Here is a 125626-nt window from a genome sequence, read left to right on the forward strand (position 1 = left end):
TAGCTGTATTCAAATATTTGAGATTATGTCCTTGGTCCCTGTATGTAACCCTATTTACAGGACTTATTACAGGATTTCTTGAATGGTACTCATAAAAATTTCAATAATAATATTAATCATATCCATCTGATGGTAGAAGGACAAAGCAATGTTCTAAACTGAAAAACAAACAAAATATTTTATTTCTATTTTTTCCAGTACCTAAACTTCTCAAAGTATATAGTATAATAATAATCATCCACATTACCACCATCATCATCATTCTTACACTTACCTGTATATATCACTGTTCTGGACTTTCCACTCAAAGCAAAGTACAGGTAATGGGGAGTCCTCTCCACCATCCAATGTGTAACATCCACCTGGATGATGCAATGGCAGCCAAAGTGCACTAGTACACTCACCACACATCAGCTATCAGTTGCAATGGATAACCTTTAATTGACAATCAGGAGTGGGTTGAAAATCCATTTGCCATCCTGCCCTCCAAAATCTTTTAGGGAAATGCAATCTTATCAAACCTGCATTTTTCCTACAGGACTAGACTTTAATGAGCAAAAAACAGAGGGTGTAGAAGATTTGTATCATACTAATAATGGTGTTTGTTTAACGGAAGTTCAGGAGAAGGTCACTCTCAGTTCACACTTCCACTTCCCCAGACAGTATAAGTTATCTGACTGAACATGATGCTGTGTGTATCTCAGCTGTCACCCACATCATACATGCGTCTCCTTCACTACAAAACTGTAGTGTTCCTCCAAAAGACAGCTCAGCCTATCAATCTTTGTGTAGAAGGAGATTTACAATAGTCCACAAAATTAATAATGTAGTTTTATCTATGAGTAATTATAAGACATTCTAATAATGGGTGATTCTCTTGCATGGAGCTTTTCTACGTTACAGGCACACACTTTTATTTAAAAAGTTTTTAACTTCAAAATGTTTCAAGTTTCAAGTTGAATGCTATAAAAATCTAAAACTGTATGTCTGCCTCTGCTTTTCAGATTCTGTTATTGGTAAGTATTGTGTTTAAAATTATTCACATTTTGTAAGGTACATTCTGCACCTTAATTTAAATAAATAATTAAAGTTATTTGTATATGCTTTAAAACAGTTTAGCTGGCTTTTCCTGAATTGTTTCATTCTGCTGCTGCTTTTCATTGTGCTTATCAGTATTTAGATTGTAATTTCTAATAGAGAAATCTTAATTAAAAAAATCAAGATTTGGTAAAGGTACAAACTGTTAATTTCGGTTAAACAAATTTCTGTTAAAACTTCTCAGCTGAATTTGACAGACAACTAAGTTACAATGTTTTAATGCCATTGTCTCAATTTTTAATATGATTTAAGATTGAGAAAAATGCTTTTTTAAATTTAAATTTGTAATTTCTCACAAGGAAACAACTGCATGTATTAATCTAAAAAAACACAAGTTTGAAACTTATGTTTAAACATGACTCTGACTTACATAAGTGGCTTGATGTCTTCATGAGTCTTAAATGATTTGTAATTTAAGAACATATTTGAAAATGTTATACCCAGTGTCAGGAGTTAAGAACTGGATAGGTCCTTATCCATTGCGCTGTAAGCCTCCAAGGCTTTGCCTGTAAGCAGAGACACTTAAGCGGCAGGCCACTCCTCCTCCGCCCACTTCCAGGTCCTGGCCATGCGCTCAAAATGTAGGAGATAATTTTCAATTTCCTCATCCTATTGGTAGGAGGGCATTTTGGGCTCCTTTCAAAAAATGTGTTCTGCATGGGCATGGGCGCATGTGTCTGTTACAGGTGTTGAGTTCTGGGGTCCATTATCCTCTGAAACTGCTGACGTTGCTGGGGTACGCTGTTGTGGTGTTGGTGTGGGCAGCTCAAGTCCACAGACTCCCTGTGGATATCATACTTCCTGGTGTTGCTTCCAAACCTTAAGGCACAATAACCATGGGGCTGCTCCACTCACTGGATGATGGCTCAATCACTCCCATGTCTTGCATGGTCTGAATTTCCATTTTCAGGGGTCCCGCTAACCTCTCAGGCACTCGACGTGGTCGCAGGCGAATGGGTGTGGGATTCTTGAGGTGGATAGCATGGTGAAGGATGTTGGTTCTACCTGGCTTCTGTGCAAACAGTGCCGGAAACTCAGCAAACACCTGCTGCAATTCAGCTGCCTGCCTCACAGTTAAATGTAAATTTGCCTCTGTATGACTTCTAGGTCAGCCATCTCATTCTTGTCCTCTTTTTCCACCTTACATACCATGAATGCAGTGCCCTGTACAGGACCTCGTTCTTTCCACTCTTTAATCAGGTTTATGTGGTACACTTGTTTCTCCTTCCCCTTGTCTGGGTGGTGTACTTCATACGTAACCAGTCCCACTTTACAGAGGATGGTGTAAGGTCCTTGCCATTGGGTTAGCAGCTTACTGTTGGCAGAGGGAAGCAGGAGCAAGACCTTCTGCCCTGGCTGATGCTCCCGATGGCGAGCGTTCTGGTTGTACCAATGCTTCTGGGCCCGCTGAGCTTCCTTCAGGTTCTCTTGGGCCTCCTCCCAATACTTCTCCAGGCTGTCTCTCATCTGCAAGACATACTACAGAATGCCTTTCTCAGATGTTGAGGCAAGAGTAGCTACCCAGATCTTCCCCAGAAGATCCAGGGGCCCTGGGACCGTCTGCCCATACAGGAGCTCAAAGGGGAGAACCCTGTAGAGGACTGTGGTACCTCTCTGTATGCAAACAGAAGAAATGGCAACCATTTGTCCCAGTCCTTGCCTGTATCCGAGACAAACTTCCTCAGCGTGTTCTGGAGGGTTTGGTTGAAGCGCTCAACGATGCCGTCTGTTTGCGGAAGGTAGGGACTGGTCCTGATGATGGTAATGCCATGCTGCTTGCAGAGTCGATCCATCAGTCGAGATGTGAAGTTGGTCCCCTGGGAGTGATGATTTCATCTGGAATTCCTACTCAGGAAAATAACTGCACCAGAGCACTGATGATCTTAGGAGTTGTAATGCAGCGGAGTGGAAAAGCTTTCTGAAACCTAGTGGCATAATCACACATTACCAGTATATTGGCAACTGGCATGGCTCTTCTCCAAGGGGCCCACTATATTGATGGCAATGCGCTGGAAGTGGGTGGAAATCACTGGCAATGGATACAGAGGGGTTCTGTCAGACCTGCAGACAGCACTTGTTTTTTTAACACACAGGACAAGTAGCACAGTGTGCTCGAACATCTTTGTACATTGTGGGCCAATGGAAATGTGAACTAATGCGCCAATAGTTTTTTTGGTGTTCTAGATGACCTGCCCATGTGATTATGTGCGCAAGATGAAGTACTAGTGGCCTACAGCTTCCCGGTATAACCAAACGTTTATTCCCAGTCTCCCCAACATATAGTAAATCATTATCAACAGAATAAACCTCCCCACAGTGAGCCTTCCCACTCTCCACACCTGTTTTTTCAAACAAAGGTTTCAAAGACAGGTCGTTATGCTGGAAAGAAGCAAAGTTTGATCTGACCCATCAATGGTAGGAACTGGGGTACCCAAATATTTTGCAATGCGCCGCTGACACCATGTTTTTCTTGGCCCTTTGGTTCCGGCCTCACAGACACTATCATCTAAATCTAGGAGTGGCCAAACTTGCTTTTGCTTGGGGTCTGGTAACCACCAAAAAGGACATTTGTACATTAGTTGGAGTTTTTGTATAGTTACATTTTGTTTACATTTGAGATCCTTCCCCAAGATTATGTCCTCTGCCAAATCTGGGACAACACCTGCGTTTAATAAATACCTCTGGTCCTCTATTCCCACAGTAAGTTCAGTCATACATTACCATGTATGAACTCTACAGACATTTCAAAGCCAATCCTACTATCCGAAACCATGGACGTTTTGACAAGAGTCATTGAACTGCCAGTGTCCATAAAGCATTTGCTTTCTGACCATTAATTAGAACAGAACAATTAGCAAAATTGTTAATATTCTCTCCACCTTCTTCCCACCCAGGACTGTTATCCTCCCTTGGAACACAACAAAACCCAGTCAGTTTTGGCTTGTGCAATGGGCAGGCATAAGCTTTGTGTCCTGGCTGCTGGCAGTAAAAATAGGCCTGTGTCCTATTTGACTCAACAGAGTTACCTCTGGGCTCCTGGTTGTCTCTGGTCCCCCTCGGCACAGAAGATAATAATTATAATTGCTTACACTTATATAGCCACTCAAAAGCACTTTACAGGTAATGGGGTCTCCCCTCCACCACCACCAATGTGCAGCATCCACCTGGATGATGTGACGGCAGCCATAGTGCGCCAGAACGCTCACCACACATCAGCTATTAGTGGGGAGGAGAGCAGAGAGTAATGAAGCCAATTCATAGAGGAGGCCATGATTGGTAAGGGCCAATGGGAAATTTGGCCAGGACGCTGGGGTTACACCCCTACTCTTTCCAAGAAACACCCTGGGATTTTTAATGACAACAGAGAGTCAGGACCTCGGTTTTACGTCTCATCCGAAGGACGGCACCTGTTTACAGTATAGTGTCCCCATCACTATACTGGGTCATTAGGACCCACGTGGACCCAAGGGTGAGCGCCCCCTGCTGGCCCCACTAACACCTCTTCCAGCAGCAACCTTAGTTTTTCCCAGGAGGTCTCCCATCCAGGTACTGACCAGGCTCATACCTACTTAGCTTCAGTGGATTGCCAGTTGAGAGTTGCAGGGTGATATGGCTGCTGGCAAGATGGATGTCATGGGGGACCCCCTCGTCGAGCGTTAATATTTTGCAGAGCCAGCTTGGCTGCTGTTAACCCATCAACTGGATCATGTTCTTTCACCCAGGTCCTGGTGTCATAAGGGAGGCCATTTAGCAGTTGTTCTGAAATAATGGCCTCACCAATCTGTTCCTTGGTCCACTACTCTGGCCAAATCCATCTTCTGTAAAGGCCCTTCAGGCGGTGATAGGTTTCAGTTGGTAGCTCCCCAGGTGGAATTGAGGACATCCTGAAGCACTGTCTGTAGGTCTCAGGTGAGATGTCAAATTTGGTTAGTAGTGCTTCCTTCAAGGCTTTATAATAAGCATAAAAACTATGCTTAGAGAGTTCTAATCAACAGGAATCCCATCATGCCCAGACTGCTATTGTGAAAATAAATAATGAATTTCTTGATTAACATCAATGTGAGATACTTTAATGCATAATGTCGTCTTCAAAGAAAATGGAAGGCATAATTGGATGTGTTTCTGCATTTTAACACTATGCTTCCTTTTCAACTACTGGAAAATCTATAAACAAAGTACACAAGCAATTTCAATCAGAATAACATTTTGTACTGAGACAACATTTTCAGATAAATTACTGAAAGCAACCAACAACAGTTTAAAAAATATGTTGTGGAGTTTCTGTGCTATGTTCTATCATTTATCGTAATTAATAACATAAGCCCCGCCTTGAAATGAATGGTGTTTCTTTAAACAGAAGTTTAGATGGAGGTAAAAAATCCAACATCATATTTCTGCTTCCCTACACATGCTTATAAGATACCTGGCTGCACATGGAAATGCATACATCTTTTCTAGTACTTGGCATATCACTCCTTCACAGATGGAGGTTTATTATTTGGCATTTCTGGGATCATAATTCACTGTTATAGTAATATATATGAAGACAACTTTTAATAACCTGTGTCTATTTTTTATAGGTTTACTGGTTCTGTTGTGTAAGTTATTTTTTTATTTATAATACAGATTTACTGATTGACTGGAGGCAACAGTACATTAACACTACATTAAGATAAAAGGGAATAATATAGACACACTGGCTGACTAAAAACTCCAGTACATGTACAATGCATTGATGGAGAAAGGTAGTACAGACTTATTGATTAACACTAGCTAATCAACACATTTCCTTTGTCTTTTCTTTCACAATTTCACATTACCCCCATTATATACTGTATCTGGACTGTATGTTTTACCTGCATTCATGTTTTGTATGAACAGTAAGCTTATGGTACATTATACTATAACAAAGCTAATTACAAATTAATCCTAGTTTTTGTTTTTTTTTCCCTCAGTGGAGGAAAAGAGAAGGAAAAGGTAATTTTTAAGCTCATAGTGCTGTTCAGCAATGTCCATCTAACCAAGGAATATCTTTTGAGATTATGGAATCTTTTGATGCATGCAGTCGTTTTGGATTATAGTTATAGTAATATTAAAAAAGCTATTGCAGTTTCATATGCTTTAAAGGTGGAATTTACTAAATTACAATTTGTAATTCTGATCTTTGTATCAAATCATATTTCTGGCCCTAGAAGCCGTATTGCAAAATTTAGGTATATCCGAGAGGCCACAAGGCACACCACAAACATATGTAAATGCTGAACATATTTTCATTGCTTTTAAAGTTCACTCCAACATTATTTTAATTCCTATAATGTTCTGACATTAATTATACTAATTATACTAATTGTGCTAAATTGTGCTAAATTTAATAAATTGCTATTCAGCTGGAGGTAAATGAATAAAACCATTAAATTAAATTTTCATTAAATTGGAAGCCATGTTTTACCTCATCTAAATACCACTTTTTGTCCATTCAGTAGAACCACAGCTTGTTTTAAATATTTTTTAGAGCTTTTCTTGTGAATGACAGATGCAGTGCCTTAACATATTAGCTAAAGGGTTTTCCTCTTGATTTACCAATTGACATGTTCATTGTGTCGATGGTCTATTTAATTAGTTCCATCAACTTAATGGTTATAACCAAGTTCTGGGGTGTTTATAGGTACATGTTAATGTAATAAAGTTTATATTTTGAGAAATATTTTGTAAAAGACCTTATGAAAAACACATTTTTATTTAATAACATAATGAAGTAAACTGGTAAATTAACTACCAAGAATGGGACAAAAACCAAAAGGGACTAGTCCACTCAGGAACAAATTATGAGACCCATGATTTAAGTATTCATTCATCTTATGATTTACAGCGTTATATTCACATGTGCTTGACAAATAGTTAAACCAAAATGCAACATTTGCAGTGAGAAAAAGTTGTGTGCCTGTGGAGATGTAAAATGATTAATGTCTCATCTCTTTTAATCCTGGTTCCATAATACTGATTATTTCTGTAATACTCTTGACCTAAACATCACCACCTGAATAAAGACACAGGCATTCCCCTTTTTCCATGTCATAACAAAACTCTCAAAAGTTATTTTTGTCATCAGGAGATTATATTTTATGCATCTTTATGCATTATGCATCAATAGCAAGGCTATGTGAAGACCATTTCGAACTACAGTACGTATACTGTACTTCTAATGAATTAGAAATATACTGTACTAAAAATAATTACTAACCAGTTAGCTTGAATACTTCTTTATTAAAAATATTAACTATTTCATTTATATACCTTAAGTGAGATTTCATGTTTATGTCATTTCATTTCTTGCATTTTTATCTCGTTTTTTAGATGTTTCACTTAAAATTCACGTGCTGGTTGCTGGAAAAACTAATGGTGTCCAAGCCACATTCCTAGGAAAACTTCAACAGCGTATTAGGTTTGAAGTCAGTCCAGAAGACTATCACGTGACTTTAGCTTTCTGCCCTGTCAGCTCCCGAATTGGGACTGATATGGATGAAGCAATCAAGAAGATACCAGGTATGACTGTTTAAAAACATTGAATTTACCTTTTTATAAGCATTATATATCTATTTTTAGTGTCAAACAAAACTGCTAGCTCTTTTTATCAATGCTTTGTTAGAAAAATAAAGCCTGCTGTATTTACACTAAATATTGACTTAATGTTTTGGTAGCTTTTTAAGTAATTAATCATTCATGTCAGATTGTGACACATTATAAGGACTTTGATGGGGTTGACTGTTGCTTTAGTTCAGTGGTTCCCAGTCCTGTCCTGATAATAATTGAAGCCTCAATTGAATATTTGTATTTTGTTTCTAATCATGTGTTTGGGATGTTATTTTGCTTACAAAATACAATGGTTATAGCTACAACATGTTTAAGAGCTGGAAAAAAACACTTCAAATTAATCTTATTGTTATTAAGTCAATGCAGGGTTTGGTTGCGCAACTGAGGGTTCATCTTGAACAAAAAAACCACAGGTGTGTGGGTCATCAGGACCAGGATTGGGAACCACTATTTTAGTACTTCCTTAATAAGAGAGTTGGGCACAAGTCATAAGGTGATGTAACTTGTTGAATGTTCAACTTTGATGAAAAGCAAGAAAGAAAACATGGAAAGGAACACATAGGGCATGCTTATCAAGAGAATATTGCCTTTGTGTCACTGGTATGGAGACTACATGTGTCACTATGATGTGACTAGCTTAATAAGGCACATCAGGCAGACTCAACAGAAATAGATTATCATTTTTGAAATTGCAAAATTAAACATTCATTTTTAAAAAGTTAATATTTTATTCAAAACCTGAATTCTCAGATTAAAGTCTAAGTGTAAGATAAGTTACAAAAAATTAATAGTAAGCAAAACCTAAATAGAAAACATAACTGAAAAACGTTGACTGCATAAATACTCAGTTTTTTATGGAAATTTGATGTAAGCACCTTTGGCAGCAATTAATGCTCATTATCCTTAGCAGAATTTCTTATGGTTCCTCAGGTTGCTTGGAGATCACTTATGGATGGCACATTCACTTTATTTTTCTTCAGGCACCCCAGTGTAGCTTTGATCTTGAGCTTTGGATCATTGTCTTACGGAAAGATGGTTTCTTCACAGTTTTAAGTCTGGAAAAAAGTGTTACAGGTTTTCCCTCAAGATCAGCTTGCACTTTGCTCTCTCTGTGTTCCCATCAGCCCTGAAAGGTTTACCATTCACAGTTGATGAGAAGCAGAACTATAATACAATATCCTGTATCCTGGCTTTCTGTCAGTGTGGATCTGCCCTGATCGGTGCATCTGGTGGAAACTTCCCACATTAATTTTGTACTATTGTTCAACAGGTTGTGCATGTTTTTGGACAGTGGATTAAACTCATAATGTTTCCAATGTTGATCAGTAACAAATGCGTAGAGGGTAGTTTGAGGTCCTGTGGTCCTGATGTTGCCAAGTCAACATTTAGTCAAAGTCACTGTCAATGCTGCTAATAACCAGGACACTGCATGTTTAACAAAGAAAACTATGTAACACTGAAAATTACCAAAGTAAGAGTGAAATTAAAATACTAGTAGGCCAGGTAATGAAAATAGAATAGTTGTACTCCAAATACCTAAATATTTTAAATATTCAGACTTTCAACAAAAGATGGTTATTCAACAAATTTATAATCTAAATGCTTATACTGTTTATTTAAATGTAATTTAAAGTAATAATGAATTCATCCATGTTAAGTAATGGTGTATCTTATAACACAGAAAACTACATGTGTTGCTGACTTGTCAAGTGGTGATGCAAGAACAACCATTTTTATTAATAATATGTACTAGAATGAGTTTGGTAAGGATGGTTTGATGGCATCATCCACACAATTTCCTACATTTTACAGCCATTTAAGTCCTTTCCATCTTTTAAGATGTTTTTGAACATGCAAATAGTTCACACTGGAGACTAAAACTTGAAAGAATGATGTACCTTTTTTAGCATCATGAGAAAAGATGTTGGTGTACTGTAACTAGTATCCTGAGATTGGATAAAACAGTAAAGCCACTCATTAAAAGAGCAGATGTTTCTCTGCAATGCCCTAATACAAATCTCAAGATCAATCAGTTTAGCCTTCTAAGACACAGCAGTGTGCCTTTAGTACAAGAGAGGAATTTGTTTTAACATATTCTGAAGCATCACAGTGTCTATACTAAATGGATATACTGTACTAAAACTGTGAAGAAATCCTTTAGGCTGGGAACAAAAGGCAAAATAATTCCTGTAAACCTCTAGATTGGAATATTCATACTGTATATTTTACCAATATTTAATAAATTAAGCTATATTTTTTACACATTAAGATAGACATTTACATAGACCTAACCCAAAAGGTACTGTAACTATACAGTATTTAACAACAGAAAATAGAACCAGAGATTAGGAGTAACAGTCTCTCAGAGGAAGTAAAAATGAACAATGACTTCTTGTTACCTGTTTGTTAAAGCTGTTCAGGAGCACACAATGCAATACAATTAACTACAGTTCAGTTAATGTTTGATTTTTATTTGCACTGCTTTTTTCTATTGCCTTCAGAGCAACAATAAACTGTTTTTAACTAAAAAAAACACAACTGTACACAGTAGTCTTAATACGATTTTACCTACTGTATACATTATGTATTTTAAAATATCCTTCCTTGATCTAAATATCTTTCTTTTTATTGCATATTTAAAGCTCTTTGTAGAGTTTCGATAATAATTTATGGAACTATTCTTGCAAATATTGATTTTTTTATTCAAAAAGGTATCTTAAACATTTTTCTTTTTCCATCTCAACAGGTGACAGGCCTGCTATTCTGGTTATGATGCACCACACTCCCTATCATGATTTGGTTTTGGCCTCAAGTAGCAGACTGGTGAACAAGAGCAACATATTAGGAACTACTGACTGTTTGTTCCATGAGGAATTGTTCCACAATTGTGAAATTAATAGAAAGGCTTTGAATTTTGTTTACACCAAGTTACGACACGTAGTTAAATAGTTAAAGAATGTGAGATGTGGACTCCCACAACACAGGCTACAGCACATGTGTGTATTTTAATTTTTATTTTGTGTTGCTACTTTACATGCTTGCAAGATGAGTAATTGGCACAGTGCTGTTCTGTTCAACAATATTCTAAGTTCTGATGCAGCATATTCTATAATTCCCTTAACTTGTATAATAAATGCAATGTTTAATAAGAACCAATATCTGTAGTGTTGCCTCATCTTGTCTCATCTCATCTCTTTTTTAACTACTTACTCCTGGTGAGAGTTGCAATGGTAACAGGCTGTGAAGGGCAGACCAGACTTCCCTAGCAACAGTCTACAGCTCCTCCTGGGGGATTCCCAAGCGCCCTCTGGCTAGCTGAGAGATGTGATCCTTACAATCTGTCATTCTCATTCTTTCAGTCACTAGTCAAAGCTCATGGTGATGATGGTGGTGATGTAAATCAATTAGGAAACTGAAAGCTTTGTCTGAAAACTCAGATACTGCGTTACTACCACGGTTCAGTATATTGTCTGCATTACTGCAGCTGTTGCACCAAACCACTGGTCAATCTTCCGTTCCCCTTTATCCCCTAATGGATAAGTCCCTGAGGTACTTAAATTCCACTACTTGAGGCAGCTGTGCCCCCCTCACATGGTGTGGGGCACAAAATGGGGACCACCATCCTAATATGCCAATTCAGAGTAACTGTCCCTGCCTGTCATGCAATGTTGCAGAGGCACATAAACCACAACAACCCAACACAATGTCCAGCGCAACAAAGGCAAGCATACCATAGCACTTCAATGCAAAAGTATTTATTTAGTGTAATATATATAGTGATCTAGAAAAAATAACAAGAAAGGCACAAACATAAACTAGGTAGGGCAGCATGGTACAGTGGTTAGCTTTGCTCCCTCACAGTGCTGGGACCCTGGCTTCAATTTCTGGGGTGCTATCTGTGTGGAGTTCGTATATTCTCCATGTGGTCACATGGTTTTCCTCTGGGGGTTCTGGTTTCTGCCCACAGCCCAAAGACATACTGATGGCCCTAGTGTGACTGGCCCTTGTGTCTGTGTCTGTCTCCCCTGCGATGGACTGGCATCCCTGTCCAGGGTGTACTCTGCCTTGTGCCTTTTGCTTACCGAAAATGGATACATGGATAATTTAGGTATTGCAACAATGTTGGTATTCAACTTCTCTGTCCCTTTTTCCTCAAACAACATTCACAATTAATGTCTCTAGCTCCTTAAACAGGAGCAAATCATTCAGGCTGGAGTATGTCACAAGATGCATTTACAAAGTTCCCCATTTTATAATTTTTACACTGTACCTAACATTTAAAACTTACTATATTTTAAACATGTCACAATATTAAAGTTTGGATTCCATACATATTTTACCTCAGAGGTAGCTGGTCTCTCCCAGCTCTGCAGAACATTTTCCTTCAGGTACAGTAGACAAATAGTATGATATGGTTCTGGTTCTTCAAACAGTATTACTGTTATGTCTTATTTTATACAAGTGTTTGTAATAATTTCACAGATCTTTGGTGTCTTAATTATTCGATGTGTTCACCCACAAAGCAATACAGGAACAAAACAAGTTAATCAATCTATTGTTTGCTTGCACGTGTATGTTTATCTTTCTTTTTCTAGTGTTTGGATTTTCATTACATAGTGGCGACTATAGGCTGAAGACTCTGTCATGATCCTTCTTCTGACCCAAACCAAAAATAAATTGCATAGGGTTACATGTAGGAACGTTGAGATGAGTAAACTAGTTTAGCCTCAGAAATATCCTAGGAAGTACAGTATACAATTTCCTTTCTGTATAGAGACCATAACACTAGATATGACAGCCAGCACAGACACTACTAGTTCCCAACACAATGTTATTTTATTATTTAAAACAATAAAATAAAAATAAGAATATAATATAACAATAAAGAGCCATGGTAGCTCAGACGGCAAGGGCGTCCAGCTCTTCACTCAATCTCAGGTAGGGCCAAGTGATGTAGCTTGCTCTAATTCCTTCTGGATGGCTCCCTTGTCCACTCAGCCTGCTTTCCAAGTGAGTACTGGGGGTTAATCCTTCTGGGGGTAATAGGTCTGCCGGAGCGGGATCCTGACCACATCACCTCCACCTCCAGTGTCGGGTGGTCAAGAAAAGTGGTGGCCCTTACCCCCCCATGGGCCTTTATGGCCTGAAAAGCGAACCTACCTACCTATATAACAATAAAATAAGAAGGCTCCACAGCTGAAATGTTGTGTTTCCTTTCTTCTCTTCAGCATGGAATAAACCTTTTACTTGTTCCTTTGCTGACTATAATTATATACTGTAACTAGAAAAGTTGTATTAACCAGCTCTGAAGAACACATGATAAATAACATTGTTTATCTTATTAATAAGACAGAATTAAATGTTGCTGTTCTTTTCCCAGTGAGACCCTTTCTCTCATCTCTGTGGTCCAAGCCACAGAGAAGCCATTCATGTTGGTGCACTGATTTAGGGATGTTTGTCTTCCTGATAAGGAATAGTTCCCAGGAACAGGATGCAACCAGCTATCATGATAGATGCCCACTCTTGGTGCCTGGTTGTCTAGTGAGACTCTAAGCACAACTGGATTGTGGTCCTAGAGCCAGAGGTCATGGTCAATCATTCCTCAAGTTGATCAACCAATCAGGAACCTGCAGGGCATGGAAACGCCAACTGCCCGGCAACCTCTTGACCAATCACCAACCATATTGTCCTCCAGTTAAAAGGCATTGCACAGAGCTTCGAGATTGCTCTTCCGTGCACCCTCGTGCTCCTCCAGACTCATCTGAGTAAAGGTTGACAATTGTAACGAACAGTTCTTTCCGGACCCTATGTGGACGACATAATCCAGAATCGTGAGGAAACACTAGGAAAAAGTCATGCAGGAATACGGGGATGAAAACAGGGGGGCGTGTCCAAAGTGCGCTGGTGCACGGGGGAGGTGTGGCCGAGGCAAACAATCCAAAAGTAATCCAGAAAGGGAATCCAAAAAACACAAGAATAAGTTCATACCCAGGTGATCCATCCAACAAGGAGTTAAAACACGAACCGGATCGGAACCGGCGGACAGGGAACAGGACCAGGAGCTTCCAGGTCCCAGACTCGCACGGTGCGGAAACCAGATGCAGAGCCAGGATGAACGTCAGGGCCTGGCTTTTAAGGTGGACTGGGAACAGGGGTCAGGTGCACAGAATTAAATCCAAAGTGAAAGAGCCGGAGCACCCTTAAAGAGGAGGAACTAAAATCGTGACAACAATCACATGACTGCCAGTGCTGCTGTATGAGTGTGCTCTGTCCGCGCAGTCACCTGTGTGCACAGATTCAGTAGTTCAGTGCGAGGCGAACTAACAGGTGCCCAGAGAGTAACGACCGTCCAGCATGAAGCCAACGGAGGAACTCCCTCTCCTTCTCCCCACAACTCTGAGCCGCAACAGTACTGGGTGGGCATCAAGCCAGGAGACCACGGATTGGATACCGCTTCCACAGAGGCTGTCAGTTGTTCCTTCGCTGTCTGTGCCGGGAGATACAAATCCATACTGAATGAGTATAAATCCAATACCTCAACACAGGTTGATATAAATTTAATTTGTATAAGTAACATATTTACTAATGAGTATCTAATGTAGAATCTGTATTAACGAGGCTGATTAACGAGATAGTGTAGTTGAATGGTATACTAAATGCATATTTCTTTGTTTTGTGTCTGTTTGCAATTGTGATATATTCTGTATTTTGGCAACCCTCACAATAAGATATGCCATCTGTATCATGGCAGACTGTTTTATGTTTTTATTAGTGATCTTCTAGTCAATGGTATTATTCTTGTCTTAATTTAATGATGAAAGAATATTGTTATAATAATAATAATTAACTTTATTTTATATAGTGCCTTTAAAGGTAGCTTCTCAAAGCGCTTTACAGACTGGCAACAGCAACAACAACAATTAAAAATAAACAATAAAAATATACAAGTGAAACACGATGAGAATTCACAGAGGAGACAGTAGATGGTGGTACTAAATACAGTAGGAGCAGAGTGGTAAAAAAGGCTTCTTCAAAAGAAGAGGGTTTTGAGTCTGGATTTAAAGGAGTTTAGAGAAGGTGACTCTCTGATATCCTTGGGGAGAGAATTCCAGAGCTTAGGGGCATAACAGAAGTAGACCCTGTCACCCATAGAGTGTAGGTGGGCTTGGGGGACAGACCAGAATTAGAGGAGCAAAGGTTGGGAGAAAGCAGCCAGAATTCAATGACTTCACTGAACAAATTGCAGCACTTTCAAAGTTCAGCATCTAGAATTTTAGGACCTGCTCTGATGGCTATTTTCCTTGTTCACTAAGCTCTACACCAGCTTTCAGTTTAGTATTCACTTTTAAAGACCTCACCCATAGTTTTTGAGACTCTGAATGGTTTGTCTCCCCTGCTACATACAGTATCTAATTTAATGTCCAGTTATATCACCAGCTGCTACTTTCTATTGTATTGTAATGATTTGATCAATGTCTCTTGTCTGTCCCCAGGACCAGACCTCAGACCATAGATGTGGAATGTACTCCAAAATAGTATTTGAAAATAAAATGTGTTTTTAAATCTATTTTTAATAGTGGGTTTTATTACTTACATTGTTACATATGTACAGTTTTTTGGAATTCTTTACATGAAAAGCATGTTATTATTATTTTAATAAGGATGATGATGTGATATTTGATCAGGACATGAAACTACCAAAAAAGATAAATGGAAATTGGTCAGATAATGTCCTCAGAAACCAGCAGTGCTGTAACCTTAGCTCCTCCTCCTGTTTCTGCATTGAAACATTTAGGTTTCAGTTTCACTTCCATTCCTGCTGCTATGTTGAGAACAACAGAAAGTCACTTCTCAATGCAACTGCAGGCCTCAAGTCTTATTACTTTATACCGAGCTTCAAGGAAGGAACATTTGGATTCAGTTATACTGCATTTCGTCTAAGATAAAAGAAGATGGGACAAGCAAGCTCAGTCATATCTCAGGTAATTCACAGTCTTACATCTAGGAAATGTTTAAGTTTAAGTTGCTGCCAATACTGGTAAGCATGATTTAGCATGTTAGCATGTGAGGTAGAACTAGGTATCAACCTTAATGGACAATATTTGTATATTACTATAATAGATATATCTTCATCAAAGTCAAAGATGATTTTCAATGTGTTTCTCTCTGTGATTGTACCAACAATGACCTTCCAAATATTACATTTTACAGAAGCTAGAAAAGTACTCCAGAAATAGTTCCAAAGAACATATATCATGTGGCATTTAGTTTTAAGTTTGGAGACAGACAAAAGCTACATTACAAAAGCTGTTTAAGCAATTAAAGCAATGCTGCTACTCATAAAAATTCAAAACAATTCAAACATATAGCACAGAAACTTAGGTTTTTTTTGTTGACCATAATGTGAATTTATTGTGTGCAGCACTAGCTGTACCACTGATACAGCTACCACAGAAACAGACCTGAAAGCAAAAACCTTTTTTTCTACCTTATTATAAAGTTTTTCAATTATAAATGTTTTCCTTTTATGAGAAAAATAAAAAATTGGCAATAGATGCATGACAATGTGCTAATTGCTCTCCTATGCAAGCTTCCCACTGTTGTGATGGACCATTTCAGTGGACTTACTTGTACAGATGCAGCCATCTAGAATGCATGTCAAAGTCCTTGTCAGTGGAAAGCACACCTTAGTCCTGTCTGGCACACTGCTTTCAGCCCTTCATAGCTTAAAACGAACTGGTAGGTGGCACTTGTTAACAAAAAGCTAGATGGCACTTGCTATGTTAGATGTAACCAAAATGGTAGCTTCATTTAATCTGTTTAATTTATATTTTATTTACTACAAATGATACAAATAAGATTTTATTGGTTCATCAAAGCCACAGAAGTTGCCCAGGTAAATAACATCAAGCATATGTTAAATAATTTTAAGACATGAAAACACACACAACTATACATTTTATTTTTGTAATGAATTACAGTAGCTGGTGATGTCTCTTTTCTTTTCCCAATTCCTATTATGCAAGAAATTAACACGATCATGAAGGAAAATGGTGAGCGATCAGCAGCTCAAGTCCAGAGACAGAAAGAATAAGAAATAATTCTGCTAGAAAACACTGTGTGCCCTAGTGGTAAGAGGACGCATTCACACAGATTCAAGACAAGCAGGATGTGGGAAGTGTAGTGGAGGCTATCGATACCAAGCCGAACTGCACCTTTTATTACCCTTGCATTTATTTGCAGATTCGCTCCGCTCTGTGTCATTGTCCAGGCAATTGTCTCAACATGCAACATGCAATATGCAACTTTCAAAATGGCATGCCGTTGCTTAATTTAATTTAGAAGATAGACAATGCAATGCAAAACAACAAAAAGGTAACAGGTAATGTGCAAAAACATGCATGAACAGAATGAAATAAAAGGATAGAAATTATGGGGAGTGAGCTTTTTGACATGTAAGGTAGAGGTAAATTTCAATGTGTGAGTTTTTGGTAAGAAAGAAGGCACTGTGGGGTTCAGATCATAGGTGAGAGTGAGAGAGGCTGGGATTTTAATAGTTTGATAGTGCGGGGGTAAAAACTGTCTCTGAGTCTTGTAGTCCGGGCCTGAATGCTCTGGTACCGTTTTCCACATGGTAGACGGTCATACAGTCTGTAGCTGGGATGTGTGAGGTATTTGATGATGCTTAGGGGTTTCCTTAAGCACCGTCTGTCATAATTGTCCTGTATGGATGGGAGGGCAACACCAGTGATGGACTGGGCAGTTTTCACCACTCGCTGTAGGGCTTTGCGGTCGGCAATACTGCAGTTGCCATACCACACTGTGATGCAACCTGTCAGTGTGCTTTCTGTAGTGCATTTGTAAAAGTTAGTGAGGATCTGGGCACATATCTTAGCCTTCTTCAACCGTCTGAGGAAGTTGCGCTTTCTTGATCAGACAGGTGGCATTGAGAGACCATGTGAGGTCATCGGTGATATGGACACCAAGGAATTTAAAGTTACTGACCCTTTCAACTTCGGTCCCGTTGATGTGGATAGGGTCATGTCCGTTTTGCAGTTTCCTGAAATCAACGATCAGTTCCTTGGTTTTGCTGACGTTGAGGGTGAGGTTGTTGTCTTCACGCCACTTTAGAAGAAGATTGACCTTAATTAAAAAAATATTATGGGACCCCTGGCAGGTATTTATATAAATTCTAATATACATTAGTCAAGTTTTGCACAAACCTGGGAGAGGGTGCACTTAAACCTGTTTATATTTATTGTATAAAGAACTCATGTTTCATTGGGGCTCATAACCTGAAAAAAAGGATTTCAGGCTGTGCTTCAGTACATAAAGAGAAACTGTAAGAATATTTTAAGTGTGATTCATCTAACAGGTTCCAGTGTGATTATGATACATAATTATATATGTACTGAACTGAACACTTCCTTTTATAAATTATTTTAAATATGTACAATGAGGATAAACAATTTAAAATCACCTTATTTTTCTTTCAGGCAAGAGGGGTAGTGGTAAGTATTATTTGGAACTTCATCATTTTTACTCAATGTAAATTTTAATATTTTAAATGTTCAGTTTATATGCCAATTAAAATGTATTTTTCATTTCTTTAGTATCCATATTAAATGAATTTCTGCATACTGTATATGAAAATGTACTACCAAATGTTTTAATCTATCTTTCAAATATTCATAGATTATCTGCATTTCAGGATCTCATTTTTTAATTTCCTAAATCATACATGATCATGAAAAATCTTTATGAGTTCCTTTGCCTTATTTTCAAAAACTGGAAGTACCCTATAGACCAAAACACACAATTTCAAAACAAAAAAATGAGAAGAAAAATCATTAAATTAATTAAATCACATTAGTATTCACCTCCTTTGGTACAGTATATGTCATATTAAACCGTGTCTCAAATATATTTTGCATCTATACCTTTTCCATTTTTATTCTGTAGGTCTTATCCTGCAGTTACCAGATTATGAATTTAATGTACAGTGCCTTGCGAAAGTATTCGGCCCCCTTGAACTTTTCAACCTTTTGCCACATTTCAGGCTTCAAACATAAAGATATAAATTTTTTATTTTATGTGAAGAATCACCAACAAGTGGGACACAATTGTGAAGTGGAACGAAATCTATTGGATTTTTGAAACTTTTTTAACTAATAAAAAAATGAAAAGTGGGGCGTGCAAAATTATTCGGCCCCCTTGCGTTAATACTTTGTAGAGCCACCTTTTGCTGCGATTACAGCTGCAAGTCGCTTGGGGTATCTCTCTATCAGTTTTGCACATCGAGAGACTGAAATTCTTGCCCATTCTTCCTTGCAAAACAGCTCGAGCGGTTAAAATTTTTTTTTTATTTTATGTGAAGAATCACCAACAAGTGGGACACAATTGTGAAGTGGAACGAAATCTATTGGATTTTTGAAACTGTATCTAACTTTTTATTCCTTGAAGAAACAGCATACATGTGAAACATGCATACAATGTTTCGTTTTTTTCTTCTTCCATTTTTTATCAGTATGACTAAGCCCCTTTTACGACCTGTTTTATGAGAGAAATAGAACACTTTATCAAAACATCTGTTTAAATTTGACATGTTCACTGTCAGAAAGATTAATCTCTTGCAGAAGTATGGCCTATTTTTAAGCAATATTATCATATTAAATTATATGATATTAAACCATTTGAAAATAAATGTATTTTAGTACGTTCATATTTTATGTGTCATATTAAAAAAATTAAATCACTGTATTATTTCTTTCAGGGAATAGGGGTGGTAAGTATTATTTGTAACTTTGTAATTGTAATTTTTACTCAATGTAAATTTTAAGATTTTAAATGTTCAGTTTATATGCCAATTAAAATGTATTTTTCATTTCCTTAGTATCCATATAAAATGAATTTCTGCATACTGTATATGAAAATGTACTACCAAATGTTTTAATCGATCTTTCAAATATTCATAGATTATCTGCATTTCAGGATCTCACTTTTTAATTTCCTAAATCATACATGATCATGAAAAATCTTTATGAGTTCCTTTGCCTTATTTTCAAAAACTGGAAGTACCCTATAGACCAAAACACACAATTTCAAAACAAAAAAATGAGAAGAAAAATCATTAAATTAATTAAATCACATTAGTATTCACCTCCTTTGGTACAGTATATGTCATATTTCTGCAATTTCCCTCACGGGATCAATAAAGTATCTATCTATCTATATTAAACCGTGTCTCAAATATATTTTGCATCTATACCTTTTCCATTTTTATTCTGTAGGTCTTATCCTGCAGTTACCAGATTATGAATTTAATGTATCTAACTTTTTATTTCTTGAAGAAACAGCATACATGTGAAACATGCATACAATGTTTCGTTTTTTTCTTCTTCCATTTTTTATCAGTATGACTATGCCCCTTTTACGACCTGTTTTACAGTGCCTTGCGAAAGTATTCGGCCCCCTTGAACTTTTCAACCTTTTGCCACATTTCAGGCTTCAAACATAAAGATATAATTTTTTTATTTTATGTGAAGAATCACCAACAAGTGGGACACAATTGTGAAGTGGAACGAAATCTATTGGATTTTTGAAACTTTTTTAACAAATAAAAAATTGAAAAGTGGGGCGTGCAAAATTATTCGGCCCCTTTACTTTCAGTGCAGCAAACTCACTCCAGAAGTTCAGCGAGGATCTCTGAATGATCCAATGTTGTCCTAAATGACTGATGGTGATAAATAGAATCCACCTGTGTGTAATCAAGTCTCTGTATAAATGCACCTGCTCTGTGATAGTCTCAAGGTTCTGTTGAAAGCGCAGAGAGCATCATGAAGACCAAGGAACACACCAGGCAGGTCCGTAATACTGTTGTGGAGAAGTTTAAAGCCGGATTTGGATACAAAAAGATTTCCCAAGCTTCAAACATCCCAAGGAGCACTGTGCAAGCGATCATCTTGAAATGGAAGGAGTATCAGACCACTGCAAATCTACCAAGACCTGGCCGTCCCTCTAAACTTTCAGCTCAGACAAGGAGAAGACTGATCAGAGATGCAGCCAAGAGGCCCATGATCACTCTGGATGAACTGCAGAGAACTACAGCTGAGGTGGGAGAGTCTGTCCATAGGACAACAATCAGTCTTACACTGCACAAATCTGGCCTTTATGGAAGAGTGGCAAGAAGAAAGCCATTTCTCAAAGATATCCATAAAAAGTCTTGTCTAAAGTTTGCCACAAGCCACCTGGGAGACACCCCAAACATGTGGAAGAAGGTGCTCTGGTCAGATGAAACCAAAATCGAACTTTTTGGCCACAATGCAAAACGATATGTTTGGCGTAAAAGCAACACAGCTCATCACCCTCAACACACCATCCCCACTGTCAAACATGGTGGTGGCAGCATCATGGTTTGGGCCTGCTTTTCTTCAGCAGGGACAGGGAAGATGGTTAAAATTGAGGGGAAGATGGATGCAGCCAAATACAGGACCATTCTGGATGAAAACCTGTTGGAGTCTGCAAAAGACCTGAAACTGGGACGGAGATTTATCTTCCAACAAGACAATGATCCCAAACATACAGCAAAATCTACAAAGGAATGGTTCACAAATAAACGTATCCAGGTGTTTGAATGGCCAAGTCAAAGTCCAGACCTGAATCCAATCGAGAATCTGTGGAAAGAGCTGAAAACTGCTGTTCACAAACGCTCTCCATCCAACCTCACTGAGCTCGAGCTGTTTTGCAAGGAAGAATGGGCAAGAATTTCAGTCTCTCGATGTGCAAAACTGATAGAGACATACCCCAAGCGACTTGCAGCTGTAATCGCAGCAAAAGGTGGCTCTACAAAGTATTAACGCAAGGGGGCCGAATAATTTTGCACGCCCCACTTTTCATTTTTTTATTAGTTAAAAAAGTTTCAAAAATCCAATAGATTTCGTTCCACTTCACAATTGTGTCCCACTTGTTGGTGATTCTTCACATAAAATAAAAAATTTATATCTTTATGTTTGAAGCCTGAAATGTGGCAAAAGGTTGAAAAGTTCAAGGGGGCCGAATACTTTCGCAAGGCACTGTATGAGAGAAATAGAACACTTTATCAAAACATCTGTTTAAATTTGACATGTTCACTGTCAGAAAGATTAATCTCTTGCAGAAGTATGGCCTATTTTTAAGCAATATTATCATTTAAATTATATGATATTAAACCATTTGAAAATAAATGTATTTTAGTACGTTCATATTTTATGTCATATTAAAAAAATTAAATCACTGTATTTTTTCTTTCAGGGAATAGGGGTGGTAAGTATTAGTTGTAACTTTGTAATTGTAATTTTTACTCAATGTAAATTTTAAGATTTTAAATGTTCAGTTTATATGCCAATTAAAATGTATTTTTCATTTCTTTAGTATCCATATAAAATGAATTTCTGCATACTGTATATGAAGATGTACTACCATATGTTTTAATCTATCTTTCAAATATTCATAGATTATCTGCATTTCAGGATCTCATCTTTTAATTTCCTAAATCATACATGATCATGAAAAATCTTTATGAGTTCCTTTGCCTTATTTTCAAAAACTGGAAGTACCCTATAGACCAAAACACACAATTTCAAAACAAAAAAATGAGAAGAAAAATCATTAAATTAATTAAATCACATTAGTATTCACCTCCTTTGGTACAGTATATGTCATATTAAACTGTGTCTCAAATATATTTTGCATCTATACCTTTTCCATTTTTATTCTCTAGGTCTTATCCTGCAGTTACCAGATTATGAATTTAATGTATCTAACTTCTTATTCCTTGAAGAAACAGCATACATGTGAAACATGCATACAATGTTTAGTTTTTTCTTCTTCCATTTTTTATCAGTATGACTATGCCCCTTTTACGACCTGTTTTATGAGAGAAATAGAACACTTTATCAAAACATCTGTTTAAATTTGACATGTTCACTGTCAGAAAGATGAATCTCTTGCAGAAGTTTGACCTATTATTAAACAATATTATCATGTTAAAGTATATGATATTAAACAATTTGAAATTACATTTATTATACTTTTAAAATATTTTATATGTCATATTAAACAATTTAAAATCACTGTATTTTTTTCTTTCAGGTCTTCACTTTGGTGGTAAGTATTCATTTTAAATTGTTAACAAGTAATTTTAGCTCTATGTAAATTGCTATATTTTATACTCTTTGTTCATATGTTCGTTAAAACATTTTTTTACTGAGTGATCAGATAAACCAAATTTTTGAATATATAAAAATATACTACCAGTTTTTTCAAATTACATTTCAAATCTTCATTTTTCATCTCTTTTTCCTGGATTTTTTTAATTTTGTTGATTTAACCATTTTTATGAAAATCTAAAATCTTTATGAGTTCTTTTTGCCTTATTTTTAAAAACTGGAAATACCAAAACACACAATTACAAAATAGAGAAAATGAGAAGAAAAAAACATTTAATGAATTCAATTACATTAGTATTCACCTCCTTTGGTACAGGATGTCATATTAAACTGTCTCAAATATTTTTTGCATTTATACTTTTTCCTTTTTTATTCTGTAGGTCTTATCCTGTAGTTACCAGATTATGAATTTAATTGATAGAACTTCTAATTCTTTTGTACTTTGTATTCCTTGAAGAAATGGCATACATGTAAAATACACATACAATGTTTAGTTTTTTTCTTCTTCCATTTTTTATCAGTATGATTATGCCCCTTTTACAACCTGTTTTATGAGAGAAATAGAACACTTTATCAAAACCCATCTGTTTAAATTTGACGTTCACTGTCAGAAAGATTAATCTCTTGCAGAAGTATGGCCTATTTTTAAGCAATATTATCATATTAAATTATATGATATTAAACCATATGAAAATAAATGTATTTTAGTACGTTCATATTTTATATGTCATATTAAAAAAAATTAAATCACTGTATTTTTCTTTCAGGGAATAGGGGTGGTAAGTATTATTTGTAACTTTGTAATTGTAATTTTTACTAAATGTAAATTTTAAGATTTTAAATGTTCAGTTTACTGAATATGCCAATTAAAATGTATTTCTCATTTATTTAATATCCATCTAAAATGAATTTCTGCGTATATGAAAATGTACTACCAAATGTTTTAAGCTCTCTTTCAAATCTTCATAAATTATCTGCATTTCAGGATCTTATTTTTTGATTTCCTAAATCGTATATGATCATGAAAAATATTTCTCTTTGCACACATGGAAGAACATATATCAAATTAAATGTCAGCAAAAACTGCATACAAAAATTGACTGCATAGGTTTTTCATCCCTTTTGCTAAACTGACAGTTTTTACCTTAATGTGACAATACAAGTTTATGTATAGGATTGTGTATTATGGGTGTATCATGGCTCTAAGAGAGCACCTGGATCTGGGGTGTCGGTTAAGGAGTTAACCCAGCGCTAGTGAGACGCTCCAGATGCCTGAAGATCACATATGCACGAGATAATTAGAGAACTGGCCTCACCAGTGTGAAGCCAAACTCCCTATATTAGGTTAAGTGGGTCCAGGATGACTCAGGGGTGTTAGATCCTTCATTACTGAGTAACAATATCACGGGGGAGCCTCTGAGGGCCGCCAGATGGGCGGGTCGACTCAGGGGACTTGGACCCCTGCTGTCAGGTGTGGCAGTGAGACACACAACCTCACAGGGAGACTCCCCTGTAAGTCGACCCCACTGTAGGGGTTTTGTGAATTTGAATCTGTCACAATATTTAGTCCTAACAGTAAATTGCATGAGTTTAGTTTGGCTGGTTGGCAGAACAACAAGGAGTCTTCACAAGGATTTACAACACAAAGAATACATTTATTGATACATAAAAACAATATGTACATAAAAACATTCAAAATATCAAACTGAAAAGATACATAAAAACAAGGATACTATGGTTAGTACTGTATACTGTTGGTTACACTAATTTCCTAAACAGTCTCATTAAAATGATAAGGCACTCCACATTCAGGCACTCTTCAGTGAACTTCGGCTGCTTAAATGAACTAAAAATATATGCAAAGGAACAAGTAATAGGTTTATTCCATGCTGAAAAGAGAAGAAAGAAAACACAACGTTTCGGCCGTGGAGCCTTCTTCAGGTGTGAGCTTCACACCCTCACCCCGGAAGAAGGCTTCACGGCCAAAACGTTGTTTTCTTTCTTCTCTTTTCAGCATGGAATAAACTTATTACTTGTTCCTTTGCAGCCTACGCATGCTGAGGCAGCGACCCACCTTAAAAATATAAGAACATGTTAATATAACAGTGGATTCAAAACTGCCACACAGTACAATGGGGGAACAGCTGACATGCTCTGCTGGCTTGGTGCCACTCCAGCCCTTAGGCAGCTCCAGGTATCGGGGAAAGAGACAGAGATCCTGCTGTAGCCTTGTGTTGAGAGTTAATTCCATCAAATGAATTGTTTGGGGAACAGCGCTGAGATGAAATGGGGACAAAGTCTGCACAGGGTGGTGACTACTCGATTGGGGCAAATCATCCAAGAGGGGGAGAAACTATGTTTGCTCCCAGCATAGCAGCTATTGCTGAATAATGCTGTATTCAGGAGAAAAGTCCATATGATGAAAATTACAACTGTTTTCTCCCGTGATCAAGTTGGCACATGGTGGTAACTAGCTGGCTGCAAGGCCCTACTGCAGGCTAGTCCTTGGGCAGAATTCTGTCTTTAGGTACAGGCTCACCCTCTAACTCAGCACTTTGGAAAAATGTTTATGTCCCAGTGTTCAGTCAACAAGTTTGGCAGGCATGTGGTTGTTGTTTTAAGTCAGCCAAGTTGGTTCAATGGAGAAAGGAAGGTGGCGAAGTTAGAGGTGATACACTGCTTTTTAATGGTTTTTAATTTTTAGGGGAAAATACGGCTGGTGATTGTTCAAGAAGCTTCCATTTGGAGTAGGTACCCACACCCTGCAGGTCCCTGATTGGTTGGCCATCTTTCTGGATTATTGACCACGACCTGTGATGTTTAAGATTATTTCCAGATGTGCCTATATCCCTCTACCAGACATCCAGGCACCAGCAGTGGACATCTATCTTAAAGGAATATTGACACCCAATCCGAACTGTCCTGAGAAAATCCTTATCCAAAAGATAAGCTCAACTCCCTAACTTGTTCACATGCAAAGACCACTAGGGCATCCTGTGGCTGAGATCACAGAGGGGGGCTACATTCCTGTGACAGGCAACAGGCTGCTTGGTCCAGGCACAAAGATCACTTAGTAATATTTAATATCACTTAATTCTAAGTGAGATAATGTGTCTTGTCCCTACACCACTGTCACAGAGACAGTAAAAAGCACGCTCTCACAGTGAGAGGCCGGGAGAAATGTCTAAACTCTGGAAGGGACAGATTCCAGCCACAGTTGCTGAAGGGGACTGAGCAATGATGCACGTAACCTGTTCTAGGGTGAGAGCAGGGCTGTCTGTGTAAAGAGAGACAGCTTGTGATGAGGCACCTGTCCACGTCTGCTCTGGTTGAACTGGAAGGGGTATGTTCAGTCTCGTGGTGAGGAAATTGGTTGGTAGTGGAAGGTTGGGACTCCATTATGGGTTATGAAAATCCTGAAGGAGAGACACAAAGATATGGCATTGTGGTAGGCTTTGGTTACCCAATGCAGAAATAGTGTAGAAATCAAAAGTGAGTAATCTCTTACTGATTCTAGTCAGTGAATGGATGGAAAGGCAGAGGAATAAAAGAGTAGGATAATTAGAATAAAAACACATAGATCTGATGGTGAAATCACGTGCCCTGGCCTGTCTGATCCACATCTCTTCAGCTGCAACTGAATGAACGAGGACAGAGTCCAGCAGGAACTCCCAAAATAACAGCAAAAGCAATGACCCTTTTAGGAAAACAGGAGTCAAGAATGGTTTAGATGGTCTCTGCCAGGGCTGTGGGTGGGAGCTTGAGGGTAGTGTGGACAACAAGGTTAAGGGCCAAAAATAAACCTGATGGTCAGCAGCAAAGAGGGGGCAAGTGACAGGGAGGCAGTCTGTAGCTGCAAATGGTGTGGAATCTGGAATCCTGGACCTAGGAAAGACTCACACCGATGTGATGTAGTGAATTTCAGTGGCTGGACAGGCTTCTACAAGGACAGCAGGAAAGGAGGATAGGGGCAGGGGAAAAGACACTGGTGATATAGTATGTTGGAACTGAAGGTGTGAGGAGTTGGACACCTAACAATGAAACAGGGCTGAAAAGGGAGAGATAAGTAGTATAAAAAGTAAATAAAAAGTATTCATTTAATATACTGTATGCATTTTGCAAAAATATATACAGTAGCAATTTAGCACATGCGTCTAAATTGTAATGACATACTACTGCAGATGTACATTCTGTGCTTCAAAAACTGTAGCTGTAAACGGGATTTTTGTCAGTATGTAGGAGGTAGTCTAATTAATGATTCTGTGGTGGAGTGCTTTATTGGGTAACAGGGAGTGTGTCATACTGAATGATATGCTGTATGACTTCAAAGATCTTTACATAACATATTGTAGAATTGTGTATGAATGCTTAAGACTACCTGTATATGTTCCTTCTTCTTTTCCTTTACACGTTTTCCTTTTAAAATTCAGCATATTGAAACCTATTTTAGGTCATCTTTTTCTACAATAGCTAAATTTGTAGATTCAAAAAACAAAACATATATTTTGACAGCAGGATACAATTATATTTTTACAAAAAAAGTCTCACTTATACTTCTATTTTGGATTTAAGGGTGAGTTTGTGTTAATTTGCGTTTGCCTTCCAACATCATTTTGACAGGGAGTAATAATCTTGCAGTTTGGGTGCCATCTAGTGGTAAATAAAGACGGAAACAAGATTAAAATATTTTCTGTAATTTCTAAAAGAAAAATAAAATAGAAATATAAAAAGAAAAACTTTAGATTCGTTCAAAGTCAGAGAGTTAAGATACGCTACAGTTATATCACGCACAACATGTTTGCCCCTGGTGGACAGTCTGTTGGTTCTTCTGCTAATAAGGTTTACAAAAAACATAACTCTGTTCTAATCAACAACATATATATATATATTTGGTTGTCTAAAATGTCTTACCGGTAATTTCAATAAATAAAAATTCTACAGGCTATTACCTAAATTGTAAATATATATTATTAAAAAACATTGCTTGAAACATTTGATGTACTATATTAAATATAAAAGGTTTTTATCTTTCTTACAGCTTCGCTCCACACTCTCCACACTGCCAGGTAATTATTTTCACCTTACAATTTTATATATATTGTATATTTTGTCATATTATACATTATACACTGTATATTTTAAATTGAATGGTATCATCATTTTAAATTTTGGCAAATTTGAATTGGGTTGAAAATGTTACTCTTAAGTGCATGGAGGATAGGTTTGATTGATTATACTAAATTGTTCCTCCTGAATTCGTGTACCCATTAACTGATTGAATTAGGACGGTGCCACACAATACACTGCAAATCACTTTTGAAAAAAGTACGAGCCAGATAAAAGGAAAATCCATGAAATGAGCATTTAATTTATACCAGTGGAAAAATGCCAAACTAATCAGTTATCTCTTTTGTTTTTACTTTTATTCTACTCTTTTTTTCTGATTTTTGTACTGAGCTTCAACAAGAACTTGAATCACTGAACAACTGGATCTTTTTTGAGATTTAAGCAGCGTGGCACAGATGAGTCTGTTGTAGAATAATACTACAACCCAGATGGCACTTTATTAACATTTTATCTAAGAAAGAATATTCATATTGGATAACTCTTTCCTTAAAAAAAATAAAAGCAATGTTAATTCTAAAATGCAACCACATAAAATTACAAAAAAGAAAGAAAATATTGTATAAAATTGCAAGAAAGGAGGAAAAGGAAGATCACCTTCAACATCGGTGAGCACAAGAACAGGGAGTGACTTCAACCCAAGGACAAAAAGGGCTGTCATGCACACATGGCATTCCTCATCCTATCACAGAATATGTGAGGGCGGCGCATGATTCTGATTGAGGAAGATTGGACCTATGGCCAGATACTCACAAGCCGTTGGGCACTACAGTACAATTTTCACAGGCCATGAATAGTGTGTCTAGGAAAACTGCTTCAGAATTAAAGCTTCAGTACAAGACTAATTAGGAACCAAACTACATAAATGAGGAGATGGGTGACTTGCATCTATCACAGATGTGTATATTAAAGGCTACAAATGAGAAAACTCTATTTGGTCTGTCTAGTCCATTTGGCAGTCAGCAGCTAATTCAAGGATCTAACCCAATCATTTCTTAAAATAAAACAGGGTTTCATATCAACAACATGGCTAAGTAATTTATTCCATACTCCCACAACCTATTTTTGTAAAGACATGTCTCCTGTTTTTAGGTTTTAAATGTACTTTTTGCATAGCCTGGATTACTTTTCCATGCAATAATAATTGGCCTCCTAGTTCTATTTTGTCAGTAGCTGTATATGCTATAAAGGAACAAGTAATAGGTTTATTCCATGCTGAAAAAAGGAAGAAAGAGAACACAACGTTCACCTGAAGAAGGCTCCAAGGCCAAAACGTTGTGTTCTCTTTCTTCTTTTTTTCAGCATGGAATAAACCTATTACTTGTTCCTTTGCAGCCTACGCATGCTGACGCAGCTACCCACCTGTATATGCTATATATGCGTGGCTGTATAAAGAATTTCCTGCTTACCTCGAAGAGTTTGTTAATTAAAATTCATGACCAACTATGTTCAATGATATCTTATATTAGAAATTATATTGAATTGTTAATTGTAGGCTAAAAAGAAAAAAAGGATAAACACTATGTTTTGACTTCAGCCTTTTTAGTTTAATTCATTTCAGGAGCATTGTTTAATTTTCTTCATTTTATGTGGTATATCTCTGTATAATATCTTTCCAGTTAAACTCCATGTCCGGGTTCTTGGACAGACCCTGAATGCTCACATCGACTTCATTAAAAGAATTCAGAGAAGCATAATAATTAAAGAGCGTGAGAGTGAAGAAGACTGTGATGTTATTGTGGCTTTCTGCCCTGTCAGCTCTCGAATTGGAACTGATATTGATGCTGCTATTGAGAACCTTCCAGGTGAGAGTTATTAGTTCGTACTGTCTTCTTTAGTAATCTAAATATTTTCTACTAAATGTCTTGAAAGTAAAGGAGAGGAAATTACATTAGTGCTGTATAACTGTAAATTCAGAACACTTTAACAAAAAATGTGGGCTGACTTTTCACATCAGGGTGCGTTTTAGAATTGTAGAAGAATCCCAATAGCATTGCCAATACCAGTCTTAAAATAATATGAAACCAGTAAGACATCACATAATAATATCATTTAATTTTAGTTCCTTAAGACATTTTTATTTCTATTATTTTTCTTAGCACATGCCCCTTATCTATGGTGCTTTGCAGTTTGATGATGATCAATACAATATGTGAATAAACAAAATAGATAACATTAATATACAGAATAGTATGTATAGGAAAACAAGCATATTTGTTTTACGATAAGGAGGGCCACTGATTCCAGGTGCAGGATAGCCTTAGTGCTTTTATTTGGAAACAAGCTGGGGGAATCATGGCAGTAGATAAAGAGTAAGGTGCCTGAGAGAGGAGGCAAATACAGGTGCTGTCTTGAGGACGTGCTGGTAGGTGGTCAGGGGTCGTGAAGTTCAGATCTCTGTAGGCAAGATATTCCATCACAACAGCACAAGATTACAGAAAGAATGGCTCTAACAGGTTAGTGAAATGAGACCTGTCTTTTCTAAATCCATACTGAATATGGTCTAGAATCCTGCTTCCAAACAGATGACCCTTAAAAAAATAAATCCTTAATAGAAGACCTACTGGCCTTTAATTATTGGGTTCAGTTTTACTACCCTCTTTAATGGGAACTACAGAACATTAGCAATGCCGAGCTTCCTATGGCTATTACCCCTCGAGTTACTGCTGGAAAAGTGTTATTAGAGGCTTAGGACAAATTCTGTATCTCTTATCAAAGAACAATTGGCAGAGTATGATCAAGACCTGGAGATTTATTCTTGAGTGCTTCTAGGACCCATCGTATTTAATTTAGTACTTTGTTTTTCCCCAGCATGAGGCATATTTTCTGTTTACTGTAAACACAGTAACAGCACAGTAACTACAGTATTTGCCTATCATCTTTGCCTAATTTTACCTGAAAATATTTGTACTGTCTGACGTCATGACTACACCAGCATGATGTGGACATAAACACAGCTGTATTGTGCTTTCAATCACACAGACTTTAGCAATAAAGGGACTGAAGAAGGGTGAAAATGATAACTTGATGAAGGAATTCAACGCTGTCTTATAATTCTATCATTTAATTCTGTAAGTTTTAGTGTTATAGGTTACGTGATAATACACTTAGATCTTCACTAACCATCATGTATGACTATCCAGCACCTCCTTCCCTATGGATGCTTTTAGTGTACTTCAAAATGACCTCAATGGACATGTAGCTTTTCAGAAACCTTTGCTATGAAGAGGCAACAAAAGAAAAATATTCTTCAAAAACAAGTACATGACTGAGCTTTTAGGCAATGATCAATGATTTGGTTGGGGTGGTGGGTATAGTACTACATGCATCTCTGAGCAAAGGTCTCAGACACGCTTCAGTAAAATTTCCCTGTATAAATGGGTAAAAATATGTATATTGTAAGGATGAAGGCATAACTGAGAAAACTTAGTAACAGCTACAGTAAGGCTTGCTGGCATGGAGCTGTAGCTTAGCTAAGGGTGTTGGCAATATGAGTAAAGTCAACAGATACAGGCCAGTTCTGACCTGCTGGGATTTTTATTTCCAATGCTCCATATCATAAGCTTTGAAATAAAAACATGTGTGGTACAAAATATAATAGAAAATACAATAAATGCAATATATATATATATTATTCTAACAACTATCTGACCTACACCATAATCCATGATGACTTTCAATAATACAATTGCACTATATGCAGAAACAGTATTGAGTAGATAATCAAACAATCAAAGCAGCATCAGCAGGACTCGCAGGCCTAGGCATTCACTCTTTTCACTATTTTTACTATTTTCATGATTACCTTTTGAAGTCATGATATTCTAATCAAACAGGAAGCTTCAGACAGAATACTGAACTAAAGTAAAAATAATGTGACAGAGCGAATCAAATTTAATTTGAAAACATGCTTTTATTTAATAATCAATGACTATATTATATTTAAAATTTGAGTTATTTAAAGATTATAGAGATATCTAAAGATTTGATGCTTTCTTAGTAAAACCTATTTAATAAATAAGGCCACGTCTTATGATAATCTAGAAAAATCTGTATTCCAAAAAGAAATGTTGCATTTGTTATTTTAACTGTGGTGTGATGTATGAAACTGTTTTGATTTGGATTCCTGGACCAACACGAACATTTACTCAATTACTGAACTCCCTGAAGTTGGGTGAAATATATGACCATTTAGATGTTACCACATGCATTATATCTTTTATGTACTATAAAAAATATCCATATTAAGATCACTGTAACTATAGAGAATAATATGGGGGAAGGTCATATTTAAAATACATTAAACAAATCAGTTTAAACAGCTTAGGTACAAACAGGAGTTATAGATGTTAAGAGCATCTACACTTTTACTAGTGGTTTAACTTTATTTCTTTAAATTTGTAAGATTTTATTAAATCATGGTCCATATTTAAAAAAATGTGATTATAATGACTCAAGGTAAACTATGCATGAATAGTCCATATGAAGTAGCAGCAACTTCATCATTTAGCCAATAAAAAATGAATGAATTAATTCTTAGGAGATTTTCATCATTTAGATCCAGGGTGCCTAACCTTTTTTATTGCAAGATCTACTTTTCATTTGCCAGTCCAGCACGATCTACCACTGTGAATTTGAAGCTCTGATATAGGGAAAACAGACTGTGGACACATCAGTACAGTAACGATACCCATCACTAAAATGACAGCAAATAAAAGCAAGTGACTCATGCAACAGTGAATAAGAAATGTTCCCCAATTTAGAAAAAAAGAATATCCTATCTTAATGTCAGCATTGGTACTGAGAAGCTTACTTGAGAACACTTGTCATTTTTTTACGTGTTGACACTGCTGATCATGTCGATGACATTTTTATTGTGTCCCTGCAGCTCGAAATTCAGCAGTTCAGTCAAGTTTGTGAGGCATATTCGCCATGTTTAGATGACTTGAGAAACTCTTTGATTTCAGGCAACAGCTGTCTGAACCTTGCCAAAAATGTATGTTTTGGATATCTCCAAACAGCAAGTCAGCAGCCTCAGCAAACGTTTTTTTTAATTCTCGATCCCTGAATGATTTTTTTTTTGTTTAGCCAGGGCATGGCTCACATGGATGATTGCCGCTTTCCCTCATGTATTGGGCTTCATGAAAACCGACTGCTGCTAGTTGAGATTTAATGTTTCCCACTTTTCTTTTCTGAAACTCACTTTTAGCGGAAAGTCCACATCATACGTTTTGTGTGCAGTTTTGAAATGTTGTTCTGTATTTCAAATTTTTGCGTAGACGCTAGCATTGCAGATTTGAACGGAAAGTACAAAAAATAATCATGCTCCCATTCCTCGATCTCTTTGCTTAATCGTTTTCACTCAAACACTACAACTATCGAAAAAGGCAATCATACTTATCAAACTGTTGGCTTATTTGTCACAGCCATTCTGTTTCGCTTCACTATGCGCTGTAGGGAATGTGGGGTTCGTGCGGCAATAACTAAGGGAACTTGGGTAGCACACACAACACTATTTAAGGAGCTCCTGTCGTCTCCCCCGCCTCCCCAGTATCAGCCAGCACTCAGGGAAGAGACTTTTACAACACATTGGACAAGGGTTAAACACACACAACGGTAGTAACATGTATGACATTACATGCACAGATCTGAATAAAGTTTTAGGTTAAAAAAAGTAAATAGTCAAACAGCCCATTTTTAAATTTATTTCTTGTTATCGATCGACTGGCAAGCACTCCGCGATCGACTGATTGGGCACCACTAAGATAATTTTTCATGTCTAAATATTTATAAAGCTATTCATGCAACCAATCTAAAAGGATTAACTTTCAAACTGAAAACAAAACACAAAGACAATTGACTTAAACAGAATATGGATATAGAAATCTAACTGTAGAAAAAAACAGAAACCTTTGTACAGCTGTGTACAGTTATGTCCCATTCCTAGGTATTTATATATAGATATAGTGGCTATCATAAGTATTCACCCCCTTGGACTTTTTATATGTTACTATGATAGAATATAGAATCACAATGTATTTAGTTGGGATTTTTTGCTGTTGAACAAAACAACGCTCTACTGTATAATGTCAAATTGAAAACAAAATTCTACAGATCTTCCTAAATTAATTATAAACAGAAAAAGTGATTGCATAAGTATTCACAACCCTTTACAACCCTAAATAGGCACTAATGGTGCTTCACATGAGTTTAGGATAAATATACACATCTCTGGGAGGTCCCACAGTTGACTAGTACTGCCCCCCAGAAACAGTACTGTACTGTTTATCATGAAGACAAACATTCTAATTAAATCTGCGATAAAGTTATTGAAAGCACCAATCAGGGGAAGGGTATAAGGAAATTTCCAAGGCATCATACTTCCCCCAAAGCACAGTAAAGTCCATAATAAAGGAAAGGAATAAAATATGGCATAACTGTGAAGAACAGGGTGTTCTCAAAAAAGTATGCAGGCAAGAAGAGCACCAAGAGGCCTGTGACAACTCTAATTATTAGAGTCTTCCATGGCTGAGATGAAACTGTGCATATAACAATTGCCTGGGTGCTTCACAAATTTGGGCTTCATGGGAGTCACAAAAAACTCTCATCAAATCTCGACTATACTTTTCCAGAGGGCATATGGGAGACTCCAAGACCAAATGGAAGAAGATTCTATGGTCTGACAAGACCAAAATTGACCTTTTTGGTCTCTGTAAGTGTTATGTTAGGTGCCAGCGTAACAGTGAACATGTGACAGTGTAAAAGCGAGGCATGGTGGTGGCAGTGTCATGAGGAAGCTTTGCTGCACTGGCCTAGAAGACTTGTGAAGATAAAAGAAAATATTGAAGCAGCAAAGTGAAATCCTGGCGGAAAACCTGCTGCAGTCTGCAGAGACATGGGACCTAGGAAAAAGGTTCATATCCAGTAGGACAATGACCCAAAACATACAATTAAAGTCACACTGGAAGAGTTTGAAAAGAAAAAAAGTCAATGTTCTGGAGTGACCCAGACAAAGCCCAGTCCTAGGTCCAATGAAGAAACTGTGGCAGGAATTGAAAATTTCTGTTCACCAACTTTTTCCATACAATCTGAGGCAGTTTGAGCACTTTTAATAGAAAATTTGGAAAAACGCGACCAGACATTTTCAGTTTTATATTTCTAATTAATTTAATAATTAATAAACACAATAAACTGTAGATAAGTCAGAGGGGGTGAATACTTTCCATAGCCACTGCAAGTTAAAATACCTCTAATGCACCCTAATGAGTATCTTAAACTGTTAATTTATGAAACAGTGCTCTTGATTTTTATAGTACTGGCTTAATGTTTTTTTAAAGTTATGTGTACAATCTTGATAATAATTTTGAGTTTATTTTCTTTTAAAGAACAGGGATATTTCTGCAATTAAAATAAAAACAGTTGTTTAATTTGAAAACAAATATTTCGCTCTCTCTGCAGATCACAAGCCTGTCATTCTGGTAGTGATGCATCACACTTACAATGCTGACTCTGTTGTGGTTGAAAGCAGCAGACTGGTGTACAGAAGCAATATACAATGTACTGTTGACTGTCTGTTCCATGAATCTAAGGGATTGCTGGAAAATTGTGAAATCAATAATCAAGCTGTTGTATCAGTCAACAGATTTGCATCTGGCATAAAAAAATATACAACACTGGAAAGAAGTCTTCTGTATTTCTGTACAAAAATTCCAGGTTTGTTTTAGTTCATGCAAAAGTTTATTTTGTGGTAATGTAATGGAATACTCATTAAGGACTTCCAATACAATTGTATTGTCAAGTAATAATCAAGAGCTAAAAAAAGCAATATATGATCAAATACTTGAGAAGCTTACAGTGATCAACAATAACCAGACTTTAGGGTCAGTGATAATTCATCTTCATTGAAGTTAGTTATCTTGAGCATGTAAAGAAAACAGGAATAACTTATGTCATCACCATGTGTTGTGTGTTTGTATACAAGTGATTTTAAAGAAAAGTAACAGTTGAAATTACATTCTACTAATAAAAAGAGATACTGAAAATAAAGCCTCACAGTAATGTTATGGTATCTTTAAACTAGCACACAGATTTCATCCTTGCATCATGATCATAAGAACATTTATAGATGAGATTTCAAAATACTTCAGAGGATGTTTATACAATATTCTGGTGTTTTCCCATTTAGCATATCATCAATATATTTTATAAGATAAATTAGAAATACTCAAGCAGTGTCTGGTAAGATGTTTTGACAGCTCACAATACCAAACATACATGCTCATACTGTATATTGCTGAGTTCTACAATGTTATTATTCTTTTATACAAAACAGTACTATTCTGTGCCTTAAATGTATGTGCCAAATGAATTATAAATAAACGTCTTGTTTGGCCTCTTGCTGTTTCTGATCTACAATATCTGAAAAACCAACACATAAGCATTCTAAAAACATAGAGAAAAATAAAAGAATTAAGTGCAGATACGTCTCAAAAAGCTCAACATCATATAAACCAAGAAAAAAATCAATACTGCACAAAACATTCAGCAATAATTGTTTAATCTTTTAAAATGTAACACAAAGACTCCACCACACTGAGATTGTTGTAAACCCATTATACATATTCTTTCCTCACTCACTACAGATTTCCTTCTTTTCATTTAATCCTCACACAGGCTCCAAACAGTTGACTCAGCATTTTTTTCTTCTATTCTTTTCATGAAAACAAACAGCTCACAGTCTGATATGTACTCACTTCTGTCAAGGTCCCTCTCTGTCCCTGCAGTGGAAACATGACAGATGTCACTCATCGTCAGAGAGCCAGGATTTAGATAGGTAGCCTCTACCTGTCTTCTTGTACATTCAGTTTCCTTTTGGCTGCACTTTCTGCTCTCTGGTCTTCACTGGCAGAGACAACCAGGAGCTGATAATCAGCCCTCCCACCCTGCTACATCATGGCTCCAGCCCTCCAGTTTCCCTAGTACCCAACACCACACACTGCTCACTAGCAGAGCCAAGAGTGTGATACTCCGTTCCTCACCCTTCCTATATCAAGGCGGAGGTCTCCCAACAGATTTTCTAATCTAGTCTCCTGTCATTCTGGCCCAAGCAGCTCGGCGACTACCATTCAAACACACTCTTTTCTCACATACTGTCCCTTTGAATTATCCCATTACTTGAATTTATCAATCACTCAAGCATGACAAGACAGGAGACATGACCTGCTAGAGTCCAGGTCTTTTTCTGCAGGAGCATCTGAGAGCTAGATTAGATGATGTTCACTTTCTGGGAAACACTGCTGAGTCTTCTCCACTTCCCATCTTCCCTCACACAGTTCTCTCTCAGAAGCACACGAGCTACACCTCCTGAGGTGGTAAAGACTGGTGACAAAATTTTCATTCTTCCCAGAAGAATTCCAAAACAATCATTTTCAGTAATCCCTAAAAGTTTGAAAGTAAATGTGTGTTGTAATGTGTTATTGTAACAGGTGACTGTTAACAAGATGGTAATTTACATTCACCTGTTCAATTTTTCATCATTAAGTAACACACTCCATAATGGAACCGGTTCACAAAGAACTTGCTTTCAAGATAAATAACCTAAAAACACAACACTTCCTAGACTTTGTGAAAGCTTTCTGATCTTAACCTACTCTGCTAATCTCTGGGAGATGAGTATAACGGAAATAGCTAAAGCTAAAGCTTTTCCGATGCACTTACGAACATGACTGCTAAAATAAAAACAGATCAGATGAATGAAAAAGTGTGATAAAATTGCAGTCAAGTAACTTTTACCTTTTCAGTAATATTTTTCTATAGTTTATCATATTAGGTCTTCTTTCTCAACTGTCTTTCAATAAAATAGTATCAGGGGATTAGTACAGCTCCCAACACAAACTTCATCATGAAGCCAAAGAAACATTCAAAGCACATCTGACTTAAAGGAGGCTCTCCAGTCAAAACTGTTTTACTCTTCCTACTTTTAAACATTGGATTAACCTCTACTTGTTTCTTTCAAATTCACACACTGATGCAGCTTCATGATATATGCTTGCATTAAAAGAAAGAGCTGTGTACCTTTTATTTTTAGATACCTTTTATTATCTATAGAATTCTTTTCCAATGCTTTCTCTCTTATGCCTGCTTTTTCAATGCCATTAATCATGGTATCTTACATGAATACAACAAATCACTTCGACATTTGTAGCGCCATTCTTAGGGGTATACTCTTAGAGGTGATGATAACTCTTAAGAGGACCATAAAGTACTTCAAATTAACATTTTTAAAACAACATTATGATTTTATGACCATGTGGTTAAACATTATTTAAAAGGTACTTTTGGTTAACTCTCTTATTTACAATTTTTGACCAAGACAAATATTAACTAAAGCAAAGATGCATTTGAAACAAATGAAGAATTTTGAAAAAAAGACAGTTAAAATATTGTGCTGTTTTTATTTTGTGTAAAAATCACACAGCTGCTAGTTCATTCTGCAGAGATACATCCATGCAGTTTAACATCTATGATCCCACAGCCATAATATAAGCAATTAAATAGAATATTTGCTGTTAGTCAGCAATTAATGCAAATTTACATATGAGATCAAAAGGTGTGTATCATACAATATACAACATACCCCTTATACAGTACATCAACCTGAACAGCAGGAAATAAAGGCTCTCCTTTCTTCCATACAGGGAGAATATCTTAAAGAGAAAACCTGACTGAAAATCAGGAGTAAGGCTTAGAGAAAATGTGAAGAAAAGGAAACACAAAAAGGTCCAGAAGACAGACAGCACTGGACTTAGAGCTGACAGCTATGTGAGTCAAGTACCAACACAAGTGAAGTTATAGTAAAGATATACAGATACAAACCAAGTGGTTGGTTTTAAGAGCTTTTACACTAGATAAAGACAACATGCAGATTAAACCTGTGTTGAGGAAAAGAAAAAGTGCAGTTATTAGATCTCAGTTTCACTTTTACAGTTGGTACATTCTTGGGGAAAGCTGTATTGGTGTAGATTTGATTCTGAACATGAACCACACAAGATACATGCAGAGCCTGCATGATTTTCAAAAAGTGCGGTTGTCTTGGGTTGAGTACTGTACAAGGTACATAACTTATTGTATTACAGTTTCAACCGCTGAGGACTAACAAAAATAAGCCTGTTGCAAGATGCTTAAGATTAGTAATCAGTTCCCTGTTGCACACCCAGATAAAGTCTTCACTGTTATTGCAGCACAAAGGTAGGATTGAAGTACGCTGAATGACTGGCACAAAATTATTCAACACAGTATTGCAGAAGGAAAGTAGCAATTGAGCCAGTCCTGGGTGTCCTGTCTCACCATTTTCTGGCCAGTGTGATTATCTGCATTCCAAGTTAAAATATGCCACCTACAGTATTAATGTAAATGTGCTATATTGGCATACTCAGCTGAAGGCCCACAACAGAAGGATGAGTCCTACAAAGACAAACTGTCTAGATGTGCCTTAAAAAGCCTGACAAGTCTGTTCCAGTTTAATTGTGTGTTCTTTCTGTATTTTAAACACTTGCATCTGTGCTGTTATAAGGGGTTTAGCTTCTTTTGCTTTAAAAGTTCTCTTTGAAATGGTAACATTCCTACTCCAAACCCTTTAATATGTTCTTAAGCCAATTTCTGTGTCTCTTTCAGAAAGCTGCATGTTGCAAACGTTCTCCTTGTATACGCCGAGATGGAATATAAAGACACAAAGCTGAGGCACACATGAACATGAACATCCTGGAACAGCCACAAGCCGTGTAGGCCTCTGCATTTTCCCAAACATCGGCTTACAAATGTGAAAATGGTCTCAGCTGTTCCAGTTGAACCTCCAGAGATATTCTCTCTTCAAGCACATCCTGTAATACAAAATAATACTAGTCTGAAATCAGGACTGCGAATCTCCTTATTCCAACAAGGTTATCATTAACGTAGACCGAGTCATGAATACTTTTCAGTGTATAAATGTTCATAAGGGAACAGGTCTTGATAATACAGGTGCAGTTCTTTGCAAGAGAAATAGCTCCAGTGCAGCAACCAATTTTCCAGATGTCTCCAGACACACATGCTATTCTCGTAGCATGATAAACTCCCATATTATACATTATACATACTAAAGAATTCAAACCCAGGAGAACACAATGATTTCAGGCCAGTTGTTCTTAAATCAGTTTTAATTAAATCACTGAAGGGGATCTTGGTTCAGAATCTCACCCAGTCAGTAACAGGTAAAAGTGATTCATTTAAATTTGCTTATAAACAAAAGTGAAGCACAGAAGATGCTGTAGTGGCCCTTACACAGATTATTTCAAAGCATTTGGAAAAATGTAAAATTTATGCTAAGATACTTTTTCTTGACTTTTCTTCAGCCTTTAACACAATCTGACAGGACATTTTATTATCAAAAATGATTCAATTCCAGATATGTACTATACTACCAAGATATGCTTATTTTTTAGTATAGCCACATGACTTTCTAGGTACCTGTGATTAAAGTGCTATTGTAATGGGTTATAATGGACGCTGTTATTTTGTATAGTTTTCACTATGATGTTATTTTGTTCAATATTTTTATCTGTTATCTACCCGTAGAGTCTACAGTTTTAATCGATAATTTACTACTTATGTCTGTGAAACACAGTGAGAGGGAGCTCCCGTTGCCTTTCCTCATTCACACTAAAAGCCACTGATGAGGAAACAACGAATTGAGTGACTGATTATTTAATCATTTCCCTCTTCAGGGGCGCTACACTATCAGTGTAAAGATTGTAAATCATTTGATACTAACCCTAGTATAGAATACATTGTGAAAAACAGCTAACAGTTATAGGAGCATCCATACAGGGGAAGTATGCACAGTTTCTATCTGCACTAGTATCTGAGTATTCCATTTTATTGTTTGGATCTTATAAAACATGTTTGTCTTGCATCTGTGTGCACCACTAAAGAGTTTAAATCCAGTTTCATAAACCCAAAGGACGTTTTAGTAAACAATTTGGGTTGTCAACATCTAAAACTTAATTAACGGTATGTGAGATATTCCAGTTACATACAGTGCCTTGCGAAAGTATTCGGCCCCCTTGAACTTTTCAACCTTTTGCCACATTTCAGGCTTCAAACATAAAGATATAAATTTTTTATTTTATGTGAAGAATCACCAACAAGTGGGACACAATTGTGAAGTGGAACGAAATCTATTGGATTTTTGAAACTTTTTTAACTAATAAAAAAATGAAAAGTGGGGCGTGCAAAATTATTCGGCCCCTTTACTTTCAGTGCAGCAAACTCACTCCAGAAGTTCAGCGAGGATCTCTGAATGATCCAATGTTGTCCTAAATGACTGATGGTGATAAATAGAATCCACCTGTGTGTAATCAAGTCTCTGTATAAATGCACCTGCTCTGTGATAGTCTCAAGGTTCTGTTGAAAGCGCAGAGAGCATCATGAAGACCAAGGAACACACCAGGCAGGTCCGTAATACTGTTGTGGAGAAGTTTAAAGCCGGATTTGGATACAAAAAGATTTCCCAAGCTTCAAACATCCCAAGGAGCACTGTGCAAGCGATCATCTTGAAATGGAAGGAGTATCAGACCACTGCAAATCTACCAAGACCTGGCCGTCCCTCTAAACTTTCAGCTCAGACAAGGAGAAGACTGATCAGAGATGCAGCCAAGAGGCCCATGATCACTCTGGATGAACTGCAGAGAACTACAGCTGAGGTGGGAGAGTCTGTCCATAGGACAACAATCAGTCTTACACTGCACAAATCTGGCCTTTATGGAAGAGTGGCAAGAAGAAAGCCATTTCTCAAAGATATCCATAAAAAGTCTCGTCTAAAGTTTGCCACAAGCCACCTGGGAGACACCCCAAACATGTGGAAGAAGGTGCTCTGGTCAGATGAAACCAAAATCGAACTTTTTGCCCATAATGCAAAACGATATGTTTGGCGTAAAAGCAACACAGCTCATCACCCTCAACACACCATCCCCACTGTCAAACATGGTGGTGGCAGCATCATGGTTTGGGCCTGCTTTTCTACAGCAGGGACAGGGAAGATGGTTAAAATTGAGGGGAAGATGGATGCAGCCAAATACAGGACCATTCTGGATGAAAACCTGTTGGAGTCTGCAAAAGACCTGAAACTGGGACGGAGATTTATCTTCCAACAAGACAATGATCCCAAACATACAGCAAAATCTACAAAGGAATGGTTCACAAATAAACGTATCCAGGTGTTTGAATGGCCAAGTCAAAGTCCAGACCTGAATCCAATCGAGAATCTGTGGAAAGAGCTGAAAACTGCTGTTCACAAACGCTCTCCATCCAACCTCACTGAGCTCGAGCTGTTTTGCAAGGAAGAATGGGCAAGAATTTCAGTCTCTCGATGTGCAAAACTGATAGAGACATACCCCAAGCGACTTGCAGCTGTAATCGCAGCAAAAGGTGGCTCTACAAAGTATTAACGCAAGGGGGCCGAATAATTTTGCACGCCCCACTTTTCATTTTTTTATTAGTTAAAAAAGTTTCAAAAATCCAATAGATTTCGTTCCACTTCACAATTGTGTCCCACTTGTTGGTGATTCTTCACATAAAATAAAAAATTTATATCTTTATGTTTGAAGCCTGAAATGTGGCAAAAGGTTGAAAAGTTCAAGGGGGCCGAATACTTTCGCAAGGCACTGTACATAATTAACCTTTTTGGCATTATGCGTTAGGCATTTAAATGTCATTACAAAGAAGCAAGCATTAGTCTTTGCAGACAATATGAAAAAGTCCTGCAACAGAAATACTTAGAAGAAACTGGCTTAAAGATTATGTAGTTTAAAACAGAGACAGATGTTGTCAATTTGTAATTAACACAAATTAAATTGAATTAAGGGAATATGACTGCAACGCAACACAAAGACAATGCTTTGAATGTTTTAAATCACCAATCCAATACCACTAATAATTGTGAAGTCAAAATGTTGTTTAATTTGAATAGGGTACTATGTTAAATTCCTGCTAATCAAATTTTAAATAGGCAAATGGCAACTGCCAAATGTCTACAGCTGAATTCCAGTTTCTCAGATTTAGATGAGAGACAAATAAGAACAGACAGAGACTTTCAGTTCCACACTCTTTAAAGTATAGCATGCATTTTTCATTAGGCACAAATAAAAAGTCTTCCTTACCTTTAATTGTTGCTGTAATTCACTGTTAAGTCTGGCCAAGACTGTATTTGTTTCCTTGTTTCTTCTAATTGAAGCTTGGATGGCTTTTTTGTCCTTGCCAAATGATCTGAAAATGTAATACATTTTTTGTATTATAATACAGAACTATAGAACTGAAATGGGAATTGTTAAAGAAGTTGCAGACCTTGCAGTATGTATTTTAATTTTAAATGTGTAATTCATGTTAAATGTTTTTATGCATTTTCACCATACAGTTGAATGAAATAAAAAAAAAAGTATACAGGACAACATTCTAAGATCAAGCACAGAGAAAAGGTTTAGTTTCTGAGATATAAAAAATATTAATTCCTTAGGTCAGCCTTCAAGTAAATACTGCTGAAGTTGAACTATTCCATAACTTTGTTATATTTATCATGCACGAGTCTAATTCTGTAATATGTTGTCTTCACTGCAGTGCTGAATTTAGAAACACAAATATGTAGTAACATTTGATTGGAGATATTTACATAATAATTCAACTTAATATATAAAGCAAAAACAACTAGAAACAAAATACTGCCCTATCCAATATAACACCACAAAAATCTGGACCCTCTTAATACAATCACTAACACATCACCTCTAACTGTCAGAGAGCGCAACATCATAGTAGTTTTCATACCTGGGAATTGAGGCCTGTGTAGCTAGAACAGCAGGTATGACATTGGATTTCTGTGAATGCTCCTCAACCTCTGGTCTGAGCTCATCTTCGGATTTTAACCTTCGGCGGACAGGCTTTGGAGGAGGGGCAAGAGGTGTGGACCCCTTGGCCTGCTGTGAGATAGGTAAGGACAGCTAATTCAAGTTTACCGACCACAGAAAAGGAAGCACAGGAACACAGGAATGTATCCCACATGTAAGCACTCAATGAATATTTTTAATCAGAATAGAATGTATTTAATTACACAGATGAAGAACCACAAATCCAGCTTTGCTGGGAAAAAATTAGGTGTTAAAATATTGGAGTATATGCACACTCCACTCTTTGTGACCTCTCAACATTTTCAATTACATTCACCCATTATTGGTTTCCTTAAATAGAACCCGTAGACTCACATAGACGATTTTCTTTTATGCTTCTTGTTTTCCCATTTGAATTGTGAAACAGCCTAATACTTAAGTGACCTTCTTTAAAGAAAATGTAGAAATGTAGAATTACATGTCCAATTTACTAGGGCTGCAGCAATGAAAATGTTTTAATTGTTTGACAGCTCAGCAGTTTACTCATTTATGGCTGTACATTTGCATTCAGGTCCTATATGATTTTAGATTACAAGTGAGTCATAGAAACCAAAAAAAAAACTTGTACTTTTTTAAATGTTAAATGGAACAGTAAACATTTTCAGACACTGAATTAAAGTAAAAATACATCATATATCTACACATAACAGTGATCCTGGCATAAGGGAGCAGTTCTGCTGTGATTCCAAGTAAACGCTGTATATATTCTAAGTCAATGTTGGATAAGGATGTGTGCTTAGTAATTACTAATAATATGAGTTAGCAGGTGGAGGTCTAAGACAGATAAGATCATCTTGGAGGCAGAGTAGGGGCTAGTTACTGAAGATATTTTGAATGCGTGGGCTGTATTTACTGACATTTCTATCGGCAACACTGGCAAGCTAGCAAAATAATTTAGTTAGGGAGTACATTTCCCCATTCACTTGGGGAATTATTAATACACTTCTGTATTAATAATAAACTTTTGGAGGTTCAGAACTGCCTTCCAACAAGCAAGCAAACTTTGGAAGCCTCAAACCTTTGCCCTGAGTTCTGAAACTGATTTGTGTAAAGTCATCAACATACTGAATTTGAAGTTGCTGTTACTTTTTCTTCTCGGACTTCCGTTTTTGCAGTTCTTAAAGGTCCAACAGGTTCTCCTGGTTTATCAATCTATATGAAACCAAAAGAAACAGAATTACATTTTCACAACAAGGATACACAACATTTAAAATAAGAGAGGTTTGTCAGAAAGCATGTATTCATTCTTATTTTCTGAAATTGAATTTGTCCAATGTTGTTGACATTGAAATTACATTAGTATTACAAATTCTTATGTCTATTCTGAACAAATATACTACTTATTGTATTGCAATGTTTTTTTTGCCAGATACTCACTTTACAGATATTGCTTTATGCATCATGTTCATTCAAAATGACTTTAGATCTGTACTTGAAATAGGAATTGCGACCTATTTAAAATTAATTTTAAAAAGCATTAGAAAACCTAAATAAGCACATTCACTCTAATACAGAATGCTCTGAAATGTATCAAATGCACTACTTTGAAGGCAAAACATAATTTAAAAATAAAATTATCCTGATTTTTTTTTAACTTTATTCCCTAGTCTATGCTCCATTCAGTACTTCAACTGGTTGTATCTAGTTTTGGAGCAGCTGGAGAAAAATAAAACATTTGTTTTCAGTTGTTTTTACATTAAAACATTTTGGGACTCCCAGTGAAATCTACACAGACAGCGCAATTTCCCATTAATTTAATTGGTGACGCATGATGTTGCATGTCACCCAGGTGAGATGAGATACAATACGTCAGTGGTGTAAGAAGTGTGTTTTGGGATTTTTTGGGATGAAAAGTTCTACACGAATAATAAGAGATTATTAGTATTATTGTAGTAAAACTCACCTGTTAAATGTTTAATAATATCATAATAAAAATCAAAGTATACGTTTAATTAAACCACTATAATCTGCACAAAGCAGCATAAGAGCTTATTACATTTATTTTGAAAAACAGGTTACTTAAAAAAACAATATTTTTTACAATGGCACATGTACTAATGCACTGCAACTTTCAAACAAGTTCTTTTATTAATAAAACATTATTTGCTAAATATTTTTTTTAATTAAAAGTTTACTTGAACCCAGAACACCAGCCACATTAGTGTATTTTCAAAGACCACTTACTAAGCATTACTAAGATGTCAGGTTTTGTGACAAATAGCAGCTTTTGACTTACTTGTGTGCTCTCTGACTGTTTTTCACTGTCATCAGACAGCTGGTCTGTTGCTACTGATGCAAACGCTTCAAACTGGCTGAAGTCTGCAAAGTTGGGCTGTTCAGGAATCTGCTGAGGTGAGGTACTGGAATGAGCTGCTAGACCATCGCCATCCACTGAGCGATGTCCATGGGACCCAGCAGCCTATAAGGAACATCAAACACTTAAATATGGATAGTCTGAGAAATATAAAGATGGTAAGAAAAATGGTTAAATAAAAACTACTGGAAAAGTTACAATAAAAGAACCTCCTGGAAGACTGTTTCCTCTGTATGTGCATCACTGAGGGTTAAAGGAGAAAATTACACCAAACTAAAAATCAAACATAAACCATACCAAATTGCAGTTCCATATGTTAAAGCACTGTAGTGGTGCAATGCATAACACCTCACTGCAAATGTCAGAGATTAGTTCTTACACTAGGTCAAGTGCTTTCAACCATTTTTCCAAAGCTGTACACTTTCTGTCCCAAAATGCCAGAACAAGTATAACCTGCATAGTTGTTTTCTCTATGGATGATTAACCAAGTTATGAATGATAACAACAACCAAATAACATTTTTCACTATATACTTTCATATTAAACACTTTGTCACACTGCACAGTTACCAAAATACCAAACATCCATCCATCTCTTAACTGCTTTATCCAAATTAGTCGTGCGTGAGCCAGAGAGCCAGGGCCTATCCCTGCAATCAACAGACCCAAGACAGGATACACCCTGGACAGGATTCCAGTCCATCACAGGGCACACACAGAGACACACTCACAAAAGGGCCAGTTTTCTCCAAAGCCAGTTAACCTTCCAGTAGGTCTTTGGACTGTGGGAGGAAACTGGAGCACCCAGCGAAATCACACAACTTCAATGCACATAGTAACCCAGATCCAGAATTAAATCTACAGCCCCAGTCCTCTGTGGCCGCAGTACTAGCCTATGTCCCACTGTGCCTCCGAATACTAAGAAGCAGTTCTTCAAATTTGTAATTTAAATTTAAAATGTTTTTGGGTGCTCAAGTTTCTATATGGCAAAGTTATTACTGAAAGCGGACAATGTTATTTTTATCATGCTAGTCTACAATTTGCCTTGTAATAATGGAATTTTTAATATTCTTAAAATCTAGAAAGATAGCCTACTGACGTGCAATAAAGAGTGTTCAAAACTACAAAGATTAATATTCTAAAAAAGGTCTTCTACTGATTTATTTTCACCTACTGTATCTAATGAAAATATATTAACCACAAAAAAATATTTTGCACATTTATGGTTTCAGCATTGCTGAGAGCATTTGCAGAGACATAGCTTTATTTCTGAAATATGTGCAATATGAGAAGCTCTTTCTGCAACGTATGTGAAAGTGGTAACTGTTCCATTCCTTCATCCATTTTCTAGTCACTTTATACAGTAAAGTGTCATGGGAAGCCAGTGCCTATCCCAGCAGTGCCTATCCCAGCGCATGGCAGGATACACCATGGATGGGACCCAATCCATCACAGGGGACACATGCAGACAAACACATACCAGGGCCAATCTTGTCAGAAGCCAATTAACCACCCACCATGTTTCGGGATTGTAGAAGGAAACCGGAGGACCTGGAGGAAACCATGCAGGTAGCACCCAGGGTCCCAGCGCTGCGAGGCAACAATGCTAACCACAGTCCCACCGTGCCCCCCTGGGATCTTTTCATCTATACTTAATTGCTAGCTATTAAGCATTATTACTGTACTTCACATTGCTGAAAAAAAAATTACCAATCATACATTCTGTCATTTTACAAGAGAATACCTCCTAATTTCTTACAGCTTTACAGTTATAGTTTAAAGTATTTATGCATTAGTGTTCTTTGTCTCCAAGTACATTTTAATCATTATTGTTAAACAGGAAACTAAATAGATCCTTCAATAAAAGAGACAAGCATAAGTTCATCTCCAGAACAATTTATGAACTGCGAGCAGGCATCGCTATTCTTAGTTTTGCTGAACTTTCTCTTTGTTTAAACTCCTTTTTATCTTTTGCAATGGATACATTTATATTTTTTCAGTTGTATTTAAAGTAAACTTCAGGTTTAAGTATGTAGCTTCTTTTAATTCAGTGATGCAAAATGCACAACCCCGCAAATATGACAGTACAGGTGTAAAAGAAGAAACAGTGATTTGAGTAATAGTACATCCTATTGTATTATTAGGTACCATAAGACCTGCAAAAATGCTAATAATAAAACAGAACGTACTATTGATGAACATATGATGAAGCAGATCTCTTACCTGTGATGGCTGAGGTCTTGGGGGAACAGCTGGAGGGCAGGCAACAACACCAGCCTGCTGTTGTACTGAACAAGAATAAATTGAAAAACAAATTACAATATTACAACTACTGAAGTGTCTTAAAGAATCTAGATAGAACGGGTAACACCTGGTTAGTATCAAAATCTCCTGTTATCAGAAGCTTCAAAACAAGGTAATGTTTGCCTAAATTCAGTGATTAAAGTGATCAAAGTTTACTTTAGTTAACTAAGTTTTGGGTAAACAATTACGTGCCCATCAACAGTCTAGGAAGACGGCATAAAACAGGCACGTGGGGGAAAAAACAAGAAAGAGACAGAAGGGACAACAAGGAACAGAAAGGCAGAAGGCAAGAGGTTCTCATCTAGATCATCCAGTAGGACCAGACTCGAGGTAACCATCTTGAGAGAGCCTGCCATTCTGTTGTTGTTAGGGACTCCAATTTCCTGTTTAGAAAATCCCTTGCTTACAAACAGCCTCTCCTGCTTTGTGGGTGCATTTTTATTTATATAGTGGCAGTCTGGGCTTTTTCTGTGTGGTCAAGATTTAGGCTTGGAAGCTTTGCCTTTGAATTTGTACATAGTGTAACTTGTGTGTTGTATGCTGTTCAGTTTGTGCATTAACCTTATTAATCAATATATTTTTAACAGTGTGCCCGAATTATTACTATTTTCACCAAAGCTGTGCCTGAAAACAAAGAACTCGTATGCCTCCAATTATATCGGCTGCTTGGGTATATTATTGGCAAAATCATTTACAAGTTGGGGGTTATGCTTATTTAACTTACTTACCGATTAATCTGCACTGCCCAATTTTTTATTTTCATAACCCCCTATTTGTAAGAATATGCATTTCAGAACTCTAGAACATCATACACAATTGTACAATATCAAAGATCTAAAGGTACCACCACTTATCCTGCAAATAGAACAGAATTCAAAAGGCACAAAATATTCCTTCTATTTTTTTTATTATTCTTGTGTTTAAATATGAGAAACATGCCTGGTAAGGATGAGTTTGAAGCATCCAAACACTTGCATCTCAACATTCATAATGGAGTCAAAAAAATCAAGAGTTTTGAAATCAGGTATGTCAAATATGGACACACTTTGGCAACACATCAATAACACCAGTGGCATAACGCTCATGGCAATAAGAGCTGCTTACCTGTGGGTCCTGCAGCAAAATTCCTGTTCATATCTAATGATGAGGAGCGTGAGTGGGAAGCATGGGGTCTAGGTGGGGGAGGTGGTGGTGCACCTGTTTTCAGTCCTTCAGGGGAGGTTCCTGAATGAGACCTGTAACATTATAATGCATCTTAAGTTTCCTGGTGTAAAAAATTTAAACATTTTACAAATGCGCAAATGCTCATCGGTTACTCAATATTACATCATAAAGATCAAGAATAAACACTAATCATTTTTTACTATCACCAGTCAATTATTCTTCCCAAGACAGGCACCTTGGGAAGAAAGAATTCCGTTCTTGTTTCCTGTATATTATTGTTCATACCTGAAAAAAAAATGGCTCACCAAAAATGCAAAACTAGTCAACCCCACTCCTAACTCTGCTGTGTTTAATGATTATCCTGCTTGAATATTACTCCTCTAGAAAATGTAAGAGGTCACATCTCATCCTGCACTTACTATCTCCTGACTATAAAATAGCAGTTGCGGTTTCCCAAGTGCCTCAACCAGTAAAGGTGCTTAACTCCAGCACAGGTTGAGCTGTTATCGTGGGTTCAACTGTGGGTCATGTGACTGTGATTCCCTAAATGCAGGCACATAACTGGATCAACATTGATAAGGGATTAGTTGGTCAGGGCTCTAGCGGTCCTGTCAGTGAGAGACATGCCTCGTTTTCAATCAGCACTGAAACCCCTCTGTGTTGGTGGTGACATGATGAAAGACAAGTGGTTCAAAGAACATCCTCATTCACCCCCGGGTGAGGGTGATCTGGCCGTATCCCTAACATTTGATCATGGTAAAAAAAAATTGTATAAAAAAAGATTTGTGGAGGTCTGACTAAAAATACAAAACAGCCATGGTTTAAATATTTCCCTCTTAGCTCCAACTGGAACACTTCAGTTGTTCACGTGAGAACAGCAAAGGAAAGACATTCGGAAGTGTGTATTGCTGTGCTTGTATGTGGTGGTATTGTTTCATTTGGAAGGGAAGAAGGTAGCACAACAGGAAACCCAAAGCCCACACTAGCTAAGGTTGAAGGTGACTTTTAAAGAAACAGTATCTGTATCAGATGAGAGTGCCTTCTAGCAGTTAAGAGGAAAGCTGGTCTCCTCGTCCTTATTCACACTGGCGAAACTGTGCCCATAAAATAATACTTTATCCTTAGCTGGGTTTTAGATAACAGACAAAAAAATAAGTGTACACATAATAGTTATAATTTTGTGAGACGTGGATTTAAATAAGGGACTTCATGGATCCTTGTGGTGGCTATTCTGGTAACTGGGCCTTTAAGAATTGCTTGTGAACAGGGGAGGGCCCATGGTAAAAGCAACATTTATTATTCTGTGCAATTTCCAGAATTATTCCCACAGCATGTTTTAAATGCAGAGTCTATTAAATAAACATATTTCCAGTCTTGCAACAAATACAGCAATTCTTGCTCATATCACATAATTTTAGGGTTGTATTTTAAATGCAGAAAAACTAAAGTTTTATGTTTCATTTGACATTTTTGATTATCATGGAAAACTAGGAACCCAGCTGATCGTGTATATCCAAGAACCTTTTCAACTTCCTTGTTGCACTCATCCCAAAAAAACATGAAATGATAATGCTGAAAAATAAAAGCATAATCTAACTTCAGCCCACCTAATGTTCATCTCACATTTAGTGGAAAGTTTCAGTATGTATTCCATGAAACAAACATCAAAATAGTGGTCCAATATGAATATGATCTCCTTTATTAAAGATATGAATCTTGATTATGAAAGGAAACATGAAGCTTAGAAGCCCCTGTTGACTTTGACAAAAATACATTCTTACGAAATTTTAACCTACCTTTGGCGTGTTACAGCACTTACAATCTGTTCTGGATCCGATGCAAAAGAATCTGAACTACTGTAGCCATCTCCTAAGAAATAATATAAGCATAGCATTGAATATGATCACTGATCATAACTATTGTACAATACAGTCACTTGTAACTTTCAAATGTCAGAATTACATTGATTTTAAAGATAAATATTACATACACCGTAAAAACTTCCTAAAACAAATATTTATAAGCATGTACGACTGATGATTCTCATTTAAACAATTACATAATTCATTTAAATCATTAAATACAATTGCTTGGTAACTATTAGCACATTAGTACAGACGTCTTACAGAAACTTAGGCAGTTTGCAAAACTAAGGCAGTTTCTCTCCACTCAAGACACATAGCGATTAATACATGCTCTTGTATACAGCAGGTTAGACTACTGCAATGCCCTACTATCAGGGAGCACCCATCACTCTTTCAACACCTTACAGCAAATTCAGAATGCAGCAGCTAGAATTGTTACTGGGAGCAGAAAGTACAACCATATAATACCTATACTTAGCTCTCTTCATTGGCTTCCGGTCAGGTACAGGGCGGACTTCAAAATCCTTCTACTTACTTATAAGGCTCTCAGAGGTCAGACACCTGTCTATCTAATGGAACTTATTAATGTATACAATCCAAGTTGCCTGCTTAGATCACAGAATGTAGGTCTTCTTCATATTCCACACATTGATAAAAAAACAGTTGGCAGTAAAGCCTTTAGTTACAGGGCCCCTAGCTTATGGAACAGTCTCCCACCCCATGTTCGGGATGCCGACTCAATCTCAGTATTCAAATCCAAACTGAAAACCTATTACTTCCGCCTAGCCTACTCACACCTTACATCATAGCCTGCTGCAACCATGGCTGCTGGTGCTGCTGTACATGCCACTGTGTGTCTCTGTGTTGGCCCACCAGGTAGATACATCTGTTCTGACCAAACTATTCTATTCTCCTCCCCACATGTCCGGATGGCGCCCAGGCTGGGCACCATCTGAGTTCGATGGTGCATCACTACCATGGATCCAAGAGGGACATCATGGATATAGCTATCGTTTAGGAGGATTTTGCTGGTCTACAGAGATCTGCATGGAGTACTGACATACAGAAGACAAGATGGATGGATTAATACCTTTATTCATTTTTTCCTTTTTTTATTGTATAGTGTAAGCATGCCCAAAGGGGTTGGGCAGCCAGTTGACCTAGGACCCCTGGAGGGTTTTTTTTCTCCTTACTAAGGAGTTTTTGGTTCCTCTCCTCTGTTGTCTTCTGGTCTCCTGTTCTGTATTCACAACATGTATGGTCACTTGCTTTGTTAAGCACCTTGGGGCAACCTTGTTGTGAAATGCGCTATATAAAAATAAACTGAATTGAACTTAAAAACATTCAGTCCATGAGGAACACAGGTGAGATAAATGGGTCATACCCACAATTAAGCTACCTGAAACAATTGGTGTGTGCTACTTACCTACAGTGTTGCCTGCTACAAATTTTATAGAAGTTGCTATCTTATTTTCTTCAGAAAGCTCAGGTGGTTTAGCCAACAAGGGACTAGTTGGGTGTGTATGATCTGTGAAAATATAAATACAGCCAGGGTTAAGTATTTTGTCAAAAATGTTAAATAAAACCTACAGGCAAGAGAGTGGCAAAGAGCCACTTGGTTACATCACAAAACATACAGCACAGCACTTGTCTTTCAAAGTGTTTTTTTGCCAATCTAGGGGAAACATTATAGCAGCATAACCATTTATGAGTATCTGTATTCCACTTCCACTTTAGAAAAAATTCAAGTAAGATCACTCTTATATTATTGCAATTTTTAATTAAATAGCATGCTTTTCTATATAGCCATATAGGAAAAGACTCAAAAAACCAAATGTCTTTAAACACAGCCTTTGACGTTCTGTTAAGGCAATATGTTAGTATAAATGTATTTTATAGTTATATTTTAAGATTCATTCATCGTTAACAGAAAATTCAAGTATAAATGGAATATGTTTGTTTAATATTCATGCATTACACAGGCGATTAGTTTCTTTCCAAGTGCTACTACTGATTATCTCCTCCACTCTTTATTCCTTCTACCTCCTGAAGAAACCTACAATGGCAAATTACACAACTGCTAATATTAGTAAGACAACACCTTGATTGTGTATCTCTTCATGATAAAAGACATGCATTGGTTAGAAAGATAAATGTAATTTATATATGTCAAATAATGAATCTGAGGTTCATAGTCTGACATAAATGTAGATTACTGGCACAAATGTACACAGCCTTTCAAGTGCTGGGCTAAATGGTAGCAGTACAGTGGAGATTCCTGATCCTGAACCAGCTCTGGGCTTCTAGATTACAGAACTCTACAAAACGTAAAAGCAGAGGATTTCACTGGTTGAGCCCAGTAGAAACTGGGATAAAGTTTTAAATGCAAATTAAATCCTTAAAGAGTGTGACTTTCTTTGCCTCAGTGGTGACATTAGAATGGAAAAGTATGTATTCTTACCACTTCCTGTTCTCTTCAGCTCCATCTCCTGCATATGAATTTTGCTGGGTGTCATACGAATGGGAACAGGATGAACAATTGCTGTATCCTGTAAGGAAATACATTTCCAAGTTGTTTCTTTGTATATACATTTTGTAATCCTTTGAGGTTAACATGAACTTTGTTTTTAGGCTGTAAAAACTTGTTCTGGACATTTTATTTTGTAAAAATAAGTAAGGTACAGTTATCACAGAACCCTTTTAGTCAAAATGCTAAATGAGCACAGTCTATCTCATTACAAAAATATTGTATTGATAAATAAATCTTAATGTGATTAATGCTAACATTGAACTTTCATACTCGGTGGAAAAAAAATTGTTTAAGAACTACCATTTACAGCATTTTTAAGACATTAATACTTCGTCACAGAAACATTACAATCTCTCAATTGCATAGATTTGAGAACAGTAAGCAGCAATAACTAGGAGATTCAGCAAGCAAGATCATGTTTTCTCTACTGTTTAAGCAGATCACCACGAGCCCATGCATCTTAGAGAGACCACTTTAGTGGACAAATTTAGTATTAATAAAATAATTAATATGTAACAGGCATACTGAGTGATTGACTTACAGGATCAGCTGGTGCAATGTTAGAATCAAATTGGGTCAGAGTTTGTGAGCTCGAAGAGCGTTCACTAAAAGTCTCCCACTGCTGAACAGACAGAGCAGAGACAAATTGGCACAAATCAACAAATTACTGGTAAGCTTTTCAGAAATGATTCATAATCTAAACTTGTCTTTTTAAATTACCAATGAAAGCATTTTTCAATGAACAATTAGTACAGTGAGGAAGCAATGGCTGAATCTTGTTAGTAAGAACTCTGATACAAAGAGAACATCCAATTACATATAAAGACCACAGAATCCTTGCAGACAAAAATAATAAAATAAAAATCACTCCTCGTAATACATTTTCAGTGTATAGACACAATGTCAACATTATCACTAATCACAAAATTATACTAATCCTGAAAGATTACTTCTTCCTAAAGTTCATTACAATTAATAAATGGGACTTAGACCTTACAGTTCAATTCAATATCCATAGGAACAAAACATTTCTGTTTTTCTCTCCTCAATATCAGGACCTAATCATGTGATTTAAAGTTAGAGTTTTAAAAAAACCCCAGGAAACAACAAACCCTGAGAGGGAAAGGAAATCACTGAAACACTTTAAACATTTTTAAAAGTTAATATTTTAACTTAGGGGTTTGCCGAAAATTTATCTGGACAATGCCCCTGAAAACATGACCATGATTAACAATGCCTGGGATTATATAAATGTTGTAATTTTCCCAAGAATAACAAACTACATTTTAAAATGTAAAAACAGTAGAAGCCAATATTCCAACATAGTAATTTAACCTTAAACCCTGTCCATCAATAGTCTAAATGAGCAAAGACATCTCCAACAGCTATTTTACTGAATTACTATTGTAAGCTATTGATATAGTTAAATATCTTAAAACAAAGATAAATGTAAAGAAAGAGAAAAATACCAATAATTATAATATATTAAAGCACTATAAAGGGTGGGTATCTACCCACTATAACAATATGTTTAAACAAGATTCTTTAAAAAAAGCCCCACACGAGCTAATGGCTTTGGCTTTATTTTGTTTCAGAAACCGGACTGTTGGAAGTTCAGCCCTGCCTTGAGCATTATTTTACATCTGGGATGTGCAGAGTGAATGGAGAACAGCGACAGGAGAGGAAATGACAAACCTCACTGCTCTGGTTTAACTCCGGCCAATTCTGGTTTAACGACGGCATAGATGGCGATTTACTGGGCGGAACCTCCACTGGGGAACTGGAATAGCCCACTTCAGCTGTCTGGTCTGGGACTTCTACAATACATCACAGCACATACAAATAAATACATCTAGACAGGCTGTTATTATTGAAAAAACAAACTGGCTTTACTATGATGACAAACTATAGCCTGTTTTTGTTCTTTATTATTGATTGCACATTTAACTAAGTGTGTGTGGAACCCCACTCTGCATGCATGATCTGTGCATTCAGGACCACTCTTAAATTATTATTCATGGTATCCATTTACTTTAATTTCTATTCTGCAAAATTCCAAAATATACATTCATTGTATTGTATTGTCAGTTTATACAACTCTCCTTGCCCATAGGTTTATCTCAAGTTTGTACAAGATTAAAGATCTGTTAGATCTTTTCCTCATACATGAATGCGAGTGAATGCTGCCTTTTTAGAAAATACTCTTACCAAGTTCTCAAACTAATCTTCATGACCAATATTAAGATAAAGGTGTAAATCTACTGACACATTTCAGTGAAATATAATTTGAAATTCCAACAGCATCGCATTCATTCTGCAAACCACAAAGGATATCTTCATTTTCATTATATACATGTCACAGAAAGTTGTAAAACGATAGAGCAGTTATGGCAACTTGTAAGATTACAGAAAAAGAAGAAATTGGAACATGGAATGGAAGGTTCAGGAAAATATATCAATTTGTCTTTTTAAAACACTAATATCATCTGTACAATAAAATAGGAAAATGCATAAAAGTGTTCTATTAGTTTTTTGCAGCCTCAGTCTAAACTGAAGTGACTGATCACCTAACATTCAAGTTATTTAAATGAGCATGTTTATGCTGTGTAGAGCTATGGTAATGCACAATCCTAAGTGTTTCACATTTAAAATTTTCTCCTGGTATTACGCGACTTAAAAAAAAAAGACTTTTTAGCAGTCAGTTTGAAAACAAAACTATGATGCTATGATGTCAACAATAATGACCCTGAGCATATACTGTTTCTTCTGTTGTGGTCCTTTTGCATGCGTTTTTATAGCACATACAGTGCCCTCCAGAATTATTGGCACCTTTGGTAAAGATGAACAAAAAAGGCTACAAAAAAAGTCTGTTGTATATCAGCTTGATCTTAAACTGAAAATATAAGAGAAATCTAACCTTTCAGTGAGGTAAAATTATTCAAAGAAAACAAAATCCTTATAAAAAATAAACATTTTTCTCAAAAACATGCACCACAATTATCAAACCACAAAGCAACGAAAAAACGTTAGCATCAGATATAAATCTAGAATTTAAGACTTAAAGCCTCGTTAACACTTTGTGAATATATTCAAATACATTCAAAGAATTTTAGTTAAGCAGTAACCTTTTATCCAAAAGAAACGTTTACCTGTTGAATCATCCAAATCAATAAGCTTTGGCATGAGACTTTCTGGCAGTTTTTCTGGAAGATCATAACCATTTTTCCTTGCTACTACCAAATGGAACGCTGCACAGAACTCATCCAACGTCAATGCGCCATCTTTGTCGAAGTCTGAAAGCTCCCTGGAATTCATGGAATAAAAAATAATGCAGAAAGGACAAAGAAAATAATAAGAGCGAGAAAAGTCACACAATGACTATGGTTACGATTTATGTATAGAGCCAAGTTACACAATTTTACTGCAGCATCTGTTTTATTTTTAAGCACTTGGTGTGGCATCTGCAAGACAGGACATTGCAATGAGATGGAAATTGGAATGACTGTTTCCAACAAAGCTGCTACCATAGTCATTACTGTAAGGCTAAATGCAACACACCTCCAGTTTGACCTAAAAAGGGAGGATACACACCAATGAGGACTTTATGTTAACTTTTTATTCTAGTACACAAAACAAGATATCCTTTGGTAACTGATAGTTATTCTTTACAATTCCAGGTCCACTCATGCATTCAGAATTCAGAGTGAAGATTAACAGTGGTTAGTAGTCTGTTTTTCAGTTATCAAAAATATATACTTTGTTAAAATGAAAATGGAAAATAACAAATACACCCATACTAACACTGTTGATTAAGAAATCAGTGAACACCTTTAATTCCTCTTTTTTTGCTTTAAAAATAATTTTAACATCTGATTTTACTACTACGGGAATTCAGAAATACCCTGGTCTTGTTTGTAACCTTCAGCTCTTGCACATAATTTTACCATAATGGCAATGAAATCCTCTTCTTGTGGTACTTTACACATATTAAGACTCTATTCAAGCAAACATGAAAACTATCCATAAACTCAATTTTGTAAGATAATAGCAAAATGAGAGAAAAATAAAATTGTTTTATTTTTTTAATTAACACAAAACTTTTTGAAGAGATCACAGATACATGATTATTGCTGTGGTGGTTGGAGGAGGTTACAGCGAGGGTTAGGAATATACAGTACAAGGAAAGCAAAGGGGTAGACCCAGAACCAGGTAAATAAAGGGCCCTTCTAAAGAAGAAGGTTTTGTGTCGAGAACTGAAAGAGCTCAAAGACCCCCTCCAGAGCTTTGGGGCTCAGCAGGAGAAGTCCTTCCTTATCACCCATAGAGTGTAGACGGGCTTGGGGGACAATCAGGAGACCAGAATTAGATGAACAAAGATTTGCAAGGTAGGGAGTAGGATAATTGTAACTCAGACAGGTACTGAGGTGCCAAGCCATGTAGAGCCCTATAGGTGAGCATGAGGATTTTGGAATACACATGAAACCCGATAGGAAGCCAGTATAAGGACTAATAGGAAGCCAGTATAAGGACTCCATTACTCCAGGGGTAATGTGATCACTTACACTAGACCTGGCACAGATTCTGGACTTACTGAAGTTTGTTCAGTGTGGATTTAGATATCCCAGTGAGTACAGCAATACAGTAATCAATTTGACAGAAAACAAAAGTTTTGACCAACTTTTCAGCAGCAGTTAAGGACAACATGGGACAGTCTGAGGTGCAAAAATGGATTAACAATATGTTGCATATGTCAAATGTCAAGCCTGGATCAAATATTAGACCAAAGTTCACTTAAACATGATGTGCCTTATATTCTGAGACACTGTTTGAATACACCTATAATATTTTTAGATTATCAGTAAAATGTGTACTAGACTCAGTTTGCTTCTATAAAACAGACTTTGCATAAATCGGAAAAGAAATGCTTGGCTAAGGAACCAATTTTTAGCTCAACATTACATACAGCAGAGTGTTACAAATGCAAAGGTACAATACAGAATTCCTTGTGGGCTGAAAATAGAACTGAGTTGGGAGCAAAAAATGTTTGCATTGTATGCTACATGCAAGAAAGGATAAATGCAATAAAAGTGTTCAAACAACAAAAACAAACTAAATGACATAGCACAAGCAAGACGTAGGTGTGCATGATGGATATAAAGAAACGTCTAAAACATGAAGTAACTTTACATTGAGACCACCTTGTATAATGATCTAACATAGACAGGTGACTATTTTAATATATGGCATAATAAAAGTATAAAATTATACTAGGAATTCTTCTAGCTGCTAGTAAAAAAATCTAATCGCAACAAAAAATCTCTAACAGCTGAAAAGTGTATTGATATTGTAAATGAGAATTATATAAATTTTCTATTAAAATACAGTCAGAAAAGTCAAAGGATAAAATGTATATCCCCAATTAGTCCAGATTTCACTTTGTGAAGGAAAATAAAGCAGTATTTCTGTACAAACTAATATAGATTTCACTAAGTAAATATATTTCTGTATTAACCCCTTATCTCGACTGGCACAATGTAAAAAGCTCTAAAAAACGTAATTGAAAATAAAATAAAAAATACAAACTTTCTATGTATACTTGTAAACTGTTTCATGAATGAATAAAAAGTAAAAAAAGGAAGTATAACCCATCTACCCCTACTTCCAATTCAGAGTCACAGGGAAGCCGAAGACTATCCAGGCAAGTTACGGGCACAGGGCAGGGTACACCCTGGGCAGGACATCAGTCCATCGCAGGGCACACAGAGACACGCACACACTCACACACTCACACAAGGGCAAATGTTCCCAGAAGGCAATAAATTACCAGTTTTCAGAAATTCAGAAATGTTTTTGAACTGTGGGAGTAAACTGGAGCACCAGGTGAAGTCACACATGAAGACAGGGAAAACACAAACTCAACGCAGATAGTATCCCAAGTCCAGAACTGAACCCAGGGCCCATGGGACATTGCTAACCACTGTGGCCACCATGCCCATTTTACTTTTTAAAATAATGTTACTTTGTCTACAGATCTAATACAAAGCTCCAGGATCAATGTGTTTCCTATGAGAGTGTACAACTTTTTTTCTAATAAGAGGACACTCCAAGCCCAAAAGAATATAAAATTTACACACCAATTGTGAGACTGTCAATACACCAAAGACTTACTACAATCTACAGCATGCTGAGATGACTGTTACAATTCAAAGTAAATAAATCTAGATGATTTATTTTCATAAGTCTCTAACTTTCTGGAGGAAAGAATTGTCAGAGGCAATAACAGAGTATTGGATAATAATATACAGTCATTTATAGCGTCAAGCTCAGGAAATTAATTCTGAATTCCTTATGATAACAAATCATACTCACCAAATGTGAGAAAGCTCATGAATAGGTAACTTTGATTTAGTAAAAAATTCCTTTGCAGCAGATCCTGAAAAGTAAAAAGAAATTAGACTATTTGGAGAAGAATCAAAAGGAAACCATTACCTTCTTTCACAGAAGTGCAATAAATCTAATTGATTTACTTACCAGGGATGAACCCGTTTAAATCAGGCTGAATTGTTTTAAACTGATTTATGTAATACTGCCTTTGTTCATCTGTTATTTTCCAGGGGTCATCATAACCGCTAGTTTGCCTTCGAATTTCATTTGCCATTGCAGCGGATGCTACAGTTCTTACTGTGGTACTCTCCTGAAAATACAATACAAAAATAACACACAAAAAAGGAAATACATATTTGCACAAATGGTCAAGGAAATAGACAAAATGAGTTTAGAGGCAGCTCTGTAAAAGCTACCATGGCCCATTCAAAAGTGGGCCAAAAACCTTGTTTTTCAAAGCAATAATGGAAGCTGAAATGCTATATTTTGTCAAGCACAATTGGGTGATCAACTTGAAAAGAACCTTAAACTTCCCTAAAATGAAGTTAAACCTGAAAAAATAAAGCATGAGGAAAAAGAATAGTAGACAATGACAATGAAAAATGCAATGCATGGTGAACACAAAATCCCTAGTAAGGCATGAAACGTGTTGCTGATCTATCAAGCAATAGTACAATATGTATTTCTGAAGCATGCACATTCCTTGGTGTATTGCCATGTAAAATACTATTCTGTGAAATCTAATGAATTTACTGAACAAAGTGATATCTGTCTGTTTTTGTCCTCATTTAAAGGAATCAGACATGAAGGAATTTACAGTAAAATTATTAAACCATATGTAGCTACTGTGCCTGTTTTAAATGATCTATCCAAGTCACAGAGAACACAATCAGAATGAATGCTCAAAGAAACCTTGGAATAGATGTGCATTTGTCAGACTCTTGCTGCCATTAATAAAAAATGATCACACAAGCTCTAGACAAGTTTTAGACTAAGAACTGAGGACTGTTTAGCCATTACCAAGAAAGCTTATATATCCATTGAGCCATGTGCTGCACTACCTGGACTGATGCTGGATGCATTGGTGGAAGTGTGCTGGTGGGTGGAGTATCTGTAAAACTGACCCAGCTTTCTTGAACTGGTGGAGGAGAGTGGGCAGACCACATCCCATCACCTGCCACTGGTCCTTTTACGACAGGATTAAAGAAAAAGAAAACAGAATTAGAATCAATGAACATTTCGTTATTTAAAAAAAAAAACAATAACTCCTGCAGGTAGGGAACTAGCTCATTTCAGTTAAGCAAAAAGTACCTAAAATTCCTTAAACAAGCAGTTTATCAGTAATTTTCTCTATTACTCCATCATGTTGTTATAAACAACACCTCATCCCAAACAAACAACTTTTATAAAAATATATTTTTATTCTTGTTACAATTAATTTACCTTCCCATTGTGGATGTTTAATATTATGGTCCTTAAACCCACGTGAATCGCAATGGATGAAAATAAGAAATTAAAAAAGCTCTTATTGAATACTGTAAAACCACATTATCTGTCTTTCTGGAAGCTGCAAGTGACGTCAATCTGCCACCAACAGGTTCAGCAAACTCAGCACAACAAGAATATTTACATGAAACAGGAAAATAACATTGCTGTTCCAGGAGAAGCAGCCATAACCTGTCTCAAATTTTTAGGTATCTATTTTCTTCTCTGGAAACCAACATCTCCATGTGATAGACAAAGACAAGGAGTTAAAATGCAGAATCATACTCAGTTATATGAAATGTATGCTTTAAAAAAAGAGCCACATTATTATTAACATCATCATCATAAGCAGGTGATACTTTAGCCAAGTGTTTTGCTATACCTTTTTGACAGCAGGGACTGGCAGGCTGTCATACTAAACTGTTTGTGATCACTTAATCCTTTTCAAGTCCAGACTATTTTCACTATTTTCATTTACTGCTATATTTTGTTTTTAATTTAAACTTTTAGTTGTAAGACTTAAATGTAAAAGCTTCACATAAAATCCAAGTGCACACAGTGGTTCGATAAAGTCTGAATCTCAGCCTGTTCAGTATACAAGAAAAAGAAAGACAAAGGTCTGAATGGCTCACATACAGTGCAGGGAAAGTTCTTGAAAGTACATGAACTCAAGCCTGTGCTTTTGCACGGCGCTTTACAACACAGTGACAGTTTTAATTACGTTTTTAAACATCCTACTATAGAATTGCCATCCACAGGGTTGCACATTGCATGAAAGCTAAAGTAACTTAATACAGACCTGAACAAAACAAGACAGATAAGAGATCACTATTCTATGCACCTCCTATGCTCTATGTTCTATGCAAATCAGAATAGCTCACATACATGAAACTATACAGTCGCAGTCTGCTATACATTGGGGATGTGCTTTAAGAAAGTGCGCTGTCTGTTTTTTTCCACATGGATTCATGTAAATAGAGATCTGGGTCTGCACACTCACATACGTACATTTCTTCATTTTCTCTTAATACATTAACATTGCACATACAGGAATGTTTTCAAGAAATTATTAATGCAATATAAGAATGAAACATAATACAGATTAAATAATAATAAGCTCAGCTGTGCAATACTGCAAAACAATGGTTTGATTACCTTGAACTGGACCTTGGAAATTGTTTTTCTTTTTTATATTTTTATTAGTGGTATTTGATTTGATTATTTCCACTTAATGAAAAATATTTACATGTTTTACATTTCTTCATTTGGAAGCCACTTTTTCCAAATGTATTTACAGATGCAAAGGTGGATATGACAATAGCATTTACTTAATGTGGTATGACAGATTCTTATGCTCTGTAAATCACACTTATGAATATTGAATGGCAAAGTTGAGTTGAGTATTAAAATGAATGATAAAATGTGGTTTATAACCCAACAAAGTAGCTCCACGAGTTTATCGTCTGAGCTGAATGCTGTCTTATGACTTGATCATTGGAGCAGTATTTTACAAAATAAGTGGCAATGTGTTTGTAAATCAACTGATAAAGAATCAACAAATAGGAGGGTTTAACTGAACACCAAAAGCAACATGAACACGCACTCCTGAAACACATTCACAAAGTTACCATAAAGAAAATAATATTTTTTGTACTGACATTATTAGAACAGATGTGACATAAGTAAATTCATTATGTTGATTAATATTTTTCCATCCACAGTGAGTCAACACGGGATTTACCATTCAAGTCTCTGGCTAGTTGTCTGGAGTAAACTACATCATGAGGTAGGTGGGGAGGTCTTGTAGAGCCTGAGCTACCATGATTTCACTGGTCTCTGAACCCAAGATGTCACTCATCATTCTAGCACATCACACAAATATCTAGTGGGGCTCTAGTCTGGTGAGTAGGCCATCCACATCCTACCCGTCACATTCTCATCTCACAAGTCATTTCTTTATACAAGCAGCATGAGAACACATCCATTAAAGATTTTGAGACCAAATAACACTCTTACAGTTAGCTTATTACAGTATCTTACCTATTTTATTCCAGTAGCTTTCAGTCTTATGTTGTTATGCATGGCCACTTTACTGGGATGTATTTACTTCTCTTCATGTTTTACATGTATAATACTGTACTGCACTTTTGAGATTAAGTAATTATACATAAAATGTTGTGTTAATACAAAGCCTTCCTTTAATTATCCTTTAATTAGACAACAACTTGTCTACTCCCTAGATTTGAAGTGTTGCCAAAAATGAGATATTTTCACATTTTAAACTAATATATAAAAGAAAGACTGTTTTAGTTTGACCAACAAGTATATACTGTTCAGTATCGTCCCAAAACAGTTTATCTAAATATCTCATATGCACACATGACATTTTGCGATTGCTGGATAATCATTCAACATAAGACCACAATTGCTTGCAACTTTGTAACTCATGACACATTAACTGTGGTGCAGAAGACGCTTTGCAGTGTCAAAACCCTGCAACCCTTAATCTCATCATTCATTGCGTTTTTTTATACCAGGCATATTAACATACAATGCTTTGCACAATGTGTATAAAACACTTTCCTTTTTTATAGTCTCTTAGAACTCTAGGGATACAACCATCAGTGAAACACTGAAAAAATATGATAAACACAAAGGTGTTCTTAAGTTCTATAAATAGCTCATAAGACTATCAGTCTCTTGACTGTTTAACCTTCATGTGTCCTAGATCTTAACACACAATGGTGGTAGCAACAAGATCAAATCAAAAACTGTAATGCAGGTTGTAAAATCATTACACTACTAATTGTAATGAAGCATCTAATTCTTACTTTACATTTTATCTGCTAGTAAGCAAGACAAATCAGAATGGAAAAAAGGATGCTGTAAATACAATTACATAATAAATAAAACTGATAATGGTCTTTGGAGTCATAGGGGTGCAATGGTAAATATTGATCATGTTAAGCTCAACAGATTTAAGTGTGGATGGCAATTTGTGTAGCACTTATCTGAAATGAACAGCAATGAAGTACCACAGCACAGCGACATATTAACGGGTGTTCCAAGGAAATTATGTAAAATAAAATATGAATATGTTAAATGTTATCCATACATTAGTTCTGTAGACTAACCAAAGTGTCAAATTGCACATTAAGCATATAAACAAGACAGAGGCCAACCCCTGGAAATCATGTGTGGTGCAAGTTTAGTTGTTCAGGTTTCACACAATTAAAAACAGGAAACCTGAGAAAGAGCTTTGTACGTCATTGTCATAAATTCCTGTCAGTATAAGGTGATTATGCAGTTTAAGTAACCTCTGATAAAATATTTAAAAAATGTTTTACTTCTAATATTAGTAATAATGTGATTGGACCGGTGATGTATATATGTGTGTGGGAAAGGGGCAGAATGCAGCAGAATGTTCATATTTAACATGTTCCACAGCACACTTGCGTAAACACTGCTTCTGTGATAGGCTGATTGGTCGAAATACCAGTGCGCTGTATCATATGCATCTGTGGGGCACTTTAGCAGAAGCTATTTTTGGACAGAGCATTTTGTTAATGACACATATAAAGAGAAACAATATAATTTAATCTCTACAACATAAAATATACAACTGTAGTAAACCGAGATAATGAAAAATGCTGCCTATGTAAAACTTCTTCAAAGTACCACTTTAACTACCTGATTGTGCTTCTCCAAAGGGAGTCCAGACGGGCCCAGCTGTGACAGGTGGTCTTTCCGAGTTGCCACCACTTGGGTGTCGTTTGTGCTTTCTCCAGGTGTGAGGGGAGGCTGGTGGAGATTGATGAGGGGAGACCACAGGAGAAGTGGAATCTGGCTAAAGAGGCACAAAGAACAAAACATTAACCAAAAAGCTTGAGAAAGCAAGGAGGTAACAACAATGAGAAATTTTATTAAGATATGTTTGACATTTACTACAGGAGATCTGAGAACCTGAGTTTCATTTCATACCCTCATTTACCAATGACCAGAATAAGAAAATCCATTGTTTAAGGATTGGTCTGATTTGGTCAAACTGGTTGTTAATATTTCTTTCAAGTTATTTTCATAGCTTTTGTATTTAATCACTTCAAAGGATGTAGCTCAAGAAACCATACTACTCCAATCCCACAGAAATAGTGCCAGTGTGTATTTATCCTATTGTTTGATTACAGCAATAGCATATTTCCATACTTGTTAAAAATTGATCAATGCAGTAGTCAGCTTTGCATTACAATGTCACCCCCAAAACCCATCATTGTCAATTACTGGGGAATCCAAATGGTATGCAAATGAAACACAGGCAGTTGCCCTGGTAACTTCTCACATGTAAAAACATAAGTTTGTCACAAGATGTATGTTGGTTTAAAATAGTGTTACACAGTGAACAATAGCCCAGGAAAGAATCCTGTGCTGGTCAATCAGCATTTAGCTTCTGTGTCCCTAGAGCACAGAATAGTTTGAAGCAGATTGCAATAAAATAACTGTGCCTCAGATAACACATAAAATCTCTTGAACAAACAATTATATGTCAGGTAAGAGAAGAACAAAGAATAAGATGAACTTTTAGATTAAGAGAAGACTCAATGCTTCTGTCACTCATCTGAACGTGGTCTTGTTTGAAAATGTATAATGGTTAGAAGGTTATGAAAACTCTGCTGTCTGTTTCAGTACGTCATGCGTAGAGAAGAGGCAATTTTTAAAACCATTGATTGCAAAATCTTGTTGTTTAAATACAAAGTCTTGAATGTCCTCAGCCTCGCATCAGTGTATTTGGCAGATCTGCCCGATGTTTACTCTTCTTCTCAATATTTACATTCAACAGACTGGACTGATTTGCATCCCAAAATTACAACTGTGCTCCACGGGAGACGTTTAGCACATTGCACTGCTGTGCACCAAAAGTGTGAAGTCCTTTATTAATTTTGAAATGTGGGTTTCAATTCATGATTTAAACATTTTATTTTTCTGTTTTCATTGTTATTATTTGCAGCACCTTCGCAAAAATGTACTCACTTTAACAAATTCTGACTTATAACAAGATGATGTTATGCGTTCTAGAGATTCATCTTTCTGTCCAAAGTTGAAAAGTGAACATTCTGACCTTCTAAGTCATCACGTAATTTAAACAATTTACAGTTTTAAATCAACTCTGTTCATCTACTGCACAATTTGTTGTATTTTTACAAAGAAAAGCAACTTAAAGTTGCTTTATTTCTTGATTTCTCTATTCATGATTGATATATGTATATGTAAATACAACAAATTATGCAGTTCCACAACTAGTGAGTGCCCACAATGTTGCTCCCATTTACTTCACTTTTACTAAGTATTTTCCAGTCTTATAACCCAGGCTTTCTAAATGTCTTGTCAGCTTTGTAAATAGGTGACTGTGTACACTACAAAAACAACTATATCATCCCTTTTCAAACAGTTATAACAAGGACCTGTGCTGCTTTACAATAAAACGTTTTGTATAAAGGACATAATATATTTTAACAGATTTTAACAGATAACTGATTTGAGGCAAGCAAACGTTTTATATGCTGGTATTGTCAACACAAAGATGACTATTCTGTAAATCTCAACAGCCTCCAGTGTATGTCTATTGGGAACTCCCCCTATACACTGCTGTAGCCATGTAACTTGTACAACAGATAATTCAATTCAAACGTTTTGATTCTTTGGCTGCAATTCTCTTTATTAGAAAGCAAAAGTAAAATTACAGAATTCTCAGAATTAAATGAGGGGTTAGAAAGAAGAGCAGAAATAAAGCACAATAAATACATAAAGGAAATAATTCTACCAGGTGAAAACACACCATTTGACATAAATGTAACTGCTACTGATAAACTGTGTTAAAGGACCAGGAGCAAACTGATGGATATTTACCTGTGCCTCTGCTGTTTGAGCACGAGGCTGGATCACCTCATGCCCCGAGACTTTCTTTACTTGTATTCTGCCAGGAGGAGGAGGAATGACTCCAGAGTAAGTTCCTTGGTTTTCTGCGTCCGAAGAATACATTGCTGCATGTCGGGATTCTTGTTCATTTTTCCCCACCACAAATCGAGGCAGAGGAAGATCCTTCACTAATTGGAAGGATAAAACACAAACTTTTACAAGAACCAGCAAGACCAGCTTCTTAAAACCTAATCTTCCTTCCTGTCAAAGAAGACTTTTATGTAGAATACGATTTCTGAGGAATTAGCATTTTGGCTTTATGTTTTTTTCATATTTCTGTCCACATGTCTTCTTAATTTAGGATACTCTTCACTCTATGCATCTGTTACAAAAATGGTTGAAATGTACATGTCTTTCATTAGTATGCCACATTTCATTATGTAGCAACTTGTGTTATTCCTCATAAAAATTTTACTGGGCTGGCGTTCAGTTTGGTCTTTGACGTTAATCTGTGAATTTCAAAGGGAAAATCTAATGTCAAAATCAAAGTATCCCAAACTGTAGTTTAGAGAGAGATCACTTTATTAGCCATATACATTTAGTTTATATACACATCATTTTATATAGTAATTGCATGCTACATGATAGCACACTGCCAGTCTCAAAATAAATCTTTACTATGCAGCCTCCTAAACCAGAAGTGGTGATGTTGTCATCTTGTACCACAAAGATATACCATATGATGGAACAACTGGAAGAAAAGAAGGCCATATGAAAACAAATGCTTTGGGCTATGCAAAAAATGTTACTTAGCTGCAGGGATTTGTATTCATAACTTTAAACTTGGTTCTTCCATTCATATCCATATTAACAGCATTTTATAATTGTAAATAATACAATGTAGGGAGCTAATTTGTCCAATATATTACTATATTTAATTAAGGGGCCAGCATAGCCCAGTTGGTAAGACTATGGACTCATAACTGAAATGTTGTGGGTTCAAGACCCTGCTGAAGCCACTGCTACTGTACCTTGAGGAAGGTACTTCACCCCAGCTGCTACAGTCTAGTCTTATTTAAAATTGGGGATCAGCATTACTGGGGGATAATCCCTGCACACTGGCATCCCAATCAGGGGAAGAGTCAGACGCTCTGTAGTCCACTTAACAGCACAGAAACGAGGACGAGCTCTGGCCTAATGTGTTCTGTGGCTCGGGTACCAACTTAATTTAATTAAACCTTGTAAGTCCGCCAATACGGTGGTTGAAAACCTTGACAAAATGTTTAACTTTTCAAAACCTAGTTGGGCATTCCTCACATACATGTCAGTATTCAAATGTAATAAGTATTGGCCTGCAATGTGGGACCTCTTTAAACTCTTTCAAGTTCTAGATAATATTTAATGCATGTTTTTGCCCACCTTTACATTCTGTTTCAAAGATGTACAGTAAGTCTTTCTAAACAAACTAAAGAAAAGTGGAAGTCTTAAAATAGCTAAAACCTTATCTTTAAACTGTGCATCACAAGAAGAAGAAAAAAAATCTGCAGATCGTATGATGCCGATAACAGCAAAAAATTATCTTTTGGCATCTGAACAAGCAGAAGTTTGATTACTATACTTTTATCATGGTAGTTTAAACATTTCAATATTCTGAAGTGTTACAACATCACATTTTAGTGCATTTCATAATAATCACATAACAATCATGCAATGTCTTGTCTAAATTAGAAATTTTTGTCTAATAAACATCTACACCCTTAGTTGTAGTAGACGTTAACAAAAATGGATGGGATTAAACTGCTATATGCAGAATATTACCGCTAGTTACTGTATTTTCAAGACTTTTATATGATAAAATAATATTCTGAACTGCAGTTTGAGACAAGATTTGTGTTTCACATGGGATTGCCACATTAAATATACATCACAAAGCTCTTATGGAGTTCACACTTTCAGAAATAAGAGTCAAAATGTAAGGCTAGAGCAGATAATGCTGGATTCTTGTGGCTAAACAGGACTAATGTTTTATAAGGTGTAAGACATAAGACCTTCAATTACAATCTGTAATAATCTGTCAATGTACTAGTACCACCTATAGTGCAAAAAAAAACACCACCTAACAAAGCTGTTTGGCTTTTGTTCATAATATATTATTTCTGGACCAGTTCTCTCTTATTAGGTCTCAGAAACATTCTGCTTTCTCAATTTTCATTTTCTGACATTATCTTTAACACTATGTCAATGTTTTCATTAAGGTTTAATAATTAATTTTTCTTCAATTCTTTTATCTTTGCTTAGAATCCATTACTTACTTCAGAGCATAACGATTTATAGAAGTTCATCTTTCTTCAAAAGCCTTACTTTGCAGACTTGAGATCTGATAAGTTCTGATCTACATGGTGGTACTTATTAGATACTGCAGACTACATTCTGGTCTCATAATTACACAATTAAAATCTGGCATTCAACAGAATAACTCAAGAAATCATAGAAGATATAGCATTCCCATTCTCATGTTTCACAAAATAATAAATGGCTTATAGGCAGTTCCCCTCTCTTTTTCACAATGTAGTGACAATGGAATTCACATTCTTGAACATTATAAATAAAGAAGGCCTTCACTCATTCCATGACATGCAACCACAATAAAAGCTTCTTTCTACAATTACATCTCCATTTCACAATGCCTTTGTATTGCATCCTCTCGGGGAGGGCTAGGCTAGCAATACACCCATACCCTGTTTTAATACCAGTGGTAATAGAAAATGATAGGATTTATACATTTACCTCTATTGCAGTGATTTTTATAAGCCTTTAGCAGCAGTTACTATTTGGGATAGGGACTTAAATGCTGCCACTCTGACCATTGCCTGGGACAATATTTGGGATACCAAATTCTGCCTCCAAAAATCTTAACCTTCGAAAGACTCCTATAAAGAGTATATCGGACTCTTTGTAGATGGTATCATATGGAGACTGTCTCTAGCTCCTTGAGTATGCTCTAGCAAGAGGGGACATTTTTACGGGTTTTGAGAGTGTCCAGTGGGGGTAGATTTTGGATACAGGTCTCTTCCCATCTGTCCTTTAATCTAAATGGAGATATTAAGTACTCCTGCTAGATAATTAGTGTCAGAAATAGGTATGGCTGACTGTTCTGACTGCAGGTAAAAAGCTGGCTTTGGCCTTGGTACCTGTGCATTCTCTCACTTCTGGATCCTGGACTTTCTTGATAATGTGGGACTTTTACATGATGCCATGTGAACACCTTATTACTGAAGAATAAGGACTGAATAAGAGATCAGAAGTCCCAAAGGTCAGGAATGACTATGCCCTAGCTGTATGGAACTGCCATTATGCTATACACATTTGAAAAGGGTGCGGTTTGGAATTACAGTATTTTAAAGTGTCGGAAAAAACAACACAACAAATTACTACAAACTTTACACTGTACAAATTTCACAAATTCATGGAGGCATAACAGGCAAAGATTTCAACAAATTTAAAAGGTCACCTCAAAGATTAGGTCACCCAAGACAAAAAAGAACCTAACCCAGCTACTGTTGCTTTAAGTAAGAAAACTTTCGATCAATTTAGATGAATATTCCAGGGAAATCAATTTACCAGCAACTTATAGCCCTGCATGATCAGCCATTTTCAGCTGTACAAAACTTGTTATACATTGGCCATCGGAAGGCTTATTTTGAACCATGAGCCAACTGAGCTGCCTGAACCATACAGTGCCAGTTTAAGATGGATATTCTTGCTGCCTAAAGATGATCGTCTAAGTGATAAGGTGTACAATTCATATTTGAAGCTCTGAGTAACCCCAGTAGCAATGTATTTAGCTACACAATTGAAAGACAAGAGCTATAACAGAAGGCAGTAATATATAACCCCGAGTTAGTGAAAGAATTTATTGAATAAAAAAAGCCCACAGCCCATGACTCCAACATGCAGATTCACAAAGGCATGGGCTGCTGATCTTGTGCTGTCCAACACATGCTGCTCTCTAACGCTCTCTAAAGCACAAAGCATTACCATTAGGTAATAAACCTACTTATAATTTGTCAGTGCTATGTATAGGTCCAGAATAAACAGGTGTTCTCCGAGACTGAGATGTCTGTTTACTTAAATAAAACCTGTGTAAAAGGACACACTAATAATACAGCACAACATAATAGAGCACAGCAGCTTTCAACAATGTTTTGTAAAGTGTCAGCTTTAACAAAGTAATTAAACCCCATGTTTATTTACACTATAGATTTTTATGAATATATATATTGTGATCTAACAATTAAGCATAACAATATTTTTGGAATGTCAGAAGTTCTATGAAGTGCCTTTGGAAATGTGCAGGCTGAACAGGATGGGGACAGAACCTCCTGAAAACAAAAAAGCCTCCATCAGGTGACTGCTGGTGAAGAGTGAGGCAAAAAAAACATGATTAGCTCTTCAGAATAAAAACAGATCCTCTATGCAGACATGCTTTGATTCTAATCATGAAAACACTAAATTTTAGAAACAAAATTAAGCTAAAACAATTAATAATAATTGCTTACACTTATATAGCGCTTTTTCTGGACACTCCACTCAAAGCGCTTTACAGGTAATGGGGACTCCCCTCCACCACCACCAATGTGCAGCATCCACCTGGATGATGCGACGGCAGCCATAGTGCGCCAGAACGCTCACCACACATCAGCTATCAGTGGGGAGGAGAGCAGAGTAATGAAGCCAATTCACTACTGGGAAGCCAATTCTTCTGGGATTCCAGTTTCATCTTACCCGTGTTTAAGCTTTCTACCCGCAGTGGCAGCCCAGACTGTGCAACAGCAATGAGTTTCAATGCAATGTAGAACTGGCTTCGTCCAAAATATCCAAGACGAGTTGCACCACATAGTTCAGTGATCTGGAAGACAAATGAAAGCCTTTGGTATATTCAGAGGACCTTTTTACATAACATTCATTTTTTCACTCTTTTACTGTTCTAAGATTACACAAAATAAAACCTAGAAAGGTGTGGTTGTTAGTTTTAACATAATACTCTAGGAATGTGACAGTCTAATTCTTAGTAATAACATTTTAAATTACTTATAAGAAATACAATACCTATTTATCAATCTGTTCTTTATGTTTTCACCTTTCCAGTTCTGTTGGGAAGAACCACATTTGTTCTGCCTTTAATATCAGTATTTCAGAACCACTGAAAGCATCTTATTTATCTTATAAGAGGTCTGATAAATTCAGAAGAAAAAAAAACATGAAAAGCATCACTTAATATCTAACAAAATATTTAATCTGAAATAAAATACAATGGCCTCTACAAAAAAAAATCAGTGTACACTCAAAATGTAATGTACTTTTATAACAAACAGATGCAAATGTCTAGACTAACACAGGTACCGTGAAACATGTTATTAAGCACAGGAAGCCCCTGGTCAGTTTTCAAATACGAATAAAAATCCTACCAGAATGAGAAGAATGTACCAGCTCAGGGGGTTGCATGCCAAATGCTGTGTCTGGGATGCCTTATAATTTAGCTGGGATTTTGCAAGGAAACAGACAAATTTAGCCCTGATGAAAAAGGCATCTATTGCAGAATCTATCTGACTACTGCATTAATCATACAGCTGAACAGCTGGCAATTAACAATCAAACTTTGGGCCCTCTAGTTTAGTTTTCTTGCAATAAAAGAGCAGACTCCCAAGTTATGCTCAAAATATCACTTGCGATCATGAAGAAAAAACATTACATAAAGCATGCTCAATGTGAGCTTATCCAGTTGTATCCAGATCCCAGTGAAATCTTTGAATTCAGTAAAACTGTATGATGTCCAGCTAAGTAAGTCCATAAATACTGAGACAGAAGACATTTTGTTTGCAAAATGGGGTGCAGGAGCCTGGAACAAGTTATCCAGTTAAAAATGTGAAACTCTAAAACATAAAACCTGGTTTCCTTCAGGACAACAACAGGGTTGATCCCAAGATCAATTTCGGTATTAGAAAGAAAATGATTCCCGATGTTCAAATTAAAAAGTCAACATATTGTGCAAAAAGTCAAAAACAAAAGTGCCTAAAAGTAAAACGTCCTCTTATACGTTAAACCGAATCTAATACCTACAGGTGTGTGAATAGCTCTACTGTAAATAAAGGCACTTACAAAAATACTAAAGACAGAACATGTGGAGATTTGTTTCACATAAGGGTCTTCATTATTTGAATTTCTTAGTATGCTGTTACTACTCACAATTTCACACATTTACACTCATTGACTTTAAATATGAAATCGAGTGTTAAAAACATTCCCCATTTAATAATTACTATTGTATGGCAAAATTGGAAAGATTTCAAATCATTATTCACCAGTTACTATTTGTCAGTCACCTACTGACGAAAAGGTCATGAATTGTCTAAAATTTTAAAACAATTCCATGCATTTACAGAAAACTTTCCAGACTTATGATCCATGACCAAATTGCAAATGTGTGTCAACAGGAGAGTTAAACTGAAAGAATATATTTAAGACCGGGTTAAACCTAACTGCATGGAAGTCCCCTAAACGTAAGAAGTATTCAGTGCGAAAAACAAATTGTGTTCTGGGATCATGTGACCCGTTCTAACTTGAACAACGCGTTGCATCTTATGAATCATCAACTGACCTGTGTATCACCGGTGTTAACTTAAGAGGGATTCAAAACTGCTGCCCAACAAAACGTGTTTTCGCTTAGCGATTTCTTATCTGCCTCATCAGCCGCTGCAACAGCATGAAGTGGCAGAACGTGACTAAACGTGCTGTACTGACACTTAAAAAAATGCTCATTCAATACCCGACACACCCCTTTGACACTAGTGAGTCGGAATTCTGTGCGCTGCTTGAGTGCATTCAGCAAAACAAGCATCCGCTACTTAAAACATGCATGTGACAAAGTGTTTTGACTAGCTCAAGATCCCATTTCTTTTAATTCAGCATGTTATCGGTTCTTCAACATCTGGACACTGAAGCAAGACAATACATCAACCACCAGCACGCATATGTATGAGTACACAAGATGCTTAGCATAAATGACGTGATGAATTATTTCAGCTGTTGTTTGGACTTCAAATCCATTTTTTCCTAGCCCCCGAGTAATTGGGTGTGCATTGATAGTACACTAGTTGAAGGGCCTAATAGTTACATTTACACTTTTCAAACGAACAAGAAAAAAATAGGTACCAGCCGCGACACAATTTTCCAGCCATCCAATCCCTAAAATCAGTGTGGTATCATGCCTATCGATGCTCTGACGCTAAAGCAGTAGGCCGGAAGCTGCTCACTGCCACAGAACTACAGACCAGGTTCATATATAATATAATCAGATACTAAAATGAAGGTTTTGGGTGTACAGATGTGTAACATGGAACAAAATGATTCCCGAGTGTCCGTTAAACAGTTGTTTTCATGTGGTGAGAAATCATCCCGTGATAAAAAAAAAGGAAAGGGGCAACGTCTCCATAGCCACACCTATACAAAAGGGGTTTAATACCCCCCCAGAAACATCGTGCACATTTAAGAACTGGCGGCTTGCTGTTGGAAGATGTCGATGAGCGAAAATAAGCTATTTACTTCTACGTGATTTAAAAAGCACTTGCCAAAAATAGTGCGGGTCTAATAGGAGTAAATCACTCATTAAGAATGAAACTCTCTCATCTCTCTCTCTTACGCACCACCTACAAATAGTCAACATTACTCGTTTAAAACGTAGCATGCACATTATTTATCAAAATATTTGCCTGTAAGACTTCACGCCTGATTTAACCAAATCCCACAAACCTAATAGAGTGAAGTTAGCAATAAACGGAAGAGCGCCGGTAGGCAGATCTACATTGTCAACGCCAAGCCTACCCCCCAGTTTAAAACCGACCTCGGTTTCAACCAGGCGTGCTGCGGAAAGTTTCGCCGCTATGTCGGCTATTTACGGTTCGGGCAGATCTGTTTATACCTGCAGGACCACCTCGCTGGGCAGCTGGGCCGCTCGGAAGAGATCCAGGACTCTGCCGTTTGAAGCCACTTTCTTGGTGTTTTCCGTGTCGCAGTAGGTGAACAAGTCCGAGTAGTATTTCTGCTCCACATCACTTAGGGTTAAACTTTCCATGGTAGTATAAAAAAAGACAAACGGCTAAAAGCCCAGAGACGAAATATACACCGATCCCCCGCACCAAAAGGTCAGAAGGGAAAAATTAAACTTTTAAAAATAAAAGAAAGAAATGGGCAGGATTTCTTTCACAAATGCACCGCTACATCAAGTGAGCCAGCACCCCCCAAACGTCGATAATCACAAGGCCTGCGGTACTGGATAAAGTTCCGTGTATTTCCTTCCGTAGCTGTGTAAAGTTTCTCCTTCTCTTTCTTTCTTCTCGTTTTTAATTCAGTGATTGATGGTATAAATAAAGTTTCAGGCTCTCTGGGCTCCTTCCTCTAACAGCCAGCGCCGCCATTCCTGCGCCCCGTGACGTCACTACACAGACAGAGCGAGTCAGCGAAGGTCTCGGGACTGCGAGGGGGAGGAGGAGAGAAGACCCGGATGGAGCGTATCAACACAGTCAGTCGCCCCGTCTGCCAGGCATGCGGGCTGGGCATGGCTATTGCATGCCAGCAACTGGAGCAGCTGCTGGTTCTGTGCAGTGTCCATATGGATACGGCAGTGAAGCAGCATCTCCTGTTACATGAAAAGTGACAAGTCAGCTTTCTTTCTTTACCACGCCTAGCCTCAAATAATAACCGTCTAGCTGCTGCGAAAATGAGTCACCCTGAGGAAGGAACATACCAATAAACTTTTTTATTTATATTTGGTGTTAAGATCCCATGTTTATGTAATCTGTATCAACTGCCCCCTATATTATTTATTATTTATATTAACGTATAAAAGGCAGCAAATATTCAGGGCATATTTAAAAAGCAGTGCACCTATAAAAATACAATTAAGTCAACTGCATTATTTTTATTTACAATTTTGAAACAATGTTAAAATATTGACCTTATACGTCTGTGTGAATTGGAATTTTGTAATAGTCTCTCCACCTGCAAGTGGACATACAGCCTCATCACCCTGTCAACTAACAGAACAAGTGTGAGTGTGTGTAGATTTTCGCTATACACTTAGGTTTTTTGCACCAAATATTAAAAAGAAAAGGATGAGCACTGAATAGGCATATGCCTTGTGTTTACAAAAATACCAGCAACACACTGCTTTTTGTTCAAATATGTCAGAAAAGGGAAATGCACAAGAACTAAACATAGAGAGCAGTCATAGGGAAGATGAGAGGAAGCTCTGAGCTGTCAAGATTACGAGGGTCACAAGGCTATATTGTTTGTAAACAGATCCACAGATATTGAAAATATGCTCTTTCCCTTTACACACCACATAATACTTCAGTTTACCTAGTGTCAGCTGGTGTAGAAGGAACGACAGGAGCTGGATCACCACAGGGCTGCATCTTTTCTCCCATATTGTACATTTTGTACACTAACAATTGTAAGAGCAAACACACAGACAAACATTTCATTAAGTTTTCTGATGACACAGCCCTGGTCACCTTATTACACGGAAATGGAAAATCATCAGGGGCTCATTCTGAATGATTTTACTAAGTGGTGTGATGAGCTCTCTTTGATGTTAAATATTCTGGAAACAATAGAACTAATCATCAGTTTTAGGAAAAATGTAACATTTCCCCCAGCCTACTGTGATTAAAGCTGACCAACAACTTCAAGAACTTGGGACTGGTAAAAGACAAAAATCCATATTGTGATATCATTTCAAAACAGGTTAATAGAGACTTTTTCTTCTTTGGAAGCTTGACTTCTTTAAGGTAGAGGGAACTAAAAACAATTAACAAATAAATTGTTGAAAGTGTTTTTACAATACTACAGTATCTTACTTGATGGTTTGGCACCTCGGCACCGTAAATTGTAAGAGCAAGATGTTTGTGAATTTAAACATCCCCCATCTGCGAGACACTTCTATGTCCCAAGGTGTAACGATCATAGACTAAAGACATCTTTCATCCCCTCTGCAATATCACTCCCATCCAATGTAAAATAACTCTTATAACTCCTATAACTATGTGTACTGTAGTCTTGTTGGTGATGACTGTTTGTTTCTCTTGTATTGTTTGGTTGGACTCCATAAAACAATTTTCCCCCAGGGGATAATAAAGCTTGCATTGAATCAAAATGAATCAGGCTCACCCAGGTTTATTGCTTATAGAGGGGCTTGCAGGTTGTGCCAGCGAAAGTGCTAGAAGCAGAAAGAAAGAGATATAGGGGCATCTGCTCAACAGCGATGAAGACAAAAAGAGAGCACAGAAGCTTCCTCTCCCTTATATAGGGTGAAGCAGAGGAAGAAGTGAGCCTGGTCAAAGGTGAAAGGGAAAGGGGCAGGGGCAGTCCAATGGCAGGGACGCAGAAAGCCACAAATCCATTAAAACATACAGTAGGTAATACGAGAGCGAAGACGCTTGCCAAAGCCACAGTAAATGAATAAATATATTTATTAAAGTACAAAGGTTTCAACTATATCTTGACTTTAAGCATCTAGAGGGGTAACTAATGACAACTGAACAATGGATATTATATTTATAAAAAAAACACACGTCCATAATAAACATCACAAGCAATAGACAAACAAAAGAGGTGACATTTTTTTTCAGCTCTCATGATTGATGCTTCCAATTCACTGTGAGTTGGTAATTCATTATAACAATAAAATAAAAGTAAAGTGGGACTGTATGCCAATGTTTTTGTTCACATCCAAAGAGAATGACAGACTGCCAATGTCTGACTGCCTGTAAGGTGCCATAGCAGGTGTGCCTTCAGAGGGCAAAACTATAATAATAATAATAATAATAATAATAATAATAATAATAATAATAATAATAATAATAATAATTGCTTATACTTATATAGCGCTTTTCTGGACACTCCACTCAAAGCGCTTTACAGGTAATGGGGATTCCCCTCCACCACCACCAATGTGCAGCATCCACCTTTTAATCCAATTGATTAAATTGGAATAAAGAATTTCATTATCCCAATTTATGTATTCATCAATTATCTGTACCCTCTCATTACTTTCCATTAACAAATTCTTAATCCAATAACACACAGTAACTTGAACGCAATGCCTGTTTACAAAGTAAAAACTAATCTTGTATTAGTTACTTTATCTAAAACCTTCTGAAAATCAGCATGTCCCATTCTCTATTTGTATCAATTGATGTTGTTTCTTGTTCTACCTCCTAGTACAAGTTAGTTAGTTCTGTCCTTAGATTTAACTTTCATTTGTCCTCACTGATATAGACAAGAGGTGAAATTGTGAGATATCGATAGCATAAAGAAGCCTACCAATGGCGACGGTCCTTTCAGTGGTTAATCTTTGTCAGAGTGCAGAGCTATCATTATCATTTTTCTTACCGATGCCCTTCTCTGTTAATACCATTGTATTGCAATTGCAGTTCTTCATATTTTGTAGTGTGATAAATAGTTAATTTGTCCCAATATCATCATCCTGTCAGTAGTTTTCAACTACTGTCATCATCTTCTCTGAGTTTAGCTTATGCTAAAACTTGCTAGAAGGCAGTTCTGTACTGCCTTTATCTTTCTTCCCTGAAAAATGGTACAAAGAAAATATTGAGTTGATGTGAAGAATGCATTCTGACAGTTTTCTTAATATGCTTTAAAGTTACACATTTAGAAGCAAATTATACTTTTTTTAATGAAAACCAATTCAGTTCAATTCAATTCAATTTTTCTATAACACCTTTCACAACAAGGTTGCCCCAAGGCGCTTAACAAAGCAAGTGACCCTTCATGTTGTGAATACAGAACAGAAACGACCAGAAGACAATGGAGGAGAGGAACCAAAAACTCCTTAGTAAGGAGGAAAAACACCTCTAGGGACCAAGGTCAACTGGTTGCCCAAACCCTTTGGGCATGCTTAAATTATATAATTAAAAAAAAAGAAAGGCAGAAAAAAAAGAAAAAAAAGGAAATAAATTCAGAGTCCATTAATATTCTTGAAACAAAAGATAAGCCTGCAAATGTGCCCGCTGTTCCAAAATTACTTAATCCTAGAATTCACAATCTGTTCCTCTAATGGCTGTCATGACCTGTGACATTCATTAGCCGTCTGAACAGTGTTCCATTGTTCTGTAAGAAGAAGAGAAGGTTGGACCACAAACAGGATGTATACCGTCTTCCTTTTCTAGCCACAAGAGCATGTTTGAAAGGGAGTGAGGCTTTTGTATTCGCATTCATTCTAATACTGCCTTTAAATATTTTTAATTATTTTAACTTCAATTTGAACAATGCAGAACATCTAAAAGCTAAAACAAAAAAGCAAAAAAAAGATTTTACTGTACTCACATATGAATTTATCAGAAACAAAATAAACAATCTATGTCAATCCTGCTTAATTCTGTTGCATTTGTTGTCCTATTTGACATTTCCACTTAATTAACTAAGAATTATTTTGAGTAATGTCATACAATGGAATAAAAAGGGAGTCCAAACACTGGCTTCTCTTGATTTTCTTTGAGTTACATATAAAAGAGTGTTTGGAAGATTTTGACTGGTAACAATCTTTAAGAAGTATATACTGTGTGTAATAGGTTTACTTTTATTTTATAGGTTTTACTTAGTGAATAAAATAATGGAATTTACTCCAAAAACTTAGTAATAAAAAGAGTAGTTTATACTGTACAAGCATGAAAACTGCCCTAGAACACCACATTATAGTTAATTATGTTTAACCAGCATGAATCCAGGTTTTCTATCTTTCAAGCAGTCATAAAAAACAAAAGGTGATTTATTTTCCTTTAAGAGGACATTTCTTAAGCTTTTTTTATTTTATTAAAAGAAACTAATAACCACATCATTGTGCCACATTTAATCTCTGGCCAAAGAAACTGATCAATCATGTTTGCTTTCCAAGGACTCAAGGGCAAATGAGTCACATGTTGGCTGTGGCAGCAGAGAAACCAGCAATGAGAGATCAAGAGTGTGAGAAGGAAAAAGACATCGATAAAGAGCACAGGAGACAGGGGAATACACTAACAAGGACTTGGAGAGGAAGCCAGAAGAAAATTAGTCAAATGTATTTTTTCCCTGAAGCGTACATCACAGTATCTACAGTAAAAGGAGAAATAAAAACTACTATGTATGCATCATTAAAGCACATTTCCTTATTTGTGTTTGATTCAACTAAAACATTTCATAAATGCAATGATGTTTGCCATAATGTTCTTCATTAATAGAGTATTTTAGAGCAAATGATTAGGCACATTTTTGTAAAAAAAAGTAATTATTTGGTTTCTTTTTACTTGAGTTGGATGGGCCACCTCCAAATTTTTTTTTACTGTAAATAAAAGGTTTATGGGCAAATTTTGCAATTGTTCTGCATATTTATTTCTATAATATTTTGAACATGTCTATGACAAATAGGGTTATTTCCCACATTATGGAAATATACTGTTGCTCCTATGCATGGAGAATTGGTATAATAAATTCAAGGCATAGAAGCAACTGCAACAGCATAAAATTATCATGTAACTGAAATCACGGAAATACTGTATGGCTAACAGAGAATTGTGCTGGGAAATACAACATTAGTTAATAGCACTCTGACATGACAGAGGAGTCACTTCAGGAGGAATAACATTATATAACTTATATCTTTTAATAAGAAATGTAGGGATTCATTATTTAGTGTGTTAACAAATATGGGCACCCTTATGTACTTAAGCATCAGCCTTATCACTGGGTACAATTTAGAAACTACCAGAAGATACCTGAAGGCAAACATAGGTACTACTTAAGTGAAATTGATATAATTAGTAACTCTCTAATTAATAACACTGTATAATACAGATGTGAGTATTATATAAAGAGGAAAATAATACACTAAAACACCAAGTCAAAAACTTTACTGGGTGGATCAAGAGTCATGTTTTTCATGGAATCCTTAGTGCTGACACAAAGCTGAGATGCAGGAAAAAAGACTACCTCTCTGAAACACCATAGCACTGATCTGGGAATACAACTGGTGCATAGAAAAAAAAAATTCAAAAAGTAGAAGAGGTTTCTGATTATATTTTACACAAATAAACTAACAAGTCTCTTTATAGCCAGCCTGGAAATATGCAACATATTGCTAAACTCAGGCAAAAACCAGTGGAGATTCACAATGCAGCAAAAAGGAGTCCTCTCTCTCAAGAACTGCTCTCTGAAGTATAACCAAAGGAGATATAGATTGAGGCAATCATGAAACAAAGGAGTGAGTAGAATAACTGGAATAACCAGAACATCTGATGCCTCAAAAAGAAATACAGTGGAAGTTTTTGGCCTTATTAAAATGCATAGTTGATTTGCTTTGCTTAACTGATGTAGCTGGTTACATTATGCTAATGGACTGCATTCTGCCTGCCCTCATTACAGCTCTGTCTACTATATTGCAGTGCAAAGATAATAATAAAGCACAGAGACAGGAAGTCTTTCTCCAAGTATTGGGGCCCTTTCCTACTGAGAGCAATAGAAGGGAAAAAACATGAGACATGAGAAGTGTAACCCAAGGGAAATTCGAAAACACAAATTTCTAGTTAGGCTTTGTGCTTAATGTACAGCTCTCTACTTTTGATGAAAGAAGTAGAGAATGGAAAGTGCCACAGACGAAAAAAAACTCCAACAAAATCCTTATTATTGTATGCATTGTTTGTATCCAAGAGCAGAGGGCCCAGAGTACCCAAAAGGAAGGACTGGCAACAGCCTAGTCCTCTAACAATAGATATTTGAGTGGAAGCTGGGCTACAAAATCTGCTGAAGGCAGAACTGTTGAGACTGGCATTGCTGGTTCCAGCTCCCGGGTCTATTTGAGTGATCACAGACATCAAACTAATCGCTGATACCATTGGTGCTGTAACAAACAAGATAACACCTATTGCTAAATGTGTTCTTTTGATTAAATTTAGTACACTGGAACAAATGGTTACAGCATGAAAATAATGTAAAATGAAAGACCTTCTCTTTAATGGGATTGTGTTTGGAGCCATTCTGTTAAATCCCTAGGCTCTATCATCTAAAGTCAATTACAAAGCTATAATAATAAAGAATTTTTACAACATTCCTCCTGTTAAATGTCACTACATAAGACGTCCTGCTTAGGTTCCCTCTCCTTGAGGTCTTCTTCCTGATAGAAGGGTATGGCAAAGGATGCAAGGGATTGTTGGAACAAACAAAATAAAAAAAGGCTTTTCATAAGTTCTTTTTAAGAGTATGGGCCTACAGTCTTAAAGACTGCTGTGATGTGTATAGACATTTTCAATCCACTTGTAAAAGATGACTGAAAGCCGTTTCTAGCGCCAGAAGAAAAGTACTGTCCTTGAAGTGCTGTGCTTCGTGCCATGTTTTTGAACAAAGTGCATTATTCTGTGGTTATTTAAAAGTCCTCCACAATACAATTAGTTCTAATGAAATAATAATACTGATAATTTGTAATATCATAACATAATAATAGACTGTAGAGATACTGTATGCGTTAAATAGAAAAAAAAACTGTTGTGACGTGACACGTGTTAGATCTGCTGTATATGGCAGTTCTTTCAGATTTCAATTACTTTAGCCACTTTCTGTTGAATTAATAAGACAGCCCGTGTGCTGTGTGTACCTGGACTGGAAACCAAGACAGTTCTGAAATACAGCTGAGTAGAACAGACTTGACTAAAACAATGCTCACTACAATATCCAACATCTCTAGTCCAAAGCATGAGAAACATCATTCTAATAAGAATTTATTGCAATTCTACTGATGTGGGTAACACAGGACACTCATTATGTGCCACATTACACATCAGATCAATCGTAGGAGTGATCTGAGAGTAATTTGAGAATAAATCATTTATCAAATGCTTTCTAAAAGTCAGTATATACCATAGTGTTTGGATTTTGGTTTTGCTACTATAAAGAACTCAATTAGTTAGCAACGCTCATCCTTTTTAAATGCATGCTGACTATCGCCTGGAATGTTACTCTCACACAGGTGATCCTATGGTCCTAATTAGTTTCCAAAATCTTACATGTAATACGTGCATTAGACTAAATTTTGGAAACGCTAGACTACAGGCTTGAAGACTAATTTCTACGCAACTTGTTACAATTGAATGTTAAGGATAAAACGTGTTTGATTTTTAAAACAGATAATATTATTTCTTGTTAAATAATAGACTATGGATACTGTATGCGTTAAATAGAAAAAAAAACTGTTCTGACGTCACACGTGCTAGATTTGCTGTATATGGCGCTTTCAGCTTTCAATGACTTAAACCACTTCCTGTTGAATTAATAAGACCGACCGTGTGCTGTGTGTACCTGGAGTGGAAACCAAGAGACTGTCTTGAAACACAGGTGAGTAGAAGAGACTTGACGAAAACAATGTTTGTTTCGAAAACATACATTTTACGTTATCGGTAGGAATATTTATTGTCCAGGAGCAACTTTTAGGTAAGGTACAAATTGGCTAGTCGCTTCCTGAGCTGAGAGTATTTTCATGTTATGACAATAGATTGCCTCTCATATGTTTAGAGTTAATTTGTTAAAGCGTGAAAAGTTAACGGTCGCTTAAGGTCTTTTAAGATATCTGATGTGTTTGTGGTACATAACGTTGTTATATTTCTGTAGTGGGCGTTATTCTCATGCTCTTTGGGTGTTGGTACTGCTACTTCCGCATTGCCGGAACAATGTGTCTCCTGAATAATCATTGCAGTCCTTAAACCGTAGTTTTTTCTATCTTCGTTCGTTTTCTTAAGTGTATTTGTTAAGAGACGTATGATAGAGACGATTTTCAGTCACATTCCAATTTGAAATCTCCAATCAAATGAAATACCGACAGATTAAAAAGAGAAGACGTCTTGTTCCAATAACATATTTACACCGGAGGATTTACTAGGGAATTCAGCAAAGGAGGGGGAGGGGTCGCGTTTGTGCTCAGTATGGAAATGTACACTGTTCAGACTAGAATGTAAAATATATTTGAAGCACATTTGAGGGTAGGGCAGGTAGACCAGTATTACCACTTTCATTTGAACAGGAAAGCCAATAATGTTGGAAAAATATGGAGTAAAGTATTTTTATTTATTTACTTTACGTTAAATATATATGTCATAATGCAAATTCTGTGTCTGCATACACTTCACGAATAAATACATTTTGTTTTACTTTAATGTAAACCATTATCAATCATCATAAATTACACTCTAGCAAGATGTTGGGGCATATGGTGAAAAATGCAGAATATAGATCAGAGCAAGTTATGTCAAAACTTAAAATGCACATAAGAGCTCGTTTGGTATATTTAGTTTTTGTCTACACATTACAGAGAGGATATTGCAACTTTGAAATATTTTCAAAGAACAACATCAAGGTTAATTCCTGGCTGTAACTGAATGTCTTTTACACAGAGAGTGATTATTTTTAGTCTAATACGGGGCAGACTCTGGGGGCACTTGAGTCAAGCAGTTAAAATCCTGAAAGGCACTGACACATTCATCCCTGAGAACTTCAAGGTCCTGAGGTTCCAAGTGACCCATCTTGAGATGTATTTGTTTTTCAGTAACAATGAACGTGGAACATGAGGTGTCCCTATTAGCTGATGAAATCCGTCGACTTGGCAGTCCAAGTAAGTAATGCATGAATAAATCTTTACCAAACTTCACTATTAAGAATAACTAATGGTATGGTATTACTTTCTACAAATTCAGCTTTATAAACATAAATAGCTTCTTATCTGAAGTATGTTGCTAGGTTACATTTAACATTGGTCATTATTTTTGTTGCCTTTATGATTATATACCGAGCAACCAAAGAAGATTTACTCACTGCTTGTGTTTTTAGAAAAACATACCGATTTTGTATACCGATTCAGTATTTTTGGTGTCATTGTGGGCAGCATGTTGGAACAGTGGTTAACATTGTGCCTTGCCATGCTGGAGTTCTGGGTTCGATTCCTCGGGTGCTGTCTCAATGGAGTTCGTATGTTCTCCCCGTGTGCACGTGGGTTTCCTCAGTTTCCTCCCACAGTCCAAAGACATACTGGTAGGTTAATTGGCTTCTGGGAAAACTGGCCCTGGTGTGAGTGTGTGCATCTTTGTATCTGTGTGTGCCCTCCAGTGAACTGGCATCCTTTTCAGGGTGTATCCTGCCTTGCTCCTGTTGCTTGCTGGGACAGGCTCTGGCTCTCTGCTACCCTAATTAGATAAATCAGTTAGATGGTGTCATTGTGTGACACCAGTGTCACGGACCAGTGTTAAAATAAGGAAATTGGGTGTAGGTGTTAAATCTACAGTATAATATAATGCTCAGGAAATCTTGAACAGATAATTAAAATATTGAAACTATTAAGATGGCAATAGGATCATAATAATGAAAGGGGAGCTTTCTGAATCTGAGAAGCAGTATCTGCCATACTACTAATGACAAGTATTTATATATATATAATATTTTGTACACCTGAACACATTTCAGTTCCCATTGTTATAATTAAAATTGTTCATCTTCTGTATTTCCATTAACAGTGCATATAGAAAGTCTACACAACATTTCTAAGTTAAAACATTCTTGTGGCCTGAAACCAAGATACATTCAATTACAGTTTATTTTGTCTCTTTTTTGCATGTTGTAACACTCAATCTCAAAGTGAAAAACAAATGCTCAGAAATTCTGGAAAATAATTGAAATGAAAACCTAGCAAATCGGTTAAATAAGTGTACACAACCCTTGGAAATAGCAATTGTACGCTAATTGGTCTCCTCCTGTGTTTAATTGTAGTGATTAGAATAATTTCAGAATAAAATCATCCTGTAGGTTTTTTTCTGCTGCTTTTTTATTGGCATTGTATATGTGGTCAGGTTCCGTGTGTGTTTATGGTTGGTATCCTTAGTATGTCATTTGTGAGGTTGTGGGTGCTAACAGTCATTCCCACTGTGCTGGTGACTAGCAGTAAGATGAGGTTTTTAAAAATAAACACCCCCAATGCATATACAGCAAGTTACATAATCTGGATAATCAATCTTTTACTTGAAGCTACTGGACTGGGAAATATATAGGTCAGTTGTTCTACTTTAAAGAATAAAGGATTTTTAGAGCTGGTTTCTAATGTTGATTTAATTTTTTTTCCAGATGCTGATGGCAAAATCAGTGTTAAGTTTGGAGTTCTGTTTAATGATGACAAATGTGCAAACCTCTTTGAAGCTCTAGTGGGGACCCTGAAAGCGGCCAAGCGCAAGAAGATCGTTACTTTTCAGGGAGAGCTTCTTTTACAAGGTGTCCATGATAATGTAGATGTTATATTGCTCCAAGACTGAGGAGGTCACCTGCTGGAAAAATTGCAATCTACTGACTTGATTTAAAGTCAAGGTTTACATTGCAAGTCAGAAGTCACAATAACTAAGAATGTTGTTAAGATGTTTTGTAAATTTCTAGAACCACTCCTATTAATGTTGCAAATTGCATTTTTCTATTGCTGAATTAAAATGTTTTCTCATTGAAATAAATGTTTTATACAAGGCACATATAGTAGGAAGACGGAGACAGATTCAGATATCGCTATCTTATTTATGTGAGAGACAGCAAATATCACACACTTAATCCCCATCAATATCATCCCTATCTGGTTGTTTTTGCTGCTTCCTGTTACTACCTCTCATGCATATTTTATAGGCTATTAATTTTTACTGTTTTGCACAGGTTTCCAAATAGAAAATGAGGCAGAGAAATATTAAAAATGAATAATATCAAACATAACGTATATCAGGTTGTTTTTTTTTCAAGTACTGTATTTGTCAGCACTTAAACAATGGAGTAAACTTACTAGTGTACTGAAATCCCAATTACTTATTGTGGAATTACATGGTCACTCTTACAATACAGTACTGTATTTTAAATTGCCCATAAGGTGATAAGGAAGCACATAATATGTTAATTAAATGTTTTCTCAGGTCTAAATTCTTCACTTTAAAGGTGCCATATTAAAATTCTTCAAAGGTCATAAAATAGTAATACAATTTATTTAAAATATAAAATCTCCAGGATATGGAGCGTTTTCTGTTTACGGGTTTGTTGTTGGGGTTTAGGACCTTCCACTTTTAGAACGATTTGAAAAAAATAAATGTTATTTGTATTACAGCTCACTTACAATCAAAAAATCATTTTGGGTATGTACGTACAAAATATTGCTCTTTCTTTGAAAAAAGCTGATGTATTACAGTACATATACAAAACATATTCAAAAATTAACACGTGTTAATTACAATCATTTATTGCATGCATGTCATAAGAAATGTGGAGAGCAATACTGTGTTCAGGGCATACCATATTAACATGAGTGTTTTCCACATGTTACATGAATTTTCTTCAGATGATGTTATGTCTTCTAAATGGAACTGTGTTGTGATATCAATATTCCTACCTCTGTCACAGAAATCATATCCACAAAGCTCATGGAGTACTTTGAAGTTTGTTTTTTGTATGCCTGTGCATGTGAAGGTGTGTAGTGGGAACAAGAAATTAACACAACAGTTCAGGGACCTGCAGTGCGTAGTGCTTTCTGTTTCTGGCCAATGTGTTTTTTTTTGTGTGAAAAACTGTTACTCTGTCAATCTGTGCAATTGAGGTCAACAGCACTGGAAGACCAATGTACTGTATGTTGCTGTCTTATAATGAATGCTTGTTTTAAAGAAATTGATATTATAAAGTGATATTTCGTTTTGAGTCATCACGTCAAACATTTTGTATTAGCAATAAAGTATCTGCAATGAAGCAGTGGGTCACACGTAATAAAAATAATCTATATATTATTCAACAGTGTTCTGTTTTTTTTCCTGCTGCTAATTTAGTTGTTTCTGTTGTGTTTTGTATTTCTCATAGTTTGTAATAGTTTTGCAGCATTAGTTTTAAATTGCACTGTAGTATTTTAAAAAAATAATTTTACATTTCTGAAAAACAAGACCAACATAACAGAAAAGAATTGAATACGCGACATCACCTTCATTATCGGCGGTACTGGTTTCACATTAAGGGCCAGAGGACCTCTATGCAGCATTAGACAACAATGATAGAGGCACAGCGGTACCACCCCTCACCTTCCTATCCTGCCTGGCAGATTTGATCCAAGCAGTAAAAGGCTCCATGTAAATGGCATCAAGATCACTGAGCCTTCATTGATGCCAGAGGATGGAATTACAGGGGCAATTTTTTTGTTGTTGCTGCTGCTGTGAGAGGCCAGATTCGAAGTTATTATTTAGTAAATGTACTTGGGGATTGCAAGGATTATTCTTGTATAGAACTGTAAATGAAAAGGAGGAACATGTCGCCCTGTTCCCAAAACATATTGAACCCGACCCATGGACAAACCATACACTAGGACCTAGGGACTAACATCATGTAACAGTGCTCATGAGGCATATGAAGTGTGCCCTGTGAAGAAAATTCAGGTGAATTATTTAATGGTTATGATTTCTGGAACCCGAATTTATTTCGTCCCAAATGTTGGCTCAGAAAATTCCTTCACCTGTAACATTGAAATCCAGTATTACCCATATAGCTGCTAAAGGTTTTTGAATTAAGCCATTCTTTCTGTTGTGACCCTAAATTTCAATGGGTAATGCACTGGGGATACCATCTGTTGCAGAATGAAGATTTGCAGTGTCTAAGGGAAACACTAGAATACATTAAATCTGTCAGGTCTGAATTTGGAATCTCTCCAGATTATTTCAATAAGAATTTCCCATCACGATTTACATACAACTTTAAGGTAAAGTGTGGACTGCCATGTCAAGTAAATATCCACCCCGGGGGATAATAAAGACATTCTCTCTCTCTCAATACAGCTGTGAAGCTCCAATTAATCTTCAGTGTGATTTATGTTAGGCTGAATTATGTAATGCAAATACTGGTGTCATGCAAAACACTATCTTATTCAAATACATCAGATAATTCTGTAACAAGATCAGTCTGTTAGTAGGATAGACTCTACTCTGCAGAGCTATGAAGCTGTTGAGAGGGAGCTGTAGGTATTTAGGGAACACAATTTTACATGTTTCCTTTTCATTCAGAAGCCTTGTACCTGTAAACATTCTGCATTGCTGGGGATTTCTGGGTGAACGGTGGTTCTCATGTTCTCTTGTTTCTCAGGAGATATGCATTTGTGGAAAACAACTTCAATGTTGAATAACATGATAACATGTTAACAATACTTAATTTTGCTTGTCTTTTAAGCTTCTTATTATATGTTAATTTGCTGTGAATCTATATGGCTTTGATTCTGTATAAGAAAGGCTGTGGGAATCAGTTCATTTTTCACAGCTGTTAATTGCTTCAAGGGAGACTGTGAACTTTTCACAGATGTGTCTGAAATCTGCTAATTTTTAGTAAACAGCAACACAAAGTTTCAATATAAAGTGTTTTTGTAAAAATGCTGTGCTGTTTGGCAGACTTTCAGTCTAAACATTGCGTAGGTTTCTGCCTTACTTTATTTCAGATTTTCTCCAGATCCTAACCAGTGAAGTGACATATTGTAGTGTATCGGTGACTGGATGCTTTGAAAATCACATCCACGTATAATAATAACAGTCAATACACCTTCTTTCAGTATTGCAAATCCAAATAAAAACAAGATTAATCATGACTTGTATAGGTGGTAGTAAAGTGGACAGTGTTATGGCTGTATTTCCAGTGAAGCTCATAAATTCCTAAAACCTAAGTATAAGGGATTTCCACTCTGTAAAACCCCCTTCTCCCATTGCACTATGACTGTGCAATGGGAAACTGAATGCTTACAGCCATAAACGTTCTCTGCACACCACCTACCGATTAATAAGAAACCCGCTCATTTCTGGTATGGAACACGGCAACTCGAGACCTATCCCAATGCCGATTTATTGACCTGTGACATTTCCCCCCATATTACACTAACTTGCAAGTGCAAGTTAACATACACGGAATAGAAGTGTGCTTTTAAAAAAGTAAATAAAATGAATTTCCCAAACTTCATGTCGTCTTATTCCTGTGCAATGTCCTTAACAGATTCTACAATACCACAGCAGTGGACTAAAATCAGGATGTGCCTGTTGTACTACTTTGATGTACCCTTTGTAGGAAATACACATCGACTGCGATATAACAGTTACAAACTTCCAAATGCTTCCAAATGAAAACATATTACTGAGACTTAATATTTATCGTCAATCTTAAGAAATGTACACCATATACAGTATTTAGTGTCACACATCTTAATTCTCCAAGGTGCAGAAACAATTAAGAGTAGATTTCAAAATCACACCCAAGAAGAACAAGTTTTGGACAGTAAACCGCTGGCCAGCCTAAGGCTTACAGGCTTATTGAGGGAGTACCTCTACCGTCTGAAACCCGGCCTATTTTCACTTCAAAAGAACTTCTCGACTTAGGTTCCCCCTGCCAGTTCTATTAATAAACCATGGCCGATGGGCGGTGGGAGGAGCTGCGATTCGTCACCGAGGCAGGAGGAAAACAGCGCCTGGCCGTTTGAGATTCAGAATCATAATCAAAACAAGACAGACACGCCTTCTTCATGCTATACCTTCGTTGACAGTGCTGCAGGAATCTGGATGGTGGTGAAAAGACTGTAAACGCCAGAGCCACCTGCGAACAGCAAACGACAAGAAGCAAAAACTCCGTGCTGCAATCGGATGAGAACCGGGGGGACATGAAAGACAGCAGGTTCTGATAAAGAGCATTAAATAGGATCAGGAAAAGCACCATGCCCAACCAGAAAAACAACAAGGGGAAGAGAAATAAACGCACTAATAGCAGTGGAGATGAACAGGAAAATGGAGCCAGTGCTGCAGCAACAGCAGCACAGTCGGTGGCAGCAACGTTGTTGGGGGCTACAGCTGCACTGGCAAATGAGAATTCCAGTGGTAAGAACAATATTCATGCTTTTAGAATGCACGGCTGCTTACCTTTGTGGATCTCGCCCGCTTGGAACGAAATGACAACTGGATTTAACGTTTTGTTTACACACACGTTCCTACTGAGTGCAGAGGAGAGGAAACATACCTCTGCGTGCGTGAAAATGGCATTGTTTTTGTCGTGGAGAGGCAATGCTTCAGCTGAAGCTTTGTTCAGATGGGACTGGTAACTTACAATGCCCCCGTTTTAGCTGATCTCATTCGGGTTGTTGTTTAATTAATCTTAGATTTCTGTCTTCAAGAAAAGGAAGTTTCCTACCTTAAACATCATATATAGTAAATCGATATCAAAGTAATGCACACTAACGTGCACGAAACTCAGCAGATTGGGATGTCATGTATGCAAAATGTATGTTTTTTATAATATTATATGTCTATATGTTTGCCTTCCTGGTTTATATACTGCAATACTACATAACATGCAGTTTACATGTTCAGATGTCTTGTCTCTGTTTCTGATATTTTCAGACGCTTTAAACGGAAAATGTCCTATTTTATTAAGTGATTTTTCAAACAAAGCCACATGCCAGAAATTCAGCAATGTGATTTGCAAGATGGTAAGTGTGCAAATGATCTGTGAAGGCCATCTTTTCATAAATTACTGCATTCCTATCAGTGCTTTCAAAATTAGAGTTCGTTAACTGTGCGCTTCAGCATGGTTAAAGTACAACACGATTTAAACAACGAGAAAGAGTTTAAGTAACAAGTTAAATTCTGGTGTTGAAGGTTTAATAAACACCAGAAGCTCCATGTGTTAGTGGAAGGCTTCTAATTTAAGGCATTGTACTGCTTTATGGTGTAAAGGTACACGTGTCTGGCATTTACAAAGATGCATCAAGGCCTTTCTGTTCCAGTATTGTACTGACAGTTGAAAGTATGAGTTTAAGCCTCTGGGTTTGCATTGTACAGTTATTTTATAGTTAGTTTTAGTTGAGCACGCAGTGTTCATTGGCATCCAACAACATCTCATGTTTCTGAATACTGCTGTTAACATTTAAATTAGTTTGTATTGGAGAATATAGCGTGGAGAATATTGTGTTATGCTGTAGTAGCATAATTATAGTTATATAAAATAATAATTTATATGATTACTGTTAGAGCTCTTTTCCAGCTGTTGCATTGCATGAAGCGTTAGATCTCTGACAAACTTATATTGTTTTTTTTGCAAAGATCTCATGCATTCTTTGCTGATATATCGCCTACATAAAAAAGAACAAAAATGCTCTTCTAAAAGTGCTGAAATCACTATTAAATTGACACAAACCTTTTACTATAGTTTTGCTGTTGTGCTACATTGTCAGAAAGTCATTGAGGCACATGAATTAGTGTGAGAATTGGAAGAATGGAAGGTTATGGAGTATGTTTCTGCTGCACTATAGCTACAGTTGTGGAACAAACAAGTGACTTGCACAAGCAGCACTGCATCGGTGCAACAGTGAAACTCTTCTCTAGCTGAAGTAAAACACAACATAGAGTGGCACCAGACTGAGGTTTCTAACACACCACTACTTAGACCTCAGTGAATTTTCCTGGCTTACACAAGTGTCAACCTAATGTTGTTTAAAGGCACAGGTGACGCTTGTTTTATACATTTCGCTCTTTTCCACTGCAGAGCCCTAGAAAGGGAAGTTGAATGATCGCTCTTCTTTGTCTGATTTCTACAGAAGAAATGTGTTTTTGATGCATACAGTAAATGTCTGAATCCTTCCCACCAAGAAGGAGGGAAGAAAGAGGAAGTGAAACAAAAAAAACTGCTGCATAAGAACTAATGAAGTTAGATTTAAAGTCAACTTAACAAACGAGAAAGTTTGAAATGTTTGGGGAGCGGGGGAGGGGAATGCCTGCATGAACACAGTGTATTATTTTGTTTCTGATAAGGCACATATATGTGTTTCTTCAAATTGTTGGGATGTGGTCTGTTAAATCATGTCTCCCTGATCTACCATCCATTGCATTGAGTGCTAACTGGGCAGATGGCCAGATAACAACAATAATAATTTTATTTTGTATAAAACTCATTTTATTTTGTATAAAACTCATTTTATTTACAATAAAACAAAAGAGAAGGGAATACAAAAATAATAATATTTTTAAATAATATTAAAAATAATAGCATCAAATGAAGAATAAAGGACAAACATTAAAATGTCTTTTACTTACTGTAGAACAGATGCACCTGGTTTATGCTTCGTCACAGCTCTTAGTTAGACTTACTGAACTGCAACCTCAAGTGAAAGAAGTTGTTAACAGACCTTTCAAGGTTTTTAGCCACCCAAAAGTAAGATATTGTAAGTTACATGTATGATGTTACACTAAACGGGTAGCCTTCAAGATGTTTAAAAGCTGAAAATGTTTAACACTCCAATTAATCATATAATTAATACAATTATGTGTTCAGTTATGTTTATTATGCCAGTATCACCCTGCAACTCACAACTGGCGGCCCACTGAAGCTAAGCAGGTGTGAGCCTGGTCAGTACCTGGATGGAAGACCTCCTGGGAAAAACTAAGGTTGCTGCTGGAAGAGGTGTTAGCGGGGCCAGCAGGGGGTGCACACCTTGTGGTCTATGTGGGTCCTAATGCCCCAGTATAGTGACGGGCACACTATACTGAAAAAAGGCTTTCGGATGAGACCAAGATCCTGACTATCTGTGGTCATTAAAAATCCCATGGTGTTTCTCGAAAAGAGTAGGGGTGTAACCCTGGCGTCCCTGCCAAATTTCCCATTGGCCCTTACCAATCATGGCTTCATTACTTTGTTCTCCTTCTCACTAATAGCTGATTTGTGGTGAGTGTTCTGGCGCACTATGGCTGCTGTCGCATCATCCAGGTGGATGCTGCACATTGGTGGTGGTGGAGGGGAGTCCCCATTACTTTGAGTGGAGTGTCCAGGAAAGCGCTATACAAGTGTAAGCAATTATTGTTATTAATTATGAGTTCAGCTTGAACAAAAACCAGGGGGTGTGGGGATCCCAAGTAATGGAATTGGGTGCTTCAGGTGTGGAATAACATTAAAAAAAAAGATCTTGAAAGGGTTGTGTGACCTTAGCCAAAATAATAAATCTCTCACAAGTCAGGTGCTGGCAAAACAGGCCCTATGGAAATAGGAGTGGTGCAGATAGTGTAAAAAAAACAACCTACCTTTCCAAGAATAGCTGGCACATTGTGAAAAAAGAAACAAGATTTTGAATGACAGTCTCCCAGCACAATTTCCCTCTGCCTCAGCTTGATTATCCATAGCAGCATAGGTTGGTGTTTATATTGCAGAAGCCCTACCCTAACTGCCAACGGGCATTGAAACACAAAAGCTTTCCGACAGGTTTGTTGAGCCAAGTGGTCAGATTAGACAGATTATATTAATTCCTTCATTCTGTTAACTTACTTTAAGCAAAGATAAAGAAATAAACTTTAATAGGCACATTGCTTTTACTGCACATTTGAAGAAATTAAACAATGGAAATATGATCCAAAACAATACCCTACTACCTACAACTGTTTTCTTTGTTAATTATTAACTCTATCATAAATTTCAAGTAATTCCACAGCATGAAATCAGGCCATTTGGATGTGTAACCATTAAAGATACATTTTTGGAAATATGCTGCTTAAGTAAAATTAGTAATCATGATAAGAGACAACCAGAATAGTGTATTTAAAGACGTAATGTACTCCATGATATTCTGAAACTAATTCTTACATCACATGCTTTTAAGCTCAGAAAGTGGGACAGCATTGCAGGCTTAAGATATACTGTAGTTAATAGGAAGGTAAAGTCCATACTAGAGCCACAGCAGATTACTGGACCAGAGATCATCCTGTTTATTATTGACTAAGACTAAAGACTCCCCTCCTAGATGGGACACCAATCCATCTTGGGGATTATCCACTGGTCCCCAATTATATTCTGCAGCTGGGTGGACTGGAGCAACTGTGGTGAAGTACTTTACTTCACTCAAAGATAAAACAGCGGTGTTTGCAACATTGACTTGAACCCATCACCAATCAGATGATTCCAAAAGCTTACCCACTATGCTGTGCTATTGGTCACCACTGCCTAGGTCTGTTTAAGTTATAAAGTTATTATATCCAAATAATGACGAGATTGTCTTATATATGGAGGTCTTTAAAAATGTTAATATGCAGATTTTTTTTCATTTTCTTCAGAGTCTGAATGGGGACTAGAGTTTTCAAAACAATTTTTGCTTTTACACCGTATTTGCTGATTTTTTGTGTAAACTTTTTCAGTGCTGAAATTGAATCCTTGTTGAATGACACCCTGCTGGATCAAGACATGACATGGAATGTTAGCATTGTGTACACATCTGTTTTGCTCAGGAGTATTTGTAGTACATCACAGTGGAAAAGGTCAAAAGGTTGACTAGCAGAGGGTCCACTGTGGGCTATTGGGATCCCCATAGTTGCAAATGGGTGTAACAACAAGTTTGAAGGAGCAGTGCTCATATCCTCAGGCATAAGGATGTTGTAGCTTCATGCCTGAGGGTAGGTGCAGTGCTTGGTGAAAGCAGAGATCCCTGCAGGCTGAAGTGGTGCATTTCATATATTTTTCTATAGTATTATTTTTCCTGTATATTTCCTTTCCTTTTCTCTAGCTTCTTCAGAAAAGTCAGTTTTAGTGGCATTTTTCAGCATCCGAATGGTTTAGGAATATAGCACAATGCAAATGGTGAGTTTATTTTTTTAGTACAGGAATGTTTTTTAGCCAGGCTTGGCTTGTCTGTATTTCTGTAGTTGTTAACAAAGACTGTCTGTCCTTGGTAGAATATTCCAAAAGATGTTTTTTTCTTATTTGACAGTTCTTTTCTTATTTGGCCCTGTTTATACAAAATGAAGCAGGGATTAATGCTGGCTTATAAATTCCACACAGAGTAGTGTGCATAAGCAATAGTGAGTCTAGAATGGAGTGTTGCCTGCCTGGTGCCTGCTGCCAGGCTGTGAACCTCCCCGAGAAGATTGACAGGCTCCTGACCTGAACAGGGGGGCATTCAGTCATCATAATCCATGTTAAATTTCCAGATGATACGAAAAGGAGTGGCAAAAACAAAAATAGCAATAAAGGAATTACAAGTATATTTGAAAATCGTGGATTTAGCAGACACTTGGAAAATGACATTTGATGTGGAGAAGTGCAAATTGATTTACATCGGAATTAGGAATATACTCTATATGATGGGCTCAGATGTGCTACCCTGAGCTTCAGGAAGCTATACATGAAGGGGTTTTGGGTGGGTTATTCTACGTGCACAAAAAGGCAATGTGGGGAAGAACAAAAAGCAAACAGAATGCATAGGAATAAAATTCATAAGTGTTATTTAAATCGGAGGATATTTCACTTGAGTTTTCAAATGCACTAGTTAGATCTCATTTAGAATTTTATCTTCAGGTCTTTTCACCATACCAATAATAGGTGGTTCAAAATGTAAAAAATAAAGATTCCTGGTCATAAAGGGTAGTCCTATGTGGGCATTTCAAAGGAGTTAAAACATTTCAGATTAGAAGCAGGGAGGTCTGTTCCGAGTGTAGAAGGGGAATATAGACAGAGTAAACTTAGGGGGTATTTCATTCTCAGTAGTAAACAGGGCCACAGCTGATAACTTTGAAAAGAGTTGTGGGATTTCCAGTCACGTAGTTGAGGCCCGGTGTGGTCTCCTTCAGGAAATAGACAAAATTGTAGATTTCACTTAGCTACTGAAATACCAAATGAGCAAGTGGGGCAGAATGATTTTCTGTCATTTTCAGGCTTTTTTCAGTTCTGTAAACAGGTACGTTACATACGTTTGTGTTGAACACTTGAACTTTGAAGTTGCATTTTAACTGTACCTGTTGTACCTGTATGGGCCTGTATGCAGCAGGGAGCAGAACATTAGGCATATTGTATTTTGCCATTTGTAAATGAGAAAAAAAGTCATGTACAGTCTTGTACATTTGGTTTTTCTTTGAAAATATATCGCCAGTTCTTAAGAAATATAATGATGAAACTTATGAGCATTTAACATTAAATAGTTTTAGTAATAATTCCAAGTTGATATGAATCCATTTACGTAGTTTAAGTTAAGAGCCTTGTAAAAATCTAGAGTTTTCAGACTGTGAAACATCAAGCACCTAAAACAAGTAGGAGTGTCAGTAGAGATTCCATGTTTCCCCCATGGGGGTTTGCTCATTGTACCAGTGAGCTGAGTAGATTAACAGGTGGTGACTCCAAATTTAGAAAACAAAAAATAGAAAAGAATTGATGATTACAACAAAAATATTTATATGTACAGTATTTGTCTAGGCCACCCTTGAGCACACTTCAATGTCCAGCTTCATTAAAACCAAATATGTTTATGTTGCATCTTAAGGGGAATGCAATTGAAATGTTCACGTAAATACTGAAGTCATGTTCTGAAAACCATTTCCCCCATGTTTAAATATAGTCAGGTGGAATAACTTATTTCAGTATTCTCATATCATCTCATAGACTAATTAATTGATAATCAAAAGTGCTTTTGGTGACCAATTTTATTTATTTTCATAAGTAAGTAAGTTTATTTATTTTTTTTTGTTATTCTGTTGCTGTATTCTTTGTTGTTTTTGGAAGGCAGAATAGCTATAGAAGTCTGTGACCATAGGTAGGGGCATTTGCAGGACTTGGCTTTAGATTTAATAATCTGTGTAACCATGCTACCTTTCTGCACAGTTACAGTTAATTGTTTTTGTCAATGTGGAATATTTGAAAAGGATTGCATGCATGTCATGTACAGTCTGCTGCATTGCAGAATCTGCAGTTTCCCCTTTCAATTTTTTGGAAGTTTTCAGTCAGTTTTTCAATCATTTTCTAAAATCTGTTGCACATTTATTAATATGTGATTCAGTAATGTCAGCCATTTCCATGCTCAGTGAGCATTTAAGCAGTCTGTTATTTTTGAGGTGCAATTAAAGATCATTCAAGAAATGTCATTGAGCTGCAGGATATACAGTGCCTTGCGAAAGTATTCGGCCCCCTTGAACTTTTCAACCTTTTGCCACATTTCAGGCTTCAAACATAAAGATATAAATTTTTTATTTTATGTGAAGAATCACCAACAAGTGGGACACAATTGTGAAGTGGAACGAAATCTATTGGATTTTTGAAACTTTTTTAACTAATAAAAAAATGAAAAGTGGGGCGTGCAAAATTATTCGGCCCCTTTACTTTCAGTGCAGCAAACTCACTCCAGAAGTTCAGCGAGGATCTCTGAATGATCCAATGTTGTCCTAAATGACTGATGGTGATAAATAGAATCCACCTGTGTGTAATCAAGTCTCTGTATAAATGCACCTGCTCTGTGATAGTCTCAAGGTTCTGTTGAAAGCGCAGAGAGCATCATGAAGACCAAGGAACACACCAGGCAGGTCCGTAATACTGTTGTGGAGAAGTTTAAAGCCGGATTTGGATACAAAAAGATTTCCCAAGCTTCAAACATCCCAAGGAGCACTGTGCAAGCGATCATCTTGAAATGGAAGGAGTATCAGACCACTGCAAATCTACCAAGACCTGGCCGTCCCTCTAAACTTTCAGCTCAGACAAGGAGAAGACTGATCAGAGATGCAGCCAAGAGGCCCATGATCACTCTGGATGAACTGCAGAGAACTACAGCTGAGGTGGGAGAGTCTGTCCATAGGACAACAATCAGTCTTACACTGCACAAATCTGGCCTTTATGGAAGAGTGGCAAGTAGAAAGCCATTTCTCAGATATCCATAAAAAGTCTCGTCTAAAGTTTGCCACAAGCCACCTGGGAGACACCCCAAACATGTGGAAGAAGGTGCTCTGGTCAGATGAAACCAAAATCGAACTTTTTGGCCACAATGCAAAACGATATGTTTGGCGTAAAAGCAACACAGCTCATCACCCTCAACACACCATCCCCACTGTCAAACATGGTGGTGGCAGCATCATGGTTTGGGCCTGCTTTTCTTCAGCAGGGACAGGGAAGATGGTTAAAATTGAGGGGAAGATGGATGCAGCCAAATACAGGACCATTCTGGATGAAAACCTGTTGGAGTCTGCAAAAGACCTGAAACTGGGACGGAATTTTATCTTCCAACAAGACAATGATCCCAAACATACAGCAAAATCTACAAAGGAATGGTTCACAAATAAACGTATCCAGGTGTTTGAATGGCCAAGTCAAAGTCCAGACCTGAATCCAATCGAGAATCTGTGGAAAGAGCTGAAAACTGCTGTTCACAAACGCTCTCCATCCAACCTCACTGAGCTCGAGCTGTTTTGCAAGGAAGAATGGGCAAGAATTTCAGTTTCTCGATGTGCAAAACTGATAGAGACATACCCCAAGCGACTTGCAGCTGTAATCGCAGCAAAAGGTGGCTCTACAAAGTATTAACGCAAGGGGGCCGAATAATTTTGCACGCCCCACTTTTCATTTTTTTATTAGTTAAAAAAGTTTCAAAAATCCAATAGATTTCGTTCCACTTCACAATTGTGTCCCACTTGTTGGTGATTCTTCACATAAAATAAAAAATGTATATCTTTATGTTTGAAGCCTGAAATGTGGCAAAAGGTTGAAAAGTTCAAGGGGGCCGAATACTTTCGCAAGGCACTGTATTTTCTTTTACTTTTCTCTTGTCACATAACAGCTTTAGAAATTATTACTGACCCATAAGACATACAGTATAATGTAATGTAAGAGTTTATTTTCTCTCCTGCAAATCTTGTTTTACATTTCATTTATACATTTTAAAATTTTAACTCTTTCCAAAGGGAGGACTCCACGTATGATTTCTCTCAAACTTAAAGACAGCAAAGCAGGAAAAGACTTTGAAGACATAAACAGAAGCATCCTGGACACGAACATTAGTGAAATAAAAGCTACACGTAGAACAGAGTTGATGGTTTTTGGTTACTCTGTTGTGAGTATGGTCAGGAGTGGTGAGAGACCCTGAATTTTCAAAGATTGAGTACGCTATCCTTCAAGCATAAGAGGAGCTGAGAGTGGTTAGAGTCATAACCAGAATAGTCTCAATGCTGTCAGACAACATTTGTGAAGACTCTGATTGTGCCTTGAAGATTAACTGAAAAGACTGTCATCATAATGCCACCACGATGTAGGAGTTTGTAGAGTTTGTTTGATGCAGCTGGAGATAATATCGATTTGTGTTCAAAGTATTCAGGAAGATCAGGCAGCATCCGAAATGGTGGTATGTGCTGTGGATCAGAAAGACATGGTAAAAAAAAACCCTACTCGTGTCTGCATCTGATTCAAGTCATATGAAATGAAAAGAGAGTGTCTGTTCCATTCACACTCATCGATATTGAACTGCAATGCTCATCACTGTATATTGATCTGTAACAAAGTTTTAGGGCCTGAATCAACTTGTTTGTAATAAACATTTATTGCACTAAATACATTTTTAGTTGCCATCTGTGAAATAATGATCTTTAAAAAAAGCTAGTTGTTATCAATTTATAGATATACACTTTGCAAACTTTGATCTATGCTGTAGCTTTGGCAGCTACTGTAACATTAGAATGTTTATGAATGAGACTCATCTTCATTGTTCAACATCATGTTATTGGTCCAAGAATCACATTCAGATCAGTGAACAGAGTGAGTCTGCTTTAGGAATTCGACTGGGTAGTTTGACACACTCAGACTCGGACAGATAGAAAAATAGAAAACCTAACAAGTCATAGTGACAGGAATATGCCACTAATAGACGAAGAAAAATACACATGTTTTTTATTATGCAAGAATATTTTAAATGTGTGTGGCAATGGAGGGGCACTAATACAGAGGCAATTTAAATTGGATGATTCACAATGATTTGAAATGTAGTAATGTGGTAGAGTTGCACTTGCTGCAGAAATAATAGAAGAAACAAAAAGGCATAGATGGGGACTGATTATGACTGAGCTCAAATGAAATGTAAAGATGTGATTATTACTATTATGGTTAGTAATAATATATATTTAGAAATATTACAGTGGCATTGAATTTCAAAATGGAAACTATGAAAATGATTTAAGATTTTTATGTAGATTTGTTATTACCCTTTACTTGTTAATTCAGTGTGGAGAAGCAATAATGTGCTTTAAAATGCGTGACTTTAGTGTGTAAATGAAAATTCTCTTTTCATTTAGAGTCTTATGTCCAGGCATGGTCACCACACTGTAGAAAGGATATTGCTATTCAGGAAAAAGTGAAAGAGGGGACAAGTAAAATGAAATGAAATTCCTAGTCCTAAACAGAGAGATTCTAATTCACACATTCAGAATCTTTATAGATGTTAAGTTAGTCTGCCCAATGAATATTTTTTTAATGTTTTGTATCTACAGTGGGTATAGAACCCACATTAGCCAAGTGAAAATAAAATTTTCAAACATTCTGAAAATAAATTAATATTACAACAGTAAAATACCCTTTTTGGATATGTGAACACCCCCCTTACAATTGCATTTGTAAACTTGCTTAGGTATAACCAATCACCTTACAAATCACACAACAAACTAATTGGCTCCCATCTGTGATCAATTGTGGTGATTTTGTTTAGTTCAGAATAAAAGTAGCTGTTTCTAGAGGATTCCACTGCTTGGAAGTGCATTTCAAAGCAAAGAATCCACTATGGGCAGAAAGGTGCTTTCAAAAGACTCTGTGATAAAGTTATGAAAAGGCACAAGTCAGGAGATGGCACAAAAAGATTTCAAAGGCTTTAAGTATCCCATGAAGCACAGTCAAGACCATCATTAAGAAGTGGAAGGCGTATGGCACCACCAAGACCTTGCCTAGATCAGGCCATCCCTCCAAACTGGATGATCGAGCAAGAAGGAGGCAACCTTGGGGCAACCTTGTTGTGAAAGGCACTTTATAAAAATAAATTGAATTGAATTGAAGGAGACATGTTGAAGACATGAATTGAAGGAGGCCGATGGCAACTTTGAACAAGCTACAGGCGTTTATGGCAAAGATTGGTCATTGTGAGCATGTGACAACAATATCGCAAGCGCTCCACAAATGTGGCCTGTATGGGAGGGTGGCAAGAAAAAAGTCACTACTTAAAAAAAGCCACATCAAGTCTTGTTTATGTTTGGCTAAAAAGCACCTTAAAGATGCTGTGGTCAGATGAGACCAAAATCGTACTTTTTGGCCGGAATTCAAAATGGTACATCTGGCAAAAACCCAATACATCTTACCATTCAAAGAACAACATTCCTACAGTAAAGCATGGTGGTGGCAGCATCCTGTTGGGGGGGGTGTTTCTTTTTGAGCTGGGACTGGGGCACTTGTCAGGATACAATGGAAGATGGATAATGCAAAATACAGGCAACTTCTTGAAGAAAACCTGCAGCCCTCAGCCAGGAAGTTGAAAATGGGAAGATGGTTCACCTTTCAACATGACAATGACCCAAAGCACACCGCCAAAGCAACCGTACAGTGGCTAAAGGACAGGAAGGTGAATGTCCTTGAGTGGTGTAGTCAGAGCACCGATCTAAATCCCAAAGAAAGTCTTTGGAATAATTTGAAGAGGGCAGTCCATCAACAGTCACCACACAGTTTGACTGAGCTTGAACAATTCTGTAAGTGCAAAGTTGATAGAGATGTATCCAAACAGACTCAAGGCCGTAATTTAAGCAAAAGGTGCTTCCACCAAGTATTAACTCAGGGAGGTGTTCTCTTATCCAACCCAATTATTCTACTTTTTTATTCTTGCTTTCTTTTTTCACTTGGATGTTGCAAGATACAATTTGTAAATAAAACTGGAAAAGGTCTGATTTTATTTGTCTTCTTTTTGGGTTTAAGGGCAACAAAAGGTGAAAATTTTGAGAGGGGGTGGTGACTTTCTATACCCACTGTATATAGTAAGAAAGGCCACTACACTATGTTTACGCCCAACAATGAAACAAGGATGCAAAGATATAAGTGGAAAATAATAAAAAAAAATTAAGCTGACACCCCTTATCTGGATGAAATTCAGTAACCTACCAAACAATCAAGGAGGGTTAATTTGGTCTTTTTTCATTTATAAACTTTTCATTGTTCTTATGTATTTATGGAAGACGTTAAGGAGGTTTCTAATGTGTATCTACTATGGTCACTTAAGGAACTAAAAAAAAACATGTTTAGTCTACTATTTTTATAGATAAATGTTTTGGTACATGTTCTAAAACGTTTACTATTTTCCAGATAAACATATTACTAGCTTAAAATATGTCTAGAAATGCATTATTTTCATTGATTTTTAGAGGATTTTGATTGGAATGTGGATAAAGGCTTGACCATGGCAACCACATATTCTATATTATACATAGCTTTATTGTGATTGTTATCCAGTAATGCCTTGACTTTCTAATTTGTGCATGTAAATTGTAAGAAAGCCTGCTACACTAATCAGATACCAGCAAAATGTATCCTGGACCAACTCCTGTTATTTATCATGTCATTTTTCTTGTTCCTTCCTCCTCCTGCCATATCCTCACCTTGTGGTTCTTACCTCAGGGGATAACTTCTGCTATGTAGTAGTGGACAACTCAACCTCAGGTTCTGAGTTACTGCATTTGGGATCTAAAACAATAGGTAAATAGAACTTTATCAGCTTTATATACATTTTTGGTGAATACTAATGTGTATTCTTATTGAAATGTTGAAACAGATTTGTTGCTGCACTTGGTTTTAATATTATGCATTGGTTCATTACATCAATTTATTGATTACTCTGGAGAAAACAAAAATAGATGTGCTTCTGGTTGACTAAAAATCCAGGTGTCAGCATTTCTAATTTATCCATATTTTCCCGCATTAAATCAAAGAAAAAGACTTGTTTAGCTGGTGTCACATGTGTTAGAAGATGTCAAAGATAAAAGCATCTGCTAGTTTACATATATTTGTAGTTTTAGGGGCACAATTCGATACCCATTACATTAGTTTTTTTTAATAAATCTTTGTTTTTGCAGAAGCACCATGTGCCACTCCTTTGGTTTGTAGTCTGGGAAGATCCATTGACCTAGAGAAGGACGATTACCAGCGAGTGGTCTGCAACAGTGAGGTCTGCCCCTACAGCAACTGGATGCACCTGCAGTGCTTTTACGAGTGGGAGAGCAGTATCCTCGTGCAGTTCAACTGCATTGGCAGAGCCCGCAGCTGGAATGAGAAGCAGTGCCGGCAGAACATGTGGACCAAAAAGGGCTATGACTTAGCCTTTCGTTTCTGTTCCTGCCGCTGCGGCCAGGGCCATCTCAAGAAGGACACTGACTGGTATCAGGTGAAACGGATGCAGGACGACCGGAAGAAGAAAGTATTGCCCGAAAAGAGTCTTGGCAAGTTGGCCAGCGGAGGTGGGGGAGAATCTCCAGAAGACCCCAAGAAAGGAAGGCATTCCGCAGGAAACAAGCTCGCGCATAAGGCAGCAAGTCACGAGCTGCCACGTCGACAATCCATAGACAGGCAGAATTCACAAGAAAAGGGTCCTGCTGGGTCCTTCTGTGGCAACAGTCTGGGTCCCCGTTCACCTTGTGACTCACCTGGTCAGTCTCCCCCCTCTGGCTTCTCCTTCTTCTCTCCATCCTCTTTCACTGGCCCACGTGGCTCCCGGCACTTAGGGGAGTTCCTCAAGAATGCTGTCCATATGGAGAGTCACCGAAAGCACCTCTCGACCGGTGGGGCAACCAGCCGGAATGCCCATGGTGAACATGCCGGTAGCCTGTCTCTTCCTAGACTTGCCTCAGCAGACACCCCTGTGCAGTTTTTGCGGAGACTGGACCTTTCTGAGCTCCTGGCACACATCCCCCGGCACAAGCTCAACACTTACCACGTGCGCATGGAGGACGATGCACATGCTGGCCAGGGTGAAGATCTGAGGAAGTTCATTCTCGCAGCCCTCAGTGCCAGTCACAGGAATGTGGTGAATTGCGCCCTGTGCCACCGCGTGTTGCCTGTTTTTGAGCAGTTCCCACTTGTAGATGGGACCCTTTTCCTGAGCCCCTCTCGACATGATGAGATTGAATATGATGTACCCTGCCATCTTCAAGGTAGTGACAAGCTCTTATATATCATCCTCTTTGAACAGAAATGTACAGTGTAATTTAGTACAGGTAGATCACTGGAATTGATCAACAGACATATGAAGATCATTTTAATTTGTTTTATTTAGTGTTCCAAAAATACTGTAGTAAAAATCACTATCACACTATAGGAATTACAGTTCTATCCCCTTATATGGTAGTTGTTTGGCCTCATAATTGGAATACTGTCTTATTAACACTTATTAGTGTTATGACTTGCATTAGTGTTTTTGTGTTCCTCAAGTGATCTACAATATCTTAAAGCCAAATAATATCCTATACTTAACAGAATCTGCAAGCTTAAAGTTTACATCATGCTTGAATTTAATTTGTACATGTTTTAAAAATTAATTATGTAATACATTACAAGGGTCAAAATGCAAGATACTTTTACTACTTGATTGGAGAGCAGTAGTAATCATCCACAAGGACGCTTGTAGAGTTATGAAACTTATTACTTGCTTTGTAAAATGAATAAAGTTTTACACGTGGAAAAACAATTGCAGTGCAAATGCAAGGACATTATGAGTACTACACTGTACTGTGGAAACACTTTGGAAGTACAATTAAAACCAAGAACAGGAGGCAATTCTTTACCCAAAGGTTTGTAAGAAGATGTAAAGCACTACCCAGCCATGATGCTGAAATGATACACTTGGTTCTTTCAAGAAATGGCTGGATGAGATCCTTGGATCAATTAGCTACTAACTACAAAACAAGATTAATGGCCTCCTCTCTTTGTAACCGTTATTATGGGCATCTCAATTTCAACTTTGAATTTGCGGCAATGTCAAAGCAACAATAGCACTAACCTTTTTACTGTTAATGGATTTGCCTAGCACAAGATTGACACCTGCAAAATTGTTTTACCTCACTAGAGGCTGGGGCGATTCTCCATTCAAAATGAGAATTGTCACTTTTGCATATTGTAGCTAAACAGAGATGGATCTTTGCAATAACAAAGAGGGTATTGATAAAGCGCTCTCATGGGCTGAAGCCTTAACGTATTGTGTTCCTAGTATCAAGAGGTGAAGGGCATTTCTAAATTCTAATATTGTTTTGAATGGCTAAACGGATGTACAGGTGTGGCCTTACCACCTGATCACATCAGATCTCAAAAGCCAATCAAGTTTGGGCCTGGTTAGTAGTTGGAATGGCAGAACTTTAAGGAGAAGTATAATGACAGGGGATCGTGTCATAAAGAATTAGAGGAAGGACCTGACTGCTTGGGCATCAAAGATCCTGGCTGCCATATGCCACCCCGGTTGTTGCCGGGTTTTCGTTTGTGGGTGAGGTATGTCCACTATTATGAAGTGTGATGTTAACTACACATAATAATAATTATTATTAATGTTGTTATTGTTACTTTATCAAAGTGTTAAGATAAAAAATCTAGTCTTTTAAGTACAAGGAAACTAAGAAAGTCAAATGGCCTATTTACAGTGCCCATTCAGAACTTTCCCGGTGTGCCCCATTTTGGGAAATCACAGAATGATCCAAACACATGTTTTTTTTTAAACTGAACATTTTATTTAAAACTTCAGTACTCAAACTGAAGACTTACTGTATATGGGTTCATGTTAGCATGTCTTTTGGTTTTTTTTCTCTCAGTTTTAGGTGTAAAGCTGGTTTTCCACTTGTGTTAGTGCTTGTTTTTCCCCTATCTGTATTCCCTTCAGTCTTGACAACCTTTCCAGTCCCTGATATAGATAAAGAAATATAAAATAATGCTACCACCACCATACTTGCATGTTTCCAGTATCATGTTGGTGTCTCTTTACAAACTCTGTTTGGGGATATATGATCAGTTTTCCATTCTGCCGTACAGTCCAGCTTTGTGGAGTGACTGGAGTGACTATTGTTATTATTGCAAATAGACTGAAATTACTAAACTAATTGTGTGGCTTCTTAAGATAATTTTGCCACAGTTTAGAGTTTGAATATATAGACAATCATTATTTTCCCATTTTTATTTCCTATTAAATATTTACTTTTTTATTTACTTCTTTCAATTTTATTTAAAGCTTTGAATGTGGAAAGTCGATTATATAACAACTATTAATTTCTGCTTCAAAGTGTCATGTCTGCAAGCTTTAAACCAGGAAAATGTGACAACAAAATGTGCAGTACTTTTACAAGGCATTGTACTGTACATCATATTTCACATTATAATCACTGGGATAATTGAAAGCATCAACTGGTATTTTGTAAGTGTTAAACTGCAGCAAAAGCATTCAGGGAACTATTAATTTTGATCTGTTTGTCTTTAAGAAGAAAACTGGAGTTATACTTTAAGGGTAATCAAAGCTATCCAACACTTCATGATTTGCAGTTTTGACTTTGCCAGTTTTGGAAGTGTCACAGCTACATACTGTACCTGCATCCAAATCCCATGAATGTCTCTTAAGTCCTTGTCGAAATTTGTATGCTTTGGCTTGCAATACTTTACCATAGACTGAGAGTATATTTTAATTAGCAGATATTCTGACTGTACTGGAATATGTCAGCTTTTAGGATGCTGAGAGTATATATTCTGGAATGCGATTAGTAGCATGCTCCAGAATGTACCAGAATATATCATCTTATGCTGCTCAGTCAAGAATATTAAACATTAAGAATGCTTTTAAATTGCAATGTTGAAAGCAGGCCATTTAGCCTCTCTGGCTCTTCTGTTTTTTCTTAGCTAGTTGATCCGAGGATTTCATTTGAACCAATGTTTGAAATGAGCAACAACGCAACCGGATAGCTTGTTCCAGACTTTTGCAGCCCTTGTGTACTTAAATGTCACAGGTTCAGTGTGTTAAAAACACTTTCTCATTCACTAGTTTTAAATGTATCATGTTGATTTTCCTGCAGAAATGAAAAACAAAGAGTCAAGCTTGTTAACTGTTACCAAACCACTGTTTTTGCCTTGAGCAACACTCTCTGCACTCACCAAGAAAATCTTTTTGTTTTCTTTTAGCCATGCAAGCAATGAAGATTCTGAAACATGCTTGTCTACTTCCACTGCTTGAATTTCACTGTCCCTCACTCTGCCATTTCACTTTCCATTTTATTAGAAAAGGATTCTCAGTTGTTTGTACTTAATTTCTGTCAAATACTGAATGTAGTTATGAAAAAAATTCAGGCTTTGAGAATTTTAGTTGCATTAGAATTTTTTTAACGTACACAGTAGTACTTTTAATCACGTGAGGTTTTTACCCATGCAGCTTTGTATACTTAAAAAAAATGAAAGCTTTTATTGTTACATATCTTGTGGTGTCATTGCTGTGAATCTTATGTTGTCTGAGTAGATGTCTTTGAAGAGAGATTGTAAGATTTTGCACTGTACATGTTACGGAGATTGTCTGAAAGTAATCTATGATAATGTACCATATTATTAGTAAATAAATACCAACACATTCCAAAAAATATTTTTGTGTAATAAATTGAATGTATAACATTATATGGCCCATATAAATATTGTATAACCACTAAAATGGCCCAAATAAATATCATTATCACGATACAATTGCATTCTTTCTGGTATTTAGTATACTACCAGAATACTTTCCAAGGGTTAATGACCTTGGAAATGTGCAAAAGAGAATACTTGTCTTATGCATTATGACAGCTCAGTGTTACAATGTTACTGCCTTTGCAGTTTTAGTTGTGAGCCTGTTTGGGTTCTCTTCTGCCCAAAGATGCTGAATTCCAAAATATGGCAAAAACAGTGTTCTTCCATTTAAGTTCTTTTTATGTCTGTGCACATACTGTAGACACCCATCATTTGCCAGTGCTTGTGTGAATATGTTTTACTCCTGATTGTTCTGATGCTACAGAGATGACCTGTGCATTTTTCAATATCAAGTAACTGTTTTCTTCTCTTCTGAAGGGAGGCTGATGCACCTGTATGCAATATGCGTGGATTGCTTAGAGGGTGTTCATAAAATTATCTGTATAAAATGCAAGTCTCGATGGGATGGTAGCTGGCATCAGTTGGGAACCATGTACACATATGATATACTGGCAGCCTCACCATGTTGTCAAGTAAGTGTGTTTGAATTCTCTGAGAAAGAAGTATATCAATTTGAGTACATTTTGTGCAAACAAATGGATGTCAAATATTTGAACAATTCATTGTACATCTGTGGAATGCATTACTTGTAAAAGGGTGCAGAAAGCTGCAAAGCCTACTCTTTTTATAAAAAGAAGCAATCACTGTTACAAAACTTGCATGAGGAGATGAAAAACATTTTTTACAAACAAGATATACCTGTACAAGGCAATGTTACAATCGCTTGATTACACTTAATAATGAAAGCAAGTGTATAGCCATTTACTGTGCAATCTGGAATGAAATAATCAGATATCTATTGTGTCATCGGTATACTTTGTAATAGATCTTCTTGAATCAAAAATTCAAAGATATCGATTCTTTGTGAGAATTGTACTTTCCAGTCTCCATTACTTCTTTAAGCTGTAATATAGGTGCCTATAGAGCATCAAAATGCACCCTATTAAGGGATCTGATAAAACTAATTCATGAAGACAGGAAAGAAAACATTGAGGAATGATCAGAATTGGCTTCTATGACACCTAACTCTCAAAATTCTTCGAAGATTTAGCTTCTGTCTATGTTGTTCTTTTTCAAGAAAGATCTTCCTTCTGGCATTGACATTTTTGCATATTTCAAACAATTAGGTACTGTATAAATGTTAATGTTGTGTTTCTTCCTCTAACGTCACTGAATAGTATTGTTCAAGTACTTACATCATTGCTAACATGGCTACTTTCTAATTTGAACTTGTATCTCTTGCTCACTCTCAGGCTCGTCTGAACTGCAAGCACTGTGGGAAACCTGTGATAGATGTGCGTGTGGGAATGCTGTATTTTTCAGAATACAGCAATGTACAGCAATGTCCTCACTGTGGGAATTTAGACTATCATTTCGTAAAGCCTTTTTCATCCTACAAAGTCTTGGAGGCCTATTGACGAATGCTAAATTTGTGAACTAGTATTGTTATGGTTCGTTTTCTAGGTAACATTATTTTGTTCATGAAAACAAGATTCATTCAGAATGTGTTATTTAACAAAATCCTTTTTTTTACACAACATAATAATATTACAATACCAAGAAAAACATTTTTTTAAAAAAAGATTTGTAGAAAAATCTCAGGCACTGCACATTAAAGAAATTTCCTGAAAGGTATTGAAACTGAGATTTAAAAAAGCAAAACAGAAAAAAAACTGTGACAAGTGAATGTAACTGTTTGCCAGATGGGCTTTTTTTGTACAAAAACAATAAATGCAACATTGAAACTAAAAATTAAAAGTATGCAATGCGGGTCTGCAGCATCATATGTCTGGGTGTCACAAGGTTCCAAGACTTTATCTCTTCATTTTCCTTATATTTGCATCTTGCAAATATTTTTGACAAATGTTTCCCCAGATGACTTTTTAGAATGCTGTACTGATTTGAAGAATTTAGCAGCAAAGTATATTACTATATTTGCCTTGTATTTAATTGCCTTGTTTGTTTTCCATATGAAATTTGTCTGAAAAAATGTAAACTTCTGTAGGTCAGTTGGTTGCACTTTAAAATAATTTGCGGTTATAAGAGAAACATAATAAAAACTTTCAAGCAAGCTCAATCACATACTTTCAGTCATTTAGTTAATCATTTCTTAATGATGATCTCACCTGCAGTATCCATGAGTGTGTTTGTGCTCTTTTAAGCAGAATTGTAATACAGTTTCAATTTTAGTAGTTTTTAAAATGTCACATGTAAACAAAACAGTAGGAAGTTGGCACTTTAGCATGGTGTTCATACTGCATTTATATTAGTGTGAAAAGGCCTTACTACAGATAGATAGCACCAGTTATGATCTACACCTTACTCCCTAGAACGTAACGACTTTTTCTTGTCTATTTTGCCCTCCTAGGCTTTTAAAAAAAAAAGTAAATAGAAAGATTAAATCATTGAAATACACCCTCTCATCCCCCCTCAGTTGGTGGAAAGAATTGTTCAAGACGTTTTGCAGTTGCTCCTTGAAGAGCTATGAGGGTGAGTTAAAAACCGGTGCACTGATTGTATATGGTATATAAAAACACCATCCAGACAGAGCTAAAGTAATTTGTATGTGTTATTCAAATCATGAAAAGAACATTAACGTTGTGGACCCTTATCTTAAGTTGTGGCTTAGACAGTTGTTGAAAAGCGGGCACTGATTCATCAGAATCTAGTATGGGCATGTATACGTGTATGTATATACAGTATGTAAACAGAATAAATGTAGCAATAGCAATGATTCATTGCAAATTAAACCATAAACTGAAATTAGACATTAAATATTTTTGGTGCTTTTAATAAACAACCTTTATATCTGATTGATTATAAACCTGAATTATCAGTATATCGGATTTGTAATTTGTGCTGTAGATTTTCACAAGGAAAAGCTTGAGCATTTTTATGATGCCATTTTTTTTGTTAGGAGGTGACAGTATAACTTCATAGCATGCCAAAAAAGAGCAATCTCAATTTCTCACATGTCCCCCTGGCCCCATCCCTGAAATCCTTCCCATGAGGTAACTCTTCTCTCCCCAAGATATCACACATTTGTGACAAGAAGAACAAAAATTCATCTAACCTTCCAGGTCTGTTTTTAACCCAGCTGTTCTGATTTAGAGAAGACTATGATGTTGCACAATGCTTCTAAAGTAAATTCAGAAGTATGATAGTACATAAAGTGCCTTGATCTTCTTCCCTCTCAGTATGTTTTGTACAAATATAAAAATGGTGGCTATATTTCCTGCCGAACAAATTCATTATTAAGACTGAGGCCTTCCAGTAATTAACAAATCTTTGCAGATTATATGCCATGGTTATGAAGATTTGAGACCATAATTAATCTCCAGATTTTCTACCAAAGATTTGTGAAGTGTCAACTAAAACCATACTGTTAAAATCCATATTAAGAATATATTTTAAGAATTCTCTGGACAGTGCAAACCCATTCCACTCTTCTTGGAGTAGACTGGCCTCTGTGATCTAGACATCACTAGTTTGAGTCTAGGCCATGTCACTAGTTGCCTATGATGCCAGAATTTACCAAGACATGGCAGATAATTGGCAGAATTCTACAATGGAAGGGTTGGGATTGTGTCAGGGGTCTGTTAGCTTTCAGCAACCAGTGTCTCTCATAACCTGCTGCTCATGTGCAGGTGTTGAGCAACATTTTTTGAGAGAGCTTCTGCTTCTCCAAACAGTACGTATGATTTTTTTAGGAACTGCAGCTTCCAACTTGATATAATTAATGGCTCTGCCACTGGGCATGTCAGAGTCACATGTACACCTCTGTCATTTTCTCCTGTGCAGGAACAGCAGCATTTTAAAACAATTGGTGTATCCAAACTGTGTGGGCATGTAAGAAAGTGCTGATTATAAGTGAATATAAAAACGAATCTAGTCGATGGTCCACATAACCCAGCTGTACAAAATAAATTGACCTGTAGATTTTAGGAAAACAATAGAATAATCTCCTAAAATTATATGATTTGGCTGAATCATATTTCATCAATCATATTTTTTTTCGTAGTATTTTTAGCTTACACAGCACCACAGAAATCCCCAAACTAGTATTGATCTAATATTTTGTGTGAAGAGTTTAGTGTGGGGAGCTGTGTCAGCATTAAAAGTGCAAAGGAAGATGTGAGTGGTTAATTCTGCACTGAAAAGTAGAAGGAAAGATGATTAAATACAACATTTTGGCTGGGGAGCTGCCTTCAGGTCTGTGAGAAAGGGCTCCACAGCTTGTTTTTTTGTTTCTTTTTGCTTTTCATTGTGGATGTAACCTCTGTTTGTTCCTTTGTCATTTTTGTTTACTTTCCTCACAACTGCACAGAGCAAGGCTGAGTAAGTCCTAAATTGAAGTAAAGGCAAATAAGAGTGTGTAGGCTCCATTTCATAGCGTTGGTCTGTTTATTCACATTCTTCCATTTTTTATCTAAACAGACACATTCATAAACTGAAGAAAAAAAAGTCTTACTCATTAGTTTTAGGAGCAGATGTTGTTCTTGGAGATGCGGGACAGCTGTCGTTTTTGCAGCACTGTATGAAGAATCTGAAAAATAAGCATTTCGCTGTACGAGGAAGACACATGCTTTCTTACTGTTTGACAGCATGCAGATAAAAAGTAGTGGAGTGGAATGGAAGGGTTTACGTCTGAACCTGAGGAAATCTTAAATGTGCAATATGTTAAGAACAGTTGTTTAGAAAGTGAAATAAATGTGGACAAACCTGTTTTGCCTTTTTGATACACACTGATTTTAGAGTTTGCACTGATGGCCTCCATTTACACTGCTACTCTGCTACTATTTTTAGTGTGTAAGAAGCAGGGGATATGGAACTGATAAGGCACCAGTTTGATCATCCTTAGGCCTAACACTCTAAACAGTGCTCAATTACTGGGTTACTAATACTGTATGTCTGACATAAAGTCTTGGAACCTTGTTGGAGTGATGCTACATTTTGCATGTATAACCACTGAAAAAACGTCTTTTGCATTTTGTTGTTGAGAAAACAGCGTGCTCCACAGTTTATTGCACTAAGCTTGCTTAAGCTCTGGTACACACTTTACAACAATTTCAGAATTTATGTAAAACTACATGTTTCTAAGGACGCTTATGTTAGTGTTTTCATCCATTAGAAGCAATAAACTTGATAAGACCACCTTTTTTACCTTTAGGAAATCTTCAGAATTAACAGATTTGTTGCATCAAATGAGCTTTAAGTACTACTGTGTAGAACAATCTGTTGCAGTAATTATAATATTGTGTTGTAGGAATAATAGTTGAGGAAATACTATTGTAGAATCTATACATTTTGGACTCTTTTCCTTTCTAGCTGTTGTGTGGTGCAGACCACATGCAGTACACCTTCCAAAGCCTGTTCTTAAAAAATATTGAATTAAAATATAATGTGGTGTCCTACTACTCAGCAGAAACCAAGCCTTTGAAATCCAGACAACTGTAGGATACTTTTGAAAGGGTTAGATTTTTTATCTGTCTCATTTGCCAAATATTCAGATTATAAAGAAAAAAAAAACAAGTGTGCAGTTGAGCTTTCAGTTACTATAAGAAAATCTGCACTGTCTATACAAATATTAGGAACTCCCTGGTCAAATGGATAGGCAGTGAATATCTAGTTTGCAGAAGGTCAGACAGACTTCAGTCACCTTCCCTAACCTGAACAATCCTCAGGTATCATTCCTGTTTGAGGCTGTTGGAACTGGTACATTCGATTCAATCCCATACAACATTATTCGCATCAGAACTTGAATTGAGGGCAATCATGCTTGAAAATATGAGGTAGGATGAGTCTGCAAATATTTCAAAAGCACGTGGATGAGATGTTACTTACTGTTGAATCTATTCCATTCCTCCTGCTCTTTGAGGCACAGTTTGTTATTCAATGGAGATTCCAAATATTTTAGCTAATGACCCTAAAAAACATTATGTCTCTTGTTGTAAAGATGGTGAACTGAGAGAAAGTTTTATTTTGTTTTATTTTCCTGTTTCACAACCACAACTTGGTAGTTAGTGAAGTAACTTTTTTCTGAGGGTCTGAGGTAATAAGAATATGTAGTTAGTTTAGAGACATCTGTTATTACTTTGAACTTGGGCTTTGCTAGGTGTTTGATCAGTATTTTATCTTAGTGCAATAATCCATCTGCATGCTCACCTAAAGGTCCTCATCATTTGAAGAACTAGTGGAATTAAATTGTGTTTGTAGGGTGTACCTTATTACCACGGCATTCTAGCTATTGTTTCTGTATAATGGGAAAACGTGCAGTTTCAGTACACATTTCTTGAAATGTTTTTCATTTTTGTTTCTTTGAAACCTTTTTTGACAAACATTTTCAAGCAAAACTTCACCTTTGTTGCACACTCCATGTTTGGAAGAGCACCACACTAAAAACTCTTAAACTAGTGATGAGATGCTGTGATAAGATTTAAATATGTTTAAAACTGTGGTGCTGCCTGCAAATTGAACTACGAAAATTTTAACAAAGAAAAATTACAGGAAAATAGCCATGTTCAAAAGAGGGTTTGGATGTTGAATAAGGAAGGAAAAGGAGAGTTTCATTCTCTGAAAAACATATCATTTGAATTCATTATTTGATTTTCTGCTTGAAAAATAGAATTACCAGTAATATTCTCTCTATGTAAGATTTGTTACAGTCAGGTATTTATCTTTTATGTTTTGCCAATTTGGAATCACCACTTTTTAGTCAGCTTCACTCACAAATATTAATTCCTTAGACTTATACAGTATAGCACTTTTCTGGACACTACTCAAAGCACTTTACAGGTAATGGGGACTCTCCTCCACCACCACCAGTGTGTAGCCCCCACCTGGAAGATTCTATGGCAGCCATAGTGCACCAGTACGCTCACCACACACCATCTATCAGTGAGGAGGAGAACAGAGTGATGAAGCCAATTCATAGATGGGGATTATTAGGAGGCCATGATTGGTAAAGGCCAATGGGAAATATGGCCAGGACGCCGGGGTAACCCCCTTATCTTTTCGAGAAACACCCTGGGATTTTTAATGACCACAGAGAGTCAGGACCCCTGTTTCAATGCGTGGGGGACAAGGACCTGCATGCACTCCACCATTCCTTCTTTTGGTCTGCTCACAATTTGCCAAGCGTCGTACTCCGCAGTGTCTTAGAGGAGAGGTAACATTGATCAGAGGACTATTGCATCTCTCCTGACATCGGTGCAAACTCATGGCTGGCTGACAAGTCCCTTGGGTTGTTTTTGCAAGGCAAGCCGAAGGAACCTTAGCTGACCCAAAACCACCTCATTTCAGCTGCGCTTGCTCAATTGTTTGGGGGTATGCTGGCTACAGTCTTCGCATGAGAGGTGTGAGACAGCAAAATCAGAACCACAGAGTTCAACCTGAGTTCTCTACAGAAATTATGAGCCAATTTACAATTTACGCATTTTTTCTTTTTTAAATCTTTACATTGTGGTACTCATTGCTTTTTATCTTAAAGAGACAGCTTGTCAGTATACAAACAATTATTTTTTAAAGCAGCAGAAATCAGAAGCATCTTCTTCAGACTTGTCAATTTTCTTTAAGTGGTCACATGATTGTTAATGAACCTTTAAGAATATTTCCTAATTGGCCAATCACTTTCAGATTTTATTGAGAATGATTTCTTGAAGGGGAATCGAGATCTGCTCTGGGAAATGTTTCCTGCATTTTGTTTCTAGGAAACAAAAAATCAAAATCAAATATTCATACATGCTTTTGTGTGTTACATTTGACTTTGTGTCATTATTTAGATTTTGTGCAGAGTTCTGTGACAACTAAGACATTCAGGCAGTCATGAATTCTAAGGGTTTTTTTTTCTATGAATAGAATGCTGTAAATGAAGTGGAATGATGATCAAACTGTAAAACAAGCCTACTGTATATGTACAATAAGTGCCCCAGGCAAGCAGGTTTTGAAAAAGGATTTTGTGATGTAAGGTCCACTTTAAAATAGGATGTGCTATAGACAAGCAGTGATACTGTAATGTTGCATTTTTTATGCTGATTGCTATGAGGTAAACTTTTTATGTGAAAAATATTTTAATAGTGTTTTGAAACACAGCAGGCACTGGCTTGGAACAGGTACCCCAAATTCATTTCTAACATTCTTTTCATGGTCCTTCAGTCTTTATTGATAATTAAAAAGGTTTTAAAACTCCATGATTCCTTAATGTTTTGATGCCATCATCATTAAAATGTTATCTATGATCATGCAAACAAGCCTGTATGTCCTGTTAATATTTTTATCAAAAATGATTTTGTCTTATTCATGTTGCAGGCTTTAAACGAGCAGTATGCAGAAAACACATTTATGTTTATGTTATCATCACTCAGTTGAAATCTTCAATTTTTCAAATGTGCGAAGGCTGAGCTTTGCCTAATGGCTGAGTTATATACAATATGTTCAGTCATTGCTTATTATTGCAAGGCTTTTCTTTCTTGCTGCATTTATATCCCAAATATATCTATCCACGGACAGATCAAAGCTACACATTTCACAGTGAAAGTCTGCTATTTGTTTTTTATTTTTCCAAAAAGTGATTTAGTTGATTCATTAATTTAGGAATAAGTAGAGAATGTTTATCGAAGCATCTGTTTTTAAGCATATATGATCACCTGCGCTAGTAACTGCTGTGTTTTAATAGCTGAAGTCATTAGTACCAGAATCTTTCAGGGAAGCGACTCATAATTCTCAACTGTTTCCCATGAGCATATTTTTTAGATAAGAGTAATCTGAGATGGAGAAAGATCCGTAAGAGAGGAAAAGTGAAAATAATCTGCGTCCAGGTTTCAGAGATATTATTTACTTTCATTAAACTGTTTAAAGGGCACAGTACAGATCATACGTATGTATTGTTTTACTTTTTACAAATCTGTGTCTTTGATTAATACAGTACTTGTAGAATTTTTCAATTGAATTCTCAATTCAAGTTCAAAGTGGAGTTAGCTGGACTTTTCTTTCCTTCAGAGTCTCCTTAACCTTGTTTCATGACTTGTATAGGATGCTACTTTTCATTAATTTGGACGGTTTTCCTCTGGTATTTTTAATGAGCTCCGCAATTGCAATTAATTATTTTAGAGCCCTTTAGCACATTACAGGAAAGCATTGGGGTCATCACAAAACACCTTTTTGATGTTGCTCACAGTTTTATGAAATAATCCAGTTGTGCTAAAGTGTTATTTGAGTTCCTAGCATTAAATTGTATGAGGAAATTATAAATGTTCTGTTGAAATGTCTTTCAGTATAGTTATGAGATTGTATAGTTTGCTTCTGGAAGAAATTATGTTCAAAGAGAGATTATGTTATGTGGAAATAATGTTTCCATGCTGTGGCAGATACATTTCTCATTTCATTGTGTGTCACTTACTAATGGGCATACTGAAAAGGCATTTAGTCTGTTAAATGTTTTTTACTTAGTTTTCCTTATTTTCATAAATGTTTTCTTTTTGTTCTTATTACTCCAGTATTGTTTGTTGTTCTTTATTCATTATAACAGGTTGAAAAGGTCGTAATTTATACTCTGTACATGTGAAATGTTATAGACTGTTTAATGGGAAGATAAATTTAAATGTGAAACAAATACAGGCTAGGACAATTTAAATCTGAATCTAATGCCAAAGATCAAGTAAGCCAATGGGGGAGATTCCTCATTAGACATAAAATCTTTGCCAATTGTTTTTAGGTTCTATGTGTGTTAAACTGTTGTTAACTTTTTATAAGAGGATTACACAGAGTCACTGTAGACTGGTATCTTTTCACAAATTTTATGCTGTAAAGTTATTTAATTTTGAAAACCCATTTTCTATTAATTAAATATGCAGTAAAATGCAAAAATTTACTTTTTTCATTTTTATTTTCTGTATTGGGTTTTTTCTGTTTTCATCATTGATAATGAAAAAATAGATTACATAGAAAAACATCTAAATGCCGTTCTCCAATTTTTTTTCTCCAACTTGGAACCTAAAAGAGAAATAGACACTCAAATACTGAAATAAAAGGGGTCATGTATTCTTTTTTCATCCCTTTTAGAAATCTTAGAATATCTTAAATCCACATGAGAAAATAAATTGCTACCAGATAATTATTTAAATTATCTGTGTATGTAAATTTAACTTGTACGATTATTTGAAGCTTTAATAATGAAGAAATAACATTAAAATTAATATGGTGATATGGGGGCTTCCCAACCAATAATAATATTTAGTATGTGCCTCATTTTGTTTTTATTAGTGTGCTAAAGGTATTGAGGTTCATGGTTTCCATACACAGTTGTAATTCCAGTAGCATATAATCTTCTTTCTTGTGACCAATGAGGTTTAACAAAAAGACTTTTGCTAACAAAAACAACACATTTTGTTAAACCCTGAGGTCACGAAAAAGCAAACAATTTTTTACTGCAATTGCAACTTTATATAATTTCTCTGTACATGTTCTAGCTCAGTATGAGGATGGTCATCTCCCACATGAATGTAGAAAGGCAAGACTGCTAATATAAAGCTAGTTAAAGCTTAGAGATTATTTTGTGTGACGTGTGAAGGCACTTTATTTTTTTAAATGCAGGACTATAAGTGTAATTCGATTAAAAATGTTAAAAATTATATGACAAGCTTGACTTGTGCACATCAATTTTTTAGTTCCTGTGTCTATTTTTTGTTTCTTTAACAGTTTTGAATATTTAAAATGCAGTAGGAATGTGAATGATTTAAATTGACCACCCATTCAGCTCTCACATTTTTATTTTTTTTCTAACTTGGAGAAATTATGTAAAAAACTCAATAAAGGAATGCATTGGGTTTTTTTTTTAATAAAGAATATTCACCATCATAAAAATGTAATCAACGCCATTTGTATTACTTTCTGTTCCTTATCAGATTGTGGATTCATTTTTCCAGAGCTGCCTTTCCTTTCATTGCGGAACTGAAAGAACAGGTTGCGGTGTTCTGAAAAATATAGCATCATGCTTCTTCATCTGTTGCTAAAGCTGTTTACGCACCTGGAACATTTCCTCATGTCATTAACATCATAACAGTTCTCTACAGTGAAGAATTAAAGTCTTGCAGTCTGCTTTCAAGTGGTCATCTCTCGTACAGTGTGTTTTTGGTAGGGTAGGTGTTATTATTGGTAATTTTCCATTTCAGGGATATGGGCAATAAAAAGCAATCACAGCATTTGATGTGTCTGTTTATTTTTCATTGGAATCCTGGAAGTGAACCAATGAAACCACAGAAGACTTTGGCATGAGGCCCAAACCAAAAATATTGCATGAGGGAGAACATCCCGAAAATGCAGGGAGGTAGACCTTAATCGTATACGTAAAAAAGAAGTTATTTGTCTTTTTAAACTTATATTACTATAGAAATAAAAATGCTTAAACGGCTCCAGGAAATTAAAAGAAGCATTTCATTTTTTTTTTCATAAACATGCTTCATGTTTTATTAAAACGTCAGACCTGTTAAGTTTTAATTTTCTTCATTACACTTAGTTCTTCTTATTTAAATTCAATGAAGTAATCATCTCCTAGTGAAAATATGGTTCCATGAATAATTCAATCATTACAAGAAGCAGTCAATATCAGTTTGAAAAGGAACACGTAAAGGTTTATTCCATACTGAAAAGAAAAGAGACACAATGTTTTGGCAGTGGATACTTCTTCAGGTGTGAAGAAAATTAAAAACATTTGTTTTTAATGTAGACTGACCAGAGACTTTTTCCATGATGTAAAATAATATCACTGTTTTGATAATCACAAAGCTGATTAATTACTGTTTAACAAACTCATAATTCTCATAAAAAGAGGAAAAGACTTGCAAACTGTGGACCATTTTTGTCTTAATAAAATCAGACTGATTTAGTATAACAAAATACTGTGGTGGTAAAAGTGTGGCAGTGATTGTTTTGCAGGACCATGTAAGACATTGAATTGTAGTGTTTTCCCACAAGAATATTACCCCAATGCCCTTAATTAACCTAAGATACCAGTTTAATGCATACATTGATTACATTGACATACTACTTTGGCAGGATTTTTTAGTATTGTCAGGGTTTCACTTAAAAGGAGCTTGACTTTGTTAACCTTAAACAGTGCCATCCAGATTTGTTAATGTTTTTGATGAAATAGGAACAAAAAACAGCATCCAACAGTGAATTATGTACTGGATAATGTCTTGTTGAAAAATCGAAAACTTTTATCATCTGTAATCTTAATAGTATTGTACACATCAAAGTCTTAGTTATCATAAATAAGTAATTGATTTCCAGAAAGCATAAAGAATAAATGTATTCACACTCCGGTTAATTTTTTGTGACAATTTTAAATAAAAATTTTGTGCTGCTTCTCTGGCATAAATTATACTGACAAAATGACTCCTCTTTAGTGAATACAGTACACAGAAGTGAAAACTAAATTAAAGGGCTTTTAAAATTGACAGCCACAGACACATTTCAATTCCATTCTATTCCATTCAGAATACTTTATTCATCCTCAGAGGGGCAATTTTTTTTATTTGTGGAGGCTGGACTTCTTTTCACAAAACATTGACTTTTTGTAGAACATTGTATTATTTCATGATATAAACATACACCTGAAGACTGTAGCTCTAACATAATTGTTGAAATAATGGGGATTTCTGAGAGCAAAACAAAAATTCATCTTCAGGGGTTATAGACCATCCACCAAGAGGTTATTGATTCATGCTTTGTGGACTTCTAGTTTCCTAAAGGGGTGACAATCCGGCTGTACGGACAAAGTGGTCCTTCTTTCTCTAGTGAGATGAGCCAAGATGTGGCTGGGAGGACAGTGAAGACATAAATGGTGGAGGGCAGGTAAGCAGGGGATGCTGGGAAGCGAAATCTAATGTCTCTTTATTTGGAGGAGAAAGCAGGTGATTGAGTTGATGGTCCACTTCTTGAGCTCAGGTTCAGGTGTTCAAGGTTTAAAATGCTCTTTACACCCTGTTCCTACTTGATGTTTAGTTCAGCTCCCTATTGACCCATATTTTCAGATTCACACATGTTCTCCTGGTTCTCATACTTACTCTCCATATGTTGTATTCTTAAGTCTAAATGAAGACAAGTCACCCAGGAAGTGGAAAGGGAGCACCAGATTGCCAGAAATCTGTGTCCAGCACAGCTCTATGTGCTCTGATCTGTTTACTGCTAAGCTCTATGTCTATTTCCTTAGTAAGACCACTGCTGAGATTTTTTTAAACAGGCTTTTTTCTTGCTTTACGCTTCCTTTTGCAAAATTGCAATTAACATGTTTACTCTTTTTGCTTGTCATTTGGTGTTAAAGGAGAAGCTAGGAGATAAAAGGAGATGCTAGTTCACAGAAGGTTCATTTTTGTATAATGTCTGGTGTCCTAAAGATCTGAAAATAATGTTTCTCTCTATAATCTACAGTACAAACAAAGTTACTGCATGTGTTTCTTAATGCCAGTATAAACATTGTTTTATTACTTTGCATCTTTAAAAAAAATAGAAATTCCATTCAAAATTTAATTTTATAATTAGCAATGACTATCATTATAGAAAAAGAATAGTTTCCCCAATATATCAATTCTTAGGATTTTAAGCTGTTCATGCCCTTTCAGAGATACAAGGTAGAAGTTAGGTGAAATTTGTATAGAATAAAGACATACATTAAAAGACATAAATCACAGAGGACAGTCACCACCCTGGGCATGAGCTCTTCACCCCACTGCCCTCAGACAAGAGATATAAGAGCATACGGACACTTACCACTAGATTCTTCAATAGCTTCTATCCACAAGCAGTGAGATTGGCGAACAAATTTAGCCATCCCCCTGGGACCACACCTACACCATCACCATCTACCTCTTTATGATTTCTTATCTATTGCACATCTCCAGTCATTGTTTACACGTCTGTATTGTTTACATTCAAACTGTCTACATGTTTACTTGCACATTGTCTACTGTTTGTTTGTATATTGTCTTGATGCACTGTTTGCACTTTGTTTTGTTTTTTTACACTTGTTTTACAATCGAGAGACTTTCTGTAAGTATTCCATTGTACCAGTACTGGTTACATATGGCAATAAAGTTCAAGTTCAAGTTCACATTAAATACAAAGTTATTTTTTTTTCATACATACAGTAGGCCCCATCTGGTGGCCACAACTTCAAAGTGGAACTTAATCTTCCCTGATCTATAAAGAGGTGATTTTCAAACACTAAACTCTGAATATAATTCATGGACATGCCTTCCTATGTTTGTTATTCTTAAAAAAATCTTGAAATGAATACTGTTACAAACTTTGTTGTGCTTATGTATTTTGTAATGGATATGAAGTTTTTTCAAAGGGTCTGAATTTCCCAATTAATATTCCAAAATAAGAACTATTACAGTATGTATTGCATATAAAGGTTTGGGAAACAGAATGTTCGCAAGCTAAAACAAAATATGTATATTTATGAATCTTTAACAGTATTATCAGTGGTTTTACATGGTTTTCAAGTTGTAAGACAAAATGAAATATTCAGGTTCACCCCAGTCGCCATGGACACTGATTGACAGGAGACTCCCATCACCTCCACGTATTTTAAGGATTGTTAAGGGCTTTAGCTCTGACTGAAGCTCCGTTCCCTAGCTTTGGTCCTGTGTTCTCATTGTCAAGTGAAAGCAACTGTCACGATTATAGTCCCCCCTCCTTAAGGGTGCTCCAGCCCTTTCACTTTAGACTTAATTCTGTGCACCTGATCACTATTCCCAGCCCACCTTAAAAGCCAGGCGCTGACGCTCATCCTCGCTCTGCATCTGGTTTCCGCACCGTGCGAGTCCGGGACCTGGAAGCGCCTGGTCCCGTTAAGGTTTTAACCTCTGTTCCTGTTCCCTGTCCGCCGGTTCCGACCCGGTTCATGTTTTTAATTCCGTGTTTGGATGGATCACCTGGCTATGGACTTATTCTTGTGTATTTGGATTCCCTCAATGGATTACTTTTGGATTGTTTGCCTCGGCCACACCTCCCCCGTGCACCAGCGCACTTTGGACACGCCCCCCTGTTTTCAGCCCCGTATTCCTGCATGACGTTTTCCTAGTATTTCCCCACTTCTTCGGATTGTGTCGTCCGCATAGGGTCCGGAAATAACTGTTCGTTACAGCAACACTCTACGTAATATTCCCTGTCCAACCTCGGCACCAAGATCACATAAGGTACATTTGAGTGAACTACTTCAGTTCTCCACGCAGCTGAAGTCATTAAGCTGGCAGCATCTAAGATCAGTGCAGTGAGTCCTGTTCATGCTTCCGTGGCCCCCATTTTGAGTATAACTCTCTAGCTTGACATTCATGTAAAGTGTTTCGCATTGCCTGGATTTTGATGCTTAAGAGGTGTACTGTCAGGCTCACATCAGGAATGTGCTAGCATTGGTGTGGCACCCAATGCCACATATTGGATATCAGATATAGCAGATAAATAGAGAGTATGACAATCATGGTATCGTAATAATCCCCATCTGTCTTAATGACATGTATTAACAAAGAGTCCTTTCATATTGTATATTTTCATCCAATGAATGCTAGGTTATATAAGATCTTTGTTTAACCAAATATACATGTCCTGATTAAAGTCTGTGTGTGCCTAAACATTGACAGCATCTGATAAATGTCTTTGCAGCAGAAACTATGTGTCCTTCTCCCCAGATTGCTTTTGTATTTCCTTGCCATACCTAGTACATGCTGTTTGACCTCCTTGCTCTGTGCTTCATTCTTGCATGTCTCATGGTGCTACACTGCTGTACAATATTCCTTACTGTTGATATAAGGAACTAGATAATAATAATAATAATAATAATAATAATAATTGCTTACACTTATATAGCGCTTTTCTGGACACTCCACTCAAAGTGCTTTACAGGTAATGGTGACTCCCCTACACCACCACCAATGTGCAGCATCCACCGGGTTGATGTGACGGCAGCCATAGTGTGCCAGAACGCTCACCACAAATTAGCTATCACTGGGGAGGAGAGCAGAGTAATGAAGCCAATTC

At 36.6% G+C, this 125626-nt stretch overlaps 5 protein-coding genes and 1 long non-coding RNA gene across 11 annotated transcripts; 5 read left to right on the plus strand and 1 right to left on the minus strand.

Moving 5' to 3' along the window:
• The first annotated feature begins 239 nt into the window (after nucleotides 1-239).
• LOC148675193 (uncharacterized) lies at nucleotides 240-10845 on the plus strand. The gene is made up of 5 exons (XM_088626276.1): nucleotides 240-1016; nucleotides 5679-5696; nucleotides 6054-6075; nucleotides 7453-7641; nucleotides 10436-10845. The coding sequence occupies exons 1-5, from the start codon at nucleotides 984-986 to the stop codon at nucleotides 10636-10638; spliced, it is 465 nt and encodes a 154-aa protein (XP_088482402.1). The 5' UTR covers nucleotides 240-983; the 3' UTR covers nucleotides 10639-10845.
• A 4655-nt stretch (nucleotides 10846-15500) lies between these two features.
• Nucleotides 15501-36416, plus strand: LOC148675194 (uncharacterized). Its single transcript, XM_088626277.1, has 9 exons — nucleotides 15501-15671; nucleotides 18186-18200; nucleotides 21979-21990; nucleotides 22819-22833; nucleotides 23663-23674; nucleotides 27516-27551; nucleotides 27934-27961; nucleotides 29639-29824; nucleotides 35478-36416. The coding sequence occupies exons 1-9, from the start codon at nucleotides 15642-15644 to the stop codon at nucleotides 35741-35743; spliced, it is 600 nt and encodes a 199-aa protein (XP_088482403.1). The 5' UTR covers nucleotides 15501-15641; the 3' UTR covers nucleotides 35744-36416.
• Nucleotides 36417-38453: 2037 nt separating this feature from the next.
• Nucleotides 38454-76457, minus strand: reps1 (RALBP1 associated Eps domain containing 1). 4 transcript variants are annotated; one of them, XM_088626280.1, is made up of 20 exons: nucleotides 75927-76457; nucleotides 72734-72857; nucleotides 67940-68136; nucleotides 65729-65885; nucleotides 61678-61739; nucleotides 60701-60863; nucleotides 60539-60602; nucleotides 57319-57473; nucleotides 55865-55986; nucleotides 54711-54791; nucleotides 54101-54188; nucleotides 53066-53167; nucleotides 51571-51643; nucleotides 49715-49845; nucleotides 48530-48594; nucleotides 46230-46412; nucleotides 45059-45145; nucleotides 43875-44026; nucleotides 43214-43319; nucleotides 38454-39898 (listed from the first exon to the last, which is right to left on the minus strand). In XM_088626280.1, the coding sequence occupies exons 1-20, from the start codon at nucleotides 76077-76079 to the stop codon at nucleotides 39830-39832; spliced, it is 2334 nt and encodes a 777-aa protein (XP_088482406.1). In that variant the 5' UTR covers nucleotides 76080-76457; the 3' UTR covers nucleotides 38454-39829. The 4 variants fall into 4 exon arrangements, with proteins under 4 accessions (XP_088482406.1, XP_088482405.1, XP_088482404.1 ...); XM_088626279.1 differs by having other exon boundaries at nucleotides 54711-54788; nucleotides 61615-61739; XM_088626278.1 differs by having other exon boundaries at nucleotides 61615-61739.
• LOC148675196 (uncharacterized) lies at nucleotides 39898-43371 on the plus strand. The gene is made up of 2 exons (XR_015935466.1): nucleotides 39898-41083; nucleotides 42716-43371. It is a non-coding gene; the product is annotated as an uncharacterized LOC148675196 (long non-coding RNA).
• A 7770-nt stretch (nucleotides 76458-84227) lies between the features above and the next one.
• Nucleotides 84228-88213, plus strand: abracl (ABRA C-terminal like). The gene is made up of 3 exons (XM_088626282.1): nucleotides 84228-84382; nucleotides 85587-85652; nucleotides 87152-88213. The coding sequence occupies exons 2-3, from the start codon at nucleotides 85592-85594 to the stop codon at nucleotides 87334-87336; spliced, it is 246 nt and encodes an 81-aa protein (XP_088482408.1). The 5' UTR covers nucleotides 84228-84382; nucleotides 85587-85591; the 3' UTR covers nucleotides 87337-88213.
• Nucleotides 88214-91534: 3321 nt separating this feature from the next.
• heca (HECA ribonucleoprotein granule regulator) lies at nucleotides 91535-111665 on the plus strand. 3 transcript variants are annotated; one of them, XM_088626286.1, is made up of 6 exons: nucleotides 91788-91926; nucleotides 92446-92534; nucleotides 104471-104548; nucleotides 104926-105999; nucleotides 109907-110061; nucleotides 110842-111665. In XM_088626286.1, exons 2-6 carry the CDS (start codon nucleotides 92501-92503, stop codon nucleotides 111004-111006), a joined length of 1506 nt encoding a protein of 501 aa, XP_088482412.1. In that variant the 5' UTR covers nucleotides 91788-91926; nucleotides 92446-92500; the 3' UTR covers nucleotides 111007-111665. The 3 variants fall into 3 exon arrangements, with proteins under 3 accessions (XP_088482409.1, XP_088482410.1, XP_088482412.1); XM_088626283.1 differs by lacking the exon at nucleotides 92446-92534 and having other exon boundaries at nucleotides 91535-91926; XM_088626284.1 differs by lacking the exons at nucleotides 92446-92534; nucleotides 104471-104548 and having other exon boundaries at nucleotides 91535-91926.
• Nucleotides 111666-125626: the final 13961 nt, after the last annotated feature.

Source organism: Lepisosteus platostomus, chromosome 3 (assembly GCF_059453375.1).
Source record: "Lepisosteus platostomus isolate fLepPlt1 chromosome 3, fLepPlt1.hap1, whole genome shotgun sequence".
Classification (NCBI taxonomy): domain Eukaryota; kingdom Metazoa; phylum Chordata; class Actinopteri; order Semionotiformes; family Lepisosteidae; genus Lepisosteus; species Lepisosteus platostomus.

What these genes read in the sequence shown, in the direction of transcription:
- LOC148675193 (XM_088626276.1), top strand. Translation starts at nt 984, where the DNA reads ATGTCTGCCTCTGCTTTTCAGATTCTGTTATTG. An exon ending in GAGGAAAAGAGAAGGAAAAG is followed by an intron (nt 6,076 to 7,452) that starts GTAATTTTTAAG and finishes CTCGTTTTTTAG; the next exon opens with ATGTTTCACTTAAAATTCAC. An exon ending in AGCAATCAAGAAGATACCAG is followed by an intron (nt 7,642 to 10,435) that starts GTATGACTGTTT and finishes CCATCTCAACAG; the next exon opens with GTGACAGGCCTGCTATTCTG.
- LOC148675194 (XM_088626277.1), top strand. Translation starts at nt 15,642, where the DNA reads ATGGGACAAGCAAGCTCAGTCATATCTCAG. An exon ending in AGTTTGGGTGCCATCTAGTG is followed by an intron (nt 27,552 to 27,933) that starts GTAAATAAAGAC and finishes TCTTTCTTACAG; the next exon opens with CTTCGCTCCACACTCTCCAC. An exon ending in TGCTATTGAGAACCTTCCAG is followed by an intron (nt 29,825 to 35,477) that starts GTGAGAGTTATT and finishes CTCTCTCTGCAG; the next exon opens with ATCACAAGCCTGTCATTCTG.
- reps1 (XM_088626278.1), bottom strand. Translation starts at nt 76,079, where the DNA reads ATGGAAAGTTTAACCCTAAGTGATGTGGAGCAGAAATACTACTCGGAC. An exon ending in ACATTGCACCAGCTGATCCT is followed by an intron (nt 54,189 to 54,710) that starts GTAAGTCAATCA and finishes ATTTCCTTACAG; the next exon opens with GATACAGCAATTGTTCATCC. An exon ending in ACACAGGCCTCAATTCCCAG is followed by an intron (nt 43,320 to 43,874) that starts GTATGAAAACTA and finishes TTACATTTTCAG; the next exon opens with ATCATTTGGCAAGGACAAAA.
- abracl (XM_088626282.1), top strand. Translation starts at nt 85,592, where the DNA reads ATGAACGTGGAACATGAGGTGTCCCTATTAGCTGATGAAATCCGTCGA. An exon ending in CCGTCGACTTGGCAGTCCAA is followed by an intron (nt 85,653 to 87,151) that starts GTAAGTAATGCA and finishes TTTTTTTTCCAG; the next exon opens with ATGCTGATGGCAAAATCAGT.
- heca (XM_088626283.1), top strand. Translation starts at nt 91,767, where the DNA reads ATGCCCAACCAGAAAAACAACAAGGGGAAGAGAAATAAACGCACTAAT. An exon ending in TTTGGGATCTAAAACAATAG is followed by an intron (nt 104,549 to 104,925) that starts GTAAATAGAACT and finishes TTGTTTTTGCAG; the next exon opens with AAGCACCATGTGCCACTCCT. An exon ending in TGTACCCTGCCATCTTCAAG is followed by an intron (nt 106,000 to 109,906) that starts GTAGTGACAAGC and finishes TCTCTTCTGAAG; the next exon opens with GGAGGCTGATGCACCTGTAT.